This window comes from Salvelinus namaycush, chromosome 28 (assembly GCF_016432855.1).
Source record: "Salvelinus namaycush isolate Seneca chromosome 28, SaNama_1.0, whole genome shotgun sequence".
Lineage (NCBI taxonomy): Eukaryota > Metazoa > Chordata > Actinopteri > Salmoniformes > Salmonidae > Salvelinus > Salvelinus namaycush.
This window is the reverse complement of record NC_052334.1, coordinates 23,125,414-23,269,592: the sequence shown is the minus strand read 5'-3', so window position 1 is coordinate 23,269,592 and position 144,179 is coordinate 23,125,414. Positions and strand designations below refer to the sequence as shown.

The 144,179-nt window shown below is 43.9% G+C and overlaps 5 protein-coding genes, 1 long non-coding RNA gene and 1 pseudogene across 7 annotated transcripts; 4 read left to right on the top strand and 3 right to left on the bottom strand.

The window, feature by feature from the left end:
• The first annotated feature begins 1,283 nt into the window (after positions 1–1,283).
• six6a (SIX homeobox 6a) lies at positions 1,284–3,100 on the top strand. The gene is made up of 2 exons (XM_038967744.1): positions 1,284–1,855; positions 2,938–3,100. Exons 1-2 carry the CDS (start codon positions 1,284–1,286, stop codon positions 3,098–3,100), a joined length of 735 nt encoding a protein of 244 aa, XP_038823672.1.
• A 40,387-nt stretch (positions 3,101–43,487) lies between these two features.
• Positions 43,488–45,538, bottom strand: six1a (SIX homeobox 1a). Its single transcript, XM_038967735.1, has 2 exons — positions 44,874–45,538; positions 43,488–44,156 (listed from the first exon to the last, which is right to left on the bottom strand). The coding sequence occupies exons 1-2, from the start codon at positions 45,431–45,433 to the stop codon at positions 43,862–43,864; spliced, it is 855 nt and encodes a 284-aa protein (XP_038823663.1). The 5' UTR covers positions 45,434–45,538; the 3' UTR covers positions 43,488–43,861.
• An 8,350-nt stretch (positions 45,539–53,888) lies between these two features.
• six4a (SIX homeobox 4a) lies at positions 53,889–58,858 on the bottom strand. The gene is made up of 3 exons (XM_038967309.1): positions 58,131–58,858; positions 55,575–56,251; positions 53,889–54,517 (listed from the first exon to the last, which is right to left on the bottom strand). Exons 1-3 carry the CDS (start codon positions 58,856–58,858, stop codon positions 53,889–53,891), a joined length of 2,034 nt encoding a protein of 677 aa, XP_038823237.1.
• Positions 58,859–59,608: 750 nt separating this feature from the next.
• mnat1 (MNAT1 component of CDK activating kinase) lies at positions 59,609–121,354 on the top strand. The gene is made up of 8 exons (XM_038967880.1): positions 59,609–59,796; positions 64,134–64,286; positions 64,577–64,650; positions 65,124–65,227; positions 65,402–65,542; positions 67,866–67,994; positions 78,896–79,017; positions 120,881–121,354. The coding sequence occupies exons 1-8, from the start codon at positions 59,708–59,710 to the stop codon at positions 120,999–121,001; spliced, it is 933 nt and encodes a 310-aa protein (XP_038823808.1). The 5' UTR covers positions 59,609–59,707; the 3' UTR covers positions 121,002–121,354.
• A 62-nt stretch (positions 121,355–121,416) lies between these two features.
• Positions 121,417–124,199, bottom strand: LOC120023273 (annotated as a pseudogene).
• A 259-nt stretch (positions 124,200–124,458) lies between these two features.
• Positions 124,459–136,681, top strand: slc38a6 (solute carrier family 38 member 6). 2 transcript variants are annotated; one of them, XM_038967417.1, is made up of 16 exons: positions 124,459–124,756; positions 126,226–126,356; positions 126,511–126,584; positions 126,923–126,975; positions 127,179–127,218; positions 130,141–130,219; positions 132,215–132,300; positions 132,395–132,453; positions 132,537–132,602; positions 133,097–133,153; positions 133,681–133,760; positions 134,321–134,421; positions 134,678–134,802; positions 135,019–135,163; positions 135,438–135,532; positions 135,827–136,681. In XM_038967417.1, exons 1-16 carry the CDS (start codon positions 124,664–124,666, stop codon positions 135,908–135,910), a joined length of 1,368 nt encoding a protein of 455 aa, XP_038823345.1. In that variant the 5' UTR covers positions 124,459–124,663; the 3' UTR covers positions 135,911–136,681. The 2 variants fall into 2 exon arrangements, with proteins under 2 accessions (XP_038823345.1, XP_038823346.1); XM_038967418.1 differs by lacking the exon at positions 124,459–124,756 and adding an exon at positions 125,105–125,189.
• Positions 136,682–138,817: 2,136 nt separating this feature from the next.
• Positions 138,818–142,914, top strand: LOC120023818. The gene is made up of 3 exons (XR_005472761.1): positions 138,818–139,064; positions 142,554–142,756; positions 142,866–142,914. It is a non-coding gene; the product is annotated as an uncharacterized LOC120023818 (long non-coding RNA).
• Positions 142,915–144,179: the final 1,265 nt, after the last annotated feature.

The window sequence follows — 144,179 nt, the reverse complement described above, 5'->3', positions numbered from 1 at the left end:
GCAAAAAGAGCCCGAAGGGATCTCTCTCTCTCTCTCTCTCTCTCTCTCTCTCTGTGTGTGTGTGTGTGTGTGTTTTCCGTCAGAATGAGTTTTACCACTGTAGCCAGCCACGAAATAATCTGACCCGACACTTAAAACCATCTGCGCTATCTATCCGCCTTCTTATTTACTAAATTATCCCGTGCACAAAACGTAGTGTATCTGACACTAAACCCGAGTAGACCGGCAGTGACACGATAGTTTTATACGCAAACACATTCCGTTTTTTTCCTGCAGTGTTTAGTAAATCACGTCTCGTTGATGGGTAGTGTGCACAGTGTAAATAAGAAACCAATGTAGCAGCAGGGATTTTATTAGACGAAACAGATGTGAATAAAATGTGACAGCGTATCAAATAAAGACTATGATATGTTGACTATGATATGTCGATCAATGTAGTTATCAGTAGGACCGAATTTGAAGTGAATCAGTCCAATTCTTTTTGCATAAAAACCTAGACTGAACATCGCATAATAAAGCCATATTTTTGATTACCAAATGAGTCGAACAATTCTAGAGCGTGGATGAATGGGCTAGATTTTCAGTCTGCATTAGCCACAGCACCATTCAAGAGGATGCATTGCTATTGTAGTCTCAGAACATTCGTTCCCTGTTGTTTTTATATTTTTTATTTTCAGAATTTTAAAAACGGTATGCTTTATGATAATATCTGTCATGCCTGCTGCTTGGATGTTATTTTCCAATGAGAGGTAAGCGTTTGTTAAATGTATTGCGTTTTATTTGGCTCGTCGCTTTTCTTCTTCACAGCTATGACTTACAAAGTAGAGGATGTAGGAAAACATGGAATCCAATTAAAGGTTTGAAGACAAAAAGCTAAGGTCAAAATGTTTACATTCTAAGGCGCTGTCGAGCACTGGGAGGTGCTGAAATCCCTTAGTGGCCTTTTCCGCGTGATTGGTAAACTTGACAGTTACTGACGGTCATCCATGGCAACCACGAAACCAATCTGCCAAGTCCAATAGAAAATCAGCAAGGGGCTGACTGTCTTTTCCCTGTTCAAAATGTATCTCGGTTTTAGTTGTTATACCTCTTGTACTTTCAACCTACGAAGTTCACCAGCCGATCGCTGCAGTAGCCAGTCAGAGGGCATAGTTCCTCAGTGTTTTTAACGGTTGATCTGTTCACTTTAGGATTGCCTTTTTGTCTGAGAGAGGGAGAGAAGGATAAGCGCGAGAGGGGAGCGTGTGATAGAGAGAGAGACGAAGAGGAAACGAGAAGCCTCCATGTTTCAGCTGCCTATCTTAAATTTTAGCCCCCAGCAGGTTGCGGGGGTTTGCGAGACCCTGGAAGAGAGCGGGGACATTGAGCGCCTCGGTCGCTTCCTCTGGTCTCTGCCCGTTGCCCCGGCAGCCTGCGAAGTTCTCAACAAGAATGAGTCGGTGCTTAGGGCGCGGGCAATCGTGGCCTACCACACCGGGAATTTCCGAGAACTTTACCACATCCTGGAGAACCACAAGTTCACCAAAGAGTCTCACACTAGACTGCAGGCCCTGTGGCTGGAGGCGCATTACCAAGAGGCAGAGAAGCTGCGGGGCCGCCCGCTAGGGCCAGTGGACAAATACAGGGTGCGGAAGAAGTTCCCTCTACCCAGAACGATATGGGACGGAGAGCAAAAGACCCACTGCTTCAAGGAGAGAACCCGACATTTGCTACGAGAATGGTACTTGCAGGACCCTTACCCGAACCCGAGCAAAAAGAGGGAGCTCGCGCAGGCTACTGGACTTACTCCCACACAAGTCGGAAACTGGTTCAAAAATCGTAGACAAAGGGATAGAGCCGCGGCTGCGAAAAATAGGTATGTATGCTGCAGTCTGTAGCTTACCTTTGTATTTTATCAACGATGGTCTGAAGTTATTAAAACATTTATTGTAATTTTTTAAGCAATAACAACCCTGCATTGCGAATGAATCGCAGTCAGCCTATGCACTTGCATTTCTTTCAATGCGAGCAATTATTCGGGCAAAGTTTTAAATCAAATTATTTGAATTAGGTTATGTTGTTTCGAGTAAACATTGAAATAGATCTGATTATAATATATCAATAGGCTACCCTATAGTTCAGTTACCGTTGTTCATAAATAATCTCTACAGAAATGACACCATAAACGCTGTAGCCTATTGAAATGAAGTAAAATGTATGACAAACTCCATTGTGAGACTTGCCCTTGTCATTTTCATTGCAAAGTTGACAATATAGATTTGCCAATAATGGGTACCCCAAATATTATAACACAGAACGAACCATAACAGTGTAACAGCCTATAACAGTGTAACAGCCTATATCCTTCCCAGTAGCAAAACAGGTAAAGCATATAGGGCTATAGGCTACTCCCTGAGTCAGTGTCTCAATAATTCCGTTCAGATTATCTGTCTTTTTCCACAATGCATTTTGCTTGTATTGACAGCTGTCTGTGTAGGCCCAAGTCTTTAAACTTAATTTAACAATACGCATGCAATATGTCTGAAACATTTTGTATTATGGATGTTGCTCAATGAAAGACAGAAACACAGGAGCCATACGATATTATTTGTTCAATCATGTATAATGTAATTTGTGTTGATCAACTCATGAAGGTAGCAGGTGTATTGAATACATCTGAATTGTTTCCTTCAAGAAGATATTGGAATTACAAGGCTAGTCTGTCTATCTATAAAGTGTGCTCAATCCATAAAATGGCCTGGGGTTACTGTGTGTTGCTTGTGTTTGTGTGTTTACCAGCATAAAATTGCATTTTTGGCTCCTAGCCTGGCACTTGTGCATCGGATTGCTAGGCCTCAGCAATAACTATGTTTCAATTAAGGATTTACTTTGACAGAGCCTATTCGTATTGGATTGTGGTTAATTCTAGTTTTCCCTCAACGTCTGTCTTTTATCCAGGCTACAGCAAGGGTTGTCCCAAGGCTCGGTTCGGTCTTTGGCAGATGATGATGGAACCGTCGATCGACTCGGTCCCGCCTCCAGCCCCGAGGCAAGTTTGTCGAGCAAAGCCGCCACCTCGGCTATCTCTATCACTTCCAGCGACAGCGAATGTGACATCTAATGGCGCACAAAGCAGTCGAGAGGAGGAAGAGGAAAAAATTGACAGTAGATAAATGAAGGAGATCCTGAAAAACAATCTAACATAAAAACAGTCATAGTGCCTGCGTTTGAATTGAAAGAAACTGTTCTTCTTTGATGACTGCCAAAACATGAGGGTTCTAACGGAATGCCCTGTCTTAAAGCTATAGGCTACTTTCATTTTTTTTCGTTTTCCACTATGGATGACTGAAGCTAATGCAAGCTGAAAGAAAATGTAAAGAAAAAACATATTCATATTCACGATCCCTTTTTAGGGATGACTAATAAACCAATGCCTCAAGTTGAAACTAAAAAGTTTTAAAAAATAAGGAAAAAAGGAGAAGACATTCGAGCGCCTAACCTGCTATTTTCTGTGGGTATTTCATGTTGAAAAGACGCTGTAATATTTTTACTTTACTTTTAAAGTTGTATAAATAATGTTTATTTACTTATTTAAATAATAGGCGCTGTTATAATTTGATATTATTTTGCTTGGTGTTTTTATGTTTACCTTGTCCACAGATGAACCCGTTGAGCATGTGCGCTTTAGTGAACATGTGTTTCAGTAAAAAAGACAAAAAAGTAGCCTAAAGAAACTTAATAAAATTATTATTGATCAAAAGAACAAAACATCAGTATTTTTATTCACAGATATTGAGAATGGTGTTTGCAGATATTTTATTACCCGATTATTAGCCTACTTTATATTATTATCGAGTAACGCCTAATTTGGCATGATACATTAGATTATATTTTAGGGGTTTGGGACGATATTTAGAATATGATATATGTGTGACAGAATATTTCAAATATCGTCCTATGACAGGTCTATAGTGTGATGTATCCTACTGTATTATGTTGTGCCTCTGCATTGGCCTGATGGAGTGGTCTATATATCTGAGAATTTAGACATGTCAATAAGTAGGCTACTTAACTACCAAATATCTTGATATGTGTGTGGACTCTGAGTGAGAAAATTAGTTATATTCTTTATAATGCCACACTTTATAGTGCCCTGACAGGTCCTCGACGTAATTTGCCAACATGCTTCGCGTCATGTAATGTGGCATGACAGCGAGAGGTCAGAGAAAGGCCGTCAAACAAAACGGGATGATCTCCGAGTCCCGGAGTAAAAACAAATAGGCCTACACAACACCAGAATATGAAATGTGCTCTGGCTGACTGATGAGTAGTAGCCTATAAAAATAGGTATTGGCCATTTTATTATTTTAAATCAAAGATAATTTTAAAACCTATTACATTTAATTTAGATAGGCTATAGGCATCGATTTCTCGGTGATAGGCTAAAACATTTCCTAGAATTGAATCCGCATGATAAGCCACAGGTTCGACCGTTGATCTGAACCATATTTCCTTTATCGTATAATTAATGTTGGCTAGCCTAATGTCTGCCACGACTAGGCCTATGGCGATGTTCTTATGAGAGTCTACAAGGTTGATAGCATACAACATATTTCATGTTTCAGGTAATTGAGTAAAGTCTGTTATTTCTATCTGGTCATTAATGGTTCAGTTAAACACGTAACGTGTTTAGGGGTATAGGCAGAAATGCTTGAAGCAGACCATGTTATGGTAGGCTAAAAAACGCAATGGCTATGATACATGTGGTTGTTTGATGTTATGATCAGACGTGATGCAGTTATTATTTTGTGATAGGGTTTAGCCTAACCGTCTATAGATAGGCCCTTCGTTTTTTTGTTATTGTTGTTTTTTTGCATTACGGTTTAGGCTAGTATTTAAAAATGTTACCACTAGCACACATCCCTGCCTATGATGAATATATGCCAAATAATGTTCTATTGGAACGTAAAGATGAGGGTAAACCGTGCATACACCTGAGGTTAAACTGTCCGTTCCCTCTTTATACGCGCGAACAGGATGTCAGCCCAAATGAGCAACGAAAATGAGAAGTAGGCTAGTGTTTTTTCAACGGCTCCAGAGTTCTGGTTTTGGACAAACACCTGGGTTTTCATCCAATTTGCAATTAATTACAGTAGCCAGTGAAAGAGACAAGATGTATTCCTCGAAACGTCTTTCAGCTGGAACAACACATAAATGCAGTGTTTCGGGTTTTGGATCAAAAGAGAGAGGAAGCAAGTGAGGGGAAGAAAGGGGGGGCCTTGAGTTTCTTTCAAATCATGGGGACAAAATGGCTGAATATTTCCGTTTCTATTGAAAATCAGGGCAACTAGAGGACACACATGAAAAAGTCTTTTTAGCAGTGAATAAAGTTGTCAGCGGTAATCAGCACTAATGATGCGGTCTCCGGCCCCTGAGCAAATAAAGGGGCGCTCCCAATGTTTTGTGAGGGGAAGCAACACGAGTTTGTTCCCCTTCAAAGAATGAACTGCTGTCATGGTATAGTCTGCCAGCCTGGGTACGGAAGTCAGAATTTTTGTTTAGCGTTTGTGTGTTCTGTGGCAGCTGCTGCAATGTGAATTCGCGAGTAGGGCGATTAAAAGGATTTAGCCTAATTACCAATTTATTGACTGTTTTCTGACTTGTACGTTTGCAACAGTCATAACACGTTAATTGTGCTCCAATAAACATGACGAACATTTTGAATAATGAAGAAAATATGATGTTAATATGTTGGATATATAACCACTGAATCGGGCGAAATTCATTGACTCTTTTTCCTTAGACCTTCAGCACTTTTATATATTGGTAACATGGTATCTTCTGGATTTTTGTGTCGTTTGTAATCTATATATAAAAATGAAAGCAGATGGGACCCCAATTTCAATGCTTGTGTCAACCATAATTTGAAAGAAGGTTCTCTTTCTCTTGAACTCCAATCCCTCTATGCTGTTGAGTCTTTATGATCGAATCTGTCATAGCAGTTCAGCAGTGATACACAACGTGGTGGGAGCTCGTGTCAGCACTAACAGTAGGCTATGTCTATGTGGGCTATTTCTCCTGCAGCAGTTACATGATATTATCTGGCTATTTACCACATTAGTCTGTATTTCTACACGCTTGTCTTGAACTGTTTCTTAATTATCACTAATCAATGTTAGTTTATCACAGCGTTATTTTATGCATATTTCTTCCAACGGTGATAGTAGTCTCTACAATTTGTATTTTGATTGGTTTAATCTCTGACATATTTTACTCCACTCTGCCTCTTGATTTTTATATTAAATCCCCTGGTTTTAGGCGTATTTTTTATTTAACCGGTTATAGGCTCTGCTATAGCCTAGGTATGGTCCTGTGAAAAACATATTCAAATATATTTATTATTATTATTATAATGAGTAGGCCTACTGTTATTATTATTTTATTATTATTATCAGCTGAAGTAGGCCCTTTTCGTAAAACAGACTTAATAGCCCAACTTGCCATAGAGTAGACCATTCACCTCTTGCCTGAGTTTTTCCTGTTTTCCCTAAAGCGGATGAGGTCATTAAATTACGTAGAAACATAAGTGCATTTAAGAGCTTGTCCTCCTCCTTAATTAGCAAAGCTCTCAAGGAGGACCCCACACTGCCCCATCCCTTTCCCATAAACACTCTGTCCCGTCTCCCCACAATGTGCTAATTTGATTTGACCACTTTCTTGATGTCGTCTCTACAATGACTGTCGTTCAAAACTTATATCACTTGGTTTGTTCTTCTTAGCTTGAATTTCACAATTTCACATTGGATTCTTCACTATCTTTGTTTTATTGGTGCGGTAGGCCTATTATTGTTGGCTATATCTTCGGCCAGGGCCACACCAACTTTTCTGCTCGTTCATTCAGCAAGAACAGAACATTCACTCACTGGAAACACTCAGCTATCAATATTCGTATTTTCAAAATTAATAAGAATCCTGAACATCTTTTATACTCTAGAAAATGGCTTGTCTGTAAGTCAGTTATGTTCGTTCGCGTTTGTGTCGCATGTGTTTTATTGAAGTCAAATACTGTACTTTCTTCACTGGACTATTGTCTCTTTCATAAATGAAGTTCACAGAATGACTATAGTGAAGGTCTATTTACCATGTATTCACGTTTATAAACATTTTACATTCAGAAATTGCATGAAAGCATGCGTTTCACAGTAGGCTCCCAGAGAATGCCACGGATGACCTCTGGTGGTGATATTGGGTGGTAGCCTACTCTGCTGCTTACTGGAGTGGAGAGACGCCTCTTGTCATGGTAGCCTACTTATTTACAATCACACAACCTAATCATTTAAAATTAAAATGGTTCCATTGTGTTAGAATGCATTACGATTTTTAAAAGCTATTTTTCTGGAATGCCTCCAAGCTCTAATAAAACGAACATAGCCTAATATCCTCCGCATAACCTGTTGTTTTATGTCTCACAAAATATCTTCAAACTGAAGTCAGCCTGAAGACCGGCTATTTCCTGCACCTTTTCTTTATTTAGGGCTCCCGAGTGGCGCAGCGGTCTAAGGCACTGTATCTCAGCGCTACAGGCGTCACTACAGACACCCTGGTTCGAATCCAGGCTTTATCACAACCGGCCGTGATTGGGAGTCTCATTGGTCGACGCTCCATTGTCCTAGCGTCGTCCGGGTTTGGCCGGTGTATACATAAGAATTTGTTCTTCACTGACTAGCCTAGTTAAATAATGGTCAAAAATATATACGTTTACACCAGCAGAAACAATCAAACAAAGAAGCAACGGGTTTCACTTAGTTCTTCACAGTATGTGACATAGTCCAACCCTAACCTTTTGTCTAATCGTCTTGCACCGCACCCCTCTGGCAAGAGGCAGTCAACGGCAATTATGATGATGTGTAGGCCTCATAGAATTCGGAAGACCCGTTTCAGCACCATGGACAGGGAGGCCACTACGTTTCAGCACCATGGACAGGGAGTGCACCCGGGAGGAGGGCACCCACCCATGCACCCACCTCAGTACTGAAGTGCCGCCTGCATGCTTGTTCCGGATTCAGGCCATTGGCATATCTTCTCTTTGTCACCCCTGCCAAAGATACTGTATATAATGACGAGATGGTCTTGTCTCAGCCCTAACAATGGGAGTCGTCCCAAAAGCGGGAAGGCAGGCGGTCGGTCTGCTTATCGGTCTGCTTATTAGTCTGCTTATCTCTGTATTAGCGTGTGGATAGAGACAGAAGAAACAGAAGAGGAGAAGAAACATCCTACCTATTTTTTCTGGTTGATTACCTAAGCAGACCAGACCCAGTTGCTAATGCATTGGTGCCGATGGTAGAACCACCCTGGAACTACATCAGAACGGAACTGACCATTTATTTCAATGTTAAATGGGTGAGTGGGACATATTCATGTATCCACCATCCGGATGCTTCCCATCCGAAACAATTCGGAACGGTTCGTGCATATACTATGACGACATTTTGTGACGTTTTTGTTCGTTTTGGTTTTGGCAATGTTTTTTCGGCTGTTTGTGCACACTCAATATTTTGCTCGAGGCAAGCCGAAGTCTACGCCCCTTTGTAAGATATTGACCAACAGCACAGGTTCTTCAATGAAGTGTTTGATTTCATTCAAGGATAGACAAATTGTTTTCATGCAATGTTTATCACTTGAGAAATACTGCACCAAAGATCTTAGTTAGATGTAACATTGTCGACTAAAATCTCGTCGGCAAAAATGTCGAAATGAATGTTAGATTTCTTGAGTTAGATTAATTCTTACTACTTTGAGGAAGCGTATACTGGCTATGGCGTCTCAAGATGGACAAACAGTACTATTGCCTCTTTTTCGTTTTTTGAAGGTAAGGTCTTTTAAGTGAGTATGCGAGCACACGCGTTTGGTTAACTCGGCTAGGCGCCAGCCAAACCGAAGCATGCCTTAGCAAGTTGGACATTTCCGAGTTTCCTAGTTCTGACTAGCACATGAACGTGGCATATAGCAGGGGTGCTACAATTTTTGGGCTTGTATAGCAGGGGTGCTCTAACTTTTGTGCTTGGTGGGCCAAAATATAATCTAAGTGGTGGGCCTTGGGCCGAAAAAATATACATCATTTATTTAGAAAAATATAAGGTAAACAATAGTTTTAGGATCTTTTTAAAAAAGTAATCCAAAATGACACTTCAAAAATTAATCAAATGGTAGCCATATAACTTGACCCCTAACAACACAGTCTGATTACCAGTATTAAATATGTATTAAAACTTTTACCATTGTATCATAGAAACTGCAACCAACTTTCTATGTTCATAAGACTAATAACTTTTTCCAGCTTTAAAGTAAGTTTCCTGCAATTCTACATATTTTGCTATGGGGCGTGGAGAACATTTCGCAGTTTTAAAGCAGATTTAATGCAATCTACTCATTATGCCAACAATTGGAGTAAAATTGTTGCAGTTTTAATGCTATTTTTCCTGCAGTTCTACACATTTTGCCATGACTTATGCCGTGGTCATATGATATCTGAATGAGAGTGACTAACAAAATCAATGGGGGCCCCCTAGAGGCCAGGGCCCCTGGGCCCATGCCCTGGGTCCCCAGTCAGTAATTCGGGCCATGATTACTACAAGGTTTAGATAGCTGGCTAGATTAACTTACCTAGAAATCTATAAAATGTTATCTGGCATGGGCTAATTGATTGACTGTCAGTGATTGACATAACAAGAGGAAAACTGCTGAGGCACTACCATATTTAAAATAGCATGTTGTGTTTTTTTTACTATGCTATCTCTCAACTGGGATGGCCTCCCGGAGTAAAAACAAATACACAACACCTCACTCAGAAAAAAAGGTTCCATAGGCTATATAACCACAGTAAGTGTATCTCACTGGGCACAGACATCAATTCAACAACGCAATTTCATTGAGATGAAGTGGAAACAACATTGATTCAACCAGCGTCTGCCCAGTGGGATGATTTTATTAGCTAGCATTTAGTTTGCAGCAGCCCAGGTTTGTATGAACCTTGCTGTTTGCCACTCTGACCTCAGCAACAATGTTGCAAAATAGGAATTCGATCTCCCCCTGCCACAGTGAGTGAATGGTGTCGGACGAGAGCTAGCCATTTTTCTGACCAGGCGAATTCATGCAGTAGGATAGTTAATATGGATATAAATGTCAATGCAAAACAGCTAAAACAAATGAAAGGTAGCTAGTTAGCGGTCATTTCTGAGTTTGACTTGCCTGTCTTATCTTTTGTTAGCTATTGTTGGCAAAAATCCTCAAGAGGTTCTATATAGAACCCCAAATAACCCTTTTTTTCTAAGAGTGGGCCTACAGATTATGAAATGTGCACTGGTTGATGGATGAGTATAGAAATACATGTTGTCCTACATTTTAATTTTAACCATTGTTGTGTATTTCAAATTAAAGATGATTTTGTAGCCTAAGCATCACATTTCATTTAGATTAAATCATTAAAGCATTGATTTATGGGTGATAGACTAAAAAATTTACTAAAATGTTATCTGCATGGTAGGCAATAGGCTGTTCGATCATGGTTTCATTTATCATTGAATGAGTGTTTGATAGATAGCCTAATGTCGGCCACAATTAGCCTATGGCCGATTCTCTTATGAGAGGCTACAATGTTTATCTGACAGAATACAGTGTGTTAGAATCAATCAGAAAGTCTTATTGTCTGGCAACTGCACAATGGGGGTCCCACAGGGATCCATCTTAGAGCCTTTACTCTTTAGTTTATATATAAATGACCTGCCTCATGTGTGTCATGGTGTTGATTTACAAATGTATGCAGATGATACTGTTATATATACACATGCCACAACTGCAGAAGAAGTTGCATCTAAACTCAGTGAAGCTATGGCACATCGCAGCAGTCATGTCTTAGTTTAAATATGAACTAAACTGTTGGTATGTCTTTCTCCATAAGGAGACATCATGTAACTTTTCCTGACATCTTTATTAAGGCAGAAAAAAATCTATATTCTGTCTTAATATCCATACCTGGGTGTGTTATTGGACTCTAAACAGACTTTAAAAAAATAATGTTAAGAAGTTGGTCAACACTGAAATTTAACTTTAGACATGTAAGAAACTGCCTTAACACTAATGCTGCTAAGGTTTATGTCTCAAGTTGGTCACAAGCAGGAGATATGGCAATCAAACTATTGCAATCTCTGTACAAGCGTGGATTGAACGTTTTTGATCAAAAAACAAATAATCATCACCATTGTATAATTGTCAGGAAACACAATTTGTTATTTTTTTAACGTTTTTGTACATTTTTAAACGTAAAGGTGCTTTTTAAATGGTTAAGTGGACTTGCTCCACAACCCTTAAGTAGTCAAGTGACTACTCTATAATCTATAGGGTCACATTCTAAGGGAGCAGTGAATGGCAACTGTAGAGTTCCAGGGTGAAGAATAGCACTTGCCCAGTCTGCATTTTCTTTAAAAGCTGTTCACCACTTGAACCAACTTCAGAAAAGTTAAAACGTGTGGCTATAGTGTTCGTGAGTTCACACAAAAAGTTAACAAGTGGTTTAAGGAACAGCAGGGTTGTAGCCACTTATTAACCTTTTTTGTTGCTGTTTGTAGGCTACTACTATTTGATTGTTTGTATTTTATACTATTTAGCTGTTTGTATTTATTGTATTTTATTTTTCATTATTAAAAAAAATAATAATAATGATAATGTTGAACTTCTTGCTTCTATTATTTTAAAGCCAACATGGGAACTGTTTTTTGTTGTTCTATTTTTTTGTTGTTGTGGGTGGAAAATGTGTGATGTTAAATGTTTTTATCTATCTTTTAGGTATGGGACAAATCAAGGTCGGTCTAGACCAGACGAAAATCTGACCAATGCCTACTTCTCACTTTAAATGTATTGTTTTTAATTTATGTTTGGTCATTAATGGTTCATTAAAAACACCGTACATTTTAGGAGTAGGCCTAGGCATAAAGGCTTGTACCAGACCACTTATGGTAGTTTAAAAAACACAATACCTATAGACAGGCCTACATTTGGTATTATGATGCTATGAGCAGTCCTGCAGATATTGTTTGTGATAGTTTTTTTTGCCTATACCCACCTATATAGACGTAGACCCTAAGTGTTTTTCTCACCATTACCACAAAGCGATGTCTCAGTTTGATTCACTATGGAGGGATACCATAAATGCTTATTTTTCAGAAACCATTGGTCCTTTATTACAGCCTATCCAGAGGCTTCGTAATATAAATGCAAGATTAAATAATTGGGTTATTAGCAATCAGGCCTAAACCTAGTGTTTGCATGTCATTCCCTTAAAAGAAATGTGAAATTTGCAGTTTTACATGTGGAAATCAATTTTTCACATGTGAACAGGCTGTTTTCACATGTTAAGCTTAAATTTCCCATATGAAACCATATTTTCACATGTATTCAACTTAGAGTTCACATGTTAAAACCACCCTTTCACATGTGAGAAGAATAACATGTTTTTACCTCACATGTCAATTACATGTTCACATTTGAAAAACATTAACATGTGAAAATCCCATTTGCAGTTTCACATGTAAGAAAACTCCACATGTGAAAATCTAACTTTCACATGTCAAATCAAATCAAAGTTGTATTTGTTGTGTACACAGTTTAGCAGATGTTATAGTGGGTGCAGCGAAATGCTTATATTACTATCTCCTAAAAATGCAGTATAATGTCAAACAGTCCCCAAATAATCAAACATTTAAAAAACAAACATGTGGGGGTGAAAGTGCTATTCTCCTCACATGTGAAAGGTGGTGTTAACATGTTACAGTAGCAATATTTCCACATGTGGAATAGCACATTCTGCCTCGAGTATAATGAGTATAATAATTCCATTATAAATAAATATTATTTCTAATTCTGAGTCATCCACTCAATTGTTATTGTAGTCCTCCATGGGATTGCATTGATATACATGTGTACTTAGCGCTACCACTAGGAAGAGGCATTCGGAGTGTTAATGTGTCCGTGGCCTTTGGAAGAAGCCCAGAGAAAAAACAGAAGCTAGCTCTCCATGTCTCCAAATTTTTTATCCTTTTTTCTGGTTTGTATGCATGGTTACGTTTTCAAAATCTCGAGATAACATGTTTAACTAAACTGTGTTGAGTTTTCTGGTCATTTTTAATGAAAAATTATTTAATTGTTTTGCCCGAGTGAAAAACAAATGAGATTTTCCTATTCACATGAATGTAACCAAGGTAACTATTCTAGCTCACTTTTGTATTCAAGTCAATGAGAACAAGATGGCATTTCGTAACATTTTTTATTCCCATTATAAATGTTTTGGCTTTTAAATGGTTTTATTTATTTTTTTTTTACAAACGATGGCTCATATTGAGTGTATTTTTTATATGGGTACATATGAACCACGCTATAGCTAGCTATTTTTAGCTTCTTGTCACGAATCCCGCTTCCTGAGTCTGTTTTTGCCTGTGTTCTGTCCTGGAGTGTTTTTCCGGTGTCCTGGAACGCACCCTGTCTGGTTGCCGGGCGACGTAGCTAGTTGGGAGATCTCTGATTACCCGCACCTGTATCCCATCAGCTATCTGCACACCTGGTCCTGATCATCACCCCTCCACTTCATAAGCTCTGACCTGACATCCATTCCCTGCCGGATCGTTAGCCATGAACAGTATGTTGTGCCAGTGTATCAGCCTCCAGTTTGATAGAGTTTGTTTTGTTGTTTTGTACGTCTTGCTTGCCTTGAACTTACCTCCGTTTGTTCTGTCTACAGTCATTCACCCGGCACACTCACCCCATTCCTGCCTGGTCGTTGGTGGCTTCTGTTACTCCCTTGGATCTGCCTATTCACTCCCATCAACTCACCTCCGCTGCCCGCTCCGCCACCTGGATCTTTCTACCTCTACGGTTAAACTTGTAAATAAATACTCACCTTCGTCCTACTCTCCTTGTCCTGGTCTGCTTCTGGGTTCTACTTTAGAGAACCGTGACACTTCTGTTATTATTAGCTGTCCATTGGTTTTTGTTTCTTTTAATATACAGGCTTAAGGTATTTTCATGTATTTGAAAAATGTGTGAATGTGTTTGCTTTTGGAATTAGTGTAAATAGACACTTTTCTACAAAGAGATGATTTTGAATTAGGACTGTCAGCTTTAATCAGTTAACTCAGTTAACTTTTTGTAATTTCAGTGCACAATTTTTTTTTATTGTGATGAATGACATTGTCTGAAAGAGTTCAAAATACACTGAAAACATCCAACATACATAATGTATACAGCTAAAAACATCAATGCGATATCAAAACAAGTTGACATTGAGATTCAAGAAAACGTGCTTTATCAATTTACCTGATTTTGCTGACCTTTACTTTGGACAAAATCAAGATGTCAATATTCTTATACTGCTTTTTATATATATTACAGCTCAAATTGAGCAAAATCCTGCAATTAACTCAAACATTTTATATGTTTGACAGCCCTATTTTGAAATGAACGGTCAATATTCTAACATTGAGATAAATGTATAATAAATATACAGTACATTGGAAGAGAAACCTAGTGTTGGCTCTCTTGGTCTAATGGTCAAGACATTGGCTTCTCCCGTGGGAGACCTAGGTTTTAATTCCAGCGTTACAAAAGCACACTTTAAATATAAAAAAATAACAGGATTTTTTTGTTTTCACAAATACACTATATACACTGCTCAAAAAAATAAAGGGAACACTAAAATAACACATCCTAGATCTGAATGAATGAAATATTCTTATTAAATACTTTTTTCTTTACATAGTTGAATGTGCTGACAACAAAATCACACAAAAATTATCAATGGAAATCAAATTTATCAACCCATGGAGGTCTGGATTTGGAGTCACACTCAAAATTAAAGTGGAAAACCACACTACAGGCTGATCCAACTTTGATGTAATGTCCTTAAAACAAGTCAAAATGAGGCTCAGTAGTGTGTGTGGCCTCCACGTGCCTGTATGACCTCCCTACAACTCCTGGGCATGCTCCTGATGAGGTGGCGGATGGTCTCCTGAGGGATCTCCTCCCAGACCTGGACTAAAGCATCCGCCAACTCCTGGACAGTCTGTGGTGCAACGCGGCGTTGGTGGATGGAGCAAGACATGATGTCCCAGATGTGCTCAATTGGATTCAGGTCTGGGGAACGGGCGGGCCAGTCCATAGCATCAATGCCTTCCTCTTGCAGGAACTTCTGACACACTCCAGCCACATGAGGTCTAGCATTGTCTTTCATTAGGAGGAACCCAGGGCCAACCGCACCAGCATATGGTCTCACAAGGGGTCTGAGGATCTCATCTCGGTACCTAATGGCAGTCAGGCTACCTCTGGCGAGCACATGGAGGGCTGTGCGGCCCCCAAAGAAATGCCACCCCACACCATGACTGACCCACCGCCAAACCGGTCATGCTGGAGGATGTTGCAGGCAGCAGAACGTTCTCCACGGCGTCTCCAGACTCTGTCACGTCTGTCACGTGCTCAGTGTGAACCTGCTTTCATCTGTGAAGAGCACAGGGCGCCAGTGGCGAATTTGCCAATCTTGGTGTTCTCTGGCAAATGCCAAACGTCCTGCACGGTGTTGGGCTGTAAGCACAACCCCCACCTGTGGACGTCGGGCCCTCATACCACCCTCATGGAGTCTGTTTCTGACCGTTTGAGCAGACACATGCACATTTGTGGCCTGCTGGAGGTCATTTTGCAGGGCTCTGGCAGTGCTCCTCCTGCTCCTCCTTGCACAAAGGCGGAGGTAGCGGTCCTGCTGCTGGGTTGTTGCCCTCCTACGGCCTCCTCCACGTCTCCTGATGTACTGGCCTGTCTCCTGGTAGCGCCTCCATGCTCTGGACACTACGCTGACAGACACAGCAAACCTTCTTGCCACAGCTCGCATTGATGTGCCATCCTGGATGAGCTGCACTACCTGAGCCACTTGTGTGGGTTGTAGACTCCGTCTCATGCTACCACTAGAGTGAAAGCACCGCCAGCATTCAAAAGTGACCAAAACATCAGCCAGGAAGCATAGGAACTGAGAAGTGGTCTGTGGTCACCACCTGCAGAACCACTCCTTTATTGGGGGTGTCTTGCTAATTGCCTATAATTTCCACCTGTTGTCTATTCCATTTGCACAACAGCATGTGAAATATATTGTCAATCAGTGTTGCTTCCTAAGTGGACAGTTTGATTTCACAGAAGTGTGATTGACTTGGAGTTACATTGTGTTGTTTAAGTGTTCCCTTTTTTTTTTTGGATTCGGCTATTTCAGCCACACCCATTGCTGACAGGTGTATAAAATCAAGCCCACAACCATGCAATCTCCATAGACAAATATTGGCAGTAGAATGGCCTTCCTGAAGAGCTCAGCGACTTTCAGCTGGCACCGTCATAGGATGCCACCTTTCCAACGAGTCAGTTAGTAAAATGTCTGCCCTGCTACAGCTGCTACAACTCTAAGTGCTGTTATTGTGAAGTGGAAATGTCTAGGAGCAACAACGGCTCAGCCGTGAAGTGGTAGGCCATACAAGCTCACAGAACGGGACCGCCGAGTGCTGAAGCTGGTAGCACGTAAATGACATCTGTCCTCGGTTGCAACACTTACTACCGAGTTCCAAACTGCCTCTGGAAGCAACGTCAGCAGAATAACTGTTCGTTGGGAGCTTCATGAAATGGGTTTTCCCGAGCAGCCGTACACAAGCCTAAGATCACCATGCGCAATGCCAAGCATCGGCTGGAGTGGTGTAAAGCTCCTGCCATTGAACTGTGGAGCAGTGGAAACGCGTTCTCTGGAGTGATGAATCACGTTTCACCATCTGGCAGTCCAATGGAGGAATCTGGGTTTGGTGGATGCCAGAAGAACGCTACCTAACCGAATGCATAGAGACAACTGTAAAGTTTGGTGGAGGAGGAATAATGGTCTGGTGCTGTTTTTCATGGTTTGGGCTAGGCCCCTCAGTGAAGGGAAATTTTAACTCTAGAGCACACACTGACAGTCTAGACGAGTCTGTGCTTCCAACTTTGTGGCAACAGTTTGGGGAAGGTCCTTTCCTGTTTCAGCATGGCAATGCCCCTGTGCACAAAGCGAGGTCCATACAGAAATGGTTTGTCGAGATCGGTGTGGAAGAACTTGACTGGCCTGCACTGAGCCCTGACCTCAACCCCATCGAACACCTTTGGGATGAATTGGAATGCCGACTGCGAGCCAGGCCTAATCGCCCAACATCAGTGCCTGACATCACTAATGCTCTTGGGGCTAAATGGAAGCAAGTCCCCCCAGCAATGTTCCAACATCTAGTGGAAAGCCTTCCCAGAAGAGTGGAGGTTGTTATCCTGTAGCAGCAAAGGGGGGACCAACTCCATATTAATGCCCATGATTTTGGAATGAAATGTTCGACGAGCAGTTGTCCACATACTTTTGGTCATGTAAAGTAATTTGTTCACGTGAAAAATTTACATTTACAAAATCCATGTGAAACTTTACACGTGTGATTTTTTTCATGTTTTTTTTAAAGGGTTGAAACAGTCAGGAAGCCTATGCTTATGTTCTCATGAACTCATTCCAAATGAATAAATGTTTTGTAATATACACTACCGTTTAAATGTTTGGGGTCACTTAGAAATGTCCTTGTTTTTGAAAGAAAAGCACATTTCTTTCTGTCCATTAAAATAACATCAACATCAAATTGATCAGAAATACAGTGTAGACATTGTTAATGTTGTAAATTACTATTGTAGCTGGAAACGGCAACTACAATAGAGGCCCATTATCAGCAACCATCACTCCTGTGTTCCAATGGCACGTTGTGTTAGCTAATCCAAGTTGATCATTTTAAAAGGATAATTGATCATTAGAAAACCCTTTTGCAATTACGCTAGCACATGCTGAAAACTGTTGTTCTGATTAAAGAAGCAATAAAACTGGCCTTCTTTAGACTAGTTGAGTATCTGGATCATTAGCATTTGTGGGTTCGATAACAGGCTCAAAATGGCCAGAAACAAAGACCTTTCTTCTGAAACTCGTCAGTCTGTTCTTGTTCTGAGAAATGAATGCTATTCCATTAGACAAATTGTCAAGAAACTGAAGATCTGGTACAACGCTGTGTACTACTCCCTTCACAGAACAGAGCAAACTGGCTCTAACCAGAATAGAAAAAGGAGTGGGAGGCCCCGGTGCACAACTGAGCAAGAGGACAAGTACATAAGAGTGTCTAGTTTGAGAAACAGATGCCTCACAAGTACTCAACTGGCAGCTTCATTAAATAGTAACCGCAAAACACCAGTCTCAACGTCAACAGTGAAGAGGCGACTCCGGCATGCTAGCACTGTCCAGTGTCTGTGTTCTATTGCCCATCTTAATCTTTTCTTTTTATTGGCCAGTCTGAGATATGCAACTCTGCCTAGAAGGCCAGCATTCCAGAGTCGCCTCTTCACTCTTGACGTTGAGACTGGTGTTTTGCGGGTACTATTTAATGAAGCTTCCATTTGAGGACTTGTGAGGCATCTGCCATTTTGAGCCTATAATCGAACCCACAAATACTGATGCTCTAGATACTCAACTAATTTAAAGAAGGCCAGTTTTATTTCTTCTTTAATCAGAACAACAGTTTTCAGCTGTGCTAACATAATTGCAAAAGGGTTTTCTAATGATCAATTATCCTTTTAAAATGATAAACTTGAATTAGCTAAACTTTTGAACAGTATGTATATGTATGTATGTATATGTATATATGTATATATATATATATATATATATATATATATATATATATATATATTACAATAAGCATATATATATTTTACAATAAACATATATATATATATATATATTTTACAATAAACAGAAACATACATAGACAATAACAACAGACATTCCAAATTAATTCTACAGAACAGAACAGTTTCTCAAGTGTTGTAGAAGTATGTCTTAAAGAATTCAGTTTTCCAAGTCCACCCTTTCATCATGCTGTAGATTGTGCTTTTTACATTGCTCCAGACAGATCAATAGTTTGTGTCTGCCTGGTCCCTCTTGCCTCACTCACAATCTCACATTTGTTACAAGAAACAATTCAGAAATATGGAGCTATTATCTGACTGGTGCCTATGTAGTGAAGTCAATCAATGTGCATATCATCAAGATTCTCTGTGCACACAAAGGGCCTAATGTGAACTTTGATCCTCTGTCAACTTCCTTGCCTCAAACAATTATTAGAAATAAGTGGATATTGTTTTGACAATCGCTGGTGAGAGTTTTGTGAAATTAATAGGGGTTAAAATATGTGAAAGGGAAATAATGGGAAGAACACATGCAGGTCAGAAAAATAGAAATTTCACCAATGACAGTGTTCTATTATCAAGGGATGCACGAAGGACGCCGTAGGGCAGGCAGAATGGTCAAAACCGGGAAAACTAGGAAACAGGAACAAGAAAAATACAGGAGCAAGGGGAAAAACGCTGGTAGACTTGTCGAACAAAACAAACTGTCAACAGACAAACATTGAACACAGGTATAAATACACTGGGGATAATGGGGAAGATGGCGATACCTGGAGGGGGGGTGGAGACAAACACAAAGACAGGTGAAAGATCAGGGTGGGACAGTAAAGAAGTTGAACCGGGTGAAAAGCAGGACCCACCTAGCTTGCCTGGAATTGAGACGCTTGGTGGTGCGGAGATATTCCAGGGTCTTGTGGTCGGTCTACACAATGAACGGATTATCTGCCCCCTCCAGCCAGTGCCTCCACTCCTCCAACACCACCTTCACCGCGAGAAGCTCACGATTTCCCACATCATAGTTCCTCTCCATGGCATTGAGGCAATGGGAGAAGAAGGCCAGCCCCCATTCCGACATCCGAAGCATCGGCCTCCACCAATGGCAGGTAGGGTCAGGATGAACCAAGATGGGAGCTGGGGTGGTGAATTTTTTTTTGAGATCCTGGAAAGCCCGGTCAGCAGCTGGGGACCATGTGAACGGAACCTTGGGAGAGGTGAGTGCAGACAGGGGCAAGCCAGGGTGCTGTAACCCCAGATAAAGCGTCGATAAAAGTTGGCAAATCCCAGGAAATGTTGCAATTGCACTCTGGATGTAGACTGGGGCTAATCAACCACCACTCTTACCTTCCCAGAATTCATCTGTACACTCCCTGCAGCGATGATGTAACCCAGAAGAGGATGGTAGAGCGATGAAATTCGCAGGTAGCGGTTCTTCACCGTGATGTCGTTGAGGCCCCGGTAGTCGATGCCGGCGGGGGAGGCAGAAGGACAGATAAACTCTGCAGCTAGGGAGTCCACAATATAGGTCTCCACAGCCTTGGTCTCTGGACCCGACAGAGTACAGCCGTCCCCGGAGCAGAGTGTGGCCTGGGAGAAGGTCGATCCCACAGTCATAGGGCCGGTACGGTGGAAGCGAAGTCTCCTGGGCCTTCCTGAACACCTCCCGGAGGTCCTGGTACTCCATGGGAATGGTGGAGCGGTCCGGGGCAACTTCCGAGCCCCCAGTAAGACTTCCCGGGGCAGGCTGCGCTGACCTCAGGCAATGAGCGTGGCAGAACGGGCTTCAGCCCATGATGGCACCAGCAGACCAGTCAATAAGGGGATTGTGTCGCTGGAGCCAAGAGGATCCTAATACCACGGGAACCTGAGGAGACTTACTAAGCGTGAATTGGATCATCTCGCTGTGGTTCCCTGACACATGTACAGTAGGTTAATGGGGGTGGTATTGTGGGTGACCCGGCCTATAGAGCGCCCGTCCAGAGCTCTAACGCCCATGGGAATGGAGAGGGGCTGAGTGGGATGCCCAGCTCGGACGCCAGGGTAGCGTCCATAAAGCTCTCATTGGTCACAGAGTCGATAAGTACCCAGAAAGATTTCAACTGGTTCCCCCACAGCAAGATGCCAAGAAAAGGGGTGCGAGTAAGGGGAGAGGAAAAGTTGTCCGTATGGCCCACCAGAGTACTCGCTCCTACCGGTGAGCCTGGTCTTTTAGTGGACAGGTGGCCACGAAATGACCAGTAGTCCCACAATGCAGGCAACTCTTCGTGTGAAGCCTGTATAGCCGTTCGGCTGGGGACAGCCTAGTTGCATCAACTCAGGACTTCGGAGACTCTCGGGGGAACTCGGGTAGCCTCGGGTTCTCTCGGCAACGGAGCCATCAGGTACTTCCGGGATGTCTCGGAGGCGAGGTGGAAGCCTTGGGCGGGTGAGTGAAATTGAACCTCCTCTCCTTCCTTTGCTTCCGTCAAGGCAATGAGCGAGTCGAGATCCGTCTGTAGTTCCCAGGCTGCAAGCTCGTACTTTACTTCCTCCGATACTCCTTGCAGGAACATGTCGAACAACGCTTCTGGGTTCTAGGTACTCTCAGCTGCCAACGTGCAGAAATCCACTGCATTATCTGCCACACTGCGGGAGTCTTGACGAATTTGGATTAGCTTCTGGGCAGACTCTCTCCCGAACAATGAAGCATCAAAAACTTTCTTCACCTCTGACACAAACTCCTCCAGACTGAAGCATACTGTTGTTCCCATACTGCCTTAGCCCAGGCGAGAGCCCTCCCGGACATCAGCGTGATGAGGTACGCTATCTTAGAGAGCTCCGAGGGGAAGGAGGAGGGCTGCAGCTCAATGATGAGGGAACACTGAGCGAGAAACGTCCGACAGGTACCCGACTCTCCATCAAAGCGTTCCGGGGGAGGTAAGCATGGTTCCTGGGAAATCGTGGTGGCCAGATGGCCAGCAGCCAGGTTACTGAGGGGCTGGAAAGTTACCACCGTGGTAGGCTGCCTAACAGACAACCTGCAGAATTGTACCAGCAATGTGTTCAGTGCTCGGTCATGGCGTTCGGCCAAGGTCTGAACCCTTCCATAAGACCACGAAGCAACTCCTTGTGCCTTCCAATGGTGGCTCCTTGGGAGGAGATGGTGTTGCGGAGCTGGCCCATGTCTGCTGGGTCTGTCAAGGCCAGTTCGTACTATCATGTTTCAGGAGAAGACCCAGATGCAGACAGTAACAAAAGTTTATTACTAGAACAGGGTACAGGCAAAACAACAGGTCAAGGGCAGGCAGAGGTCAGTAATACAGGGTAGTGTGACAAGGTACAGAATGGCTCAGGATCAGGATCAGGGCAGGCAGAATGGTCATAACCAGGAAAACTAGAAAACAGGAACTAGAAAAAGACAGGAGCAAGGGGAAAAACGCTGGTAGGCTTGTCGAACCAAGCAAACTGGCAACAGACAAACAGAGAACATAGGTATAAATACACTGGGGATAATGGGGACAATGGGCGACACCTGGAGGGGGGTGGAGACAAGCACAAAGACAGGTGAAACAGATCAGGGTGTGACACGCTGGGTGATTGTGGTCAGTTTGCCGACAGCAAAGTCAAAGACTCTAGTCTGTAAAAAATCTTTAAATGTTGATGCATGACTGTTTATTCCAAACCAAGCATGCTGCACATTGTTATGAAACATTAAGTGTATTTCTTGTGTTAAGTAAAGAATAGGTATTACAGTTTTTTCTTACATTTATTTATTTAATTTATATTTCACCTTTATTTAACCAGGTAGGCAAGTTGAGAACAAGTTCTCATTTACAATTGCGACCATGCCAAGATAAAGCAAAGCAGTTCGACACATACATCAACACAGAGTTACACATGGAGTAAAACAAATATACAGTCAATAATACAGTAGAAAAATAAGTCTATATACAATGTGAGCAAATGAGGTGAGATAAGGGAGGTAAAGGCAAAAAAAGGCCATGGTGGCGAAGTAAATACAATATAGCAAGTAAAACACTGGAATGGTAGATTTGCAGTGGAAGAATGTGCAAAGTAGAAATAGAAATAATGGTGTGCAAAGGAGCTAAATAAATAAATAAATACAGTAGGGGAAGAGGTAGTTGTTTGGGATAAATTATAGATGGGCTATGTACAGGTGCAGTAATCTGTGAGCTGCTCTGACAGCTGGTGCTTAAAGCTAGTGAGGGAGATAAGTGTTTCCAGTTTCAGAGATTTTTGTAGTTCGTTCCAGTCATTGGCAGCAGAGAACTGGAAGGATAGGCGGCCAAAGTAGGAATTGGCTTTGGGGGTGACCAGAGAGATATACCTGCTGGAGCGCGTGCTACAGGTGGGTGCTGCTATGGTGACCAGCAAGCTGAGATAAGGGAGGACTTTACCTAGCAGAGACTTGTAGATGACCTGGAGCCAGTGGGTTTGGCGACGAGTATGAAGCGAGTGCCAGCCAACGAGAGCATACAGGTCGCAGTGGTGGGTAGTATATGGGGCTTTGGTGACAAAACGGATGGCACTATGATAGACTGCATCCAATTTATTGAGCAGGGTATTGGAGGCTATTTTGTAAATGACATCGCCGAAGTCGAGGATCGGTAGGATGGTCAGTTTTACGAGGGTATGTTTGGCAGCATGAGTGAAGGATGCTTTGTTGCGAAATAGGAAGCCAATTCTAGATTTAACTTTGAATTGGAGATGTTTGATGTGAGTCTGGAAGGAGAGTTTATAGTCTAACCAGACACCTACTGTAGGTATTTGTTGTTGTCCACATATTCTAAGCCGAACCGTCCAGAGTAGTGATGTTGGACAGGCGGGCAGGTGCAGGCAGCGATCGGTTGAAGAGCATGCATTTAGTTTTACTTGTATTTAAGAGCAGTTGGAGGCAACGGAAGGAGAGTTGTATGGCATTGAAGCTCGTCTGGAGGTTTGTTAACACAGTGTCCAAAGAAGGGCCAGAAGTATACAGAATGGTGTCGTCTGCGTAGAGGTGGATCAGAGACTCCCCAGCAGCAAGAGCGACATCATTGATGTATACAGAGAAGAGAATCCGCCCAAGAATTGAACCCTGTGGCACCCCCATAGAGACTGCCAGAGGCCCGGACAACAGGCCCTTCGATTTGACACACTGAACTCTATCAGAGAAGTAGTTGGTGAACCAGGCGAGGCAATCATTTGAGAAACCAAGGCTATCGAGTCTGCCGATGAGGATGTGGTGATTGACAGAGTCGAAAGCCTTGGCCAGGTCAATGAATACGGCTGCACAGTATTGTTTCTTATCGATGGCGGTTAAGATATCGTTTAGGACCTTGAGCGTGGCTGAGGTGCACCCATGACCAGCTCTGAAACCAGATTGCATAGCGGAGAAGGTGTGGTGGGATTCGAAATGGTCGGTAATCTGTTTGTTGACTTGGCTTTCGAAGACCTTAGAAAGGCAGGGTAGGATAGATATAGGTCTGTCGCAGTTTGGGTCAAGAGTGTCCCCCCCTTTGAAGAGGGGGATGACCGCAGCTGCTTTCCAATCTTTGGGAATCTCAGACGACACGAAAGAGAGATTGAACAGGCTAGTAATAGGGGTTGCAACAATTTCGGCAGATCATTTTAGAAAGAAAGGGTCCAGATTGTCTAGCCCGGCTGATTTGTAGGGGTCCAGATTTTGCAGCTCTTTCAGAACATCAGCTGACTAGATTTGGGAGAAGGAGAAATGGGGAAGGCTTGGGCGAGTTGCTGTGGGGGGTATTCGATGCTAATGCATAACGTCATAGGATGTTTTTGTGTTGGTTAAGGGCAGTCAGGTCTGAAGAGAACCAAGGGCTATATCTGTTCCTGGTTCTAAATTTCTTGAATGGGGCATGCTTATTTAAGATGGTGAGGAAGGCATTTAAAAAAATAACAACCAGGCATCCTCTACTGACGGGATGAGGTCAATATCCTTCCAGGATACCCGGGCCAGGTCGATTAGAAAGGCCTGCTCGCTGAAGTGTGTCAGCGAGCGTTTGACGGTGATGAGTGGAGGTCATTTGACCGCTGACCCATTACAGATGCAGGTAATGAGGCAGTGATCGCTGAGATCTTGGTTGAAAACATTAGAGGTGTATTTAGAGGGCAAGTTGGTTAGGATGATATCTATGAGGGTTCCTGTGTTTACGGCTTTGGTGTGGTACCTGGTAGGTTCATTGATAATTTGTGTGAGATTGAGGGCATCAAGCTTAGATTGTAGGATGGCTGGGTTGTTAAGCATGTCCCAGTTTAGGTCACCTAGCAGCACGAGCTCTGAAGATAGATAGGGGGCAATCAGTTCACATATGGTGTCCAGAGCACAGCTGGGGGCAGAGGGTGGTCTATAGCAGGCGGCAACGGTGAGAGACTTGTTTTTAGAGAGGTGGATTTTTAAAAGTAGAAGTTCAAATTGTTTGGGTACAGACCTGGATAGTAGGACAGAACTCTGCAGGCTATCTCTGCAGTAGATTGCAACACCGCCCCTTTTGGCCGTTCTATCTTGTCTGAAAATGTTGTAGTTAGGGATGGAGATTTCAGTGGTCTTCCTAAGCCAGGATTCAGACACGGCTAGGACATCTGGGTTGGCAGAGTGTGCTAAAGCAGTGAATAAAACAAACTGAGGGAGGAGGCTTCTAATGTTAACATGCATGAAACCAAGGCTATTACGGTTACTGAAGTCATCAAAAGAGAGCGCCTGGGGAATAGGAGTGGAGCTAGGCACGGCAGGGCCTGGATTCACCTTTACATCACCAGAGGAACAGAGGAGGAGTAGGATAAGGGTACGGCTAAAAGCTATGAGAATTGGTCGTCTGGGACGTCCGGAACAGAGAGTAAAAGGAGCAGGTTTCTGGGGGAGATAAAATAGCTTCAAGGTATAATGTACAAACAAAGGTATGGTAGGATGTGAATACAGTGGAGGTAATATAGTGCATTTGGAAAGTATTCAGACTCCACCCCCTCCCTTGACTTTTTCCACATTTTGTCAGGTTACAGCCTTATTCTAAAACTGATTCAATTGTTTTACCCCCTCATCAATCTACACACAATACCCCATAATGACTAAGCAAAAACAGGCAGGCCGAGAGTTCTTTAGGTGCCTTTTAGCAAACTCCAAGCGGGCTGTCATGTGCATTTTACTGAGGAGTGGCTTCTGTCTGGCCACTCCACCATAAAGGCCTGATTGTCCTTGTGGAAGGTTCTCCCATCTCCACAGAGGAACTCTGGAGCTCTGGTAGAGTGACCATCAGGTTCTCTGTCACCTTCCTGACCAAGGCCCTTCTCCCTTGATTGCTCAGTTTGGCTGCAGACATTTTTTGGTACCCTTCCCCAGATCTGTGCCTTGATACAATCATGTCTCGGAGCTCTACGGACAATTCCTTCAACCTCATGGCTTGGTTTTTGCTCTGACAACTGTGGGACCTTATATAAACTAGGGATGCACGATATATCGGTGAATATATCGGAATCGGACGATATTAGCTAAAAATGCCAACATCGACGTCGGCCCGATGTCTAGTTTAACGCCGATGTGCAAAACCGATGTCAAAGCTGACGTACCTACCTATATAACGTAGTTACATGACGTAATGACGCCACGCATATTTTGTGCTACACGCGCAACACAGCATTCCTAACCTAGACCACAATGTCTGCGGTGTGGATCGAGCAGTCAACAAGTCGAGCAGTCATTTGAAAGAGTAAGAACATTTCAGTGAGACAACTCAAAGGCGAAATCCATTAACGGCAAGATCATGGAATTCATTGCCCTTGACAATCAACCGTTCTCTGTTGTGGGTGATGTTGGCTTTCGCGACTGGTTGAGCACCGCTACACACGACCAAGTGCGCTATTTTTCAGATGTTGCCCTACCGGAGATACACAGTAATAGCATCACTGCTATTAGCTTCACTACTGACATTTGGACCAGCGATATCAGCCCCATGAGCATGCTGAGTCTGACAGCATAGTGGGTCGTCGAGGATTTCGTTCTGAGGAAAGTCGTATTTCACGCACATGAATGTGCTGGTTGTCATACCGCTGCTGCCATTTCAATGGCATTTGAGAACATGTTTGGAACATGAACACACCAGCTAGCTCCATTCAAACAACTGACTCGAGAAATAAGCTCATCAACTGCACCTGCAGCAGACGTGATACCCTCTGTCATGGCATTGAAACGCCTGCTCAACAAAACTGCTGACACAGGCTGTGAACAAGCAATTCGGTGGCATTCTCTTTTTACTGTGTCACCACCATGCTCGATGCTATGTACAAGGACTGCTACTTCGATGCAGACAAGAAACAGGGTTTACGTGAAATGTTACATACACAGCTGGACAGGATGGAAACGGACACAGTGACAGTGCGCACCGAGGAAGAGAGGCCACAGACAGACAGAGCAGAAACTTCACTGCTTGACATGTATGATGAAATCCTGGTTGGGAATGAAATGACTGAACAAATGAACAACAAAACAGCACAGGAAGTAAGTGAAAGAAATAGGTTTTGATTATGTTTTACTGGTAATGGGGATATACATTACTGTTCAAAAGTTTGGGGTCACTTAGAAATATCCCTATTTATGAAAGAAAAGCACATTAGAGTGTCTAGTTTGAGAAACAGATGCCTCACAAGTCCTCAACTGGCAGCTTCATTAAATAATACCCGCAAAACACAACCTCCCACTCCTCTTTCTATTTTGGTTACTGCCAGTTTGCGCTGTTCTGTGAAGGGAGTAGTAAACAGCGTTGTACGAGATCGTCAATTTCTTGGCAATTTCTCGCATGGAATAGCCTTCATTTTTCAGAACAAGAATTGACGAGTTTTAGAAGAAAGGTCTTTGTTTCTGGCCCTTTTGAGCCTGTTATCGAACACACAAATGCTGATGCTCCAGATAGTCAACTAGTCTAAAGAAGGCCAGTTTTATTGCTTCTTTAATCAGAACAACAGTTTTCAGCTGTGCTAACATAATTGCAAAAGGGTTTTCTAATGATCAATTATCCTTTTGATCCTAATGATCAACTTGGATTAGCTAACACAACGTGCCATTGGAACACAGGAGTGATGGTTGCTGATAATCGGTCTCTGTACGCCTATGTAGATATTCCATAAAAATTATCAGTTTCCAGCTACAATAGTCATTTACAACATTAACAATATCTACACTGTATTTCTGATCAATTTGATGTTATTGTAATGGACAGAAAAAAATTGCTTTTCTTTCAAAAACAAGGACATTTCTAAATGACCCCAAACTTTTGAACGGTAGTGTACGTAAATGCCAACAAAATAACTTTTTGGTCAGTGTTGTGTATGTGTGTGTGTGTAACCTTTATTTAACTAGGCAAGTCAGTTAAGAACAAATTCTTATTTACAATGACGGCCTACCCGGACGACCCTGGGCCAATTGTGCGCTGCCCTATGGGACTCCCAATCACGGCCGGATGTGATACTGTCACGCCCTGACCTTAGATATCTCTGTTCTTCTATATATTTTGTTTAGGTCAGGGTGTGACTAGGGTGGGTACGCTAGTTTTGTATGTCTAGGGTTTTTGTATGTCTAGGGTTTTTGTATGTCTAGGGGTGTTGTATGTCTAGGGGTTTTGTATGTCTATGTTGGCCTGATATGGTCCCAATCAGAGACAGCTGTTTATCATTGTCTCTGATTGGGGATCATATTTAGGTAGCCATTTTCCTCGTTTGTGTTGTGGGATCTTGTCTGCATTGAGTTGCCTGAGTGCACACATGTAGCGTAACGTTTTGGTTGGTTGGTTGGTTGGTTGGTTGGTTGGTTGGTTGGTTGGTTGGTTGGTTAGGTGAGTTTCAGTTGATTAAAAGTATGTGGAAATCTACTCACAGATACGTGACACGTGACAGATACAGCCTGGATTCGAATCAGGGACTGTAGTGACGCCTCTTGCATTGAGATGCAGTGCCTTAGACCGCTGCGTACGTGTATGTGTTAACTATTTAACTGTACTAGAATGCTTAAAAGGCCGCAAAAATGTTAAATATCGGTTATCGGTATCGGGGGTTTTTTGGCAAGGAAAATATCGGATATCGGTATCGGCCAAAAATGTCATATCGGTGCATCACTACAATAGACGTGTGTGCCTTTCCAAATCATGACCAATCAATTGAATTTACTACAGATGGACTCCAATCAAGTTGTAGAAACAGCTCAAGGATGATCAATGGAAACAGGATGCACCTGAGCTCAATTTCGAGTCTCATAGCAAAGGGTCTGAATATTTATGTAAATAAGGTATTTCTGTTTTATATTTTAATGCATTTGCTAAAACTTCTAAAAAACAGTTTTTGCTTTGTCATTATGGGGTATTGTGTGTAGATTGATTGAGGGGGGGAAACGATTTAATCTATTTTAAAATAAGGCTGTAACTTAACAAAATGTGGAAAAAGTCAAGGGGTCAAGCGAGCAGTATGTCAAGAAGCAGTGTGGCTTTGCAGGGGCGTGTTTCGGAGGACACATGGCTCTCGACCTTCGCCTCTCTCTAGTCCGTAGGGGAGTTGCAGCGATGGGACAAGACTGTAACTACCAATTGGATGTCACAAAATTGGGGAGAAAAAGGGCTAAAAGTACACACACAAAAAAAGACTCTCAGACCATGAGGAACAAGATTCTCTGGTCTGATGAAACCAAGATTGAACTCTGGTCTGAATGCCAAGCATCACGTTTGGAGGAAACCTGACCCCATCCCTACAGTGAAGCATGGTGGTGGCAGCATCATTCTGTGGGGATGTTTTTCAGTGGCAGGGACTGGGAGACTAGTCAAGATTGAGGGAAAGATGAACAGAGCAAAGTATAGAGAGATCCTTGATGAAAACCTGCTCCAGAGCGCTCAGTACCACAGACTGGGGCGAAGGTTCACCTTCCAATAGGACAACGACCCTAAGCTCACAACCAAGACAACACAGGATTGGCTTCGGGACAAATGTCAATGTCCTTGAGTGGCCCAGCCAGAGCCCGGACTTGAACCCGATCGAACATCTCTGCAGAGACCTGAAAATAGCTGTGCAGCAACTCTCCACATCCAACCTGGCAGAGCTTGAGAGGATCTGCAGAGAAGAATGGGAAAAACTCACCAAATACAGGTGTGCCAAGCTTGTAGCGTCTTACCCAAGAAGATTCAAGGCTGTAATCACTGCCAAAGGTGCTTCAATAAGGTACTGAGTATAGGGTCTGAATAAATGTAAATGTTTTTTTATTTTTAATACATTTGCAAACATTTCTAAAAACCTGTTTTTGCTTTGTCATTATGGGGTATTGTGTGTAGTTTGATGACGGGGGAAAACAATTGAATCCATTTTAGAATAAGGCTGTAACATAATAAAAACGTGGAAAAAGTCAAGGGGTCTGAATACTTTCTGAATGCACTGTATAACAGACATGATCAGGTTATCCTCCTGCAACAATGCTGTTATTTAGATCAAACATACAGTTACGTTTACTTATTACATCTGCTAAGGTTCAAAGTTCAAGATCAGGGGTCTCCCTGATTATACTTAATTTGACAAAAAAATGCATTTACATATATTTAAAGTGCTCCAGTTTATTCTCTCTTACTCTCCACATCCACTAAAATTACCACACACAAGGCATGATAGACATGAATCAGTTTGATGATATAACTTGAGTATGTGACATCAAGGTTAGAATTAAGGGCATATACAAACTGCAAAATGCCAGTTTAGATTCCTTGATTCATTAAAGAACGCATTAATTTATCCTTTGAAACGAGAGTAGAACAACAAAGGCTCGTGTAAAATATTATCACCCACTAGATGGAGACTGTGACTATAAAAATGCATCAAAGAGAACATGCTTTGTTCCAGTAAATAGCCTAACAGTGACTGATTCAGTTTCAGATTCAGAAAACTTTAATGTCCTCAGAGAGTCAATTCATTTTGCAGCGGTCATTAAACATATCACATATAAACATTTCAAATAAATAGCAAAGGATATTTTCAAGCAAATAGTCAGGGTATGTGCAGTTTCATAGCGCAAGTGTTAAGTGCAATTAGTCCAACATTTTGTTGAATTGCAGAATTGCATTCGGAATAAAAGAGTACGTGGCCCTATTTTTTTTAACCTTAGGTAGGCTGTACCTGTGTCCAGGGGGAAGGAGCTGGAATTCGGAGTGGAGTGGATGGGAATAGTCAACCGCTATTGTATTTGCCTTCTGGAGGGCTCTGCCCAAGTAGAGAGATGACAGTTCTTACTGTTGCTGCCCATGATTTTCCCACAAGTCCTGACTATCTTGCCCAACTTATTTTTCTGTGCAACCTTGATATTCCCAAACCAGCAGGTCAAGCTGTAGGACAGAATGCTCTCAATGAATGATATATAAGAGAACCAGGATGATTAGAACAACTGATATGTGATGTCTCTTGACTGTCTGTTTTATAAAGGGTTACCTTGTTGTTTGAGATTAGTAGGTGTCCTTAACTAATCTCCAGTATTCTCTGTATTACTTATTATTTGTTCCCACTGGGCACAGATGTAATTTCAACGTCAATTCTACGTTGATTCAAGGTAATTTCATTGAAATGACATGGAGACAACGTGGATTAAACCAGTGTGTGCCCAGTGGGTTGTTTTTTTAGCACAATTTTTCTGTCAATAAAGTCTTTGAAGACATGCTTTTTGGAAGAACCAAACAAATATGTCAGCATGAATTTCAGAAAAAAGGTGCATCAATCACTGTGTCATCATGGTGTGTCACTGAGCTCACACTTGTGCACATCTTGATGAGTACACGACTCCACTCATCTTGAATTAAACACTATGTATGTGTATGTTAAGTACGGGACAGGCCACATGAGCTCCCCAGGTTTTAGGTAGTCCACCTCATCTCACATTGTCCAGTAAAAATGTCTTATCTTGCAGTAATTCAACATTGCCACATGGTGGCGAAAAAGACCAGTGTTATATGCCCTAACTCAGTCAGGGATGGGCAACTCCAGCCTCACTCGAAGGCTGCAGTGTCTGCTGGTTCTCTTTTCCCCATTACACTTTATTGATCCATTCATGTCACTTATTGTTCAGAAAGTGCACACACATGGTTTTCCAGTCACTGATTTGGAGGAAATAACCAAAACCAGCAGACTCTGTGGCGCCCAAGGATTAGAGTTGCCCAAAATCATAGTTTGAAACTATTTTTACCCCTTTTTCGTGATATCCAATTGGTAGTTACAGTCTTCTCCCTTCGCTCAACTCTCCTACGGACTGGGGAGAAACGAAGGTCAAGAGCCATGCGTCCTCCGAAACACAACCCTGCCAAGCCGTACTTGCTTCTTGACACACTGCTCGCTTAACCCGGAAGCAAGCCGCACCAATGTGTTGGAGGAAACACCGTCCAGCTGGCAACCGAAGTCAGCTTGCAGGCACCCGGCCCGCCACAAGGAGTCGCTAGAGCGCGACGGGACATGGAAATCCCAGCAGGCCAAACCCTCCCCTAACCCGGACAATGCTGGGCCAATTGTGCGCCACCTCATGGATCTCCCGGTCACAGCCGGCTGTGTCACAGCCTGGGATCGAACCCGGGTCTGTAGTGACACCTCAAGCGCTGCGATGCAGTGCCTTAAACCGCTGCACCACTCGGGAGGCCTGACATTGCAGATTTTGTCTATTTTGTCTATTACCCTCTTGGCGCCAACCAGCTCTATGGGGCCATATTGGGCACGATTCACATGGCCATATCTCCATAAATAATTGGTACATACAGCCCAATGATGGCTTAAAATGTTTGAGGGAGTCTGGAAAACACAGTTTTCATGGCTAGTGTAAACACTCTAAAAGTTATAGAAATGTGGCAGGAATCCTGCCGTGCACACCTCACTTTCTGTGAAATCCCATAGGAATGCATTTTGTCCAGCAGAGCGAACGGCAGTGGTGGGCCGTCAGGGCCTGCAAGGCCTTCTCTGCTGGCCTAAACATCATCAGAATATAATTTTTTTTTAAATATATTTTCCCACAAATATGTATTAAATTATTCCCCAGAGTAAGAGTTATACTCTTCATTTCATAGCTTTCCTCTTGGTTGCACTGCTTCCAGCCCCAGGTTGAGATTTTGAGGGCTGGTCTTTATGTTAGATCTTTTATCCAATCATATTCAGCCATCATGTGTTGCCAGGGGTCTAAAATCTGCCCTCCGGCCTTCAGAATCAACAGTGCGGGCGCTTGTAGCTTATAGTGAATGGAAATGAAAATTTAGTGTCAACCAATCAGCTTTAGAGTTGGCTATTGTACGCCTTCTGGCTGGCTCCAGTGTTACACAGGAGCCAGCTAGCAGGCGTAGTGCGTGCACGTCTTTTGATTGGATTACCAATATTGAGAGGCAGGTCCTATGGAGATCTAGGAAACTGAATTTGATAAACGAATTAATTCGCGTACTACTAAGCTGTTTTTTCAACCCACAATGGCGGAAGGAGGAGAAGATATCGATTTGGTCGAGGATATAATTATAACGCCATTCTCAAGACGAACTTTTCAAGAAAAGTTAGACATTGTAAGGAGAGGTCGCCCGACGCCACAAAGCCTGTCACAGGCGGGAAAGTGCTTCGTTCGCTCGCCACTTTCAAAGTTTCAACTACGAGCGCTGTCAATGGCTCACAGGCTCCTTGGCTCCGAGAAGCACTGCAAACTGTACTGCTGGGAATGCCTATTATTTGCAAGTGATCGATTTGGTGTTTGGAGCCACACTGGCTTTGCAAACTTGAGTTGTCTAACCAAGGCAGCAACGAGACACCAAAGTACGGCTGGGCACTAACAAGCAATGGTGCTTTTGAAAACTTTTGGGGACACCGGAGTGGATCTACAGCTCAAAGAACAAACCCGCAGGGCAACGGAGCTGCACAATGAAAAGGTGAAGGGAAATATTGAAAAGACTCATTGATTGTGTCATGTTTTTGGGTAAACACTGTTTACCCAAAAATGTCAATTTGTCAATTTCAAGGTGACGCAACGCCTGGTTATACTGCGTTTCTGTCTAAATGTATAGTTTCTAGAGCCATGGCATCATAATGAGGTGGATTAATTCGGGTGGGACTGTGTAGTACCTCACTGAAGGCCCAGGCCCCAGGCCCACGGCACGCCACTGGCGAACGGTAACCCATTTTAACAAAATAGTTTTATGATGAGACCTTTCAGCCTTTACACAAAGTAAGTAACATTCAAAATAAAGATGTCAAGCTATAGTGCCATTGCAGATTGAACCTATTGTACTCTAAATGACCAGTTTTCCAAAATGACTTCCAGCTCCATAGGGCCATGTTGGGCAGGATTCACATATCTCCATAAATAGTTGGTACATAGAGCCCAATGAGGGCTACCCCTCATTGCTTCTCCATTGGCACACACACGCACGCACGCACGCACGCACGCACGCACGCACGCACGCACACACACACACACACACACACACACACACACACACACACACACACACACACACACAAAGTTAGACCATACGAGCAGTGTGTTGATTTTAAAACAATAATTTGGCACTCATTTTCACCACCATTCTACTTAACAGGATACGTATATATGGCATATTTTGGCTATTTTGTTGTGTTTTCCAGACCCCCATACAACATTTTAAGCCATCATTGGATTCTATGTACCAATTATCTATGGATAATATGTGGCCAAGTGAATCGTGTCCAATATGGCCCCATGCCACTTGTTGGGGGCCATATTGGAAATAGCCACCAAAGGGGTAATGGACAAAAACTGTGAGGGCAATATAGCCAAAAATAACGTACGTCTTTAGACATGCCGTAGCTGTGTGTGAAGTTTGGTGGCTCTATCACAAAGTGCACCATTTTTTTTACGTAGCTGCTCGACTATGGTCAAAATTATCTCAAGACAAGCCCCATGAAGGTCTTAAGAGTACTTTATGATCAGAATTATTGTCTACATTATCTGTTGAGTTTAATTAGTGGGTAGTTAATATTACAAAGTCATTTTGATATGGTTTGGAATGATTTTACCCTATTTTCTTCTCACAGGAAATCCAAATGGCAGCAGTATGATTAAAATGGCCACCCTGGTTGACTGACATGCTTCCAGACTGCCGCCAAATCTTTGAAATGTTCCTTATAGTATTTAGTATTTGTGTACCAAGATTGATAATTGTATTATAAAATGCATGACTATTTCACCTACTGGTGGACTAATCCATGTAGTCTTATTCATGCACTATAAGATCAGCATTCCTACTCTGAGACGCTTTATTCATATGGGCCCTGCAATTCAAATTTAAAATCTAGTTATGAGTATGAGGCAAAAGTACAGAATGTCACCTTTAGCTGGACGTAGTTTTATGCTTGTTTTCTTAATTGAGCTTAGCCCCCCTTTCATAAGTATTTGGACATCAGTTTAAAATAAATGTATGTACTACAAAGGTTAGTATTTGGTTGCAAATCTCTTGCCAAAATAACTGCACCAAGCCTGGCTGCAACCCATTTAATTTACTGAGGGCTTGTGACGTATATAATCATCATGTCATGATATGAGATCTTGTAGCAACACCTAGCTTCACAAATCATGATGTTGAAAGATGGAACTGTTTCAAGACTACCAGATTGTCCCGAGAAGTACATAACACAAAGGAGCGAGTCAGGGCTACCTCATCTGTGTGTCTCTGTCTTTTGTGTGGATTACTGTGTGGATTACTGTCTGCATGTCTGTATAGGGTAAAGCAGGTGTGTTTGCATATGCCATTGTGTCGATGTCTGAAGTCATGCATCACTGCATGATAGTACTCTATGTCAATAAATATGGCGCTTTACTATTGAGCAGCACACTACAGTAGATTATGATTATTATTGAGTGAATTATTGAGTTTTAATGTATGACTGTTTAGCCTATATCACTGTGTGCACTGTATCATGGTAGTGGGTGTGAATATCAATGTGTAAATAAGTGTGTTGAGAAGTGCAAGTGCTCCAGTTGGGGTTCTATATTTAAACACTTTGGTCTCTAGTTTCTGCAGCTGTCACCAAGTTTAAGCTCAGCACCTTTAGCTTTTCTCAGACTGCTCTTGAGTTAGAGTTATACACCTGCCAAACCTTTAAGAGAGAGTGACAGTGAGGGACTCTCTCTTACCCTTGAGGCGGTGGCGGTGCCCCCTCAGCAGAACATCCCTGTTGAACATGTCATCCCCCTGTGCACAAGTGACTCCCATCACACACAGCTGCTACTGCGAACCACCAGTTCTGTCAGCTAGTTGTACCCAGCTTTAAGTCACTGAATAAAGTTGCTTTAATACCATTTAGTTACATGCAGTGTGATCGATGAATTAATGTATCTGTCTGCAGAACATGCATGTAGGCCTACTCAATTCTCTGACTCTCAACTACATATTGGAACTGGTTATTGTAAGTAGGTAAATCATTTGACCAGGGACAATAGCTAGACATTCTAGTAAGAGCGGTGTCTAACACATACCGTAGACAACTCTTTCTTACCTGATAACTGTAGTCACCTTTCAGTGAAGGGTAGAATAATGCACCCGGATGAGGATGAGGATGAGGAAAAGTGACGTGGGTGTTTACAGAGCATTCACATTTTATTGGACTTAAATTTCTTTGGAATGTGAACGAGACTGTCAGGTGAACACAACATAATCCTGCGCACACAATGTGTATTAATTTGTAATCTCTTTTATTTATGTTGAGATGTTTATTTTTCATTTAAGGCTAATCTAATAGATTTAGCAGCATCCTTCTCAAACTTGGGAGTGGCTTTACTGTCTGGGGAGTTGGTAAAACAAATGTAAACACCGTACCTGTTGTTTGCGCATCAGCATTTGTTTCACAGCCATTAGAAATCTTGACCCAATGCCCGTGCTTGCCTAGGAGTCATACTAACAACACTGTAGGTGTGCAGGTACGTTTCCTTAATATCTACCCATCAGGGCTGTGGTGTAGGATGTAATGCTGTGTCTGTTTACCCCTCATTGTTTCTCCATTGGCACACACGCACGCACGCACGCACGCACACACACACACACACACACACACACACACACACACACACACACACACACACACACACACACACACACACACACACACACACACACACACACACACACACACACACACAAAAAGTTAGACCACACATGTTGATTTTACTATCCAAGTGGAGAACAATTGCTTTTTCATTCAAAATCATATTGTCCCTAAATCTAACATTAACCCTACACCTAACCCTTAACCCTTAACACTAACACTAATCTTAACCCTTAACCCTAACCTTAACCTCAAACCCTAACCCTAAAACTAACCCTAATCCTACCCCTAACCCCTAACCCTAATCCTAAAACAGGACTTTTCCTTGTCAAATTGACCTTGTTTTCCTATCCCTGTGAAGACATTTTGGAACCCAAAAGGACAGTAAAGTTAAACCACACATACACACACACAAAGCCTAGGTCAATTACATTTTCATTCTGTTGGATTTATGGTTAGGCTTGGCTAGGTCATGATGACAGCAACAGTTCCTTGCTGCTGTTCTCCACTGTGCCAATGCATGTTCACAGATATGCTGTAGTGCATACCCAAAGGAGTGACATTGTCTGCTTTTGAGCCTTTGAGCACATAACAAATATCTGCATCTAGTGGTAGACCTATAAACCAATGCTCTGTAAGGGTGGTCTTCAGTCCCTCTGGCTGCTGTAAGTGGTGTGGAGGGGGGGGGGGGGGGGGGGGGGGGGGGGTAACCCATGGAGAGCGCGGTAATTACCCATGGCCACTGTCACAATGCAGCGAATGCACAGGACATCACAACCAGGACATTTTTAACCCCTTCTCATCCCTCTGCCTTTATGTCCCTATCAATGAGGCTGGGCTGTTGGTTACATTGGCGAAGTGTATTATGCTCCCAAACGTATACCTAGCCATGCCTGATCATATATGTATCCCTCTACCTACGGTGGCATGCTGTCAATAGCAATCTAGCAATGTTGTCTGCCTTTAAAAATGCTCATAAGGATTCCGTCTTCTGTTACAGGTTGAGAGGTCCATGTTCCATCTGTGAGGTCAGGGAAGGGTGCAGAGGAGCTTGCCACAGATATTAGGAGAGTAGCAGGACAGATGAGGTGGGAGTGGTCAGAGGTAAGAGGGGAATGCATACATTTATCTCTGTTCTTGAAAGAGGTCTTTCTCTCTCGTGCATGTACACAATCACACACACACACAGAAACACACAGTAGGTTAACATAATATTTTCTCTCTCTCTCTCTTCTGGACTCACTTAACTAGAGCATAACCAGTGAACCTCTTATGAATGACGAGCCACAAAGGCATTCCCACAAGAGAGGCTTACTGGAGATATAGGACAGGAATGGGAAGTTTATATTCCTTAGTGCACGCATATCTGCGGCATAGGGGTCCTGTGTCCAAAGTACTGGTAACGGTTTCCATCCCCCTCTCTATCCTTTTCCTTCCCTCTCCCACACAATATTATTTTCTTTCCTGTCTCTCCTTATTTGTATTCTTTCTTATGTCTTCTCATCACCTCTTTCTCTGAATCTTTCCTTCTCTTGCACTTCACCTTTTCCTCAGTTTTTGCACTCTGTCTCTGTCCTTCCTTCTCTCTGTCTCTCCCTCCCTCCCATTCCCTCTCTCCCTCTCTCTCCCTCCCTCTCTCTCTCCCTCCCTCTCTCTCTCCCTCCCTCTCTCTGTCTCTCCCTCCCTCCCATTCCCTCTCTCCCTCTGTCATCTGCAAGCTAAAATAGCCTGAGCAGATTTTTTCTCTCCTTTTGTTCCTTCTCAGGGAGACGTTTGGCACACAGACGATCGTGTTCCAACTTTCATTTCCTGAAATATTTTTTTGAGGACCCAACAAGGGTATTTTATCCTGTGCTGGCATATGGGAATGAGGGGCGAGGGGAGCGGGGAACTGGATGGAATCTAGATTTCTGGGACTTGTCTCTCTCATGTCACCAAACAAACACTAACTACATTTTGCACCAGAATTTGGGGAGGAGGAAGGGGTGTGATTTAGGGCTGGGGGGGTCACATAAGCTGTTTGTGAACCCCTGGGGTAGGTGCGTGACGGCCCATGGGACAGTGGGGTATATTTCATTATCCCATATCTTATAACACTTCCTCCTGTTGTGTCTGCCTGTGCCCCTTACGCCCTCGGGGCCATTGCATGCAGCCAGGTAACATTAGCTCCATCAGGCCTTTCTAGGGATGGGTGGTTTACTAAGGATAGTAATATTTGTAGTATTTTTTATTGTGGAATAATGTTATTGCTTTTTAGTTTCATGCTTTTCTTTAGTTTAGTTTAGAATAATGTGTGGTGCATGTGTATATGTACATGTATTTGTATGTGTGTGCGTATACCTTCTCTGAGGCATATCACAGTAGTGTGCTCAACCTAGAATTGGCACAGGATAACAAGAGCTGTCAACTTGTGGAAATATTCAGTTCCAACATCCCAGACTGAAGTCACTTTCTTGTGTACAAAATTCAATATTCTGAAAAAAAATATCTACGTATCGCTTTTCCTACTAAGGTCCCAAAATACCGATATCTGATTCTGTGAAACCAAGCTTTGTCTCTGTGAGGGTCGGTTACATGAGCCCAGGCCTTCCAGCTATATTTCTCTTTACAAGCTTTTTTCAAAGGCGTCAGAATCGAGTTCCATCTTGTCCTCCACCTTTTCTATTTGTAAAGATATTAAAATTCCCATTCATTGTCTGCTCTACTTGACACATTTCATTTGACACACAACATGCTATCTTACACAATAATAACTTGGGTTCATAGTCTGTGCTCCTCCTTGTCTTTGAACTCTGGGTCATGCATCACTCAGCATAGTGAGAGATAGAGATAAATATTTATTTCACCAACGCTACTAGGAGCTTCCTGTTGTACCAGAGGCTTCCTGCTGGACCACTCTGAGAAGAGACTTTCTATGGCGCTCACTGTTTGCATTGAACAACACACACACAATATTTACCTAGAAACACTACGGAGAACAGCTGTTCAAAGGTTATAGCACTGTATTATAGTACACACTCTCTCTCTCTTACCCTAACCCTAACCCTAACCCTTACACACATGTTTGTTTTACTATCCTTGTGGGGACCAAACAATTGATTCCCATTCAAAATACCTATTTTCCATAACCCCTAACCCTACCCTTAACCCTGACCTTAACCCCAAACCGCTAAACCTAACCCTAACTCCTAACCCTAACCCCTAATCCCTAACTCTAATTCTAACTCTAACCCGCAATTGTAACCCTAACCCTAAACCTAACTCCTAAGCCTAACCCCTAATCCCTAACTCTAATTCTAACTCTAACCTGTAATTGTAACCCTAACCCTAAACCTAACTCCTAAGCCTAAAATAGACTTTTTCCTTGTGGGGAACCGCAAAATGTCCCCACTTTGTCCTTGCTTTACTGTCTTTGTGGAGATGTCTGGTCCCCACAAGGAATGTAAAACCAAAAACACACAAACACACACACAGTCTTAGTCTGCCTCTGGGGCAGGCCAGGCCAGGCTGGAGCGTTGTCAGATCCATGCATCATTGGTAAGAAAATCTCCCCACAAGCCCGTCAACCCCCGCCCACCTCCCTCCCTGCGGCAGACCTGAAAAGATCCTTTTGTCCCTCATCACCCCCCTTCTACCCCCATCTCCCCAAGCCCACACCCCTCATACAGTCTGTGGTTATGGATACCTGGGATTGTCTCACATGATGCTCCCATGTGGGGGTAAGGTTATACCTGCAGGCACTAGACCCGAGAAAGCCAGCCCGAGACCAAGTTCCTTACCTTTGGCTTTTGTCCTCATTCTATATGATTGTTTTACTCACTCTGAGTGCTAACCAAAAAATACATGCCAGAGCCCTCTCCCACGCTCTATAGCAGACTGTGTACATTAATTTACTATTCTTGATGTTTATTTACACCTGAAAAGGCCTTTCCTGACATTGATTTAATGGGACTGCAAGTTATATCCACAAAAAACAAAATGCCTTTGTGACTTCTCTACTGTCCATTAGCAGCTGCTGTTACTGACACCAGTCAGCTCACAGTAGACCTGATGCCACATCCCATCCAGGTCTAGTGCAGAAGGAGCCCAGTGGCTAAGGCTGAGGCCAAGGCTACTCCTCCTAGACATGCTGCACTGCTGCACTTGTGGAATTCTCTGTGTGCCAGATAGAGTAGACTGACATTTTCTGTGTGTCTGTGTTAACTGTCCAGTGTAAATGCACAGTGTGTTCAGTTGGAATCGGAAGTGTGGGATTCAGGCGTGATTAAAAGCCTTGTCCGAGTTTCCGCAAGGGATTGAATTGATATTCTATTTATACCCCCTGTAGAGGTGACATTGATGGCTGCATTCCTGTATGACACATAGTAATCTCCTGTGTATCCGTCCTTTACCGGACATATTGTCCTTAGACTTAACTTGCATGTCCGCTTTGGTCCCTTTGTTATTACCTGTTAGCCAATTCAACCATAGTTTTTCTCTGCCTGCAGCCACATGGGAGATTTCTTGTAATTTGGTCTGAAGTATCTATTTTGTTAGTCAAAGGTTTGCTGCACATTGCTTGTGGGTGGGAGGTAGAGTGCAGAATATTGCTAACCTATTTTTGAGTCACTTAAACCTTTTTAAGACATAAACTTGTTTATGTGTCAATGGTGAATCAAATACACTGGGGTTCCTGCTTTTTTTGGAGTTCAAATGAGGTCCAAACGTTCTTTCTTATTCGATTTAAAGGATACATGTATATACAGGCAATCCTGAGGCATAGTGTCAAGTTGCCTTTTGTAGTAGGGTAGACCTAGGGCTAGTATAACATATTATGGGGCACACTCTTTTCATGCCACTTTGATAAAAATATATTTTCGTAGCAGGTTAAGAGAGCATTTTTGCTAACCCTAATCCTTTTCCTAACCTTAACCTCAGTCTCCTACCTTGCTACATGATTTCTCCTAACCTGCTGCGTAAGATCTCCTAACCTGCTACGAAAAAGTCCCTTCCATATCGAAGTGGCATGAAAAAGAGTTTTTCTCAACATATTATAGGAAAAAAATCTAACAACCGCATTACTTCACAATATGAAATGCATAGCTGTAAGTGGTAAATATTCACTCCACGGTAGAATGCATTTGTTAGTCATAACTGAGAAACAGTCCCAAATGACAACTTCCTCCGGGATGCAGACTGCCCCGGGCCAGGGTTCCTCATGCTATAGAGGGGCATAGACCTGCAATCTTCACAATCAGGCTCTAAAGCTAGCAACAACTGGTTCAGATTAGGCTCAGGAAATCCTTGGTGCTCTATGTTCAAAACAATTCACCCTGACATAAGCCGAATGGGTAGGGGGTGGGGGACGGAGGAGGTTACCAGAATCTTTTCTAGTGCAAGTGAGAAAATCAGTTTCAAAATATGAGCAGATATTTGGTTCAGGCAGTAGGCTATAAATGTTATTGTCCATTGACGATTGCCATATAGGCTAACTCACGCTACTTTAGGCCCTAGTAATACCCTATACAAATCAGCCTTGCAGCAATAATTCTTAATATTATTCTAGTAGTGTTATTATTAGTATATTATTTGTATTATTGTTAGACAAATATAGTAATATGCTAATAACTAATAACAACAACAAAACTCAGATTAAGCTACTGTTGTTATTCTTGTTGGTGATGGTGGTGTTATAATTAACCATTCAATTTCCACAATTATTATAGGACATTTAGCCTATAACAAGAGTGATACCAGGGTTATACCAGGGTTCAATAGTAATTGTATTGTAATTCTAACATTTGTGCATGATGTTGAACATATCTGTGTAAGAATGAAATATTACAAAAATATACATCTATTTGTTCTTCTTAATAGGCCACAGATTCATGTAAGATCATCGCGTGGGCGCGCCTTTCACAGATGGTGTGGCTTTCCCGTGGCCCAGAACCGACAGAACAAACACTTGGAGAGAGCAAAGTAAACACTGCAACACAGACGTAATGATCCGCAGCGCTCATGGACCACGGGCGAGAACTAGGCTTCGCCTTAGGCAAAACATGGCTTTAAATGTCGTCAACAAAACTGCTCTGTTGTGCATACCTCATGTCATGGCCCTTTTTACCGATTAGATTTTGGGCCCACATTTTAGACGTTCCCAATCCGGATGTTTTCTAACGTTAGTTATTCTGGATTGCTCATGTGTTTGGTTTCAACGCCTTTAGCATCTCTGAAATCTCACGGCATTGAGTGAAAATTAAAGCAACAATTTCCACGAAATATGAAATATGTAGTTTTGGTCCGGAGAGTTGAACAGAGAACTTTGACAGTTGTTCATCCAGAGTGACACACACCAATTCCTCACTATCTCACTCATGTTGTCAGTGAGCAGTGACAAGTGACATTGAGGCCTAAGTAACAGCATTTGCTTTTCGAATAACTCCCTCTACAAAAGTTTAACATATTTTATTTTTTATTGTTTCCTGCCATGGCTGTGCGTAACTGTAGAGGCCTCAAGGCTACAAAATGGAGGAAAACCTGACCAATATGTTTTGGTTTACTTTAGCCCATATTTTTTGCATGCCCTAAATATCTTTGAGGAATGAATTAATATATAGTATATGAATATATAATACTATTTATTTTATTGAGTGGATATACAAATAACACACATGAAACAAATGTGACGTCTTTTTTGTTTTATTGGAAACTCATTATTATGATTCTAATGAAAACGTTGTTTCTTAGTTTCCATAGCAGGAAGTTGCTATACATTTAATCCGAACAAAAATATCATAAATTAAGCAAAAGGGCAGTCCAGTTTAAGTGTCTCGTTGACTTAAGAGTTCGAAAAATGGGGTTGATTGTATATTAACGGGCAGGAGGGTACCTCCTAAATCGGATAAGCGCATAAAGGAATTGCGTTCTAGTTGTAACCAAATTTAACGACAGACAAAAGTCAGTCTAGTTATAAGTTACCACAGTTTAATTTCATATATGTAGGCCTATTCAATCTGGTAGAGTTATCAGTCTTTTCAAAGATAGCATCAGTTTGCCTTTAGGAGCCTAGATCCACAAGGCTCGATGTTAGAGGTCCCAGCAACGAGTCTTGGAGTTGGTGCGGGTGTCCGTGCATTCCATGCAGCGGCTGTGCGCCACCGAGGCCGGTCATAGGGTAAGAGGAGACGCCGGGGTGACTCATATTTCCCTGGAGCAAAAGCAAAGAGTTCTGATCAGGGCTTTGTGGTGGAGAGAACTCATCTTCCGAGCTGGACATGAGCGACTTGCCGCCGTCGAGGGGAGACAGCTGGTTCTGTTTGTTGTTGCCAGAGTTATTGTTTTCGCTGTTCTCTCTGAGAAGGGAAGATATGTCAAAATTAGTGATGAAGGCCTTTTGGACACAAGTTTACAGAATCTATAGTCTTATAGGCTAAAAACAAGCCATACATTTCAATAATAAGACAACAACAATTCAATACAATATTGGTTTAAACTTTAGGAGAATGCAATTTAGAAAATATTAAATCCGTTTTTATTATTTGTACATTTCAATTGCAAAATGTAAACTTTTGGTCACATACTTTTAATTATTTTTTTATTAGAATAATATATCTTATCATACTGATTCCATATATTGACGACTTAAACTCGTGACCTGTAGCTCCAATGGTATATGTAACATTATCTAAATAGCTATAACTTCTTCAGATGCCAGAAATGTTTAGAACACTATCGAAATAATGATAGTCAATAGGCTGTCATTGGTTCCATATCAAATGTTTGCAGGCCATAGGCTTTGTTTAGGGTTATCACACTAAATGTTGGAAATGTAATTGACTGTGGATAAATTCTAACTTACAATGGACAAAACATTCAGCATACATTTACTCTAATATTATTTGGGCCATCTAAAAATCAGCATAAGGGCATGTCACTGGAAATAAATGAGAAAGTTGGGAATTTAAAATTCCAACTGGGAGATTACGCATGTGATGATGTTCCGTTTATTATATTCTACTATAAACTAATAGGCCTATATGGCAACATTTTACTTTTTGGTCTAAGCATACCTTTCTTTAGCTTCTGCGGCTCTGTCTCTCTGGCGTCTGTTTTTGAACCAATTGCTGACCTGCGTAGTGGTCAGTCCCGTGGCCTCGGCCAGCTCCCTTTTCTCTCGCGGGGAGGGATAGGGGTTATGCGTGTACCACTCTCTAAGAACACCCCTGGACTTCTCCTTAAAGCAATAGCTGGTCTCCTCGCCGTCCCAGATCGTGCGGGGCAGAGGGAATTTCCTGCGGACCCTATACTTCCCCACGGCTCCAAGCGGTCGGCCGCGCAATTTTTCCGCCTCCACGTAGTGCGCTTTCAGCCACAGCTGCTGCAGCTTGGGATGGTTGTGCGGGGAAAACTGGTGGCTCTCTAGGATCTTATAGAGCTCTCTGAAGTTCCCTCTGTGGAAGGCGACCACCGCCTTTGCTTTCAGTACACTTTCATTCTTGTGGAGGTGGTCACACGCTGGGAGAGACCAGAGAAAACGACCGAGCCTCTCCAGGTTCCCTCCTTGTTGCAGGACCTCGCAGACGCAGGCGACTTGCTCCTGGGTAAACCCAAACGAAGGTAGTATTGACATGATGTCGGGTCCCCAGCCCAATCGAGAAGGATGCTGAGAGTCTATATATTCTTCACTGTTATTGTGTTCCAGAACCCAGTACAATCCGCCCGGGCAATATCCACTCAACCCCTGATGCGCACGGGAGATTCGGATGTTGATTGTTGGGACAATTTGTTCCTGTTGGAGATATGTCAGGCTTAAAGAGAGCGCTGCGCGATTCGTTGATTGGCTCTTCCACTGCCCTATACCCTGGCAGCCGAGCAGAACTGAGTTTACAGCTCCGTTTCCTCCCTGGAGGGAATACGTCAGGGGCTGAAATTGGAGCCCCCCCACCCTGTACTCCTCTCCAGCGTTAGCGGAGGGAGCAGAGGTACCTAAATGCTAATCAATTATTACAGACCGCTTAAAGGGCATTTTTATCATGTTCTCGCCATGTTTTTGTAGAGTTTCAGACAGGGCTTGAAGTTAAGTAAGAGATCGATGGATATAGCTGAAGTAATTTATTGCATCACCATGCATGATTCATTATTGTCATTGTCAACCCCCCTCATCTTGCATTCGCGTTAATAGCACGCAGATTGTGTAATTCCCTGCTATTTTTCATAGTCTATTAATTACAAGTAGTTTATTTTATGAGGTGATAGAATTTTAGAACTTCTTATGATAGTTATACGTGTCATGAGTGCCTGCCACAAAGGCTAGGGCTTTCAGATAGGAAAGAAAGGTAAGGAAACATCCCACTGGGCAAAAACCGGTTGAACCAACGTTTTTTCTATGTCATTTAACCCCAAAAATATTTGTGATGACGTTGAAACAACGTGGAACACTTATTGGAGTTGCAAAAAGTCATCAACTTACAGGCATTTTAACTTAGATCCAATGACATGGTGACATTTTTTGTTGATTTCAAGTTGAATTCACGTTAGTTGAAAACAACCAAATGTACATAAAACCTAGACGTTGAAATGGCATCTATGCCCAGTGGGGTGCAAAATTGTAAAGATATTGTAAATAAACTGGCATGGGTTTAAAGCGCCAATGCTATCCTATTTCAAAAATAACTTTGGATAGTTATTTGAAAGGCCTCTGTATGTAAATATTGCATGATGATTAAAGAAAGCTATAGGCCTATACTTTATAATGTAGAATAGTAACCTTCTTACACGTTAAACATGCCTCAAATGTAGTATATTTCACTGAGTTTACAACGGTAATTTTCCAAAAATAATAATGTGGTATAGATTATGGAATATATTCCCTCTCATTTTATTTAACGTCCAAATAATAGCCCTAATAAACCCAACGTTATGCTATTCAGTTTGTACATCAGTATTAAAGTAGGCTATTGCATTATATTTTACTGGTGTGACTCGACTCCTCTTCATGCATGTGCACCAATGCATAGGCCTACCTGACTGGATGAACCTAAAAATGTGTTAGCACATTGATGGAAATGTCCATTGATAATTTATGTATTTGAGTTTTTTTGTAACTTGTCTAATTCTTTCAATTTCCAAAAGCCTTGCCTACATCATTAGGCTTATATTTAATCATGAGGATATTCTGTTATATCTGTTTTTTAAATGTTGTTTCGTTTCAATTCGCATTAGTCAAATTTAGACTGGCCTACTATATTGCACTAATTGTTAATTTATTATGGTGTGAAAACTTTATATTTCTAGGAAATTATGTACATTTATATTCCGGGCTCTCCCAAGGTTATTTTCTTGGAAATCGTCTTTCCCCTGCTGTCCTCAATGTTGTGGCGTGAAACATAACACCTATCCATTAGTACATTAGTGATGTGAGTCACAGGCTCTTGGTCGTTGAGTCGTTATTTTGAAGGATAGATCAAATTCTTATCTTTCCCAGGTTTTGCAACGTGACTCTCGGGCAACACGTTGAGAACTAGACACCCGAAAGGAGCATTTCTAGGGCAGCCAATATTATTTCTGCTGTCCGTTAGGCTACATATTGAACCAATATGTGATATTACTAATTAAATATAGTCTAATTTACTGTTAACATATTTGGTATTCGGTACACCACTGCCAGTTAAGGTTTAATCGAGCGTTGGTTTTATCAACTGTTTTTGTGGTCGCAGACACCTGCAAAAACAAACTGTAGGCTACCTCGTGCTTCATCAGTCTGGAAATAATGCCTCTTACCATAAAGATTATAATATTGACTTAGGTGCACTTTTTGTAAATGAACCTTCCATCATACAATCTAATTAACGAGGGTATGCAATGAATGAAGTTTAAGACTCAAAGCTTTGCTGAAAACGTTTTATGATCTCAACATAACTGCCTCCTGATGAACTTACGGCCAGATATAATTGCTCGACCTTCCCAGTTGTACTGATTATAAAGGAAAACAAAATCAAACGAGCATCCCAAGTAGCCTAACGTCGGTTAAGATATGTGCATTCTGCCATGCAAATCAGACAGTACAATAAGTTATGAATTAAGTTGGGATAGGCTACAATCGAAAACAAAGGCCCAATCATTTTGCAGTTAATAAAAGGTGCATAATGTGCGGTTGGCCTGCCGGTCCTCGACATTAGGCCTACCTGTGGGGTGCGCTCCGCTCAGTTCTCTAACCCCATGCACCAGCAAATGAGCCACTCGCAGGTTTCTCTAATATCTCTACCACATTGCGCCGCGCCTCCTCCTTTAACCGGAGAAGCCAGGGGGACGTGCTCGATCTCAGGTCGTGATTATTTCAAGATGTGGACACCCCTCCAATGCCCATGAGAAACGATGACGACTGGCCACGTCTATGCACACAACGAGAGGGAGAAAGAAACCGAGCCACAAAAACATAAAGCACTTCATAAAAACGTCACCATATTTCATATCAAACCGTCTATATATGGCGTTTTGTGAGTGAAGCTTTTTCTTCATAAAAAGGGGAGAGAGTAAAATTATGAAAGTCCAGCAAGGCCGGCTTAACACAAACAATAGGCTAGCAGATGGGTTTCGCTAAATCAAAACTGCTATTTCAGCTGTTGACTGGAAAAATGCTGATACTGTTCAAATTGGCTGAAAAATATGGAATGTATGTAGTCCAGTGGCTTTCCTTAAGATATCTAGACTACTTGGATAAATAAAAATAGTTCGAGACATAGCCTATAGCCCAGGCCTAATAATTGCTGTAAAACGTTTTTCAATTAAAAAGTGGGCCTATAATATTTGCCACCCCGTACAATTCGTTGCATAGGCCTATATATATTCAAACTATGCAAAGTATGCAACAAGCATTCTTAAACAAACATGTATTTTGTTAGGTTACATCAAATCTGTTTTAGATTGTCTATATTTTTCTAACCTAATATAGGCTTAGGCATATGTCGTGTCTGTGTAAATGACAATCTTGTATTATTGTTATTTTTTAAATAAATAATTGATCATTTAACTCACTCACCTGTGACGAAATTATGTGATTCATTAATTACCACGACTTGGATTTTATTTATATTCTGTTAGTTTGTAATGGCCTATAGGCTCAGCCCTACATAGGGCCTATATAGTAAAAATACAAGCCTATTCATCACTTTAAGTGCAATACTGCTTTCTCAAAACACAACCGTTGACATGAATGAGTAAATCAAATTGCAGCCGCAATTATCAGCGTAACATAGGATCCTATCATGTTAGAAAATTAGGCATCTTATAAGAGCACTGCGGTCACCCCCAATCAAAATCATTAAGGCTCACTTTCCTCGCAGGGCCAGGGCATAGGCTACGAAAGGTTATTATACAGCAGGTCAGTAAACACGCTTTGGTTCTCTTGTTAAAATATAATTCAATTAAGAGGCTTTACCGTAGGCCTGTTCGAGTTCTATGTATTAAAATAACCACAATGTTTTGTCGTGTTGTCCTCATTTTCTAAACCATTTGAAACCATTGGTTTCAGACAACGTGTAAAGTTATTGGCGGGGAGGGGGCGCCAGCTTATAAACGACAATCCAATTGCCTTATGCACAGATCGAGATGTGATATATTCACAATGCCTAAAACGAAGCCTCCGATGAATTAGGCTACTTGGAGAGTAGCTTATTTTCAGTGTTAATGTGCTAATTTATATTTTAAATTAATTTAACATGTCTATGAGTGTTGGAAACACAACTAATAAAACATATATTGGGCAGGTGACATTCGGCATGGCGAAAGACGCTGTCATGCTTTAATGGCTTTTAGACCAAGTCTATCTCCTCAATAGTCATATGAGTCTTATCTGCGTCGCTCCTGTTACAAAGTGGTGTGTTTCTCTGGGAAATACCATCTGACCAGTGTGGTGTGGAGATGATGCGGCCTCCCAGCTGTTGCCTCTCTCTCAACATATTACTGTTCAGTGGCGAACAACATGTGTGTGTGTGTGTGTGTGTGTGTGTGTGTGTGTGTGTGTGTGTGTGTGCGTGCGTGCGTGTGTGTGTGAGTGAGGGGGAGAAAGAGAGAGATATAGAGATGGTGGAAACACACGGGCACGTGTAATCAGGGGACGTTTACTAGTGCACGTTTGGACCGTTTTTACGCATATGTTATACGTTGCCCTTAAAGTGCAGAACCGACCATTAAATCGCCCCAGGTCGCACCTTTCCCCTTCTCTTTGATTGTGGATGATGGACTGAACATGTGCAGATATTTTCTCACGCCTGATAACTCTATCATCTGAAGTCGAAGTTAAAAACTGCGTTGTGGTTTTGATGGTGAAAACAACTAGCCTAACCTCTGTCATTCCCAATGGATTTTACGCACAGACACATTTCACATCGTAAACGCCGTAGAATGCCCGTTTTCACCAACAATGCATAATTGTACTTATATTTACTCATTTACTTTCATTTATTTACTTCTCTCTTTCGGAATCAACAAATGAATCTCAGTGGGGAAAGTATTGGTGGTGGGTCTGTTGGAGCTGTGCGGCACCCAGCGACCCCTGGCCTCTCATTAGTGAGTGGGACGTGGATCAGCGCAGTACCGCGCTCCCCAGGTCATGTTACATATGGCTTGCAGTCTGCTGCACCGCATTAAATGTCATCTTTGAAACTATCCAAGAGATCAGAGGTCACCGTTTTTAATAAGGCCTCGGTTCTGGGGGGTTTCCCTTCTTTTACTGCTCGCCCTTGCATGTTTTACAGTGCACGTTTTAAATTGCGGAAAAAATGATAGGCCTCTTTTTTCTTCTACTTTTTGGTAACATTATTATGTCGTTGGATTGGAGTGTACTTGATCGTAAACGATAGCTGCTGGACGCATTTTATACAAACAAGTGTGTAATTTTAAAAGTGATATATTTTTGGAAAAATAAAATATGCAATACATCTATCAAGGTTGCCTTGTAGGCTACTGCAATTAAAATAAAATAGCAATATTACAAACAGATGTAGACATGTTCTTCAAAATAATGTTTAGTCTTCCATAAAAAGGACTGAGTGTGGTGTTCATTTTTTTCCTATTCTACAGGCACAATAAAAATGTGGAATTTCGAGCTTTCTGGGGCCCCCACCCCGTGAGACCAACAGAACACGGGCTCCCATTGCCAATGGGACATTGTTCAGGGCTTCAACAAAGCCTTCTTCAATATTACAGGAGGCGTTACCTGATACCTAACAATCAGCTAATCCAATGCCTGTGGCAAGGTCACCTGTGCACAGGTAACCATACACCAACAACCTGCCTCTCCAGCTCCTTTTCTCCCACTCTCTCCCCCGTCTCTGTCCGGGCCTCATCACCATTGAGTGAGCAGAGACAAACACCTTCTGTTTATTTGGGTCATCTGCATAGAACCCATAAAAAGGATCCGCAAAGAGCATAAGGCCAATAGTCTGGTCTCTAAACCACTATAATTTGTCCATCTACCCATCCACAACCCCCCCCCACCATCTTACTTCGCCTTACTTGGGATCCGGTGGAGTGAATCAAAATTGGGTGGAAGATCATGTAAAATCCCCCTAAGCCATGTGAGCAGTTCAGGCTTTCTCTGTACAGACACACAGTGCTTGTGAGTGACAGCACTTCAGACTCATTCGTCCACTTGTGGGTTGGCTGAGTGAGCCAGGCAGGGCTTGCTCTGGGTTAGCCCAGGGAGAGGGCCCTTGGACAGGGTGTTTTGGAGCTGTAGACCCCCCACCCCTAAGAGCAGTACCTCTGGAAATCTCATTGCTGTTTATTTGAATTACGGGGGCTGAGATGAGAAAAGGAGGGCTAATGAACTCCAGGTTGCCAGGCATGTGCAAATGATCACTGCAGGTTTGCAGAGCGAGGTTGTAGGCTTGTTGGATTAGGGCACGACTGTTATACCCCCATCCTCACAGTTTGGCTTTTTAAGTCTTTTAAATATATAGAAGATGTATGCTTCCTGTCTCGAGAATTTAGGTCCACTGTAGACATAACATTAAACACAAACCCAACTCACATGTTTAATCAAAAATGAATCGAGAAAAAACTTTGTTCATGACAAAAAAGTGTACCAGTTTTATATTTTTATAAATATAAACTTTTAATGAAGTATGGAGATTTTTAAAAATACATTCAGATAATTTGAGATTACAAACATACAGTTCAAGATCAAATAAAAAACAATCTGTTTTTACCATATGCCTATGGCTCATTTTTGGTATATGACATCAGAGCAAGAAGACAAAGTTGTTCTGTAATGTCGTCTTTTTGTCAGTTTGCAGTCTGTTCATAGCACTACTCTGAATGGGGGTTTAGGTCATGGAACCTGACAAAGAAAAATGTACTGGCCACTCTATGTACATCTGTGTCTTACTGTCTTACTGTTATGTGTAAATGACATCTGCTGGTCATGGCGTATAATGGTTTTGTGTTGTGTGTCTGTGTGCTCCACATGTATTTGTTGACTGATGATGTCCACTTACTATCTATATTAATATAACAGGCTATGTCTGCCTTATGCCCCTATCTGACAAAACCAGGAAATTACCCAAGGTGGAATAGCTAAGCTTTATCAGAAACCCATTAATGCATTGCATGTGTCACACTCTGCACCTACACATCAATCATAAACTGTAGAGAACGTGTTTGCCACACTCAATCGTATTTACAAATAACAATTAAAAGTAAAAGGCACTAGTAGTAAGACATTCTAATATTGTTAACTCAGTTTGCCATGCAAAGGGACACAATAGAAATCCCTCTCCATATAAAACACATCAGACTGCATGTGGTTCTCCTCCATCAAGCACAATACCCCCCTCCCAGTTTCTTATACAAACACACAAACAGGCACACCGGTCTTACTTTGTAGAAAAATATTATTGATGTATTTTTTCACAGAGACAGTTTGGGAGACATTTAGAAATGAATGATGGGACATACTGTTGCCAAACAGCATATGGAGGTTTTACTAAGTTCATTTAGACACAGACTGGACTGTGTAACAGCCCTTTTAGGCCCCCACCCTGTCTCCAATAATGGTTGAAGCTTGAAATATATGAAGTTTGAAATATGTTTTACACATTATAACAAATGTCACAGTATTGATTTGCTAATGTTTCCCCCAGAGGAAAAAGTATGTTCTTTGAAGCTACAATCTTATGTTTTGATGCTATAGTGCAAATTGGGAGAGGTCAGTGAATAATAATAATTTTGGGGGGGGTCTTATATTTGTCCTGTTACAAGTGTGTGTAATGGAAATGTGTTTCTTGCATATCCCAACTCCCCAGAGACACCCGCAGGGAGTGGGGTCACGACCAGGGTCACCAATGTCCAGTGCCCCTGGGGTTAAGTGCCTTGCTCAAAGGCATAGAGACAGAATTTTCACATTGTCAGCCCCAGGATTCGAACCGGATCGGTTATTAGCCCAACGCTCTAACCTTGAGGCTACCTGCCACCCATTTGAAGTCTGACATTTTACGAGGCAGAAATGTACATTCATTTCTTATTGAAGGACTAAATTGCAGTGGTTTCCTGTTATTCGTATGTGGTTTCATGTGTGGTTTTCAGTGCAGCGTTAGTGGTTTTAATTAACCTTTTCACAGAGACGCTACCCCTGCCCCTACTAAATGACCTTTTTGGTTTCCCAGATGATGCACTTAGTTTGGAGGAACATCCTGGTCACATGACCAGGGCCACTCCAACACCTGTTCTGCAGATCAAGTCCAGTCAACAGGAAGTAGCAGGTGTTGTCTTTAAAAAAATGCACACTTAAAATGTGGTTCAAATGCATGCAAGGGACTTCGAAAATAACAGCTAGTCATGCCTTTCTGCAAGGCATAGAGGAAAGATCGGGGGATTTAAAAATATTTAATTAGGATGACTTCATGGTGCCAATCCAAGGGGTTTGTATCTGAATAGAGTTTATTGTAAGGTAAAATGAACACAACATTAGCAAATAATTTAACAGTTAGAGGAAATGAATGGTAAAAAAAAACACAGAGTAAAAAGATTCACCACATCACTGCTTGGACAGATATGAGTGCTTATGAAAGGTCATAGGTTACAGGTTAAAGGTCAGCCATGTCCTCGTCCATCTGCACTGTCTGTAATTTGGCCAGGTCCTTCTCCTCCCCCGGCTCCATTTCCCCACACATGACCCGCACCATCTCATTCACCCCACCACCACTAGCGTTCACCTTACTCTCCGACACAGACATGTAGTTGTTGTTCATGCCAGGGCCCAGAAGGTGTGAGGAGGGGACAGGTTGTGGGTTGTGGCCCCTGAGGTACTCCCCAGGCTGGAGTTGGTGTCCGTTAGGGTCTGTTTGGGCCATCAGAGGGGTGCTGACGGTGAGGCTGGTGTAGACCTCAGGCTCTGGACTGGAGGAGCTGACGGTGGTTACGTCAGAGGAGGAGCCCTGGCTGGAGGGGACCTCCTCTGAGGTTAGTGGGTCTGAAGAGTAGCTGAGCTGCCCACTGGGGTCCAGGTGAAGGCCATGGTGGTAGGAGTACACCCCTCCGCCCCCACCACCCTCCAGGGGCTCCTTCTTGATGGAGGTCTGTCCAGCGTTGCCCATGCTGTAGAGCACCGTGCTGGGGTGCATGGGGGCCATGGCCAGCTTGTCCTGATGGTGCTGGTGGTGGTAGGAGTCCTCACTAGAAGAACTGACTGCTACATTGTTCATTTGGATTGTACCTGAGATATTCAAATGACAGATTATTAGCCTAAACATTTTATACTTCCTTCGTCTAACAATACTTTATACTCTTATCTCTGAACCACTATAACATCCTCTCCTCCTTGACTATAACATAGTTCTGTAAATCTTTGGCTTCACTCTTACTGTTACTCACTCTTACTCTAACTTGCAACAGAATTCCATCTGAAATCTCTGCTGTGTCTCTCTCACAACTCCTGGTTTTTGAAGCTGGCCCTGTGGGACCCAGGAGAGTCGTATTGATGTAAAAGCCTGCTATGGGCCAACAAGAAGGCTTTTTTCTTTCCATTTTACTTTTCTGTTGTCCTGGTATGAGTTCTCTGCTTTGTGTCAAATTAAGTGCTGTAATGACTCTCTCCTCGTTAGTACGTTTTTTCAGTCCTGTGATTGTCTTAAACAGATTATCCTCCTCTCTCCCCCTGAGGTCAGGAGTGTGCAGTGATGATGACTGATGATGACTTCAGAACCTGTGTTCCATTCATCTCTATAATTTTCCAGGACCACCATATATCACCACACAAGAAAATATGGATGTGTGTGTGTGTGTGTCTGTGTGTGGCCTTTGCGTCCAGCCCCAACTCATTGCAGTGTAGTAAAAAACATCTACTAAGACAGCTCAGACATATTGAATGCATAACAGAGCTGGTGACTACACCCATTTACATTTCAACCCAGGACTCCATTTTTTTTTTAAGGGGAGCGGGGTTAAGTTGCTCTAATATTTTAGATGTTTGAAAGGTTAGGGTCAACCACCACCATTTTACTGTAATGCACTCTCTCTTTCTCTATTAGCAGTTGGAAGAGCACCTAAAATGCTATAATACTACATATAGAACAGTCATTAGTTGTCACCAATACCTCGGAAACTGCTATCAGCAAAACTTCAATGTGGATTTTTTGTTTTCAATGTAGAATAGAATAAAATACAACATTATTGTCCATTGGTTAGAACGGAAATGTGTCTTCTGCCTTTCCCAACACCCCCTGATACACACACACCACCACATCGACAGATATGAGGTAAAGTCAACCCACCTTGTGAGAGAGATGAGGAGTCAGAGGGGAGCTGCAGAGGAAGACCCAAGTTGCTGTTGAGCAGTGACGTCCCGTCGCCGTTGGATACGCCGCTGGGCACGTGGACCAGACTGTACCCGCCCAGCTGGAGCGCCCCTGAGGACGAGCTGAACGTGAGGACAGACGAGCCGCCATTTTGAGCTGCCATGCTGTAAACCCCCTCCAGCTTCACCTCTGCTCCGTTTACACAGCCAGAGTAGGAGGCGTAGTCCACACTGGAGCCACCCAGCCCCTTCTCCTGGCCTGCCTGCATCTGCATGTCCACACCAGAGCCCCCCATCAGGACCCCCCCAGAGGGCCGCAGGGGGTTGAAGGCCAAGGGCTGGATGCCCAGGTTGAGCCCATTGAACAGGATGTTGCTGGGGGCCTGGAGGTAAGACGAGCCACCGTTATGGAAGAGAGTGGAGCGGTTACTTGTCACTAGGTTTCTGTTGAAGAGCACCTCACTGCTGGATCCAGGGGGTATCTTGATGTCTCCAATCTGTTGGATGATTACACCACTGTCCAGAGACCCTGTCTGCAGGGGGAGGGCCCCATGGGTCATCGTCCCGTCAGATGAATTGGAGAGGGGGCGTGGAGAGAGCTCCTCCTGCCCTTTACTAGACTCATCCTCTGTGCTGTGGTTGCCATCAGATTCACTGTGGAAAAAATGCAGAGGGGAGAAGAGAGTGAGATATTGAAAGCAGTTCAGGGACTGTCTGAAGAAAATATGTCCTCTTCTTAACTCTTGGTAGACTTTAATGATGGAATTGTGTGAGGAAGAATTGAGCTCAGCGAAGTAAGTTGTCCTACTGGTTTGACTTACGTTGTTGTCATTGGTGAGTGCACAGGTTGAGTCTTACTACTGACAGAGTGAGTGACAGACAGATTTTGAAACCGAAATAATCATAGAAAGACATTATTTGCATACAAAGAAATGCATACAAAGAAATATGGCTGATATGTCAAAGCAACTTTGTCCATACCTCAACTCTCTTAGCCTATTAAAACAATGATACAACCACATTACATAGGCTATATAATTTTATGGGCACACAATATTTGTGGGCACAACAACAGAGGTGATCAATGGAGATCTCTCAAACATGGCTTTAATAAGGAACGTCGACTACCAAACGTTTTATCCCATGGAGAGTAAATTGGATTATAGCCCTCCTTTAGTTATACTCCTTCAGGCCTACCATTTGGCGTAATACATTCCGGGGTGACAAATGCAAGCGGTCGCAGCGTGACAACACAAATGGTCAGATACCTTTATTTGTATTTTCTTAAGTGGTCATTGGCATATAATGTATTTTTATTTTATGTTTGCATAGCTTCACTTTTTAAGTTAATAATGTTAGTAAAATATTAGGAAATCGAACAATGCCATCTGAATCGTATTTTTCATCATGAGCGAGTGACTGAAACAGCTGCATTCCCCTTTCTACAAAAAAGACGTGCTCTCTGAACTAAAGAGAAACGTATTCTTCATCGTCCTGAGGCCTGCATGCCAATTATTGAAGAAGCGTAAATCCTATTAATCTTCTCCATAAATTAGCTCAGGCTTATAATCACTTATTTTGTCACTCAAAGCACAATAATGTTTAGTCAGTGGCAATATAATTTTTGGCCCCCACAAACTGGAATGAAGTGGATTGCAAAAACAAATGCCTTTGAGCAATCGATGGCATTATTTTTGGTAAGTTTGTGGTGAGAGAGAGAGAGGGAGCGAGAGAGAGAGAGAGAGTACCCACTGGGCACAGACCTCAATTCAAAGTCTATTCCACGCTGGTTCAATGTAATTCCGTTGAAATTACGTGGAAACAACGTTGATTCAACCAATGTGTGCAGGGTGGGTAAGAGGTCAACTCCACCAGGTGCGCGCGAGAAGAAAACATAAGAAGAAGGGAATAATATCTATCTGTCTGGGGGTGGGGGATTTTCTAATGAAGGGGAGGTGTTCTAATTCCCCGGTTTAATAAGAGGGAAAGAAAATTGCCAAAGTGATTTATGTGGTGAGAATTGGATTCAGTTAATTGTGAACCTTAACACACGAACGGAGACTACGGAGATATTTATAGGCTACATCTATAAAAGCAACTTATTTATAACATCATTATAACACAATTTAGAGTATAAAGGTTATATTTGGAATAGAGTAGGCTTATGTTGGACTGGTGTCCATGCTCTTAGTGCCCTAACACGCAAATGAAACCTGATCTGGATGGCAACAGCCTCATATTTCAAAACATTAGCGGCGTGTAAGCTACCCTGCACACTTTTTTGTGCCAATATTATAATGTTAATGATTTACGCTGTCAACTCACACACCAAGCTCTATGAGCGATTACCATGCAATAGTCAGAGGCTACAGTCAGGTGTGCATGTACCATACAAGGCAAGCCTGCTCGACCTCGCCAGCAATAATCTCTCAAAATGACTCCTGGTAATGAATTTATGAGTTAAATTTCTTAAGCTGTTACGCACACTGTGTCATTTGCGTAAAATCAAGCAATCGACTGATTATTTTCTCACCTTTTTGATTGTGCTTCGGACGGGTTTCTGTCCCTCTGTCTCCTGTTTTTGAACCAGTTGCTGACTTGCGTCAAGGAGAGTCCCGTGATTTTAGCGAGGTTTCTTTTCTCGGCTGGAGAGGGGTATCTATTCTGCTTGTATAGATCCTTCAGCGCGTTGCGGGACCTCTCTTTGAAGCAGTATACTGTCTCTTCCCCGTCCCAGATAGTCCGGGGTAGTGGGTACTTTCTCCGCAGGCGATATTTATCCACGGCGCCCAGGGGTCTCCCCCGCGCTTTCTCTGCCTCCGTGTACCGTGCCTTATACCAGAGGTCTTGTAGCGAGGAGTGATTGAATGGACTGAAGTTGTGGTTCTCCAAAACACTGTAGAGCTCCTGGTACCGAGCTTGATGAAAAGCGACAAGAGCTTGGGCTTTCAGGATGCTTTCGTTGCCACGTAGCAGGTCACTCTGTGGTAAGGACCATAAAAACCTGGCCAGCCGGTCCACATTGCCTCCCTGCTGCAAAGCCTCGCAGACGCACGCCACTTGCTCTGGGGAGAATGCCAGCGAGGAAGCCGCGCTCACCAGAAGTTCACTGTGGACTGCATCAGTGTTCGAAGTTGCGCGCTCCATAGACAACTCCGCGGTATCCAGCGCTAGAAGCTTGATGCAATCTCGCTTGTCCGTCTTCACATTTTCCTTCTTGATGTTATTTGAAATTGTGACTTCTCCTGAAGAAGAAGACATTTTTCAAGCCTTCCTTGTAAGTCACTCCTCCCTGGTTTCGGCAAGCCTTCAGCCGATCAGGTTACCCCCTCGCCATGCGAACACGATCGAATGTCTGGCAGCAGCTGTAAATGGATAGCTCTCCCCTTTAGTTCCAATGTGATTTTTACTCTGCGGGAACTGTGGCAAGAAGGGGCATTGGGGTCTGTCTGCAGGAGAGTCACCCAATTGGCTACGACGGACTACACCAGGGAGGAGCGACCACGATCCAGGGACGAGTGTTTGGTTTGCATCTGTCACTCAGACATGACGTACAGTATTTCAGAGGCTTACCTGTACAAGGTGAATGTGTTTGGGATTTTGTTATGGGAGCGGAAAAGACTATCCATATTGCCTGCATTATGGCATATTTTTTTTTGATCGCACCAACTGAGCTATGTGACAATGGACTGCCCCTTTTAGAGAAAGAAAGACATACTCGGTGAGATGAAAGCCTACCCTTGCCATTATGCCTTCAATTCCACCTTCGATTAATGTAAAAAAGTAAATGATGAAAGTTAGGCTACATTTTTGAAATACCGGTAGGCCTAAGCATTGTGGAATTCTGAAATGTTCGTGTGTGTGAGTTTTTTCTTGTGATCATTGGACAGTAACAATATTTATCACTATGTTGCATTTGTCCTCTTTGTGCGATGCACTTTGAGGAACTATTAACTAGGAAGCGTTCTTACCAGCGACGTTCTTATCGGGACTATTTGAAGGTGACACATTTGACCGCTTGAGTGAACTGTCAAGAAAGAATGCTAACTTATTAGCTAGCTGGCTAGTTCATTTTAGTTCTGTTTTCTCTCATTTCTGTGCTTTGTAGAGATGGACGACCAAGGGTGTCCGAGATGCAAGACAACAAAATACAGGAATCCTTCTCTGAAACTGATGGTGAATGTTTGTGGCCACACGCTGTGAGTAACGTTATCCATTCATGCTAACTAGCTAGCAAGCCCAGCAGTGTCCTGAGCGAGCTAGCTTCACAGATATAGCTGCAGGTTTTCAACCCGTTAAATATGTTATTTAGCCAGACAACTACCACAAGGAATATACAATGTCATGTTAGCTAGTAGTACGTTACTTCTGCTATGTAACGTTAGCTAGTCGACTAAACTCAACTCGTGGAGTTGATTCCGTTGACGTTACTATGTAGCTAGCAAAGCTGAAAGTGAAGAACTATGACCTTTTAGGTGCACGATGTCAACATGTTTGCTGTTTTTCATCCCTTTCTATCTGCAACATAAACACTTCGCCTTGTCTCAGCGTGTCTTGTTTACAAGTTGTACAGAATGCACAAGTAAATGTTTAAGTCTCTGGCTTAACACCCGTGCCAATATATCCTCCAAAAACCGTCTTCTCGGGCATTAATCACTTAAATAGACAACGCTGGCTTGTTGTTTATTTTTATTGCAAGAACATGTGATACTGAAACGTAACCATAAAGCTATCAACTCAGGTTGATGTACTGCCTCAGTCTCTATGGAAGTAACAGAAAAATATTGCAAGAAAGCTGTCCTCAATTACATCCCCTGTTTGTAAGCCCAGACATCCTCCCAGTCTCCCTGATGAAGGAGAGGAGACGGGTTGATTTTTATGGGTGTTGTTATGCAGTGACAGTGGCGCGTGAGGAAAATGCTGGTGTCTGTTGGCGCATATGTTTGACCCTGTTTGTTTATTATCCGTACCATCAGGAAGTGGCCGTGCTTCGTCATCAGGTCATCACACTCATAACTCAGAGCTTCTGTTCTATCTGGACGCAGGGTCACACTGGGAGAAAATGTAAATAACTTTGCAATTTAGAGGATAACCCTTCCCTAGCTCCGTTCACCTTGATGGTGATCTTAAGAACTGTTTACCAGATTATTTGGGTGCTGCTAGGAAACTGCAACCACACACATTGGTAATTGTTTTTGACTGTCCTTACTGCTGGTCATTTGATAACTCATGATTTCAAGGTTTGGTATGCTATTGTTGATGCACAATATTTACACAGTCTTGGAACCCAGAACCAAATGATTTGTCACAAAAGAGCCTAAACTTGACATAAGTTCCATAGACAATGTGTTGATTATGATTCACTATGTTTGAATGAAATTGAACAAACAAAAATATCCTGTGCCGACCAGTTTATCTTCCTGTCTGTCCGTTGGTCTGACTGACGGTTGGTCAAACTGTGGCAAGATCTTATCTGCACTGGGGAGAGAGTCTTGCTGACAGCTGACAACGCTATGAAGCCATTCCGGTGTAGGCCGTCCCACACGCTATATGTAACCTCTTCACCCTGTGTCTAAATTTAAATCCCACAGCAGCACATTTAGTGTCCCCGTCGCCAGTGACACTGGCCTTATGTTATTTATTACCTACACACCGTAATGCAGGGCCTGTGTCCTTTGGCATTTGGAAGCAGGGACTGGGCACAGATGACGGTGGGCCAGGTACATTAGGGTGGGTATGTAGAGATTGAGGAAGGAGTGATAGGGACACATCTGCAGGTGGAGGCTAAGTTCTTGTGTGTCTGTCAGTCACCTACCCATTAGAGTGCAGAGCGAGGTAGTTTATTCGAAAACTAATTTAGGAAGTTTTACTCTTTCCCATGCTTGATAATGTACATTGTAATTTATGAAATTCCTCTTCCCATTTAGTTTTAAGAGCCAATCAAGTGTCCCAGTATTTTCTGGCTGTGGCTCTGCAGGTGTTGGGTGTCACAGGCAGGAAAGGGTGTCACAGCAGGTTAGCACTGTTTGATGATTACTACAGGTGATTACTACACAAAGGGATCTCTTGTCTGGGTCTAGGCCCAGTCCAGAGCATGGAGAGGGCTTCATGGGAGAAGCGGGTGAACCAGCCCCTATGTGGCTGTGTTGTACTTACCTTCTCTACCGTAGAGGAGGAGGGAGGCAGGCAATGTCACTGGCCCTTGGGTTGTGGTGGTGGGGGGGTTTGTTTTTGCCCTGCCAGGCCCCTGTTTACCTCCCCCTGACCTGCTGACAGCTGCAGATGGGAGAGATATGAGCCAGGAGCTCTGAACAGGACAGGTGAGGGAGAGAGAGGGCTGGGGGATGCAGGGCTCACTCACCACTTTGCTGCAGTGAGAACAGCCTTGGGAGAGAAGGAAACAGAGACAGAAAGAGGGAGAGAGAGCATATGCTAGAGAAACCGTGTGTATGATGCTAGACATATGGTCTCTCCCAAGCCCTTATGCCCAGAAGCAGGAGAAAGACACAATCAGAAAGAGGGCCCTATACAGATGGCTAGCCTAAAGATGGCAAGTTCACTTTGAAAGTCTCCTCCCTTCAATCTTCTCATAGCTTCACCTCTTCGCTCTAGAATTACACAGGATTTCCCCTGTGGAGGGTCCGTTGTGTGGTCCATTTATGGGGCAGGGGGCAAGCTATGGCCCTGCCTGATGAATGGGCTCTTTGTGGGCCTGTGGAAACAAGTAGCACCCCTCCCCCCTTCTACCTCCATATGGCCAGGCCTATACATCTCCTGTAGCCTGGGGCCACAGTGAACATCTGCCCCCACTGGGCTGCACTTGATCAGAGGGCTCTCTCATGGTCCTGGGGACCAACCACGTATAGGATAACTTTTGTTTCATCTATGTTTTTGTGCTAAATCCAGTGGTTGTTGAACACTATGCCTATTTGTGAATGTTTTGTGAGCTCTGTTCTATACTAGAGGGTGTTTTGGTGTTAATTATCTTTTGGCAAGTTTGCTTTGATTGGCCCATATCTGATATGTAAACAGGCAAAGGCCTGTAGTTTCTGCAGTTTCTCCCATAACTGCTTTTTCATTGAGAATCTTGCTGATGAGGTGAAAAGGGTTTACTGCAACTTGGCCTGAAGGACTCGGGTTCTAAAGAAGTTTTGAAAGCAATGTGACTTTGGAAACAAATAAAAAAACATGGAGACACAAGATGATTTCCCCCAGAATTTCATCACATTGAATAAGCAACAACATTTTGGGGTGAAAATGGCAGTAGTCACCCTAGATGTGGCCATTTGGAAACCAGATGTTGGGGCTTGCTTTTGAAGCTAGGAGCAGGAAGCCTACAGAAGGTGAATTCCAGTGGAATAAAGCTTCTCAGAGACTTAATTAAGAGTGGACTGTGCAAATGTTTATCCAGCCCCCCTGCTCGCCTCTCCTGCCGCCTACTTAGGGAAGAATTAAGGCCTTTTCCATTGTCTTCAGGGTCCACTCCTCACTTAAGTGTAATTGATGGGTAAACGCCTACCTGCTTAAAGGTGTGATTGATTAGTAAATGTTGCTCGGCCCAAAGTTGGCTCTGGTCGTTGCTACGGCTGTGTTGTCCTGATGGTTTGTGGAGGAAAGAACCTGCTGCATTGGAATGCTTTCCTGTTGGTCGAAATTGACTTATTGATGAGATGGGATTTGTGTATCATGCAACAATAGTAGTCATGTGGTTAGACTTTCTTTATCAATGCAGTTCATCATGCCTTAGGCTACAGATGAATACGTCATAACGTAATTTAGCTTAAATCTACTATAACTGTTTTGCAATTGTTTTGATTTAATTAATATTAGGTCAATTGCTAGAGCACTTTCAAGGTCATTTTAAAAAGGATTACAATGTTGAAAGAACCCAGAGCCTTTCAGGGAACTTCAGGATCAGTGGAATTTGAAATGGTTTAGTGATGAGAGAAGCTGTGGGTACATTGCTGAACTAGATTTAGTATTCTATGCAACGTGGCACGTTGACTATGAGTTAATTTGAAATGATATATATATATATATAAAAAACTGTTTTTCCAGTGCAGACATAGTCAATTGCAGGGGTGTCAGATTATTTTCCGTGTGTGTGGGGGGGGGGGGGGGGGAAATCAACATTCCATTCATGATTCCTACTGTAAAAATACAAGATGGCCATTATCACGTGCTGTGAGGCTGATAACTCAGACAGACAGACAAAATATACATTTGAAATATACCACTATGCCTTTGCTAAGGAAAAGTGCATTAGACATGCACATACAGTAGGTAACAGATTTTGACATGCATGCTCCATATAATATAGTTTCCTCTACAGCTGTGTGTGTTTTCCACAGGGTTTCCCAAACTTTGGACTCCAAGGGGTGCACGTTTTTTTGTTGTTGCCCTAGTACTACACAAGCTATTCAAATAATCAATTCATCATTAAGCTTTGATCATTTGAATCAGCTGCGTAGTCCCGAGGACCAAGTTTGGGGAAATGCTGGTTTACTATTATGTCTGTGTCTCTGTCTCCTCTCAGATGTGAGAGCTGTGTGGACATGCTGTTTGTGCGCGGCTCGGGGAACTGTGTGCAGTGCGACACGCCCCTGAGGAAGAGTAACTTCCGTGTGCAGCTCTTTGAAGACCCTGCCGTCGACAAGGAGGTGGAGATCCGTAAGAAGGTGCTCAAGATGTGAGTGAGGGGCACGGGGGGAGAAGGGTGTGTCTCTGTGTTCAGCCCACTCCTCCCTCTCCTTAAGCTGCCTTTGTCATTGTCATGATGCTGTTTGTTTTGTAGACAATGGGCCCCCCAGGGTTTGCTCGAATAGGAAAGCTCTTTCCCTGCCATACTTTTTCCTCTCAGCCCCTCCTATTACATCCATCCCTCATTTTTATTTCTTTAGCTCCGCTGTTTCAATGTAATGTCTGCAAACAAGCATTAAGCCTAATGCATATAATAATTATTCGCTTTCTCCCTCACAGTTACAACAAGAGAGACTTTGATTTCTCCAACTTGAGAGAATACAATGACTACTTGGAGCGAGTGGAGGAGATTGGTGAGAGGAGGCGGGGGGAGAGAGGGAAGGATGCAGCCTGATTGATCTGGCCTTGCCTCTGGATGTTGATGTTTTACAGGCATCAGTGCCAGCCAGGGTCAGAGACACACCAGTCTCTCTGTGCAAATTCTCAGAGATTTCTGTCAGATGGTGTTTGCACTGTGACAATGTGTTAGACCTCTCCTACTGTCCCCTATGCTTACATCATCAGAAACATGGCTAATTACTTTTAGAGAAATTCACTGGAAAATCCTATGTGTTTCTATTGTTTATTTTAAATAGGGATATATACAATTTCAACATTCAACCTTACTTATTTAATCAAAACGCATTGAATTATCTAGAGTCAGATGCTTTGCAACATCATAATTCAGCTTGTGCCAAATCCGATTTCCAGTATCAGTCCTAAATCATTTGAAGTGAAGTCCATGCTAGTGTGTTGATAGAGGGCCGCCCTGCTCTCTTCTCTCCAGTCTATAACCTGACCAACAACCTGGAGGTGGAGGGGACCAAACAGATCATGGAGGCATACCAGAGAGAGAATAGAGACATCATTCAGAAGAACAAGGCCAAGCTGGTGGGTACCTGTAACCCCACACTGACTCACTCTGCTTTGCCTGGTGAAACGCATCGCTTATGCATTATTCTGTTGTACTAAATGGTCTAGCTTCCTCTCTCAACCTCTGTCTCCTCCTCTGCAATACTCTGTCTACTATGATATTGATTGTTTTCTCTCCGACTCCTCTCCCAGACTCGAGAGCAGGAGGAGTTGGAGGAGCTGCTGTTGTTGGAGCAGCAGGGGAACGAGCAGCGCAGGCTGGAGACTCTGCAGGAAGAACAGAGACAGTTACAGGCCAAGAGGAAGAGCAAGCAGGCTCTACTGGACGAACTGGTGAGACACACACATACATACACACAAATAAACACAGATTGCCACATAGCACCACACAGGCAAATAGAGAAAACAATCAGGTGACATACAGTACCAGTCAAAAGTTTGGACACACCTACTCATTCAAGGGTTTTTCTTTAAGACATTAAAACTCTGAAATAACACACATGGAATCATGTAGTAACCACATATATTTTAGATTCTTCAAAGTAACCACCCTTTGCCTTGAAAAAAAAAAAAAAAAAAAAGACAGCTTTGCACACTCTTGGCATTCTCTCAACCAGCTTCACCTGGAATGCTTTTCCAACAGTCTTGAAGGAGTTCCCACATATACTGAGCACTTGTTGGCTGCTTTTCCTTCACTCTGCGATCCAACTCATCCCAAACCATCTCAATTAGGTTGAGGTCGGGTGATTGTGAAGGCCAGGTAATCTGATGCAGCACTCCATCACTCTCCTTCTTGGTTAAATAGCCCTTATACAGCCTGGAGGTGTGTTGGGTCATTGTCCTGTTGAAAAACAAATGATAGTCCCACTTAGAGCAAACCAGATGGGATGGCGTATCGCTGCAGAATGCTGTGGTCGCCATGCTGGTTAAGTGTGCCTTGAATTCTAAATAAATCACTGACAGTGTCACCAGCAAAGCACCATCACACCTCCTCCTCCATGCTTCACAGTTGGAAACACACATGCGAAGATCATCCATTCACCTACTCTGCATCTCACAAAGACACGGCGGTTGGAACCAAAAATCTCAAATTTGAACTCATCAGGGCGAAGGACAGATTTCCACCGGTCTGATGTCCGTTGCTTGTGTTTCTTGGCCCTTGCAAGTCTCTTATTATTGGTGTCCTTTAGTAGTGTTTCTTTGCAGCAATTCAACCATGAAGGCCTGATTCACGCAGTCTCCTCTGAACAGTTGATGTTGAGATGTGTCTATTACTTGAACTCTGAAGCATTTATTTGTGCTGCAATCTGAGGCTGGTAACTCTAATGAACTTATCCTCTACAGCAGAGGTACCTCTGGGTCTTCCTTTCCTGTGGCGGTCCTCATGAGAGCCAGTTTCATCATACTACTTGGTTTTTGCGACTGCACTTGAAGAAACTTTCAAAGTTCTGAAAATGTTCCATTTTGACTGGCCTTCATGTCTTAAAGTTACGATTGACTGTCGTTTCTCTTTGCTTATTTGAGCTGTTCTTGCCATAATATGGACTTGGTCTTTTACCAAATAGGGCTATCTTCTGTATACCACTCCTACCTTGTCACAACACAATTGATTGGCTCAAATGCATTAAGGAAAGAAATTCCACAAATTAACTCTTAACAAGGCACTCCTGTTAATTGAAATGCATTCAAGGTGACTACCTCATGAAGCTGGTTGAGAGAATGCCAAGTGTGCAAAGCTGTTATCATAGCACTTTTTTTGGTTACTACATGATTCCATATGTGTTATTTCATAGTTTTGATGTCTTCACTATTATTGTACAATGAAGAAAATATGATAGAGAAAATTTGCCAGTGACACACACACCTACCTCCTGTGGTGGAGCCCAGCATGGTTAGCATTCTGTTGCCAAAGCCTCCTGGCTCCATTGTGTTTTAGCGGCAGGCTGTGGAAGGGATTGTCCCTGTAGAGCTGCCTGGTAAAGCGCGATCACAGATAGCAGTTTGAGCTGTTTGTTTGTTTAAACACTGGGCCTCTGTTGTCTGTTGGGAGATGAGCAGTCAGCCCCCGGGGACACGCTGCTGTGTGTTGGCATTTTACACTAGAAATCTCTGAGGGTCGGGGTCACACACACACACACGAACGATCATTATAGACGGATAGTGTTTGCAATAGATCCTGATAAGGAGCCATCAATTGATCACCTCCAGCTGTTCATTATTCTGCGCCACACTTTCCTTCCTGCCTAGTGATGAAAACACTCCCAGTTCTGTCCATACAACCTGTCTACCCCGACAATAACGTCCTGCTCCATCTGAACACCATGCATGGTCTTTCTGGAGGTAAAGATGCTGCATGGTGACATAATACCACTGTTTTTAACTTGCCCTGCATTAATAATTTAATGACTAGCCTCAGAGCACCTTGGTTTCTTAGTTGTGCAGTTATAGGGAGATGTGTGTGTGATTGATATTGTAAATTCTGAGTTTCCCAAGTTACACATCTCATTTACAGGTGAAGCTCCTCCCATCTTTTACTTGGCTTAAATACAGGTTTTGCTTGAGGCTAGATCATGGCTAGTCAGTGGTTTTTGAATAAGTGCACACATACAGAAATATGATGACATATTCATACCTGTATTTGTATGTTCCCCTCCAGGAGCGCTCTCATGTCCCCGCCACCATCCTGCTGGCCCAACACAAGGACCGGGCCGCCCAGCTGGAGACCCAGATTGAGAAGCAGAAACAGGTGGTCAAAACCACCATCTTCTCCACCGGCATCCCTATGGTGAGTACCGCACGCCACGTGTAAACACGCTGACTGTCCTGACTGTGAAGGATGCCTTAAGCTTACTGCATAGTTAGCATACAAACAGCACCCACACAGAAATGCTAGTGAATGTCCAGCATGCACCCTGGGTCGGCCTATTTTAGCTAGTTTTAAAGCACGATAAGGTCATACGAACACTCGGCCTGCATGATTTCACTCAATAGTAACGCATGGTTAGCATACTTAAACAGAGCCCAATGCTGGCTAGCTTAATGGGGCACACACACTGCCATTTAGGTCAATGCTAATTCATTGTTAGCATATTACAGTGGTGGTCAGTTTAGATTTAGCTTCATGCTAATGGTTGAGGAGCCCCTGAAGTAGAGTGTTGCTGCAGTGCACTGTGTCCAATCCCTTAGCGCGCTTCTCTGCTTGGTGTGGGAACAAGCCCTCATCTCATCCATAGTGTCATCACATTCCTACCTGCAGCCCTCAGAGACAGAATGAGGGCTCTGGCTAGGTGTTTTGTTGAGTTGTCAGCTTTGCTGTTCAGGGTAGCTGTTAAGGCCTCCTTCCATTTGGCAACGGCTATGTTTTCCTTTACACTAGTTTATTTTCATTATACCGTGACGAGATAAAGCGATATCCCCCCCACCTTTCTCTCCACAAGCCCATATGGGAGGTGTGGCTGACTTCCCAGGGTGCAATGTTGTGTGGGAGAAATCTTGTCTTAGTGCTCAACTAGTCCCAACTCCGTGACAGAATGTGAAGTCTCTCTCTGTCCAGCTGTCTTTCTCCACACACACTCGCATACCTATACACTAGTTCTGCTTGCAGAATCTAGAAACCTTTTCTTCTGTCTCATCAGCCCAGCTAGCATGGGTAATCCTCTGGGCAATATATTTGTACCATGAGTGTATTTGATATCCATTTCAACCCAAAGACATGACCACCGCCCATTCTTCCTCCACCATTGGAAAAAGAGTTGCTCCAGTATGTCTGACTTCAGGAGGATGTGGTTCTCTCTAACTAACTGGATATGCAGCATTAAGTGCTACTTGCTGATGGAGAGAAGGTTGTAAGATGCTGTTGCTCTTGGCTCGGACTCTGGCTTTTTCCCGTCACTTTTACCCCTCTTTCTCCCTCTTTTCTCCTCCCTCTGGCTTGGGGTGGGGTAGAGCAGTTGCCAGGCACATCTGGACGCCGCGAGGCTTCAGTTGGGTTTCAGTGTGGTTTTGGTTTCCCCTCACCTCAGTCCAGAAGACTGCTGTTTGACTTGGTGGCGTTTCAAGATGTCGCAGTTGATTCCTGGAACGCCGGCTTATTTATCTCTTCATTTTTGGTGTCCTGTTGAAGTAGGATTCAAAAGAGAGAAGATGCAGAGTCATGTTGCTGTCATTTGAGAGAGAGAGCAAGAGAATTAACAGAGAAATGATCTTGCCATTAATCAATTATAGGCACCACATGGTTGTAGAAAGGGTGCTTCTCGCGCCTCTTAACTATCATATCCTGGAGATAGAAGCAGACACCCCTCTGGGGATGTGGAAGCAGGGGGTTTGGCCTCACACTGAAGAGTCTCTCCTGGCAGGCAGGCCAACGTGAGCTGTCAGTAGGGAGTGCCACCTCCTGTCTCTTTGTTTTTATTTAGATAGGAGAGGAACCCGCTGTGGTCGTCTCTTGCAAGGCTCGGCGAGTTGTGCATTCCGAAATGTTGTTCTGCACACCACTGTTGTACGGCGCCGTTATTTGTCTGTGTCCCGCCTGTTAGCTTGCAAAATTTGACATTCTCCTTCGACCTCGCTCATCAACGAGCTATCGCGCACATGACTGCTGCTGACTGGATGTTTTTTGTTTGTCGCACCATTCTCAGTAAACCCTAGACACTGTCGTAGTTGAAAAGCCAAGGAGGGCGGATGTTTCTGAGGTACTGGATCCAGCGCACTTGGCACCGACGATCATACCACTCTCGAAGTTGCTTAGGTCACTCATTTTGCCCATTCTAACGCTCAATCAAACAGTTACTGAATGTCTCAATGCCTGTCTGCCTGCTTTTATATAGGAAGCCACGGCCACGTGACTCACTCTGTATTTTTGTGAATGGGGCGGTGTACCTAATAAACTGGCCGAGAGTGTAGTTCCTCAGAGTAAGCAAGTAGAAAAATCTTTCCAATAATCACCAATCCTTGGTGTGAAAGAGCAAGGCTACTGCTACATTGGCTTATAGGCTATGAGTTCCATTTGCTAATTTCTTTAGCTGCCAATGGATCACGGTGTATCAATGTGTCCATATGGCAGAGGCTGGTGATTTCGCATAGTTGACTTTAACTTTAATTTAGATTCAGATTTTTATGATAAACCACGTGACAATTATTGAGCAATGAAAACCGTTATTGAAATACAACTGTTTGACATGAAAAACATAACTGGCATGCAGAACGGTAGAAATGTCAGGATAAATTGTTAACTTTCACAAACTTGAAACTCACGTGTCGCCTATGAAGTCTCTAGAAAATAATTGCCTCCACGTTTCCATGGTCGGATTTAGCTATAGTCTACTTTGAAGCAAGGTAAGACATTCCTCATAATATGAAATATACATTCAGATTTCAAACAATTTAAGTATGTTTTCAAAATGCATACGGCCTCCAGCTCACATTGTAAAGTGGTGACGCGCTGATAGCCTGTTGCCTGCACTTGAATGGTGAATGGGAGGCACGCTTCAATTACCAGTTGAGAAATAAAAATAGTCGCTATTTTTAATCATGCACTAAAACTGTTTTTAACATGCGATTGCCTTTAGAATTGTTGCGCACTGAATGGGCTGATAAAAGCATGTTTTACTCCAGCAGCAACCAGCTGAGGAGCAGCAGGAGAAATCCCACAATAGATAGGTTCTGTTTGCTCTGCAGATGTGGTAGTTGTGCGGGATAAATAAGACCGATAGGCATGACGGTCAAATATATTTCCATCGACTGATATTTCCATCAATGAATAAAGAGCCTTTTTTTTGCAACAAAAATCTAAAATATCCCTGTTTGGCCGGCATTATATACACTGCTCAAAAAAATAAAGGGAACACTTAAACAACACAATGTAACTCCAAGTCAATCACACTTCTGTGAAATCAAACTGTCCACTTAGGAAGCAACACTGATTGACAATAAATTTCACATGCTGTTGTGCAAATGGAATAGACAAAAGGTGGAAATTATAGGCAATTAGCAAGACACCCCCAATAAAGGAGTGGTTCTGCAGGTGGTGACCACAGACCACTTCTCAGTTCCTATGCTTCCTGGCTGATGTTTTGGTCACTTTTGAATGCTGGCGGTGCTTTCACTCTAGTGGTAGCAAGAGACGGAGTCTTCAACCCACACAAGTGGCTCAGGTAGTGCAGCTCATCCAGGATGGCACATCAATGCGAGCTGTGGCAAGAAGGTTTGCTGTGTCTGTCAGCGTAGTGTCCAGAGCATGGAGGCGCTACCAGGAGACAGGCCAGTACATCAGGAGACGTGGAGGAGGCCGTAGGAGGGCAACAACCCAGCAGCAGGACCGCTACCTCCGCCTTTGTGCGGCCAAAAGCCGGCAACTGTAGGTTAACAGAAACCCTGCTTTACACACATGCACCCACACTCACAAACAATCATCATATATGCTGCTGCTACTCTGTTCTTATACAGTGCATTTGGAAAGTATTCAGACCACTTTACTTTTTCCATATTTTGTTACAGCCTTATTCTAAAATGGATTAAATAGTTGTTTTCACCCTCAATCTACACACACTAACCCATAATGACAAAGCAAAGACATTTAGACATTTTTACAGATATTAAAAAAAAACTTTATCACATTTCCATGAGTATTCAGACTATTTACTCAGTACTTTGTTGAAGCACCTTTGGCAGCGATTACAGCCTCGAGTCTTGTTGCGTATGATGGTACAAGCTTGGTACACCTGTATTTGGGGAGTTTCTCCCATTATTCTCTGCAGATCCTCTCAAGCTCTGTCAGGTTGGATGGGCTGTGTCTCTGCACAGCTATTTTCAGGTCTCTCCAGAGATCTTCGATCAGGTTCAAGTCCAGGCTCTGGCTGGGCCACTCAAGGACATTGAGACTTGTCCCGTAGCCACTTCTGCGTTGTCTTGGCTGTGTGCTTTGGGTCGTTGTCCTGTTGGAAGGTGAACCTTCGCCCCAGTTTGATAACCTGCTCCAGAGCACTCAGGACTTCATCAAGGATCTCTCTGTACTTTGCCCCATTCATCTTTCCCTTAATCCTGACTAGTCTCCCAGTCCCTGCCGCTGAAAAACATCCCCACAGCATGATGCTGGCACCCATGCTTCACCGTAGGGATCCTGCCAGGTTTCCTCCAGATGTTACGGTTGGCATTCAGGCCGAAGAGTTCAATCTTGGTTTAATCAGACCATATAATCTTGTTTCTCATTGTCTGAGAGTCCTTTCGGTGCCTTTTGGCAATCTCCAAATGGGCTGTCGTGGCTTCTGAACGGCCACTCTACCATAAAAGCCTGATTTGGTGGAGTGCTGCAGAGATGGTTGTCCTTCTGGAAGGTTCTCCCATCTCCACAGAGGAGCTCTGTCAGTGACCATTGGGTTCTGGTCACCTTCCTGACAACCCCTTTTTAACCTTCATTTAACTAGGCAAGTCAGTTAAGAACAAATTCTTATTTCCAATGACAGCCAAACCTGGACGATGCTGGGCCAGTTGTGCGCCGCCCTATGGGACTCCCAATCACAGCCGGATGTGATGCAGCCCTTCTTCTCCGATTGCTCAGTTTGGCTTGGCGGCCAGCTCTAGGAAGCGTCTTGGTGGTTCCAAACTATTTCCATATAAGAATGATGGAGGCCACTGTGTTCTTGGGGAGCTTCAATCCTGTAAAAAAAAAAACGTGTACCCTTCCTCCAGATCTGTGGCTTGACACGATCCTGTCTTGGAGCTCTACGGACAATTCCTTTAACCTCATGGCTTGGTTTTTGCTCTGACATGCACTGTCAACTGTGGGACCTTATATAGAGAGGTGTGTGCCTTTCCAAATCATGACCAATCAATTGAATTTACTACAGGCGGACTCCAATCAAGTTGTAGAAACATCTCAAGGATGAGCAATTGAAACAGGATGCACCTGAGCTCAATTTCGAGTCTCATAGCAAAGGGTCTGAATACTTATGTAAATAAGGTATTTTTTTTCTTCTATTTCTAAAAACTAAGGCTGTAACGTAACAAAGTGGAGGGGTCTGAATACTTTCCAAATGCACTGTATATCCTGATGCCTCGTCACTTTACCCCTATACCTACACTGTCTACCTCTATCACACCAGTATCTTTGTAAACATGGCATTGGAACTGACCCTGTATATAGCTTACTTCCTCATGTTTATTTCTTGTGTATTTTTGTTCTACCTTATGTTATTTTTAGTATTACATTGTTATTGCTTACTGCATTTTGGGGGTTAGAAAGGCATTTCACTGTACTTGTGAACTTGAATGGTCCAAAGTCAGTCTGGGTAATCCCTGACTTTGTAGCACTCCACTGAACAAGAGAGACTCTCCCTCCCTGCCTTGATATCTCTCAAACACACACACATCCGTGTACTCCACACACACACGTTACCCAGCCTGGGCAAACATCCTTGGAAGACCAAAGTGAAGCGTGTTCTCTTTTTAAAGTAGACATCTGTTGAAATCAAAAGAAATTGGATGTGTGGGAGGTAACCCTTCCATGCTGAAACTAGCTATTGATGATGGCTCTCTCCCTCTTTTTGTTGTAGTCTGAAAGCTATAGTCTGTCATAGCTAAGCTTGTTTGCGAAATTGAACCTTGGTTAAATTTTGTTACTTTAGTTCAATTATCCACTGGTTCATGGAAGTAGCCTAGGTAACTGTGTATGTGTGTGTAGATGTCTGTTAAGTGTTGTGTTGCAGCTGTCTCACACACACAGACAGACTAGAACAGTCTTCCATGCCTGCTTGCTGTTGACCTGTAGAGAATCTCCACCTTGATCCAGCTTTCAGCGCCATCTTAAATAAAACGTCCCACTGCCACAGGGGTGAGATGCACCCCTCATGGCCAGCAGAGCAGCTGACATGCCTAACGAGGCTGATGTGTGCACTTGATGAGAGCAAAACTAATACTTGGTCAAATGCATGTGGGAAGTTTATCCCTTAACACAGATGTGTACCTTGCTAAAATTCTCAGGGTCCTCTTTGGCTTGACTCCATAGAATGGAATCTAAGGGCCTTAGGGAACACACATTCGGTGTGTGTTTGCGCTGGCCTGTTTTTCATTGGTAGTGTGCTGTCCTCTGCAGTGACCTTTGTTGGGTAGTCATGCTCCTCATTCAAGGCCAAGCTCTGTCTGGCAGACTGGCTCAACCTGTTCTACTGTGGAGGCAGTCTGCTACAGCTACACCACACAGCTACTTTCCCCTCACTCTTTCTCTTTCACTCTTGAGTCATAATCACGCACTCCATTTCTTCTCTCATTGCTGTGATATGTTCCTCCTCTTGCTGCTCCACTTAGCCATTGCTCAGATTTCTTATTTTGCTTTTAAACACTTCCATTATGTGTAGCAACACGGGTCTCTAAACGTGTGGTTGTATATGTCAGTAGTATGTTTCCCTTTATACCCCACCAACGTGATTGACATTCATTTTGACTGGTGTGTCATTCACCGCTCAAAGCCTGGCTTGTTTTATGTGGGAGAGGGCTCGACCCTTCACCTTTGCTCTTATATTCCATTGTTGGCACGGAGACCCATGGCTGCGGGGCGGGGATGTGTGGGTTGGGGAGATGACTTTTGGGGTAAAGGATAGTTGTCGTCCCCCCCCCCCCCCCCCCCCCCGATTGGCACCATCTGTGGGCATTCATTCACACTTGTGCCCCTGCCTCTGGTTTGGCCTTGTTGTGCTTGGCCCCAGCACCCCACAGGCAGGCCGGCCCAGCCCAGAGGAAAAAGGAGTTGTCAGCTTTAAGGGCTTTGCGCTGGTGCAGCTGCTGCCTGTAGGATGGTTATATTTAACCCTCCGAGGGAAGGGGAGGCACTGCAAAGGCAGGAGCGTTTACACTTGCTACTTGTGCTCAGTGGGCCAGAGGGGGCCACAAAGCTTTTTATCCACACAGAAGCACCATCTGTGACCGGGTAGGGGTGGCAGAGAGGGTGAGGGAGGCAGGAGGATCACACGTGGGAGGATTTGACCCTCTCGCTCGCTGGTGCAGGTCATCCTAACTCTGGTCATTAGACTTATCCCCAATACAATTCCACCCTGTGGCCGTCTTAGTCCCGCCGCCTCACTCTGTTGTGATTGCAGCAATTATCACTGGGCCATTAGTGAATGGAGCCCCCTGTGGCTCTGCCTGGGTTACATAGAGCTCAGCTGAAGTTAGGCTACCCATGGGGGTGGGGGGGTTGTCTCCAGCGATCTTGGGACGTCCTGCAGAGCTCCACAGTTGGAACGATAGAGAGGGGCTGCTCACGAGAGCAAGTGGACTGTGTGTGGCGTAGGTAGTGGCTCCCTGGGGGTAGAGTGTGTGTGATCAGATCTCGTGCCCGGATGTTAATTAGGCTTGGCCTTGAACACTGACTAAGCAGCTCCCATGTTTGAATGTGGTCTGCTTTTCTACAATCATATGCTGGCTACAATGGCTGGCTAATTCAGTATCTTGAGAGTTGAATAAAGATGGTGTGATCTTAAACCTGATGTAGGCCTGACGTGGACCGTACCGGAGTAGGGAGAACTAGAAGGGAGTAGTGAGGTACACTGTGATTTCCTCAAGTTATCCTCCCCTGCGGTTTTATTAAGATGGATGGTCCCAAGAGTTTTACTTTAATGTCACGGGGGACTTTTTGGGAATCTTAAACACACACGCAATTACACCCACACACATCTACACACTTTTTCCTTGGGTTTTAAGATTGGCCTCTTAATGTTTGCAGATGTTTGTTTTGGCCCTGTGGTAGTGGTTCTCTCTACCATGAGTTTCTGTCACACGTGCGGGAGAGATACGATCATTGAGACTTAACTGTTGATGTTTCTTTGTTTTACTCATTTGAATATTTAAATGCCGTTGTGATGCTACCTGTCATGTATGTGGTCTTATTCTCAATGTCTGGCAGTTGTAAACCAGTCAACACTTCGTTGTTAGGTATTGTTTTTCAATCCCATTGTACAATCTGCAGGCAGCTAGTGAATGAACTGGATGTTGTCAATACTGATGTTACAGTGATGCAGACACATTTTAACAGGGGAGCTCTGTGTGTGGTGTAGGGGTGAGCGGGACAGTATGTGTGTGGTGTAGGGGTGAGCGGGACAGTATGTGTGTGGTGTAGGGGTGAGCGGGACAGTATGTGTGTGGTGTAGGGGTGAGCGATACAGTATGTGTGTGTTCCTGCCAGTTTTCAAGGTGCCTTTGGACAGGAATGCAACAAACTTCTCTGGACTGCTCTAGTTTGTCTGTCTGTCAAATGAGATTTACTGCCTTTTCACCATCTGTAACTCTCTCTCTCTCTTCTCACTTTCTGTCTTGCTTTCTCTCTCTCACCCCACCATCACTCTAGTCTGTCTGGGTGATTGGTGCAGGGGAGAGTAGGAGTAATACAGTGCTGAAAGAAAGACTGAAAGAAGATTGATGGAGAGCGGGGAGAGAGAGTGGCCGGTCTGGGTTTGATTAGCTTGTGTTGGGGCTGAAGTGTTGTAGGGATGAATGGGAGGGAAGAGGCTGCCTGGGTCACTGGCCCCACAGGGTTAAAGGTTGAGTGGCAGCAGCAGAGAAATATGTGCGTGGGAGAAGGAGAGTATTTTTGTTTTGTGGAGTGAATGTTTGACTGTCAACCAGGTTTCCATCCAACTGTTTCATGTGGATGAATAACCTGACACAAAGTCATGACAGGGCTGATGGAAACAGGAAATGATGGTGCAATTTCATAAATGTCGATAGACAATTTGTTCGTTTGACATGGGAACTTCTTGTTTCAGAAAAATTCATTGAGGTGATAACGCCAATATTGAAAGAATCACATCAGGTTGTTGTAGGCCTACCACCACGACTAGGAAAAGCATTACGTTTAATAAGCAGATGAAATAAGTTATGAACTTCACATGCTAGTAAAGTGCACAGTGATCATGCAAATTGCCCATACGCTAAATATGGGGGGTAGGCTCTTATTTGAATGCTTGTGACATGATGATCAGTGCTTGGCTGCCAATTATCAAATAAAATGATTTTGCTCTTTTCCATATCTCATATAACACCCTGTGCACTTAAATAGCAAACTAGTTAGCTGATAATCAGAACAGTTTTTTTTTGTGACAAACCATCGGTGGAGTTGGAAATGCAATTAAACACATTTTCGTCATGGGAACTTGACCGCAAAAGTACTTTGCGTGATGCTACGTCATCACGCACAGGCCATTTTATCTGCAAAACAAGTCAGTTTGATGGAAACACACCTGGTCGGAAAATGCGCATATTGTTTTTATGCAGATTTTAGAATATTTTTCTGAAAATCTGTCGCCAGTTGGATATAAACATATGTTTGTTAGTGGCAATATCTTGATTTTTATCACATAATATTCAGATATTTTATTTGTCCCCACACCACTGAATCATTGTTTTGAGCTGTGTGTCACACCGGACTGTGTTGCTTGTTTCGGACCCAGCTTTGTTCATTCTATTGTGCATCATTGCCTGGCCAGCAGCATGTGTTAGAACAGCAGTCGGAGGCCAGGGGCCACATGTTAATAGTTTAGTTGGTTTTCATCAGCTCCCCTATCACTGTAATGTTTATACTCTTTGTCTCCCTATTTCTCTCTCTCATACTTTTTATCACTCTGTTTCTCTCTCTCTCTCTGTCCCCCACCCCGCCCTTCCTATGTTTTTGTTTAAACATTATCCATGTTCTTTTAATTCTCTTTGTTTCATTGTCATCCAAACTCATCCATTAATCCTTCTTCCAGTCTAAATGCTTTAAAGCTAGACTGAGACTCAGTAGAGAACATGGCCGACTGGAAAGTCCCTCTGACTAATGGCACAGGCTGAGATCGAAGAGTGCTGCAACGTCCTGAAGAAGGATCATGTTTCTTGCTCAATGGCCACGGTCAAGGGCATTTTGACTGCGAGGCAAGCAGACAAATTTGAAACCCCTTTCAACCTTCATGGATTGGAAGAGAATATGCAGATATCAAACCTGTTTCACAGCATATTTTCTGATTGGAGGATACACGACAGATTAATGTGGGTCGTTTGGCGTGCCGGAGAGCTTACCAAATGGCAGTGATGTCATTCAGGTAATTTGGTTGGCCATCCACTGTGCCTTGATGGTGCTTCTGGATGAATCCACTTAAAGCTCCCGTTGATTACAGACACAGAGAGAGAGAGAGAGGGTTACTGCGCTCCTCCATGACTTTGCCTCCCTTTATCATGAATCACCGGAGCCTTCTGGGCAGTCTGTGTTCTGTATTTCTCATCATGACTTACCTTGTTCTCCACAGGACTTATTCTGGGTATTTATAGTATTTACTTTGGTTCAGAACTATTTTTGAGTAGCTCTCAATTGCTTTGTACATTTCGAGCTCTAGTAAAAGCACAGGGTTTCCCTATCCCAATCACCATCAGAGGGTTTAACTTAGGGTAGGTTATTTTCAGTATTGCGAAAAATAGCTTTGTTCACTGCTTAACACTTGCTGTCTGCATAAAATGTCTACTTTAGGGGCAGTTTTGGACTTGGTCAATGCTGCTCGATCTAGCATTCCTTCTTACGACGACATAGGTTGACGACCACAGGTTGTTTCAAGGACTTGGGTAGCATATTTGTTCTACAACTGCTAAATCTCTTTGTTGTGATTTATTAGTGATGTTCACACCGGCAAACATGTTTGACTGTAATGTGTCGCTTCTCCTGTACTACAGGGTCAGACTGTGTCGCTGCTGACCGTGACCCGGTTAGAAGAGGTTCTGTACCACTACCAGCCCATCCACATCCACACATACGGACCCCCCGTCCCTGAGCTGGAGCAGCTGGGGCGACTCGGGTAAGAACCCATCCTGTAACACACATACACACGCACACAGCTCTGCACAACTGGCAAAGTTAGCTGCTGCACAATAGAATCTGGAGATGCCAGTGGTTTGATAAATAACTACAGGGGAAAGCACCACACTGTAAGGCCTCGCTTATATTGTTCAGTGAACAGTAGTGTAATCAGCACCTCTTAATTAAGGTTGACCAGCTTAGTATAAGGCCTGGCCTAGTTTTCACAGCATATCTGATGGGGTACAGTAAGGCATTTAACTGGGAGTGAGGCTGCTCTGGAAGTCAGTTTTGCTTTCTCTGAAGTTGCCCTTGATTAGCTGTGAGAGGTGGGGGAAGGGCAAGGTTTAAAGGGGAACAGCCAACCAGTTCCCCTGCACCAGCCCTCTGCCCCTTCCCTCTCACTGCTTCTCCTGGATTTCGCTGTCTGTCAGCACACACAGGAAGTGCTTTCTCAACGCCGGGCCCCCTTGGCCAAACACTCGTCGACGTCATTGGCCCTCTCCTCTCATCACCCAACACAGCCCATCCATCAGACAGTGCCCAGCCGTCTGTCTCCACGGGGACAGGCTGGCACTAGTAAGCATTTCACTGTTAAACTACACCTGTTGTTGACGAAGCATGTGACAAAAACAATTTGTTTTGACTAAGGCCCTCCCACCTGCCAAGAGCCCTGATCTGATTGGTGGAGAGTGGCACATGGAGACGAATTAGAGCGCTCAGTGGTGGAAGGAGGTGACTGTCATTGTATTTATTTGGACAGTGAAGCCAAAACTTAATTTGGCTCTACTCCAGCATTTTGTATTTGAAATAAAATTTCTCATATGAGGCGACAGTACAGAATGTCACCTTTTTTATTTGATAGTACACTACCATTCAAAAGTTTGGGATCACTTAGAAATGTCCTTGTTTTTGAAAGAAAAGCAATTTTTTTTGTCCCTTTTTTAAAATAACATCATTGATCAGAAATATAGTGTAGATTTTGTTAATGTTGTAAATGACTATTGTAGCTGGAAATGGCTGATTTTTAATGGGATATCTACATAGGTGTACAGAGGCCCATTATCAGCAACCATCACTCCTGTGTTCCAATGGCACGTTTTGTTAGCTAATCCAAGTTTATCATTTTAAAAGGCTAATTGATCATTAGAAAGCCCTTTTGCAATTATGTTAGCACAGCTGAAAACTGTTGTGCTGATTTTAAAGAAGCAATAAAACTGGCCTTCTTTAGACTAGTTGAGTATCTGGAGCACCAGCATTTGTGGGTTCAATTACAGGCTCAAAAGGGCCAGAAACAAATACTTTTCTTCTGAAACTCGTCAGTCTATTCTTGTTCTGAGAAATGAAGGCCAAAAAACTGAAGATCTCGTACAACGCTGTGTACTACTCCCTTCACAGAACAGCGCAAAACTGGCTCTAACCAGAATAGAATGAGGAGTGGGAGGCCCCGGTGCACAACTGAACAAGAGGACAAGTACATTAGAGTGTCTAGTTTGAGAAACAGATGCCTTACAAGTCCTCAACTGGCAGCTTCATTAAATAGTACCCGCAAAACACCAGTCTCAATGTCAACAGTGAAGAGGTTACTCCGGGATTCTGGCCTTAGAATGCCCAAAAATCTCAAATTTGGATTCATCAGACCAAAGGTAAGATTTCCACCTGTCTAATGTCTATTGTTTGTGTCTTGGGCCAATCAAGTCTCTTCTTCTTATTGGTGTCCTTTAGTAGTAGTTTCTTTGCACCAATTCCACCACGAAGGCCTGATTCACACAGTCTCCTCTGAACAGTTGATGTTGAGATGTGTCTGTTACTTGAACTGTGTTAAGCATTTATTGGGGCTGCAATTTCTGAGGCTGGTAACTCTAATGAACTTATCCTCTGCAGCAGAGAACTCTGGGTCTTCCTTTCCTGTGGCGGTCCTCATGAGAGCATGTTTCATCATACCGCTTGATGGTTTTTGCGACTGCACTTGAAGAAACTTTCAAAGTTATTGAAATGTTCTGTATTGACTGACCTTCATGTCTTAAAGTAATGATGGACTTTCGTTTCTCTTTGCTTATTTGAGCTGTTCTTGCTATAATATGGACTTTTACCAAATAGGCTATCTTCTGTATACCACCCCTACCATGTCATAGCACAACTCTTAACAATGCACACCTGTTAATTGAAATGCATTCCAGGTGACTACCTCATGAAGCTGGTTGAGAGAATGTCAAGAGTGTGCAAAGCTGTCAAGGCAAAGGATTGCTATTTGAAGAATCTCAAATATAAAATATATTTTGATTTAACATTTTTTGGGGGGGATTTCTACATGATTCCATATGTGTTATTTCATAGTTTTGATGTCTTCACTATTATTCTACAACATAAGAAGAACCCTTGTTTGAGTAGGTGTGTCTAAACTTTGGACTGGTACTGTGTATGTTTTAGAAATGAAAACACTGTGTCTAGTCCCCCCATTTCAAGGTGTCATATTTTTATCTACAAAATAGTGTATTTGGCTATTTCAGCCACACTCGTTGCTGGCAGGTGTATAAAATCGAGCACACAGCCATGCAATCGCCATAGACAAACATTGGCAGTAGAATGGCTTTTACTGAAGAGCTCAGTGACTTTCAACGTGGCACCTTCATAGGATGCCAACTTTCCAACAAGTCTAATCGTAAAATTTCTGCTCTGCTTGAGCTGCCCCGGTCAACTGTAACTGCTGTTATTGTGCTGTGGAAACGTCTAGGAGCAACAATGGCTCACCCGTGAAGTGGTAAGCCACACAACCTCACAGAATTGGACTGCCTTGTAAAGAAATTGTCTTTCCTCGGTTGCAACACTCACTACCACGTTCCAAACTGCCTCTGGAAGCAACGTCAGCACAAGAACTGTTCTTCAGGAGTTTCATGAAATGGGTTTCCATTGCCGAGGAGCTACACAAGCTTATGATCACCATGCGCAATGCCCAGCGTCGGCTGGAGTGGTGTAAAGCTCGCCGCCATTGGACTCTGGAGCAGTGGAAACGTGTTTTATGGAGTGATTAATCATGCTTCACCGTCTGGCATTCCGACCGACGAATCTGGATATGGTGCCTCAAGTATTTCGCTCATCATTATTCATGATTATCTGTTATGGTAGTATCCACATTAATATAGAAGTGTTCAGAAACATATTTTACAAAAAAATATAAACGCAACATGCAACAATTTCAACAGTTTTACTGAGTTACAGTTTATATAAGGAAATCAGTCAATTTAAGTAAATTCATTAGGCCCTAATCTATGGATTTCACATGACTGGGCAGGGGCGCAGCCATGGGTGGGCCTGGGAGGTCATAGGCTCATCCACTTGTGAGTGGGGAGCCTGGCCTTACCAATCAGAATGAGTTTTTCCCCTATAAAAGGGCTTTATTACATACAGAAATGCTCCTCAGTTTCATCAGCTGTCTGGGTGGCTGGTCTCAGACGATCCCACAGGTGAAGAAGCTGGATGTGGAGGTCCTGGGCTGGCGGGGTTACACGTGGCCTGCGGTTGTGAGGCTGGTTGTACAAACTGACGACAAATTCTCTAAAATGACATTGGAGCTGGCTTATGGTAGAGAAATGCACAATAAATTGTCTGGCAAATGCTCTGGTGAACATTCCTGCAGTCAGCATTCCAATTGCGCGCTTCTTCAACTTCAGACGTGTTGAGAAGGCGTGTCACATTATTTACCATTACATTTTTATTGCGCACAACATAATCTGAAATGCAACCAAAATAAACTGTAAATCCAACAAGTTTGTAGAGTCAGAAGCTTTATGTAGTCATTGCGTGCTAGGAATATGGGACCAAATACTAAACATCTGACTACTTGAATACACATATACTGAGTGTACAAAACCATTGACACCTTACTAATATTGAGTTGCACCTCACTTTGCCCTCAGAACTGTCTCAATTTGTCAGGGCATGGACTGGCCCATGTTGACTCCAATGCTTACCACAGTTGTCAAGTTGGCTGGATGTCCTTTGGATGGTGGACCATTCTTGATAGACATGGGAAACTGTTGAGTGTGAGAAACCCAGCGGCGTTGCAGTACTTGACACAAACCAGTGTGCCTGGCACCTACTACCATACCCTGTTCAAAGGCACTTACATTTTTTGCATTTCCTATTCGCCCTCTGAATGGCACTCACACAATCTATGTCTCAATTAATTCAATTTAAGGGCTTTATTGGCATGGGAAACATATGCTAACATTGCCAAAGCAAATTAAGTAGATAATAAACAAAAATGAACAGTAAACATTACACTCAGACGTTCCAAAAGAATAAAGACATTTAAAATGTCATTATGTCTATATACAGTGTTGTAACGATGTACAAAAAGTAAAATAAATAAACAGAAATATAGGTTGTATTTACAATAGTGTTTGTTTGTCACAGGTTTCCCTTTTCTTGTGGCAACAGGTCACAAATCTTGCTGCTGTGATGGCACACTGTGGTATTTCACCCAGTAGATATGGGAGTTTATCAAAATAGTTTTTTTCCTTCCAGTTCTTTGTGGATCTGTGTAATCTGAGGGAAATGGTTATACATTTAGCAGGAGGTTAGGAAGTGCAGCTCTGTTTCCACCTCATTTTGTGGGCAGTGTGCACATAGCCTGTCTTCTCTTGAGAGCCAGGTCTGCCTACGTCGGCCTTTCTCAATAGCAAGGCTATGAACATAGTCAAAACTTTCTTAAGTTTGGGTCAGTCAGTGGTCAGGTACCCTGCCACTCTGTACTCTCTGTTTAGAGCCAAATAGCATTCTAGTTTGCTCTGTTTTTTTGTTAATTCTTTCCAATGTGTCAAGTATTTCTCTCTTTGTTTTCTCATGATTTGTTTGGCCAAATTGTGTTGCTTTCCTGGGGCTCTGTGGGGTTTGTTTGTGAACAGAGCCCCAGGCCCAGCTTGCTTAGTGGACTCTTCTCCAGGTTCATCTCTCTGTAGGTGATTGCTTTGTTATGGAAGGGTTGGGAAAATGTTCCTTTTAGGTCGTTGTAGAATTTAACGTCTCTTTTCTGGATTTTGATAATTAGCGTGTATCTGCCTAATTCTGCTCTGCATGCATTATTTGGTGTTTTACGTTGTACACAGAGGATATTTTTGCGGAATTCTGCATGCAGAGTTTCAATTTTGTGTTTGTACCATTTTGTGAATTCTTGGTTGGTGAGCGGACCCCAGACCTCACAACCATAAAGGGCGATGGGTTCTGTAACTGATTAAAGTTTTTTTTAGCCAGATCCTAATTGGTATGTCAAATTTGATGTTCCTTTTGATGGCATACAAGGCCCTTGTGTCTCAGCTCATTCACATCTTTGTGGAAGTTACCTGTGGCGCTGATGTTTAGGATGAGGTATGTATAGTTTTTTTGTGTCCTCTAGAGCAACGGTGTCTAGATGGAATTTGTATTTGTGGTTCTGGCAACTGGACCTTTTTTGAATCATCATTATTTTTGTCTTACTGAGATTTACTGTCAGGGCCCAGATCTGACAGAATCTGTGCAGAAGATCTAGGTGCTGCTATAGGCCCTCCTTGCTTGGGGACAGAAGCACCAGATCATCAGCAAACAGTAGACATTTGACTTCAGAATCTAGTAGGGTGAGGCTGGGTGCTGCAGACTGTTCTAGTGCCCTCGCCAATTCGTTGATATATATGTTGAAGAGGGTGAGGCTTAAGCTGCATCGCTGTCTCACCCCACGGCTCTGTGGAGAGAAATGTATTTTTTTTTTTTGTTGCCAATTTTAACCTCTCACTTGTTTTTTGTGTACATGGATTTTATAGTACATTATTTTCACTGAGGAAATGTACGAGTCTGTTAATGATAATGCATAGGATTTTCCCCAAGGTTGCTGTTGACGCATATCCCAAGGTAGGGATTAGGGTCAAATTTGTCTCCACTTTTGTTGAACGGGGCGATCAGTCCTTGGTTCCAAATATTGGGGAAGATGCCAGAGCTGAGGATGATGTTAGAGTTTAAGTATAGCCAATTTAAATTGGCCTTTTTGGGTTGGAGGGTTTGTATTTTGTCCTGTAGTTCATTCAATGTAATTGGAGAATCCAGTGGGTTCTGGTAGTCTTTAATAGTTTATTCTAATATTTGTATTTGATCATGTATATGTTTTTTTCTATTTGTTCTTTGTTATAGGGCCAAAAAGATTGGAGAAGTGGTTTACCCATACATTTCCGTTTTAGATAACTCTGTGTTGTTTTCCAATTTTCCCAGAAGTGGTTAGTGTATGGTTTCTTCAATTACACTGAGCTGATTTCTGACGTGCTGTTATTTCTTTTTCTGTAGTGTATTTCTGTATTGTTTTTGTGATTCATTTTAGTGAAGGCGTGGACTCAGGTTTTCTGGGTCTCTGTTTTTGGTTGGATAGGTATCTCAATTTCTTTCTTAGGTTTTTGCATTCTTCATCAAACCTTTTTTTTATTTCACTTTTATTTAACCAGGGAGGCCAGTTGAAACAAGTTCTCATTTACAACTGCGACCTGGCCAAGATGGAGCAAAGCATTGCGACACAAACAACACGGAGTTACACATGGGATAAACAAACGTACAGTCAATAACACAATAGAAAAATCTATATACAGTGTGTGCAAATGTAGTAATATTAGGAAGGTAAGGCAATAAATAGGCCATAGTTGCGAAATAATTACAATTTAGCATTAACTTCTCTGGGATATGTGGGACGGTAGCGTCCCACTTGGCCAAAAGCCAGAAAAAATGTAGCGCGCCAAATTCAAATATATTACTATAAAAATCAATCTTTCATGAAATCACACATGAAAGACACCAAATTAAAGCTACACATGTTGTGAATCCAACCAACATGTCTGATTTCAAAAAGGATTTACGGCGAAAGCACACCAAACGATTATGTTAGCTCAGTACATAGCCACAGAAAAACACAGCCATTTTCCCAGCAAAAGATAGTAGTCACAAAAAGCAGAAATAGAGATAAAATTAATCACTAACCTTTGATGATCTTCATCAGATGACACTCATAGGACATCATGTTACACAATACATTTATGTTTTGTTCGATAATGTGCATAGTTATATCCACAAATCTCGGTTTACATTGGCGCCATGTTCAGAAATGCCTCCAATATCATGAGAAATTGCAGAGCCATGTCAAATAACAGAAATACTCATCATAAACTTTGAAAGATACATGTTTTACATATAATTAAAGATACACTTGTTCTTAATGCAACCGCTGTGTCAGATTTCAAAAAAACTTTACGTAAAAAGCACACCATGCAATAATCTGAGACGGCGCTCAAACATAACATTTCTCCGCCATGTTGGAGTCAACAGAAATACGAAATTACATCATAAATATTCCCTTTGATCATCTTCATCAGAATGCACTCCCAGGAATCCTAGTTCCACAATAAATTGTTGTTTTGTTCGATAATGTCCATTACTTATGTCTAAGTAGCTACTTTTGCTAGCATGTTTAGTGCACATGTCCAAACGCTCGCGCAAATGCAGGCGAACTCGGACGAAATCTTCAGCAGGATGTTATCATATACATTGGGGAGAACAAGTATTTGATACACTGCCGATTTTGCAGGTTTTCCTACTTACAAAGCATGTAGAGGTCTGTAATTTTTATCATAGGTACACTTCAACTGTGAGAGACGGAATCTAAAACAAAAATCCAGAAAATCACATTGTATGATTTTTAAGTAATTAATTTGCATTATATTGCATGACATAAGTATTTGATACATCAGAAAAGCAGAACTTAATATTTGGTACAGAAACCTTTGTTTGCAATTACAGAGATCATACGTTTCCTGTAGTTCTTGACCAGGTTTGCACACACTGCAGCAGGGATTTTGGCCCACTCCTCCATACAGACCTTCTCCAGATCCTTCAGGTTTCGGGGCTGTCGCTGGGCAATACGGACTTTCAGCTCCCTCCAAAGATTTTCTATTGGGATCAGGTCTGGAGACTGGCTAGGCCACTCCAGGACCTTGAGATGCTTCTTACGGAGCCACTCCTTAGTTGCCCTGGCTGTGTGTTTCGGGTCGTTGTCATGCTGGGTCGTTGTCATGCTGGAAGACCCAGCCACGACCCATCTTCAATGCTCTTACTGAGGGAAGGAGGTTGTTGGCCAAGATCTCGCGATACATGGTCCCATCCATTCTCCCCTCAATATGCTGCAGTCGTCCTGTCCCCTTTGCAGAAAAGCATCCCCAAAGAATGATGTTTCCACCTCCATGCTTCACGGTTGGGATGGTGTTCTCGGGGTTGTACTCATCCTTCTTCTTCTTTCAAACACGGCGAGTGGAGTTTAGACCAAAATGCTCTATTTTTGTCTCATCAGACCACATGACCTTCTCCCATTCCTCCTCTGGATCATCCAGATGGTCATTGGCAAACTTCAGATGGGCCTGGACATGCGCTGGCTTGAGCAGGGGGACCTTGCGTGCGCTGCAGGATTTTAATCCATGACGGCGTAGTGTGTTACTAATGGTTTTCTTTGAGACTGGTCCCAGCTCTCTTCAGGTCATTGACCAGGTCCTGCCGTGTAGTTCTGGGCTGATCCCTCACCTTCCTCATGATCATTGATGCCCCACGAGGTGAGATCTTGCATGGAGCCCCAGAACGAGGGTGATTGACCGTCATCTTGAATTTCTTCCATTTTCTAATAATTGCGCCAACAGTTGTTGCCTTCTCACCAAGCTGCTTGCCTATTGTCCTGTAGCCCATCCCAGCCTTGTGCAGGTCTAAAAATTTTCCCTGATGTCCTTACACAGCTCTCTGGTCTTGGCCATTGTGGAGAGGTTGGAGTCTGTTTGATTGAGTGTGTGGACAGGTGTCTTTTATACAGGTAACGAGTTCAAACAGGTGCAGTTAATACAGGTAATGAGTGGAGAACAGGATGGCTTCTTAAAGAAAAACTAACAGGTCTGTGAGATGGAATTCTTACTGGTTGGTAGGTGATCAAATACTTGTGTCATGCAATAAAATGCAAATTAATTACTTAAAAATCATACAATGTGATTTTCTGGATTTTTGTTTTAGATTCCGTCTCTCACAGTTGAAGTGTACCTATGATAAAAATTACAGACCTCTACATGCTTTGTAAGTAGGAAAACCTGCAAAATTAGCAGTGTTTCAAATACTTGTTCTCCCCACTGCATATCCAATAACGTTCCAACCGGAGCATTCCTTCATGTCTGTAGAAGTTATGGAACCCAAGGCAATATCATGAGGAAAGCACGTGACCAAGAACTGGCAATCTGCCAGACCACTGACTCATTCCACTCCCATCCGGCCCCACAACACAGCATAAGCTTCATTCCACGTTCTACAGACTGTTGACATCTAGTGGAAGGTGTAGGAAGTGCAAACAGATCCATATCTTACAGGGAATTGAATCGGCGATGAGTTGAACATTGACGAGTCTCAGAATTCTCACTTCCTGTTTGGATTTTTTCTCAGGTTTTTGCCTACCATAAGAGTTCTGTTATACTCACAGACTTTATTCAAACAGTTTTAGAAACCTCTGAGTGTTTTATATCCAATAATAATAATATGCACATATTAGCATCTGGGACAGAGTAAGAGGCAGTTCACTATGGGCACGCAATTCATCCAAATGTGAAAATGCTGCCCCCTATCATAAAGAAGTTAATACTGGAGTGATAGATGTGCAGAAGATGATGTGCAAGTAGAGATACTGGGGTGCAAAAGTGCAAAAAAATAAATAACACTATGGGGATGAGGTAGTTGGGTGGGCTATTTACAGATGGGCTGTGTACAGGTGCAATGATCGGTAAGCTGCTCTGACAGCTGATGCTTAAAGTTGGTGAGGGAGATATGTCTCTAGCTTCAGTGATTTTTGCAGTTCGTTCCAGTCATTGGCAGCAGAGAACTGTAAGGAAAGGCAGCCAAAGGAGGAGCTGGCTTTGGGGATGACCAGTGAAATATACTTGCTGGAGCGTGTGCTACGGGTGGGTGTTGCTATGGTGACCAGTGAGCTGAGATAAGGTGGGGCTTTACTTAGCAAAGACTTATTGATGACCTAGAGCCAGTGGGTTTTGCGACGAATATGAAGCGAGGGCCAGCCAACGAGAGCATACAGGTCGCAGTGGTGGGTAGTATATGGGGCTTTGGTGACAAAACGGATGGCACGGTGATAGACTACATCCAGTTTGCTGAGTAGAGTGTTGGAGGCTATTTTGTAAATGACATCGCCGAAGTCCAGGCTCGGGAGGATAGTCAGTTTTACGAGGGTATGTTTAGAAGCCTAAGTGAAGGAGGCTTTGTTGCGAAATAGGAAGGTGATTCTAGATTTAATTTTGGATTGGAGATGCTTAATGTGAGTCTGGAAGCAGAGTTTACAGTCTAACCAGATGCCTAGGTATTTGTTGTCCACATATTCTAAGTCAGAACCGTCCAGTGTAGTGATGCTAGACGGGCGGGCAGGTGCGGGCAGCCATCGGTTGAAGTTAACACGGTGTCCAAAGAAGGGCCAGATGTAACAAGCTGCAACAGTGAGTGACTTATTTCTGTAAATGTGGATTTTTAAAAGTAGGAGCTCGAACTGTTTAGGCACAGACCTGCATAACATGACAGAACTCTGCAGACTATCGCGGAGTATGTTAAAGCAGTGAATAAAAAAACTTAGGGAGGACGCTTCTGATGTTAATATGCATGAAACCAAGGCTTTTACAGATCAGAAGTCAACAAATGAGAGCTCCTGGGGAATAGGTGTAGAACTGGGGGCTACAGGGCCTGGGTTAACCTCTACATCACAAGAGGAACAGAGGAGGAGTAGGATAAGGGTACGGCTAAAGGCTATAAGAACTGGTCGTTTAGTGCGTTGAGGACAGAGAATAAAAGGGATCATATTTTTGGGTGTGGTAGAATAGATTCAAGGCATAATGTACAGACAATGGTATGGTAGGATGTGAGTACAGTGGAGGTAAACCTAGGTGTTGAGTGATGATGAGAGAGGTTTCGTCTCTTGAGGCACCAGTTAAGCCAGGTGAGGTTTCCACGTGTGTGGGGTGGAACAAAAGAGCTATCTAAGGCATGTTGAGTGGGACTGATGACTCTACAGTGAAATATAACAATAAGAACTAGCCAAGACAGCAGTAGACAAGGCATATTGACATTAGAGAGAGGCATAAAGCAATCACAGGCCAGACGAGCTAAGACAACGACGGGTAAATGGCGATGAATGGGCAGAGCGGGTTAGTTTGGTACATACAGGACCTGAGTTCGAGGCTGGGGCCCGACAGGTAAACAAAATGAGGTACCGTGTTATTGAAAAGAGCAGCAATCGGTGAGTCAGGGTGGCGTTCGGTAGTCACTACTACGCTAGGCGAGCAGGGGACGCAGCGTTCAGAAAGCTAGTGGGCCGGGGCTAGCAAATGGTTCATTTGGCAACATCGTAACAGAATAGCCTGTTGAGACTACATCGGGCGATCACGTCGGCAGTCCAGTCATGATGGATCGGCAGGGCTCCCTGTCGACAATAAAGGGTCCAGGCCAATTGGCAAACAAGGTATTGTAGCCCTAGAATTAGCTGGTATATGGGCCAAGCTCGAGGCTAGCTCAAGGCTAACTGGTACTTGCTTCGGGACAGAGGCGTTAGATAACAGTAGCCACTTGATTGCAGCTAGCTTGCTGCCACTATCCGGCAGCAAGCTAGCTTGCTAGGTGATGTGTTTTATGAGAAGCAGTCCGATAGGCTCTGGGTTGATATCGCGCTGTGCAGACTGGCAGGTATTGTCCGAGCTAAGGCTGGCTGGTGACCGAGAAAAAGGTGAAGACCATTAGCCGTGGCTATCAAAGACTTGTAGCTAGTTAGCTGGCTAGCTCCTGATGGAGGTTCCAGTTGTAAGGAATAAAAATAGCAGGTCCGTACCACATTGGGTGAGGCGGGCTGCAGGAAAGTATATTTAGTTCATAGATAGGTGAGATTAAGAGATACGAGAAAAAAACTGGCTATTTACACGGGATAAGAAAAAGACAAACACACGCGTCTGATTGCTACGCCGTCTTGGATACGCCATTTTGTCATTGTTGTTCATTTTCTTCGGTTTTCTTTTTTTTGATTTGATAGGGAAGCTGAGAGGTCAAATATACTATTCAGGTTTTCTACTGCCAAGTTTACACCTTCACTATTACAATGGAATGTTTTGTCTAGGAAGTTCTCTAAAAGGGAATGAATTTGTTGTTGCCTTATTGTTTTTGGTAGATTTCCACACTACAGTCCTTCCATCTATAGCATTTCGTGATATTATTCAGTTCCTTTTGGCTTTGATGCTTCATGATTGAGTATTGCTTTGTTCCAAGTAGACTGTGATTTTACTTTGATCTGATAGGGGTGTCCGTGGGCTGACTGTGAACGCTCTAAGAGACTCTGGGTTGAGTTCAGTGATAAAGTAGTCTACAGTACTACTTCCAAAGATGCACTAAAGGTGTACCTACCATAGGAGTCCCCTCGAAGCCTACCATTGACTATGTACATACCCAGTGTGCGACAGAGCTGCAGAGCTGCAGGAGGTTCTACCCATTTTTATTGGTTATGTTGTACTTGTGCTAGGGGGTGTATATGGAGGTGGGAATGCTGTTGCCTCCAGGCAGATGTTTGTCCCCTTGTGTGCTGAGTGTGTCGGGTTCTTGTCCAGTTCTGGCATTTAGGTTGCCACAGGCTAGTCCCTGGGCTTGGAAATGATTGATTTCTCCCTTCAGGATGGAGAAGCGGTCTTTATTGAAGTATGGGAATTCTAGTGGGGTGATGTAGGTAGCACACAGGATTACATTTTGAGATCATTTCCTTTTGAATTTCTAGCCAAATGTAAAATGGTCCTGTTTTGATTAATTTAATAGAGTGAGTAGGTCTGTTCTATACCAAATTCCCTTCCCTGTTTCACACCTGGTAGTTTGGTGGATGGGACTGCCAGCTCTCTGTAACTTAGAGGGCAACCAGTTGGTTGTCTCCTCTACCATGTTTCTTGTAGGATGACACTGTCTCTTTCATATTTCTTTGGTGAGGTCCAGGTTCCTGCTCTTTAGGCCAAAGGCAGATGACCTCAGGCCTTGGATATTCCAGGATGAGATAGTGAAGGCTTTGTGTTCTATAAAGTGTCCAATGTTGTTAGTCGTGTTTGACCTCAGACCAGTAAGTGTGAGCTGAGCCTGCTGAGCATCTGGTACATGCCATTGGCTTGGGCTAGTGTAAGAGTGGGGTTTGGGCCTGTTTGCCCTCCTACGGCCTGGGCATATGTGTGACTTCTATGTTGATGCCCTCTTTGTGTGGCGCATGGGGTGGGCAGGAGGGACATAGGTCTGATCTGAGGGAGCCTAAATGGGGTGTGGGCATGGTTGACTTGGAGGGGTGTTGATGTGGTGCTGTGGTCTGGATGTACGTCCTCTCGGCGTGGGTCCTCTATGTGTAGGTCTGGGGGGGGGGTCATCCCGCAGGTCTGGGAGTGTCTTGCTGGTCTTGGTGGTGTGTCTATTGATCTGTTGCTCCTGGTTGAAGTGTTGGGGCTGCGTTTGAGGGCGATGTCCTTTTAGGGTCCGGGTGAAGGTGGGAACTGCTCCCTTGTATAGGTGGACCTGGTCATAAAGACTGTTCAAGTCCAGGGTGGAGTGGTGGGCCAGGTAAACATTTGGTTTTGAGACACAGTCACGGGAAATACTTGCGTTTACCCGCTCTATGGTAGGCTTAAAAATCCGTCTTTAACCTGTCTCCTCCCCTTCATCTACACTGATTTGAAGTGGATTTAACAAGTGACATCAAATAAGCGATCATAGCTTTCACATGGATTCACCTGGTTAGTCTGTCATGGAAGGAGCAGGTGTTCTTAATTTTTTTGTGTACTCAGAGTAATTGAATTTATCCAAGTACTTATGACACCTTCATATAGACTAGATACAGTTGCCAAAAACATTTAAACTCAGTTTTTCACAATTCTTGACATTTAATCCTAGTAAAAATGCCCTGTCTTAGGTCTGTTAGGATCACCACTTTATTTTAAGAATGTGAAATGTCAGAATAATAATAGAGAATGATTTATTTAAGCTTTTATTTCTTTCATCACATTCCTAGAGGGTCAGAAGTTTACATACACTCAATTAGTATTTGGTAGCATTGCCTTTAAATTGTTTAACTTGGGTCAAACGTTTTGGGTAGCCTTCTACAAGTTGGGTGAATTTTGGCCCATTCCTTCTGACAGAGCTGGTGTAACTGAGTCAGGTGTGTAGGCCTCCTTGCTCACACACGCTTTTTCAGTTCTGCCCACAATTTCTATGGGATTGAGGTCAGGGCTTTGTGATGGCCACTCCAATACCTCGACTTTGTTGTCCTTAAGCCATTTTGCCACAACTTTGGAAGTATGCTTGGGGTCATTGTCCATTTGGAAGACCCATTTGCAACTAAGCTTTAACTTCCTGACTGATGTCTTGACATGTTGCTTCAATATAATCCACATAATCTTCCTCCCTCATGAAGCCATCTATTTTGTGAAGTGCACCAGTCGCGTTTTACTGTGGATATTGATCATTTTGTACCTGTTTCCTCCAGCATCTTCACAAAGGCCTTTGCTGTTGTTCTGGGATTGATTTGCACTTCGCACCAAAGTACGTTCATCTCTAGGAGACAGACCGCGTCTCCTTCCTGAGCGGTATGACGTCTGCGTGGTCGGTCCCATGCATACTTGCGTACTATTGTTTGTACAGTTGAATGTGGTACCTTCAGACGTTTGGAAATTGCTCCCAAGGATGAACCAGGCTTGTGTTTTTTTTTCTGAGGTCTTGGCTGATTTCTTTTGATTTTCCCATGATGTCAAATCAAATGAAATTTTATTTGTCACATACACATGGTTAGCAGATGTTAATGCGAGTGTAGCGAAATGCTTGTGCTTCTAGTTCCGACAATGCAGTAATAACCAACAAGTAATCTAACCTAACAATTCCACAACTACTACCTTATACACACAAGTGTAAAGGGATAAAGAATATGTACATAAAGATATATGAATGAGTGATGGTACAGAACGGCATAGGCAAGATGCAGTAGATAGTATAGTGTACAGTCTATACATATACATATGAGATGAGTAATGTAGGGTATGTAAACATTATATTAAGTGGCATTGTTTAAAGTGGCTAGTGATACATTTTTACATAATTTCCATCAATTCCCATTATTAAAGTGGCTGGAGTTGAGTCAGTATGTTGGCAGCGGCCACTAAATGTTAGTGGTGGCTGTTTAACAGTCTGATGGCCTTGAGATAGAAGCTGTTTTTCAGTCTCTCGGTCCCTGCTTTGATGCACCTGTACTGACCTCGCCTTCTGGATGATAGCGGGGTGAACAGGCAGTGGCTCGGGTGGTTGTTGTCCTTGATGATCTTTATGGCCTTCCTGTGACATCGGGTGGTGTAGGTGTCCTGGAGGGCAGGTAGTTTGCCCCCGGTGATGCGTTGTGCAGACCTCACTACCCTCTGGAGAGCCTTACGGTTGTGGGCGGAGCAGTTGCCGTACCAGGCGGTGATACAGCCCGACAGGATGCTCTCGATTGTGCATCTGTAGAAGTTTGTGAGTGCTTTTGGTGACAAGCCGAATTTCTTCAGCCTCCTGAGGTTGAAGAGGCGCTGCTGCGCCTTCTTCACAACGCTGTCTGTGTGGGTGGACCAATTCAGTTTGTCTGTGATGTGTACACCGAGGAACTTAAAACTTTCCACCTTCTCCACTACTGTCCCGTCGATGTGGATAGGGGGGTGCTCCCTCTGCTGTTTCCTGAAGTCCACAATCATCTCCTTTGTTTTGTTGACGTTGAGTGTGAGGTTATTTTCCTGACACCACACTCCACCACACATGTCAAGCAAAGAGGAACTGAGTTTGAAGGTGGGCCTTGAAATACATCCACAGGTACACCTCCAATTGACTCAAATTATGTCAATTAGCCTATCAAAAGCTTCTAAAGACATGACGTCATTTTCTGGAAATTTCCATGCTGTTTAAAGGCACAGTCAACTTAGTGTATGTAAACTTCTGACCCACTGGAATAGTGATACAGTGAAATAATCTGTCTGTAAACAATTGTTGGAAAAATGACTTGTCATGCACAAAGTACATATGTAGATGTCCTAACCGACTTGCCAAAACTATAGTTTGTTAACAAGAAATTTGTGTAGTAGTTGAAAAATAAGTTTTAATGACTCCAACCTAAGTGTATGTAAACTTCCGACTTCAACTGTACTGAAAGTGCTTTCATTTCTAAATGGTAAAACAGATATGTATGAAAATACCCTCAAATAAAATTACATTTTGTACTGTCGCTCATATTTAACGTTTGATCTCAAATCCAAAATGCTGAATTATAGAGCCAAAGCTTTAGCTTCACTGTCCAAATAAATACATTTATGAAGTATATCTACCTCATATTACCATCATTCAGATTACATTTCATGTGGCCTCCAGATGATTGTCTTGCAAGGAAGAATTTCAGACCCTTGTGAGGGATGATTATTTTGCAGTTTCCATTGAGTTTTTTATTATTTTATTTTAGTGATGCACCGATATGACATTTTTGGCCGATACCGATATCCAATATTTTCCTTACCAAAAAAAAACGATATATAGAATCAACATTTTTGCGGCCTTTCAAGCATTCTAGTACAGTTAAATAGTTAACACACGGACGCAGCGGTCTAAGGCACTGCATCTCAGTGCAAGAGGCATCACTACAGTCCCTGGTACGAATCCAGGCTGTATCACATCCGGCCTTGATTGGTATCCCATAGGGTGGTGCACAATTGGCCCAGCGTTGTCCGGGCCGTCATTGTAAATAATAATTTGTTCTTAACTGACTTGCCTAGTTAAATATAGATTACACACACACAATTCAATCAAATCAAATTTTATTTGTCACATACACATGGTTAGCAGATGTTTATGCGAGTGTAGCAAAATGCTTGTGCTTCTAGTTCCGACAATGCAGTAATATCCAACGAGTAATCTACCCTAACAATTTCACAACTACTACCTTATACACACAAGTGTAAAGGAATGAATAAGAATATGTAAGTAAAAAAAATATATGAATGAGTGATGGTATAGAACGGCATAGACGGCAAGATGCAGTGGATGGTATAGAGGCTTATAACGTTAGCTTTGGGCAACAGGGTTAAGTAGCTGGCTTTTTTTATTTTCATGAACTGAAGTTCAATTTCAATAGGCGAACAAGTGGCAACCTAGCTAATACTTACTCACAAAGATTCCTAAATCATTGCTAAGAACTAATGAAAATGACTGCAGTTTCTACTGGTCCTTTCAGGCTGGTTGTATTGGTGCTAGTTAGGTACCAAGCTAAAGCTAGCTACCCCAGAAGTTGCTGTCAAACAAATGATGCTTTATTACCAACGCGGTATTGTAAACACATCGTTCGTGGCTGGTGTTTGCTTGTTTGCAGACTTTTTTGTACAGCTTTGACAGTGCTACTGTATCTTTTTTGACACGCAAAGACACAAACGGCGTTCCATAGTATGTATGTATGTATGTCGTGAAGCTAATAGCAGTGACGCTATTACTGTATAACTCCGGTAGGAGTCGCTGAAAAATAGCACACTTGGTCGTGTGTAGCGGTGCTTGACCAGTCTGCGAAAGCCAACATCACCCACAACAGAGAACGGATGATTGTCAAGGGCAATGAATTCCATTATCTTGCCGTTAATGGATTTCGCCTTTGAGTTGTCTCACTGAAATGTTCTTACTCTTTCAAATGACTGCTCGACTTGTCGACTGCTTGTGGGCAGAAATTGTGGGCTAGGTTAGGAATGCTGTGTTGCGCAAAATTCATTATGTCATTATGTCATGTACGCACGTCAGCTATCACATCGGAGTTAAGCTAGACATCGGGCCGATGTTGGCATTTTTAGCTAATATCGGCCGATTCCGATATGGTCAACGATATATCGTGAATCCCTATTTTATATGTAATAAAAAATGCCCTATTGATTTTAGGTTCCTCAATCATTTCACATTTCCCTAATGAACTCCTGCGCCACCTAGTTGAAGTGAAACCTTCCTTAAAGGATTGCAGGAAGCTTTAGTAGAATAACTGGGACTTCTTTTACACTACCGTTCAAAAGTTTAGGGTACTTAGAAATGTCCTTGTTTTTGAAAGAAAAGCACTTTTTTCTTATTTTTGTCCATTTAAAATAACAACATCAAATTGATCAGAAATACAGTGTAGACATTGCTAATGTTGTAAATGACTATTGTAGCTGGAACCTAGAAGGCCAGCATCCCGGAGTCGCCCCTTCACTGTTGACTTTGAGACTGGGGTTTTGTGGGTACTATTTAATAAAGCTGCCAGTTGAGGACTTGTGAGGTGTCTGTTTCTCAAACTAGACACTTCTCTTGCTTGTCCTCTTGCTACGTTGTGCACCGGGGCCTCCCACTCTTTCTATTCTGATTAGAGACAGTTTGCGCTGTTCTGTGAAGGGAGTAGTACACAGCGTTGTACGAGATCTTCAGTTTCTTGACAATTTCTCGTGTGGAATAGCCTTCATTTCTCAGAACATGAATAGACTGAGTTTCAGAAGAAAGGTCTTTGTTTCTGGCCATTTTGAGCCTGTTATCGGACCCACAAATGCTGAAGCTCCAGATACTCAACTAGTCTAAAGAAGGCCAGTTTTATTGCTTCTTTAAATTCAGCACAACAGTTTTCAGCTGTGCCAACATAATTGTAAAAGGGCTTTCTAATAATCAATTAGCCTTTTAAAATGATGAACTTGGATTAGCTAACACAACGTGCCATTGGAACACAGGAGTGATGGTTGCTGATAATCGGTCTCTGTACACCTATGTAGATATCCCATTTAAAATCAGCCATTTCCAGCTACAATAGTCATTTACAACATTAACAATGTCTACACTGTATTTCTGATCAATTTGATGTTATTTTAAAGGGACAAAACTGTGCTTTTCTTTCAAAAACAAGGACATTTCTAAGTGACCCCAAACTTTTGAACGGTAGTGTACATTATATATGCAGTGTAATGCTGAGGTTTTGGTTCTTTTGGCCAGTCTGATCAATATGCAGATGAAACACAGTGTTAAGTGGGTGGGGGGTCTGGTGTCAGCAGTTCAGGGGTCCTGCAGGACCAGGGCTGGCGGGGAAGGGCTCTGCCACTGAGATAAATGAGGCTCCTCTCAATGAGGAACTCCAGTCCCTCTGGCGCAGGCAGCCATACAGACTACTGTAGCCCAGTTTGACAAATAAACCACAACTCCCATGTTGCAGTGGGCTCTGTTAGCTTGAGCTGGAATGCTGCTGACACTTCTGCATTGTTGGCAGTTTTGTGATTCAGCTAAGTTCAGAGTTTATGCACCCGTGCATGGACACATACACACGCAAAGTCTGACAGACACACACCAAAAACTTGCATAGTGACACACACACACATACACGTCCTAGTCTGCATTTCTGGCCACAACAGATATGGTTGAAAGGCGTGTGGAGAACAGTGGGAGGTTACGGAGAGGTTGGAAGGGAGTTCTCCAGTGCAGCGTTGGGCCAGAGCGTCAGTCTTTTGACCTACAATATGAAGGGGATATGAATAGGGAAGGAGGGGCTGTCGGTGGGCTAGGGTGTTATCTTTAACAGGGCTGTTCCTCTTGGTCAGGGCCCATGGTGACAGCAGCTGCTAATTTGTCTTGGACAGGGGAATCTGGGGGGGACAGGAGAGTTGGGCGATCAGCCATGCACACCCCTTGTGGCCTCTAGGGCCGGGCTCTATACAGTATGTCCTACTCCCACTGGAGGACTGAGTGGAGCCTTGGTTTTTATGCAAGGCACTCCCTCCTCCTCTCGCTGTGTGTGTGCTTGCCTGTGTCCCTCTCTCTCTTTGCCTCCCAAAAACCGCAGGAGCGCTGCACAGCCTTCGGAAAAAGAAGGGCCAGGCTTCTCTTTCTCTCTCGTGCGCTGTCTGTCTCTCTCTCTCGCGCGCTGTCTGTCTCTCTCTCGCGCGCTGTCTGTCTCTCTCTCGCGCGCTGTCTGTCTCTCTCTCGTGCGCTGTCTGTCTCTCTCTCGCGCACGCTGTCTGTCTCTCTCTCGCGCACGCTGTCTGTCTCTCTCTCGCGCACGCTGTCTGTCTCTCTCTCGCGCACGCTGTCTGTCTCTCTCTCGCGCACGCTGTCTGTCTCTCTCTCGCGCACGCTGTCTGTCTCTCTCGCGCGCACGCTGTCTGTCTCTCTCTCGCGCACGCTGTCTGTCTCTCTCGCGCGCACGCTGTCTGTCTCTCTCGCGCGCACGCTCGGTGGTCTGTCTCTCTCGCTGGCGCGCCGCTCGCTCGGTCTGTCGCTCTCGCTGGCGCGCCGCTCGCTCGGTCTGTCGCTCTCGCACGCGCGCCGCTCGCTCGGTCTGTCGCTCTGTCGCTCTCGCGCACGCTCGGTCTGTCGCTCTCGCGCGCGCTCGGTCTGTCGCTCTCGCGCGCGCTCGGTCTGTCGCTCTCGCGCGCGCTCGGTCTGTCGCTCTCGCGCGCGCTCGGTCTGTCGCTCTCGCGCGCGCTCGGTCTGTCGCTCTCGCGCTGCGCGCTCGGTCTGTCGCTCTCGCGCCGCTCGCTCGGTCTGTCTGTCGCTCTCGCGCGCCGCTCGCTCGGTCTGTCGCTCTCGCGCGCGCGCCGCTCGCTCGGTCTGTCGCTCTCGCGCGCTGTCTGTCTCTCTCTCGCGCGCTGTCTGTCTCTCTCTCGCGCGCTGTCTGTCTCTCTCTCGCGCACGCTGTCTGTCTCTCTCTCGCGCACGCTGTCTGTCTCTCTCTCGCGCACGCTGTCTGTCTCTCTCTCGCGCACGCTGTCTGTCTCTCTCGCGCGCACGCTGTCTGTCTCTCTCGCGCGCACGCTGTCTGTCTCTCTCGCGCGCACGCTGTCTGTCTCTCTCGCGCGCACGCTCGGTGGTCTGTCTCTCTCGCGCGCGCGCTCGGTCTGTCTCTCTCGCTGGCGCGCCGCTCGCTCGGTCTGTCGCTCTCGCACGCGCGCCGCTCGCTCGGTCTGTCGCTCTGTCGCTCTCGCGCGCGCTCGGTCTGTCTCTCTCGCGCGCGCTCGGTCTGTCTCTCTCGCGCGCGCTCGGTCTGTCTCTCTCGCGCGCGCTCGGTCTGTCGCTCTCGCGCGCGCTCGGTCTGTCGCTCTCGCGCGCGCTCGGTCTGTCGCTCTCGCGCGCGCTCGGTCTGTCGCTCTCGCGCGCGCTCGGTCTGTCGCTCTCGCGCGCGCTCGGTCTGTCGCTCTCGCGCGCGCTCGGTCTGTCGCTCTCGCGCGCGCTCGGTCTGTCGCTCTCGCGCGCGCTCGGTCTGTCGCTCTCGCGCTGCGCGCTCGGTCTGTCGCTCTCGCGCGCGCGCCGCTCGCTCGCTCGCTCTGTCGCTCTCGCGCGCGCGCGCCGCTCGCTCGGTCTGTCGCTCTCGCGCGCGCGCCGCTCGCTCGGTCTGTCGCTCTCGCGCGCGCGCGCCGCTCGCTCGGTCTCGCTCTCGCGCGCGCGCGCCGCTCGCTCGCTCGGTCGGTCGCTCTCGCTCGCTCGCTCGGTCTGTCGCTCTCGCGCGCGCGCCGCTCGCTCGGTCTGTCTGTCGCTCTCGCGCGCGCCGCTCGCTCGGTCTGTCTGTCGCTCTCGCGCGCGCCGCTCGCTCGGTCTGTCGCTCTCGCGCGCGCGCGCCGCTCGCTCGGTCTGTCGCTCTCGCGCGCCGCTCGCTCGGTCTGTCGCTCTCGCGCGCCGCTCGCTCGGTCTGTCGCTCTCGCGCTCGCTCGGTCTGTCGCTCTCGCGCGCGCGCCGCTCGCTCGGTCTGTCGCTCTCGCGCGCGCGCCGCTCGCTCGGTCTGTCGCTCTCGCGCGCGCGCCGCTCGATTGTGATTTTAAAAACCACAAAGAGAGGAGGCCCCCTATAGTGTGAAGATATTTTATGAAAAGGAAGCGTCACGCATTCTGTTTCACTGATTGGCACATGTATTAATATATTCCGCACCGAAAATACCTTTTGCTTCGCATTACCATAACAGATTAGAATGTGAATTCTCATAGGCCAGAGGATGAGGCCTTTTCCTACACTGTGTTCTGGACTAGAGGTCGACCGATTTAATCGGGGCCGATTTTCAAGTTATCATAACAATCGGAAATCGGTATTTTTGGGCGCCGATTTATTATTTTTACATCTTTATTTAATCTTTATTTAACTAGGCAAGTCAGTTAAGAACACATTCTTATTTTCAATGGCGGCCTAGGAACGTTCTGCCTCAGAGTTTTAACCTTGTCAGCTCGGGGGATCCAATCTTGCAACCTTACAGTTAACTAGTCCAATGCTCTAACACCTGATTACATTGCACTCCACGAGGAGCCTGCCTGTTAGCAAATGTAGTAAGCTAAGGTAAGTTGCTAGCTAGCATTACACTTATCTTTATAAAAAACAATCAATCAATGACTGTCATTGCTCCAATGTGTACTTAACCATAAACATCAATGCCTTTCTTAAAATCAATACACAAGTATATATTTTTTAACCTGCATATTTAGCTAAAAGAAATCCAGGTTAGCAGGCAATATTAACCAGGTGAAATTGTGTCATTTCTCTTGCGTTCATTGCACGCAGAGTCAGGGTATATGCAACAGTTTGGGCCGCCTGGCTCTTTGCGAACTAATTTGCCAGAATTTTACGTAATTATGACAACATTGAAGGTTGTGCAATGTAACAGGAATATTTAGACTCATGGATGCCACCCGTTAGATAAAATACGGAACGGAATAAACGTTTTGTTTTCGAGGTGATAGTTTCCGGATTAGTCAAAGGTATATGGTTTAGAGAGAAATAGTCGACGCGTTATAATTCCTGTAATAACTTGCGGCTGAATTTGAAAGGGGTTCCTTCGTTATTTTACCGTTCATGTCTTCCATAGAGAATGTCTTGATCTACTTCAAATAAGGTCTGTGTTTCGTGCAGGCTTAAACCGCCTCGACGTTTTGATACCCGTGTAAATCTCACTAGGATAAGGTAACGTTTGTCAACATATTTTCATAAATCCACTCTACAAAAAAATGTATCTTCGCTTATATTTAGCCAATATTGATCAGAGTTACCTTGTCCTATGGATATCTACACAGTTATAAAATTGGCACGGGGATGTAAGCCTACACGAAACACAGACCTTATTTTAAGTGAATCTAAAAATATCCTATGGAATAAATGAAGGAACCGCTTTTCAGATTTTGCTAAAAGGTGTCATGGGAATTATGACTCGCACTTTGGTTGTCAATTCTTACCATGCCCATTATTAAAATAGGATTTCCTGCATATAGAAATTAAAGTTTTTGTTTTCAACATTCATCACAGGTAACTTAAACTCTATTTTTATTCAAACAGTTGAGAGTATTTGTCTCCTAAGCAGACTCTTCAGTATCATTGTCACATCAGAGCTGTGTGCGTGTGTGTATTTATGTATTATATTAAGTTAAAATAAAAGTGTTCATTGTTCATTCAGTATTGTTGCAATTGTCATTATTACAAAAATGTGTGTGTGTGTGTGTGTGTATGATATATATATATATATATTTAAAAAAATCGTCCGATTTAATCGGTATCGGCTTTTTTTGTCCTCCAATAATCGGTATCGGCATTGAAAAATCATAATCGGTCGACCTCTATTCTGGACCACTGAAGGTGTAGTTTGACCAGGTGGTTTACTGTAGTCTTAGTACGAAGGGTGTTCAGGACAGGTGTGGCTGGGTCAATACTGGCCTCTCCTGGCACGCCAAGCCGCCTCAGCCCAGTCTGACTCCCAGTGACACGGTTGGGAACTGATTACTGAGGTTTCACCACTTGACTCCACACACCACAGAGGGATGCCATTTTACTATCTGTGCTTCTGCTGTCTGTGGATGAAAAGAGAACCTAAATGATGGTACATATGTATATTATGAACATATGTTACTGTTTTGGAAGTCATGTATGTTTTGTGTGTTTGTTAGAGAAGGTTTGTTTTGGTCTTGTGTATGTCTTTGAGAAATGGAAAGAGGGAGCATGTTTGTGTACTTGTCTTTGATCTCTCTCTGTGTGTGTCTGTTTTCTGGTGCACTTCCTAAGCTCTGACTGTGTAGGCGATGACAGACCCAAGTTGTCTGCCGCTCTAGAGAGAAGGGGGAGTAAATCTTGGACAATGACTAATCGCGTGGGGGGAAAATGGGGAGAAGGAGAAATTGGCAGCACCACACTCAAACATTCTACTAAAACCTCAAGTGCTGACAATGAAAGCTAGAGAGAGCAGTTGTTTGTGTTGGCACAGGTTGCCCTGAAATTAGTCCATCTCTGTGACAGGGGTTGCTCAACGCGCCACTTTAATTGCCAATGTAGATAATATTTAGATATTTAGTTTTACCCCCCCCTCTTCCCCTCTTTCCTCCCAGCTCTACCTAATTGGTGAAAAAAGTGAGGTTTTCGTCGTGGAGAGGTTGGTTGTCAGGCGGCCGTCTCTCCTCAGCTGGTTGGGATGAAGGGGAGCAGATGAGCGGGGGGGGGGGGGGGGGGGGGGTGATGTTTAGTCTGGAGCTCCTCTCCCAGGGGACCCAGAGCTGAGCTGAGCTGCAGACCAGGAAGTAGTGATCCTGAGGCATGGAGGCTCCTGGAGTCTGGCTGAAGTTTTCAAGCTCTCTCTGAGGGATGGATGGGGGCGATTGATTGGTACATATAGAGAAAAGAACGCTTTGTTGTTAAGCTACCATAAGCTATGTTTCCATTAACTTTTGTCGACATTTAGAAAGTTTGCATAGAAAATAGATTTGACATTTGCCTGTAAGGGTGTGTGTCCATTTGACATTTTTGTGTCGATTTAAAAACAGCTGGACATAATGACGTCAACCCCCCAAAATATATAATTCTGGCAAAAACCTACAATGTCAAATAAAAATTAAGTGGTTGAAGTGTTTTTCCATTACCCATTTTGGAAAATTGCTTATTAATAAGTTGGCGACAGCCTGCATGCCCTCACACGATCTGTCTCAGGTAAGCCGCAAAAGCCAGCATGGACAGAATGCAAGAATTGACAAATATTTTACATTCTAATAATTGTCATGTGCCACTGTATCGCGCGGTTTGTGCCATGCTGAAACTTGCACTTCGGGCTGGGCCATATGGCCTAAAAATCCTATCTCTATATCTTTTTCAAAGTTATTTCTGATTCATCATATGTATCTGCATTTCAAACAGTCAGAAATAATTTGATGAATTCAGGGCTTGTAAAATTATCCCGAGGCTTAAATATAAGCCTCCCACAACCATAACACCCACTAATTATTTAATTATTTTATCAAAATATGTTAACTTGCTTTTTTGCAATAATCACTGATCTGGCTTTCAGGTGTGTCTATGAAAATGCCCTTTTCGTTGCAAATGTAACCAGAACCATGTACATCCACTAATAATGACCAACTTCTTGTAGCAGGCATTCAATAAAATGAACACCGGTCTCATCAACAGTCTCTCAAGCACAAGCCCACATGCTAGTGAGAAGCCAGCTTATCTATTTGCTTGTCAACATGGTAGAACAATTGCTGCTTGCGGTACTCTGCACGCGACAAGCTGAGCTTTTCATTTTCCACAATCATGTTCATTGATACTCCTGTTTTAGTAGGGACTGCTAGGGACTGCTCTGTTCTAATTTCTATTTTGGGAGTTGTCTATTACAGTTAAAATTGTGAAACTTGTATCCAGCCAACCAGAAAAGCAAGGCTAAGCAATTCAGCCATTCTTGAGAGTGAGGACAAAGATCCTGCAAAGAAACCATTATTTTTATAGTTGAAAAATGTATTTAGCAGGCAGTAGGCATTTAGAATTACATGTGGAGTGGAGCTTCATACTAAGGCTACATTTTGACATCGCGTTCCCCGCGTACCTTAAATTATATTCAGCCATCATCATTTATTAGAAAAACACTGTTTCTATCATTATTCGCTAAAAAGAAAGTTAGACAAAAGGACTCCACCCTGTCTAACAGATAAATGTTGTCCATCTTTAGAACATTTCTCAATCTGCAGTTTCCATAGCACATTTCACAAAGATTTTTTTTTTGTAGCATTTCTTTTGTCGAATAAGCCTGGGTCAATGGAAACCTGCCAACTGTGGCCTCCATAGTCTGTGTTCATAGTCTCTTGACTCCTTCATAATCTTTTATCCATTCACGTGCACACACACTCCCTCAGTTGAAGGTGTACTGACTTGATCCCTGGTCTGTCTGGGAGCCAGGGAGTGATGCACTCCTGCCTGTGTTCTCCACCTTGCTGTCTATCTTTGACAGGTGTGGGTTTTTGTGCAGATGGATGTGTGTGTTTGAACGTGTGCATAAGTAAAGTATGTGTGTCAGAGACAATCACAGCTTTTAAGTAAGCCGTTCCTCCTAGCTCTGTTTCAGGCTGGTCTGACTCCATCTCTCTCCCAGAGCTGGGCCTGTGGGGCTCCTAGTTCTGATCACTTCCATCGGCTCTGCAGGATGTAGGAGTTCCAAGGTCGACCAAACTTGGCTCACTACCCGCTATGACTTCTGACCTCTGGCTTCCCAACCGCTCCCCTACATTTAACAGGCTTTAAGTCACATCCAACTCACTCCTTAAAGTTCCGATGCAACCGTGTTTATCTCAATATCGAATCATTTCTGGGTAACATTTTCAATTAAAATTGTAAAAAAAGAAACAAATGGCTTCTTTGCAAAGAGTTCTTGCTTGAGAAATTGATGTCTGGGAGTGGTCTGAGTGGGGAGGGGAGAACTGTCTGGGAGTGGTCTGAGTGGGGAGGGGAGAACTGTCTGGGAGTGGTCTGAGTGGGGAGGGGAGAACTGTCTGGGAGTGGTCTGAGTGGGGAGGGGAGAACTGTCTGGGAGTGGTCTGAGTGGGGAGGGGAGAACTGTCTGGGAGTGGTCTGAGTGGGGAGGGGAGAACTGTACCACTAAGCTATATGGAATTGTTTTAGTTCATACAAAGGATACTTTGACATTTTTTGACCCCTTGAAGTATAAAAAAAATATATATATTTGGCCATACTGCTATTAGCTCATACAAACGCTAATTGAATTACAGATAAACTAAATGGAACAGCAGATGGTCCTCAAAAACAAATCAAATGGAAGTTTGTTCTGATATATCTATCCTATATATTTTTTGGGGGGTTGGGGAGCTCCTCACCAGCTGTGCTATTTTATTTATTTTTGCATTTTTTGTAACGCATTTTGTACATAATGTTGCTGCTACCATCTCTTATGACCGAAAAGAGCTTCTGGACATCAGAACAGCGATTACTCACCTCGAACTGGAAGAAGATTTTTTCTTTAATGAGTCCGATGCAAAGGATATACAGCTTCCCGGAGACCAGGCCCAAATCACTGTCATTCGCGTGAAGAAAATACTGAAATACAGGGGGCGGAGGTCTGGGTGCCTTGTGAGAATTTGGCGGCGAGTGAGTAAACCACCACTACCCTCTATATTATTGGCCAACGTGCAATCATTGGAAAACAAACTGCACAATCTATGTTTTTTAAGACTATCCTACCAACGGGACATTAAAAACTGTAATATCTTATGTTTCACCGAGACTTGGCTGAACGACGACACGGATAATATAGAACTGGCTAATATACAGTTGAAGTCGGAAGTTTACATACACTTAGGTTGGAGTTATTGAAACTTGTTTTTCAACGACTACACAAATTTCTTGTTAACAAACTATATAGTTTTGGCAAGTCGGTTAGGACATCTACTTTGTGCATGAGACAAGTAATTTTTCCAACAATTGTTTACAGACAGATTATTTCACTTATAATTCGCTGTATCACAATTCCAGTGGGTCAGAAGTTTAAATACACTAAGTTGACTGTGCCTTTAAACAGCTTGGAAAATTCCAGAAAATGATGTCACGGCTTTAGAAGCTTCTGATAGGCTAATTGACATCATTTGATTCAATTGGAGGTGTACCTGTGGATGTATTTCAAGGCCTAACTTCAAACTCTTCAAACTTCAAACTTTGCTTGACATCATGGGAAAATCAAAAGAAATCAGCCAAGACCTCAGAAAAATAATTGTAGACCTCCCACTAGTCTGGTTCATCCTTGGGAGCAATTTCCAAACGCCTGAAGGTACCACATTCAACTGTACAAACAATAGTACACAGCCGCCATACCGCTCAGGAAGGAGACGCGTTCTGTCTCCTAGAGATGAACGTACTTTGTTGCGAAAAGTGCAAATCAATACCAGAACAACAGCAAAGGACCGTGTGAAGATGCTGAAGGGAACTGATACAAAAGTATCTATATCCACAGTAAAACGAGTCCAATATCAACATAACCTGAAAGGCCGATCAGCAAGGAAGAAGCCACTGCTCCAAAACCTCCATAAAAAAGCCAGACTACGGTTTGCAACTGCACATGGGGACAAAGTTTGTACTTTTTGGGGGAATGTCCTCTGGTCTGATGAAACAAAAATAGAACAGTTTGACCATAATGACCATCTTTCTGTTTGGAGGAAATAGGGGCTTGCAAGCCAAAGAACACCATCCCAACCGTGAAGCACGGGGGTGGTAGCATCATGTTGTGGGGGTGCTTTGCTGCTGGAGGGACTGGTGCACTTCACAAAATAGATGGCTTCATGAGGAAGGAAAATTTGTGGCTATATTGAAGCAACATCTCAAGACATCAGTCAGGAAGTTAAAGCTTGGTCGCAAATGGGTCTTCTAAATGGACAATGACCCCATGGCTTAAGGACAACAAAGTCAAGGTATTGGAGTGGACATCACAAAGCCCTGACCTCAATCCCATAGAAATTGTGGGCAGAACTGAAAAAGCGTGTGTGAGCAAGGAGGCCTACACACCTGACTCAGTTACACCAGCTCTGTCAGAAGGAATGGGCCAAAATTCACCCAACTTATTGTGGGAAGCTTGTGGAAGGCTACTCGAAACGTTTGACCCAAGTTATACAATTTAAAGGCAATGCTACCAAATACTAATTGAGTGTATGTAAACTTCTGACCCACTGGGAATGTGATGAAAGAACTAAAGTCTGAAATAAATCACTCTACTATTATTTTGACATTTCACATTCTTAAAATGAAGTGGTGATCCTTACTGACCTAAAACAGGGCATTTTTATTAGGATTAAATGTCAGGAATTGTGAAAAACTGAGTTAAAATGTATTTGGCTAAGGTGTATGTAAACTTCCGACTTCAATTGTATGTGTTTCGGCTAGACAGAGCAGCTACATCTGGTAAGAAGAGGAGTGGGGGTGTTTGTCTATTTGTCAATAACAGCTGGTGCACAATGTCTAATATTAAGGTAGTCTCAAGGTATATGCTCGCCAGGGGTAGAATACCTCATGATAAGCTGTAGACCACACTATCTACCAAGAGTTCTCATCTATATTATTCGTAGCCATCTATTTACCACCACAAACTGATGCTGGTACTAAGACCGCACTCAACGAGCTGCATAAGGCCATAAGCAAACAAGAAAATGCTCATCCAGAAGCGGCGCTCCTAGTGGTCGGGGACTTTAATGCAGGCAAACTTATATCTGTTTTTCCTAATTTCTACCAACATGTCACATGTTCAACCAGAGGGAAAAAAACTGTAGACCACCTTAACTCCACACACAGAGATCCATACAAAGCTCGCCCTCCTTTTGGCAAATCTGACCATAATTCTATCCATGATTCCAATTTACAAGCAAAAACTAAAGTGGGAAGTACCAGTGACTCGCTTAATAAGGAATTGTTCAGATGACGTGGATGCTACGCTACAGGACTGTTTTGTTAGCACAGACTGGAATATGTTCCGGGATTCATCCAATGGCATTGGAGTATTCTACCTCAGTCAACCGCTTCATCAATAAAGTTAATCGATGACGTCGTCCCCACAGTGGACCGTACGTACATTTCCCAACCAGAAGCCATGGATTACAGGCAACATCCACACCAAGCTAAAGGCTAGAGCTGCCGGTTTCAAGGAACAGGAGACTAATCCGGACGCATATCAAATCCTGCTATGCCCTCAGACAAACCATCAAACAGGCATAACGTCAATATAGGACTACGATTGAATCCTACTACATCGACTCTGATGCTCGTCGGATGTGTCAGGGCTTAAACTATTACGGACTACAAAGGGAAACCCAGCCGTGAGCTGCCCAGTGACGCGAGCCTACCAGACTAGCTAAATGCCTTTATGCTCGCTTTGAGGCAAGCAACACTGAAGCATGCATGAGAGCTCCAGCTGTTCCCGACGACTGTGGGATCACGCTCTCCATAGCCAATGTGAGCAAGCTCTTTAAACAGGTCAACATTAACAAAGCCGCGGGCCAGACAGATTAACTGGATGTATACTCAAAGCATCAGCGGACCAACTGGCAAGTGTCTTCACTGACATTTTCAACCTCTCCCTGACCGAGTCTGTAATATCTATGTTTCAAGCAGACCACCATAGTCCCTCTGCCCAAGAAAGCGAAGGTAACCTGCCTAAATTATTACCGCCCCGTAGCACTCACGTCCGTAGCCATGAAGCGCTTTGAAAGGCTGGTCATGGCTCACATCAACACCATCATGCCAGAAACCCACTCCAATTTGCATACCGCCCCAACAGATCCACAGACGACGCAATCTCAATCGCACTCCACACTGCTCTTTCCCATCTGGACAACCTGAACACCTATCTGAGAATGCTGTTCACTGACTACAGCTCAGCTTTCAACACCATAGCGCCCACAAAGCTCATCGTTAAAGACCCTGGGAATAAACACCCGCTGCAACTTGATCCTGGACGTCCTGACGGGCTGCCCCCAGGTGGTAAGGGTAGGCAACAACACATCTGCCAAGATAATCCTCAACACCGGCCCCTCAGGGGTGCATGCTCAGTCCCCTCCTGTACTCCCTGTTCACTCATGACTGCACGGCCAGGCACAACTCCAACACCATCATCAAGTTTGCCGATGACACAACAGTGGTAGGCCTGGTCACTGAGAAGATAGCCTATAGGGAGGAGACCTGGCCGTGTGGTGCCAGGACAACCTCCCCCTCAGCGTGATCAAGACAAAAGAGAATTGTGGACAACAGGAAAAGGAGGACTGAGCACACCCACATTCTCATCTACAGAGCTGCAGTGGAGCAGGTTGAGAACTTCAAGTTCCTTGGTGTCCACGTCACCAACAAACTAACATGGTCCAAGCACACCAAGACAGTCGTGAAGAAGGCACGACAACAACTTTTCCCCCTCCAGGAGACTGAACAGATTTGGCATGGGTCCTCAGATCCTCAAAAAGTTCTACAGCTCCACCATCGAGATCATCCTGACCATTTGCATCACCACCTGGTATGGCAACTGCTCGGTATCTGATGGTAATGTGCTACAGAGGGTAGTGCTTACTGCCCAGTACATCCCAGGGGCCAAGCTTCTTGACATCCAAGACTCACCCAAGTCATAGACTGTTCTCTCTGCTACCAGACGGCAAGTGGTATCAGAGCAGAAAGTCTAGGATCAAAAGGCTCCTTAACAGCTTCTACCCCCAAGCCATAAGACCGCTGAAAAACTAATCTAATGGTCACCCGGACTATTTACATTTGTTTATATTTGTTTTTACACTGCTGCTACTCGTTGTTTATTATCTATGCATAGTCACTTTACAAATTACCTCGACTAACCTGTACCCCCACACATTGACTCGGTACCGGTACCCCCTGTATATAGTCTTGTTATTATGTAAATGTGTGCTACTTTTTGATTGATTGGATTTTTTTACTTTAGTTTATTTGAACTATTTCTTGAACTGCATTGTGGGTTAAGGGCTTTTAAGTAAGCATTTAACAGTAAGGTCTGTGGATCTGTTGGGGCTCAGTGTTGTATTCGGGCATGTGACAAATACAATTTGAATTGATTTGATTTTTAACCACTTATTTTTATCACTAAACAGTCTCTATATATTCTTCCATAAATGTGTTCGACTGGTACCAGGGGACCTTCAGACGAGTCAAACTACCCGATATGTATGTGTCTGTGAGAGTCTCAACTTTACACAAAGGGGTCATATTAGTGGCATTCGGCTGCACCGACTTCAGACGATTCCCAATGACGCTTGCTAGGGTCGTAGAGCAAAACGCAGAACACCATCATGTTCGTGATAGTTGGCCAAACCGTTCGGACGCTATAGACGATTTCGTGAGAAGACTGATTTTTGGGATGTCTCATGGTCTGACAACACCGCTCTAGCTCTGTCACTTTTCACAGCATTTTCTAGCTCAAACAGAGATTTTTATATAGGATTTTTGTTTTACACTAATTAGATTTCCGCAGGGGCGCAGACATCGACCTTGGGGGTTAATTGTCCTCCTCTGTGTCTCTTCATTCTCTTTCTTTCTTTCCCCTTTCTCCTTCCTCTCTTCCCCCGCTCTCTCACTCTCTCACCACCCTCCCTCCTGCTCTCTGCTTCCCTCACTAGTAGGAGTCAGTAAATCTTAGTCACTGTGGCTCCCGTGCGTCTCGCTCTCTGAGTGTGTGGAGAGCAGCAGGCGTGTGCTTGGCTGAGGACCACTCCAGAGGGACTGTTTACACAAAATTGCCTGAAATGGCTTTTCCATACGGCCATGTCTCTGATCCCAGCTGAGGGGGGTTGGGAGGGGTTGAGGTCTTCACAGGGTCCTGGGGGGCTGCCTGGGACAGAGGAGAGTGACGGACGGGAGCAGAGTGACGGCACCTCAGTGAAGGCCTCGCATACTGGACACACACACACAATGTAGCTTTGATGATTGAGTTATGGGGCTGGATGAAGGCGAGAAAGGCGCTGTCTAGTATGATCTGATGAACCCAAGGTCTTTAATCTGGTTTTTACTGCAATTACATAACCTTCCTTAATTTATTCAAGCTTTTTTGGGGGCGGTTGAAATGTACAACGTAACAACAATGAATCATAAAGATGTATATTATAGGATACTTTTGTGTGATAAATATGGTATACTTTCTGTTTCTCAAAGCTCAGGCTGAAAGTGTCCACTTTTGCTGGCAGCTAGCTGGGTAAAGCATACCATTGCAAGATACTGCTTCTCTGGATACTCTATCCACACCCTCTCAGAGCAGTGAGCACGAGTGAAAGCTGTATCTCACAGATTTGACATTTGCATAGCCAAAAGATACTACAGGAAGTATACGAGAGTGTGGGAGCCAGGTCTTTAATGCAGGGCTGACTGGCAAACCCACAGTATGATCTGTTTCCCAGCATCACACTCAGCTCTGAGTCAGTCAACTCTCATCTCTGATTTTCTATTATAGCTACTCTCGCGTGGCCATGTATTTTCTTGGGGCAAGCCTGGAAATAGGGGGAAGGGGAGTGGTGGTGGTTCTCTCCGTTACAGGGGTAGCTGTGCTACTCCCAGGGTATTGTGTGAATGTTGTATAGTACAGAATCCACTCCTTATCCTGACCTGTACTCACAGAGAATATTCTCTGTCCTAGGAAACGGAAGCAAAACAAGCATAGCTCTGTATAAACCGGATTTATTGTTGTCTCTTAATGTGATCTGTGCAAATATTGATTGAGTGTGAGTCATTAGGCCAGTGGATTGGAGGAGGAGGCTTCTCTGCTGACAGTAGAAAGCTCTTTAGCTTTATGGGTTTGTTTGTAAAAACAGCAGAAAGCAAGGGAGTCGCCACGCCAGTCCTCCGCTGGGTGTTCCTGGGATCTGTCTGTGGGTTTGCATGGAGAGAGTTTTCTGTTTTTCTTATTAGGGCCCCTTGCCAGCCTCTTTCCCAGGCAGGCGCGTGGTGTTCCCATACACACAACAGGCCAGCCCCAGTGAAGGAGACCCCACCAGGGCGGGATAACTACTAGCTGTCTGCTTCCTCCTTTGTTTATTTGTGGCGCTGGCTAGAGACTGCAGGGTCAACTCCCAGAAGAACGAGAGAGAGGGGCGATGTCTCCTTACTATTTATACATTCCCCTAATATATGCAGAGGTGTGTAAGGCAGGCTCATCTCACCCTAGCTATAGGCATACACACACACACACACACACATATTGGCACAGTGGATTGCTGTGTGTCTCCTCCTTCCCTCCCAGGGCTCAGTGATGTACAGGGAGATTAGCCGGCTCTTTTTCCCCTCTTAAGAGCTAGTGAAAGAAAACAACACTCCCGTCATCATCTGGGGCTGTGTTGTGGGGACTTGCCTCACACAGCTAATTGTAGTAGGTACCTTTCCATTATGATGTATGAATCTCCCTCCCACCCTCTTTCTTTGTTTTTCTTTCCCTCCCTCCCTCCCTCTAATTGAAATGATCTTGCCTCCCTATAGCTTGAGGGTCCGTGGAAACGGATACCAGTGTTTCAGAACCCAACTGGGAGAAGGCTTTTCTTCCGCAGTGTACCAGTGTTCTATTCACAATTTGTTACATATGACAATCAATACTCCCGTGTGGTGTGTTTTGTGGGTGTGTCCCGCGCTAACAACCATTCGGTGAAGAGCATATGCCCTTCCATTGTTTACGGGCCCATTTGGTTAAAGATGACACTGATGGCATTCTCCCTGCTCTCCAGGGGATAGATGCTCAGTACCTGCCTGGCATCTCACTGCCCTAATGTGGATTCCTGTGTCAAGTGGCTAGTTAGTGGTGGGTTTCCATGCCATGGCTGTAGTACAGAGATTGGGCTGTTCTGTTGCGCTGTCAGGCAGCCTCTACCGCCCCCATCAGGCCAGACATGGAAAGAACAGGTCTGTGAGACAAAGACAGTCCTGGAGGAGCGGTGACAGGTGCCGCTTTGTGAAGGAAGTATAGTTAAGTTTTAGGCGTCTACTTAAGCCTCTTCTTTGTAATGCCTTAATATCACAGACACAAAAATGCCAACGTCATTCATACTCTAGCTGTGATTAATGTAAACCGGCCTTATAAGTTCTGCTTGCCGGTTGTCAATCACAAATGAGTGTGTATTTCTATAAGTGTTAATGTTAAGTGTCATACAATGCTTGTGTTAACACCCTGAAAGTGGTCCTCCTTAACTAAGTGTTACTGATGCCCCTTATGGCTCTCTGAGAGACACCCTCTGTCAGTGGAGTTGACCTGCAAGTGATGATAAGATACGTGATAAAGGATAATGAGTCGATGACCAAGCGTGCGTGTGTGTGTGTGATGTCACAGACCAATTCTCCAGTGTACAACGGGGTTTTGGGCCGTGCCATATCATCCAAATGGTTCAGGATATAATCTCACACTCCCATGTCCTGGAGGAAACTCCATCTCAGGGAAATGAGACTGGCCTCTGGCCCCTGATGATGAAAGGCTGCTGTTGACAGATGTAGTTTACCTATAAGAGTGCTCTGTGTTTGTCGCCACTGCAGGGGTTTTTGTTCCTGGGTGGCTGGGTGTGTTTTAGCTAGCATACCTTCTAGTAAATTCTGCAGAGAGGAAGTATATTGCTAGTAAGGTTTTGGGAAAGATATGCAGGTCACTGTACCCTGTAACATAGAGACACACACACCCACACACAGCGGTGCTCTTGTTTTTAGGGCAGTGGGGGGGGGGGGGGGGGGGGGGGGTAGTGGAGCTGTGAGTGTAACTGGAGCTGGCTAAGGAATGCAGGGGTGTTTTTGGAGGAGCAGTTGGGGTGGGGAGGGTGATTAGGGGGTTGACAGCTGAGTGCTGACCCGTCTATAATGACAAATCATCCGGCAGGTGTGTGGCTCTGCACCCCCACCCCCTCATTCCCAGGCCAGGATTTCCAACCCCTGCTGGATCGAAGCGCTAAAGGAAGACTTCCGGACATGAGGCCTGCTGTCCAAGAGGCTCATGACTGGCCTTTCAGAAGTATGAAACAGGTCTTTGTGGAGAGCTCCAGCCAGGACCTCCCAAACACTGACCTTAATAACCATTTACTGTCACCACACACCTCAGCCCTGATATCTTACAGTAGCTCCACCACCTTCAACCAGAAGGCTGTAGTCTTGGATAGTTGAAAGTTAATTGAGTTTTGACATAGCAAAATATTTTTACTCTCACCGTGTACAGAGTAGAATTGTCCCAGTTTTGTCCAATAGTGCGGTAGTGACGGGAGTTAAGATGCTCCGTCTCTACTATGGCCACGAGTGATGGGAAGTAACACTTCTCTTTGATCTTTTGTGTTGCAAAAACAACTGCCTTCCCAGGATCAGAGAGTGTGGTCTGGGAGCAGACAGGTGCTGAGCTGCAGCCTGGTCTGGGGTCAGTGACCAGACCGTTGTGAAAGTAAAGTGCAGTAGCAGAAGGAGGGAGATGGAGACGTACTGTAACAGCAGCTGGCTATCACTACTAGACGCCATGCTTCAGTGATTCATGGTTTTCTGATAGGAGCCTCTATTATACACTCGCAGTGGAGTTAATTTATACTGATACGCTATTGTATATGATCACAACCCACTCAGTCCTACATACAGGGATGTTTTCATAGGGGGATACAACCAAGCAACCTGCCATAATCCCACAGTGTCAATCAGCAATGTTTTAATAAGGCAGGTCCAAATGAATTAATACATTGTCTCTTGTGTATGTGGTTTGTGAGAGTACCACCAACTGTTGACCATCCATAGGCAAGTGTGGTTGTGGCAGCATTATATCTGGGCCTCTTTTCTTTACGTCATGGCTGGGTTTCCCCACAGCCAACACATGGAGTCTAGACGAGGGCCTCGATCCAGCCAGTCTGCCAATCCCTCACATAACGTAGCTGCTCCAAAGCAGGCCGTTTTCACTCAGCCTAAGGCCTGCAGCTATTTCACTGAAGTCTAACACCCTCCCTGCCTTCCACACACACACACTCGCACAACAGAAAGAGAAGCCACACATTTTCAGATGATAACCACGCGGAACCTTCCGGAACATTTCGGCACTTATCTTTTCACTTTGAATTAGAGATGTGCCTCCATGTAGTTTTCCAGGCAACAGGAGCAGGGAATACTTTTGGGGTTCCAACCAGAAATCAAAGACAATTATTAGCGTTAGCAGGAGACATTTCCCAGGTATTCACCGTTCCATGCCAGAGGAAAAATGCTGTTAGCTCCAACAGTTCGGAGGCATTTGGTGTTCGGAAAGGGGTGGATGGTAGCATGAACACTGAAAAACGGATTCTAGAATAATATTGTTATTACTCCATTGTGGTAATACACTGATCCAAGGTGTTCATGTTTTTAGATTTAACAGTAGGATCATTAGTTTTCCATTTCTATGCCGTGTAGGACAATGTATACTGAACAAAAATATAAACGCAACATGCAAGAATTTTAATTGATTTTACTGAGTTACAGTTCACATGAGGAAATCAGTCAATTGAAATACATTAATTAGGCCCTAATCTATGGATTTCACATGACTGGGAATAAAGATATGCATCTGTTGGTCACAGATAATGAAAATAATAAAAATTGGCCTCAGGATCTCGACACAGTATTTTCGTGCATTCAAATTGCCATCGATAAAAGGCAATTGGGTTTGTTGACCGTAGCTTATACCTGCCCATGTTCACAAAGTTGACATCAGCAAACCGCTCGCCCACACGACGCCTTACACATGATTTGCGGTTGTGAAGCGGGTTGGACATACTACCAAATTCTCTAAAATGACAAGAAATTAACATTCAATTCTCTGGCAACAGTGTGACAGATCTCCACATTTTCGTATGGCTTTTTATTGTTCCCAGCACAAGGTGCACCTGTGTAATGATCATGCTGTTTAATCAGCTTCTTGATATGCCACACCTGTCAGGTGGGAGGATTATCTTGGCAAAGGAGAAATGCTCACTAACAGGGATGTAAACAAATTTGCGCACCAAATTTGAGAGACATGAGCTTTTTGTACGCATGGAACATTTCTGAGGTCTTTTATTTCAGGTCATGAAACATGGGACCAATACTTAATATTTTTGTTCAGTGTAGTATAACAAAGAGCTGGACATTCTATAGGATCCATACGTTATCATGGGTTTTTGTATGGACTAAAGCACCAACTAAACTCACGCTTACAAATGTCATTCTGTCATCTCTATCGCCTGCATTAGTCTATTCCCGCCCCCCTAAGCGGCATAATGGACCAGTCCAAAGTGACCCATATTTACCCAATAACAGGAGGCTTTGAAAAGGCCCAGATCGAGTTGCAGCTAATGCTCCAGTGGGGCCCGGAGAGTGAAAGATGTTCCCGGCCGAAACGGCTTGGGTTTCAGGGGCCTGTGAACAAAAGGCAGCCAGTCCTCTGGGAGAAAGAGAGTGAGGAGGAGGGGGGGGGGGGAGAGGTGTAAGCCTAACTTTGTCTCAGAAGGTAAAATACATACACAGTATAGTGAAATAGTAGCAGCAAAGCTGGTTCAGTGCACCATGTATACTGTTGAGTGTCTCATTCATTCAGTATATGTCTATTGCTGTGTACCAATTACCAAACTTCATTGTCTGTTTGCAAATGTTTTATGAAGCACCCATGTAAAATATTTGTCTGTTTGTCTGTCTGGAAGTGTGTGTGTATATAAAGTAAAGCTTTGAGAGGAGATGCACTTACAGGAGGAGAGTTAATGGAGCTGAACTGAACTAACGTGTGGCGTTAGGGGGTAGCAGAAGGCAGACCGACTGGTTTAGTTTAACGGCTTTAGACTAGTGGAATCGCTGGTGATGATACTCAAAGGTGATTTCACTCTACATCCTCCAACTCTCTCTCTCTCCTCCCACCATTATTCTCCCTCCCTCCCCCTTTCGCTCTCCCTCCTTAGGGGCAGGCTGGTATAAAGTTACACAGAGCTCTCAGCTTTCTTGGAAGGAATGACCACACGAGTAGCTTGGGGATTAGATTAGCAGGAAGAGCAGACTTAGCCGGGCTGGAAATAGACCACTTTTTCACTGTTAAAAGGGCCCAGTACAATATAATCAATAGTCAGCACTCATCTGCTGTGGGGAGAGGAGCAGGAAGCCTTCGGAGAAGGCATCAAGTGCTCTGTGAAGGACAGGCTACAGGAGCTCAGGCTAAATGAAGTTATTATTAATCACTGGGATGCCTGTTTTGGACTTGTGTGTTGTTTCTCTAGTGGGTGAAGAGTGGTCTTTATGTACAAAACCCGATCCGTCCTTCTCTTCTTACGTCTGGAACTTAACCACTGATGGCTAGAATTAATTTTCTGTTCATGTCAATGCATAACACATTAGTAAATGCCATATTAATGACCATGCATACGTTATGCTCAGCAGTTGGTTTTTAGATATTAGTATTTTTTTCATATACTGTGTATCATGTCAAATACACACAGGTACACATGTAAACTGCCAAAAAGAAATGCTCCATAAACACATACTCCAGCACACACCACCTCCCTCCCACTCCTACAGTCTCTCTCCGAGCCTCCCCACGTGTTGGGTTACTCTGTAAAGCAGACCGAACCGGAGCAGAAATCAGAGGGCTGTCTGTGTGCTCACTTCCTATTTCACTTTCCCTGACTCTCAGGGACAGGAGGCACAAAGCCTAACTCGTGTGGGGGCTTTAGCCCTCTGGGCTGTGAGTGTGGGAGAGGAGAGGGTTGAGTGTGTGCTGTCTGTTGCTTTGGGTCTCAGTGGCTTGAGGACTATGTTAGCTTAGTAGTCAGAGACTGTAGAAACCAGTGAGGGAGGCACAGTAGTGTGGGGGTGGGAGGTCGCTACCTTGGTGCCCACTGAGCTGACTGAGTGTGTGAGGAGGAGGGGAGGTAGAGTCAGGAAGAGCTCCCCCGTCACCACAGAGACCAGGGTACTAAGGTACAGTAGACAGCTCAGCTGTTTTTCCATCTACAGCTCAGAGTGAAAATGAACAGTGACTCGCCATCCTCTGGTGGGCTAGGGCGACATCTGTATGCACTTAAAAATAAAAGACACCTATAATACTATAATGGTGGTAGGGTGGAGGGGCGCCGAGGCACAAGGTGTTTGTGAGTGTGCACTGTGTGGGGTTGATGGGCGGTTTACTCCTGCCTTTATATGGGGCTGAGGGAATTCTGGAGGGCTAGAAAAACCTTGGGTGCGGGCCAAGTGTCTGAGGAAAAATCAACCAATGCTCAAACGCTTCACATCAACTGCATCAATGCCCTTGCATCCAAGCTTTGGATGTGTTGACTGGGTGATTACTTTTTAAAGGCCTCACCACCTCTAAAGACAGACTGTGTAGATTTTATCTTCACATCACATATACAGTAGTTAGTAGCAGTGATGCTAATATAGGGATGATGAAGGAGAGGGGATAGTGGACTAATATACAGTGCTTTCGGAAAGTATTCAGACCCCTTGACTTTTTCAAAATTTTGTTACGTTACAAGCTTATTCTAAAATGTATTAAATAGTTTTCTCTTATCAATCTACACACAATATCCCATAACCACAAAGCAAAAACTGTTTTTTAGACATTTTTACAAATGTATTAATATTAAAAATCATCCCATTTATAAGTATTCAGACCCTTTACACAGTACTTTGTTGAAGCATCTTTGGCAGCGATTACAGCCTCGAGTCTTCTTGGGTATAACGCTACAAGCTTGGCACACCTGTATTTGGGGAGTTTCTCCCATTATTCTCTGCAGATCCTCTCAAGCTCTGTCAGGTTGGATGGGGAGTGTCGCTGCACAGCTATTTTCAGGTCTCTCCAGAGATGTTCGATCAGGTTCAAGTCCAGGCTCTGGCTGGGCCACTCAAGGACATTCAGACTTGTCCCGAAGCCAATCCTGCGTTGTCTTGGCTGTGTGCTTAGGGTCGCTGTCCTGTTGGAAGGTGAACCTTCACCCCAGTCTGATAACCTGCTTCCAGAGTACTCAGGACTTCATCAAGGATATCTCTGTACTTTTCTCCATTCATCTTTCCCACGATCCTGACAAGTCTCCCAGTCCCTGCCGCTGAAGAACATCCCCACAACATGATGCTGCCACCACCATGCTTCACCGTAGGGATGGTGCCAGGTTTCCTCCAGACGTGACGGTTGGCATTTAGGCCAAAGAGTTCAATCTTGGTTTCATTAGATCAGAGAATCTTGTTTCTCATGGTCAGAGTCTTTAGGTGCCTTTTGGCAACCTCCAAGCGGGCAATCATGTGCCTTTTACCGAGGAGTGGCTTCCGTCTGGCCACTCGACTGTAAAAGCTTGATTGGTAGAGTGCTGCAGATATGGTTGTCCTTCTGGAAGGTTCTCCCATCTCCACAGAGGAACTCTGGAGCTCTGTCAGAGTGACCATTGGGTTCTTGGTAAACACCCTGACCAAGGCTCTCCTCCCCGATTGCTCAGTTTGTCCGGGCAGCCAGCAAGTGTATGGTGGTTCCAAACTTCTTCCATTTAAGAATGATGGAAGCCACTGTACCCTTCCCCAGGTCTGTTCCTCGACACAATCCTTTCTCGGAGCTCTACTCTATTCCTTCGACCTGATTACTTGGTTTTTGCTCTGGCATGCACTGTCAACTGTGGTACCTGTATATAGACAGGTGTGTGCCTTTCCAAATCATGTCCAATCAATTACAGGTGGACTCCAAGTTGGAGAAACATCTCAATGATGATCAATGGAAACAGGATGCACCTGAGCTCAATTTCGAGTCTCATAGCAGAGGGTCTGAATACTTATGTAAATAAGGTAGATGCTTTTTATTTTTAATACATTTTTAAAAATGTCTAAACCTGTTTTCCCTTTGTCATTATGGGGTATTGTGTGTAAAATGAGGGAAAATGCATTTAATACATTTTGGAATCAGACTAACGTAACAAAATGTGGAAAAAGTCAAGGGGTCTGAACACTTTCCAAATGCACTGTAGGTGCTGACACTGCTTTGTTACAAAATTATATTTTTTTCTGGTATGGTTCTTCTCTCTTTCTGTTGGTAGGTATTTGAACCACGTGCGTACTGCCCAGCCCCAGGACATGGCTGGAGGATACAACTCAGGACTGGCGTGTCATCGAGCCATCCAGGATGCCTTCAGTGGGCTCTTCCATCCACTGGGCTGACCCCTCAACAGAGAGGAGCTCAGAAATATGAGGCTGTCAATATAAACTCTTGTCTAAGGACTCAAATCACCACCCTGCTCTACATTGTGGAGGGAGCCATAGACTGCTATGGATGGTGGTCTAAAGTCAGACCAGGATGTATATGTTGCTATTTTTGTATTATCTTATTTTCATTTTTATTAAAATAAATATTTAAAAAAATAAGCCAGTTGCAATCTGAACCATGTCCTGTTTGTTGGATAATAAAACTTTTGAAACAATGCCTTATTGTTTGACCAGGATAATGGACCAGTATTTGAAATACAGTCAACAACAACCCGTTTGAATGTTGTTTTTAAGTCAAGACGTTACCATGATTTAGATCATGACCGCCTCATTGACACTTTAAAATAAAAACGTCAACACCATTCACAGATCAAAAACTAAATGTATAATTTTAATGTCTCAGAATGACTTCCTTGGTCAAATATATTCAATCTTTCGTCTCCCCACACTTCTCTCTTTGGCGCTGGTTCTTCTATGGTTTCTGAAGAGAGGAGAAAGAGTATTTGTATTTTCAGTCTTTCAGAGAGTGAATGAATCATGCATGTTTGAGTACTGTGTGAATGAAAGCTCACCTGCCTGTGTGTGTTCTTACTGCTGAAGAGCACCTCTTTGGGGATAGTGAAGGTCACACACATCTCCTTATTCGGGGCCACATTCCTCACCAGATGCACAGAGCACCGCCCCTCTAGGGATAACCCCAGGCTGGCTGAGGCCCGTTCCACCATGTCTCTCTGAGGGTCGTACTCCTTAGAGAACCCATAGCAGTGCACCTGCGGCGGTTTCACATCACATGTACACTGGCTGTCCCCTTCAGCAGTGCAGGCAGCTTCTGCTTCAGTGGCCCCTGGATGAAGGCCCTGCCGTCCAGGTTAAAGGTTGCAACCTTAAGCTCCACCTTGTTCAGCTTGCAGTTGTGCTGCAGCCAGCGGTGGGACTCAGGTTTGAGGTCAATGGCCAACAGTGCAGCGGGGATGACAAAGGAACCCACACCAGCGAACACATCCAGCACGGTGTCACCGCGTTTTAGAAGAGCCACCACACGCTCATGCTTCGTGCTAAGACGAGGGTTCTGTTGGGGTTCGTTCCTTGTTCCTTGTCAGTCATTGGCTTATTGGTGAAATTAGTATTCTGACAATATCTTTAATTAAATCATTCAAAAACCTTTATTAATGCAATTGTAGACAGAAGTTGACAACAGGAACATAGCACGCATGTTTCCGAGTAAGTTCTGTAAAATAGAAAAGGGTCCGAGTTGTTTTATCATGCCTACAGTCATATATCTTAGTGATGTCACTGCCTACGTCATTACCTTCTTCTCATGAGACCAAACCCATGTCTACATAGCTAAACAAAAGTTTTAGTGTTATCTAAAAGCTTAGCAGTAAATGTCCAACTTGATTTATAGTGGAATGTCTGACTAGTCTCTTATCTCTTACACTCCCCTGCAGAGTTCTGTCTTCACAGTCACACATTTCTCAGTTTCTTTATAAGAGGCAGAGATTATAAAAGACTGGAACAATATTAAACCTTTATAATGAATATATATATTGTTAATCTGTAGTCTAGGACCCTATGAATATAAGGAGGGAGGGGTCTTATAACCCCTCCCCTTCTATTAATACATCAAATCAAATTTATTTATATAGCCCTTCTTACATCAGCTGATATATCAAAGTGCTGTACAGAAACCCAGCCTAAAACCCCAAACAGCAAGCAATGCAGGTGTGAAGCACGGTGGCTAGGAAAAACTCCCTAGAAAGGCCAAAACCTAGGAAGAAACCTAGAGAGGAACCAGGCTATGAGGGGTGGCCAGTCCTCCTCTGGCTGTGCCGGGTGGAGATAACATAAGCATAATCAATTATTATAATACATCAAACATTTGGTACAGCCCTTATCATGACCCCTAGGTGAACCCCTGACAGTTCCAATACACACAGGAGAAATCAAACTCATATGTCACGCCGTTCTATAGCAGAGGGAGAGTGAAGATAAGGAATGAATGCAATGCGCATGCCTCTGATTTCATGACAAACTATGTTTAATCAAAATCACAATTTCATAGGACTTACTTTGGGCACCATATTTTCCTCTCCAACCATCACCTCCATCTTGAAGAAGCGGTAGTTGGAGTCGATGGTGTTGGTCGTATTGACCACACAGGTCACCCCAGGGTTCTTATCCATTATGACTTGGCCTGGAAATTGATTTGCAACAGCAGACAGCATCATGCCAGTAAAACAAAATGAATCAGCACTATCGTTTTCCTCACACACGCACTTAATGTATTTCATCGGTAGCTAATTGACCACTCAGGAAACACAATCTTGGGAGGGTGGTCAGGGATTGAAGAAAGCATCACTTGTAAAATACACAATGACCTGTCAACAGCATCTCTGATACCCATGCCTGTGTCTGTTTTCTGACAGATAGTACTACTTATATTGTGATGCAGAACAGTACAGTATGTTTGTGGCACTCTCACCTATGAGGTTTCTGTAGGGCAGCTGGTGCTCCCGCAGGTTCATATGTGCAATGTGACCCACTCGACTAAACCCTGAGTGAAATAATGTCCCTTAGGAAGCAGAGTGCACAGAACCTCCTCACTCTTCAGGTTATCATAGGTCAGCCGTAGCTTGTTGCGCTGTAGCTCGTAGCTCTTGAGGTTCTCCAAATGACCGCAACACCTCGGCCTCTGCGTCGCTGAATGAGTTAGGTGAGGAGACACTGGCAGGGTCCAGCAGCAAGAGCCTGTCATTATCGCTGCCTTCGACCGCCACAACTCTTATTAATATGCCTGGGCGCTGGAGGGCTATTTCTTTCGGGCTCTTTAACAATTTATTCAGGACTTCTTTTGTCACACGCAGGGCTGGGACAACAACTGTCTGGGCAAAGGCTTCTTTATCCAAACAAGTCGGACCTCTGGAGGAGCTGTGTATAGGCTGGGCTCCATCGCGCTGTATTGTTGCTGCACAGGCATCTGATTCTGGAACTCACAGGACAAGTTGATGCTCGGGACCGCATAACACTGGGTCCGGTATCGATAGCGGGATTGCCAGCTGTTTTGAATTTGTAGTAGTGAGAATATTCTAGGAATAATCCTGCAATGACTAATCGTAGAAGAGGTATCTTTGAAATATTACCTGTCCTAAACATCTACATTAGGAAAATGAAAAACAGACAATATATGTCAAATATAAAGCGGATAATTGACACACAACACTGAACGATTACTGTTTGATATTGCATGGAAAGATTACTTTATTCAGTACAAACTGCATAACGCGCACATGTTTATGTCATCATTAGTGGACTTGTTTGCAGCCATATGATTCGTCAGATGGAACTGTCGATCTCTGATTTGATAGAAATGTTGTGCGACCTATAAAGGCGACTAATACATGCGGAAGTGTTTTCATGTCATATGACCACCTCAAATCACCTGTGAGAAGTTGCAAACACAGCTAGAACATTTCTCATAGTGGAGCATATTTTATTGGTTAAAGGAAGCGTTTGCCGTCAACAGGCACCACAAACTGCACAGATGAGGTATCTATTGTATTGGTTGTTGAAAGTAACATTCTACTAACGCCTTGCTCGTGGGTAAGTCACCTGGAGACATGAGTATCAATGGAGAAGGCACCACCGTCCATTCTGACAATTGGGCCGCCGCGGAGGACATGGGCTGCGAGACCAACCCTCTCCTGGGAAATGTAAGTATGCACTCAGCTCTAGCCAGGAATTAAGAGGCGTACGTTTAATAACCTTGTGTTCATTCAGACAATGGCAGTCTGGGTTTCAGTAACGTTACTTTTGGCAACCGGTTTACAATCCCAATCTAGCCTACTACAATTGGTCTCTAGTAGGGAGTTTATATTAGAAAGTGAAACGGTCAAATAGAAGGCTGGACCCAGCTAGTGAATATGAATCACATGCTCAATCTGTACAATTCTATCTCACATGACACTTTAGTTCACTTGCATTGTCTCCCTCAGCACTTTGTAAATCATGCACATTCTCATCTCAGGCTGTTTGCCATTGCAAAGTCCACATTTCACAATGATTTGGCCCCAGGGAGGTACTGTACGCATGCCATTAGAATGATTTGTTAAAAGTTTTTCTTCTTGAGCCAGCAGATAGTGACTGGTAGGCTACATATTTCTTTGGCATTTTATGTGTGTTAAATTTGTCATTTTCACACATCCCACTGTAAAGTGTACCTTAGAGGTCATGACAAAGAAAATAATGGCCCCTAATAAGGTCAAGCATTGCAACACTAGTCTTTAAAATGATTGATTTTGACTGGTTACTCATTATGGTGATTGATTGCTGTGAAACAAATGAACCTACATGGGAATTGGAGCATCTCAGACATTTTACTACGGCACCGAAAGAGCTTCTCTGCTAGTTCCCATATAGCCTCATGTTTAGCCCTCTGGTCACTTTTTAATAATGTGTTCATATTTTGCATTACTCATCTCATATGTATATAATCTATTCTGTATTCTACTGTATCTTAGTATATGCCGCTCTGACATTGCTTGTCAAATATTTATATTTTCTTAATCCCATTCCTTTACTTAGATTTGTGTGTGTGTTGTATGTTGTGAAATTGTCAGATATTACTTTACTGTCGGAGCTAGGAACTCCGCAATAACATCTGCTAAACGCATGTGACCGATAACATTTGATTTGATGTAATTATAGTGCACGTCCTGTCCACCACTGCTGTAACCTTGGCTATATCAGATCCAAAAACGTGTATGTTAATCCAGACTCATACTCCTGTTTGCTGTGACACTGACACCAGGGTTGTGGCTGGATCTCTCCAGGGTATTCCCTAATAGAGAGGCTAAGCCAGGCATCACCCTTAATATACGCAGCTCAGGCAGCTGTCCTGCAGGCTATGGCTCAAATACACTCATCCCTCATTCCATTCCCACATCCTACATTTCATTATAGTGCAGTGATCCTCATCACCATTACACCAGTGTATCACAGAAGGGTTTCCCCTAAGTAGTAGAGTCAGTCTGTGTCCCTTTCTTGATTATGTTCTGTATCAGAAATTGTGCTTTCAAGTAAAAGTAAGCTATTGTGTAGTGAGTTGTATATTGATTTGTGATTGACTGAGCTCTCCTTATGCCCCCCCCCCCCCTCTCTCGCTCTTCCGCTACCTCTCCAGAGAGCAGAGGAGCCAAGGGCTAAAGGGGCCTCCTTTACCTCCTCGGTCTTCAACCTGATGAATGCCATCATGGGCAGTGGCATCCTGGGCCTGGCCTATGCTATGGCCAACACAGGCATAGTGGGCTTTTGGTGAGTAGAACACATCCAGGTATATTTTTAAGAAAACATTGCGCTGCCTCTTAAATCCTTTTTTGTGTGCTCAGCTTTCCCAAACAAGCTCTACAACTGTATCTCTATGTATGTCACTGATGTGAATGTGGCTCCATGTCCACCATGTCTGCAGTATCCTTTTGCTGCTAGTGTCCAGTCTGGCAGCTTACTCTATACACCTCCTACTGAAGCTGTGTGATCAAACAGGTGAGCTGGCCTTCAGATCTCATGTCAAACATCTGTATGATATAGCATGATTAGGCTGACAATGTAATAATGGCAATCTAGATCATTCCATCGTATCTCTTAGTCAAGCTAAAATAAACCCACATGATCAGTCAGGTGATGGCACACCTCTAATTCAGTCATCTTGAGTAGGTTACAACCAATATTGTCTCCTGAGAGTTGTTTTAGATAAGATGTCAATGGGAATTAGAATTATAGTACACTTCCATATAGTTCCTGTTTCAGATTAGGTGTGAACTGTAGAGAATGTACAGTATATTTGTTTATGGTGGATTGATGTGTTTATCTGTCTCCCATAGGTATCACCTCATATGAAGACCTAGGAGGCAGAGCCTTGCAGAAGCCAGGCAAAGTGAGTCCAAATAACAAATCATAAGTCACAAATAAATATTATTCACTGTTTCCATCAAGGAGGAAGTAAGACATGAAGCTTGACTTGTATGCCTAGTACAGTACTACACAGTTATGGAACGTTATGAACCCTGATATTTCACTTTTGTACCTGCGTCGGAAATAATATATAATTCAAGTAACCCCCTTTTAAATTATTTGTAGGTTCTTGTTGGAGTCACTATTCTCATCCAAAACATTGGAGGTAAGGTCAGCTTTGTTTCTTTGCTCTTAAGTTCCTAAATTCTGCATCTTGCAGTTGTAACATTTGAAATGAAGTAGCACCATTGAGAAGTAACATCTTACGGTGAGGCAGACCAGGCTCTGTTTAGCCTCAATGATGTCACAGTATCAGATGTGTCACTGGCGGGAGTGAGGAGGGTGTAAAGCTGGACCAAAGGGCCCTGCACCACAACCCTTCCTGGTGTGGCCATTGGCCCGAGTCCCTGATAACCTTTAACCTCAAGGCACTGTCCCCTCTGGCCCCTTCCATATGGGGCTGAAACACACTAATTGATCTCAGATGGTGACCCTCATAGTCCCACCCCTCAGTGATGAGACCTAATGGGAGCCCCCACTTCTACCTCCCCCTCCCTTCCTCAGCCCTACTTCTCACACAGATGGGAGCCTAGGTGCTCTCTCTTGCCCAGTCATTAGCAGCAGGGCTGAGTGGATTATTATTGCAGTGCCCTTTGAAATGTTTGTGGTTGTCCCAGCATGGGGCAGTCCTTGAGAGGGCCTATGCACTGCCATGCCCCCCTGCGTCCGTCCTTTTATAAGGGGTGCAATTAGCTCACTCTGGGTAAACACTTATCTACCCTGCCAAAAGCTGATGGGCCTATCGACCTTAATTACTACATGGCCTAGGGCAGTGGCTCCCAACTAGGGGTACTTGGCCTATCCACAGGGGTACTTGAGAACTCATGAGATCATAGGCCTACTGGTAAAATGCACATGAGGGGGTACTTAAGGGGTACTCCAAGCAGAGTAAAATTCAGTTGGTGGTACAGTAACTGAAAGGGTTGGGAATCACTGGCCTAGGGCTCTCAGACCCCCACCCACTAGCTTAATGAAATGAAAGTGCCTCTGTCTTGTGCTAAATACACCTTCCCACTGTGCCCACAGGGTACATACTGTACATACACAAATACATTACACAGTACACCAATTCTCCTTTTTTTGTTGATAAAGACCATAATTCAACAGCTTTTGATTGAAAGAATATTACTTTTATGCTCATGGCCTTATGTTTAGAGATATAAGTACACTGCTCAAAAAATAAAGGGAACACTTAAACAACACAATGTAACTCCAAGTCAATCACACTTCTGTGAAATCAAACTGTCCACTTAGGAAGCAATAAATACATTACACAGTACATCAGTGCTCCTCCTTGCACAAAGGCGGAGGTAGCGGTCCTGCTGCTTGGTTGTTGCCCTCCTACGGCCTCCTCCACGTCTCCTGATGTACTGGCCTGTCTCCTGGTAGCGCCTCCATGCTCTGGACACTACGCTGACAGACACAGCAAACCTTCTTGCCACAGCTCGCGTTGTGCCATCCTGGATGAGCTGCACTAGCTGAGCCACTTGTGTGGGTTGTAGACTCCGTCTCATGCTACCACTAGAGTGAAAGCACCGCCAGCATTCAAAAGTGACCAAAACATCAGCCAGGAAGCATAGGAACTGAGAAGTGGTCTGTGGTCACCACCTGCAGAACCACTCCTTTATTGGGGGTGTCTTGCTAATTGCCTATAATTTCCACCTTTTGTCTATTCCATTTGCACAACAGCATGTTACATTTATTGTCAATCAGTGTTGCTTCCTAAGTGGACAGTTTGATTTCACAGAAGTGTGATTGACTTGGAGTTACATTGTGTTGTTTAAGTGTTCCCTTTATTTTTTTGAGCAGTGTATATTCCCCACTACCAATGTGTCTGGCTTGTGGAAGTCGTTGTCTACTTACTGTAAATGACTGCATGACTCTAAACAATTCCATCATGTTCCCCATGTTAGTCTGTATGGACATGCAAATCTATTTTATGCCTGGTCATAAGGAAGGTCGGGGTTCTGTGGTCCATATGCCAGACGTCAGACTAAACTCCAGACTAGGTGTTATGTACTGTATTTACCATAGTGTCTGTGAGCTGAACTGAGCTCAGAGGGAATGTGTGAGCAAGGAATATCACACACTGTAGCCATACCACTGGGCTATTATGTCTGAGGAAGGGAGATTCCTGGCACCCCTATAGTAAAGCATGCCAACACTAAGTGCACTTCATCAAGGCCAGGGCAGAGACAAGTTGTCATCTGATGCTGGGGTTACCTCACATCCTATGAGAAAATACACTGTTAAAGGCACAGTGTTCATTTCATCTGTGCGACTCTGATAGGCGCCTAATGAGTATCTGTGCGTGTGTCTGTCTGTGTGGGCAGTAGTGTTGGAAGCGTTTTCTAATGAAAACAATTAGTGGATCAGTAGGGATAAGGGTACAGGTTAGTTTAGTTTAAAGGAGACAGGAAGTCCAGCCCCAGGGCAGTCTGGTCCAGGCAGCTAGCCCTGGCCCTCCCTCGTTCCCCAACCTAATCCCCATAACGCTGCCTCCCTTAACCATAGCAACTGACTAACACTCTCTCACTTACCCTGACCTAAACACTTCTCACCCTCTGTCCCTTTGCCCCGCTCTCTCATATTAGGGGTGGGCAGTCTGACCCACAGGAAGTGACCTAAAGCCTGGCCTCTGATTGGCTGTCAGAAGAGTTTGGGTGGGAGGGAGGGGCTCTGGGGCTCATGAGACTCATACAATATCCTGTTTCCTAGGAAGCAGGAGGGAGGAGGAGAAATACCTGGATTAGTGTCAGGGATCATTATTGTTAGTATTCCTTCCCTCTCCGTTCTGGCTGCCCTGACAGAGCTTCTGCAGTGGGAACATCTGCATAGTGTCTGCAATTTAGGCTTAGCTGGGTGATCCCCGGAGTCTGCTGCCCCACCTCTGTCAGCTTGGAGAGATGTGGACTAATATTCTAAACCTTTGTCTGACCTGTGTTTGGTTGGAACAGCATATTTGCTCTTGTGTGTGAACAATGTGGTTGTAACTCTAATGAGCGTCTCTGTTGATATTCCTCCCCAGCCATGTCGTCATACATGTTCATCTTGAAAACAGAGCTTCCTGCAGCCATCGCCAGCTTCCTGAGGCCAGAGACCTCTGGGTATGCATACACTTCCTGCATTTTCAATTCAAATGAGTAGACCTTTTATTCAAACAGACAAGAGACTAGTTACCAAGACATTCCTCCTGTGTTTTAGCTGCCTTATCACTAACAGTTATTTCTGTCCATATGGTGCATTAATCACATGACCTGACTGACACAGGTAAAATGCCATTTTAGAGCAGATTTGGATCAAATAACTGACATAAGACTAAGAGAATTCTAACCACAAGGCAGCTAAACCTGGAATTAACTACTCATACCTAGCCAGGCATCAGATTCAGCTAAGATCACATGAAGAATGTGGAGGAAATATGTCACCAAACCACAATACACTGTCTAGCAGGGCTTGGAGGAAAGCCTGTGGTGTTGTGTAACATGGAGGAACTGTACCTCTGACTGACTGAGAACCATTCCTCAGACTCCATCAGTGTCCTTCATTTTGGCCTGGCTGCCTGGAAGAGGTACCCCTTCCCCTCCCTACCTCCTGAGAACAGCCCACAGAGAAGTCCAAGTCCTAGAATGTAACTTCTATCACTTTATTACCAGCCACACTGAGCTGAGCGATAGCTGTGGCTGGTCTCGGCCCAATCCGTCAACATCTGTCTCTTCCTCTCACAGCTGCTTTGTATTAGAGGCTCTCCCTCGCCCCAAATCTCTTGCATATGTTCCCTGGAATCAGAGCGATACAACGGGATATCAGTTTTGCCATTTTAATTACGGCTGTGCTGAGGGAAACAAAACTGTGCTGTTGATGAGTGGCTTTGGGATGTTAACACGCTCATATTGAAGCCCATTAAATGCTAAATACTCCAGTTGATTCATATTAAAAAGCATTTCCCCTTTGCAGCCTCATTTTATCTTGGTATCCCAGAGTGAAAGGCAGTCCGTTGTAGTCTATTTTGGAGCCTTCGAGTCGTGTCTGTAGTGAATTATGTACTGCCTACAGTAAGTCAATGGGCCCTTGTTAAAGGCAACTAACAAAGCCAGACATGGTCATGGACAGCTGGGATGGGTTTCTGCTGCATTGACCAGATTTATGCTAATCTCCAACACTTGGTGGAGATGGACTCATTGGCAAAGCTAGTCAAAACTCAGTCCCATCCTGCAGCTTGTTATACCACATTTCACGGGCATTTCAACAATCTTTTTTTCCCCCCTCTCCATTGAGTAATCTAACCAGGGTTGATCCATATCCTCCAGATAGTCAGTGGGCTTCCCTTTGTCAGCAGCAGTGTGGGTAGAAGCAGAGGAAAGGTTCTGAACTGAACAGTAGTGTAACCTGATTGTCCTAGGGAAGGGTTTAGGTTTAGGTTTGAGCTGAGACAGGCGTTTGGGTCAGAGTGGTTGTTTACATGGCATCCTGTTAAGGAATGTCCACCCCGTGCAGACAGAGACAAGACTTTGGGCCACTATGGTAATCCAGGAGCCGTGAAACTGCCAAACGAGTCACTTGGTGTTGATGTGGTCAGAGCAGGTGCTGCTGATACTGGGAGCCCCATAAACAGCCCTGGAGCCAGTCCCCCATGACCCCACACTGCGTCCCTTTCCTTCCCTCCCAACACACAGCAGCCAGAGCCACCGCTCACTCCCCCCCCCCCCCCCCCCCCCCCCCCCTCGCTCTCCCACCACCCGCCTTCTGAATAAACGGCCAAGGCTATCCCTCAGCAAAGGAAAATATTATTCGCCCTCAGAAAAAAAAACTGCGATTGAAATCTGGCCCCATCTGACAGAGCGACAGAACGTTTGCATGTGAATTACATAATTGTTATGGTTTGTGAGTTAAAGCCTTTAATGTATACCACATGATGAGACTGTCTCGCTGTATTTGAGCACGAAATGGAGACACTTTTTTTGTTCAGGGGAGAGGGAGATTCCCCATTAGTGTCTTCAGCATCAGACTGGTGGTTCTGAAGATATCAACTTTCATCTATGAAAACAGAAAATATTTTCTTTCCCTCTCTCCCTTCATCCTCTCTGACCATCTCTCTGTAGGGGGGCCTGGTATGAAGATGGCAAAACGTTGCTGATTCTGATGACGGTGTGTGTGGTTCTACCTCTGGCTCTGCTGCCCAAGATTGGTGAGTGGCCTGGTTTGGTCTCGTCATCTGGCACTCTTGCCCCTGAATCTTTGATGGCCGTGTATATCACTATCTCTCTCCTTCCACCCTCTAGGTTTCTTGGGCTACACCAGTAGCCTTGCATTCCTCTTCATTCTCTTCTTTACAGTTGTGGTGAGTTCAGTTCAAATCTTATGCTTGTAAAGGACTTGTTCCTTTTCCTCCATAATACACCTGACCTGTTGCCTCTTTCCCAGGTTGTGGTCAAGAAGTCGGCCATCCCTTGCCCCCTCCCAAGCAATGTGACCCTGAGCATCAACCAGGTAACAACCACAATGCAAACTGCCCTGGCCACACACACCAAATACTGTTGGTCACATTGACCTGAAGGCTGTGCGCTTTACTGCAGGCCTGGTTCAGGGCCATAGGAATAGGCCATAGGACACAATCCTGGAGATTGAGTTTCTGAATCGGAGGCTTTGGTGGCTGACTGAGCTAGTTATGTATGACGAAGACCAGGGAACACTGCACTGTGATTGGTGTCAGTCCTGGAGGGGAGGAAGTACCTACGGCCTCGCCAGTGCAAGGAAGTGACCTTTGACCTTATTGGATATAAGCGCAGCACTATTGCTTCCTTGTACACAGTCACGGCTTTGGGTCCATTTTTAAATGGTTGCTATTTACGTTTCTCCACAGCCATGACTGGAATTTAATCTACCCCAACAACGCTCACATGTTCAGCCACCTTTTACAACTGGAATAAGAATGGAATAGCTTTAACCTTGCTGCATTTTCTCTGTTCATTACATTTTTCCAGGTATCCAATTCCTCGGAATCGGAATGTACGCCCAAACTCTTTGTCATCTCCAGTAAGGTATGTATGCATTGGTTAAAGTTGTCTCCATCAACCCTGGATATGTAGTCCATAAAACACAGAAGCTATATAATAATTGGTAAGCTGCAATAAGTAGTGCAGTATAATGATTACAGTTGCAGAAGCAGTCTTATGGCTCTTAGCGCTTCAGTAAATGGCACCGTCTGTCTCTAGTTCTTAGTTGGTCACTGGTGACATTTCCCAATCATTAAGAGTGCAGGATTGTGCAGTGTATGGAACAGCACGTGTGTGACATTACCACACTTCAGTTTTGTTGGTAATGACTACTATTATAACTTCAACTACTAGATCCGCACACTGCTGCTCCCCCTCCCCGGGTTACCGTATAAACCGCTCACCCCTCCCCGGGTTACCGTATAAACCGCTCACCCCTCCCCGGGTTACCGTATAAACCGCTCACCCCTCCCCGGGTTACCGTATAAACCGCTCACCCCTCCCCGGGTTACCGTATAAACTGCTAAGGCCTAAATGACTGCAGTGTGGTGAATGATTGATGTGTGTTTCAGAGTGCTTACACCATCCCCACCCTGGCTTTCTCCTTCCTCTGCCACACTGCCGTGTTGCCCATCTACAGTGAGATGGACCGGTCAGTACCCTGCCTGACACATCCCATACACATCATACTGTATATACCTGTGTATTCAATGTCCTTACTACAACCCTCGGCCTGCATGGGGTTGCTCTCTGTCTTGTTGTTAATCAAGCATAACAACCTCAGCCGCCGTTTATCCTCATCCTTCCTCACTGAATGTATATATTTCTGGACAAATAGGATGTGAAAGTGACATCCGCTTTACTTCCGTATTGTCTCCCATGCTTTTTTGAACTGGCTTTACAATTATATAGTCATATTCATGAAAATGCGGTCATTTTTCTTTATTTATGTATGTATGTATGTAGATGAATTTACTTCTACCAGATGCATTTTATGAAGTTTTTGCTCTTGAATACCATTGTGCTATGTTTCTGTCTTGAAGAGCATTCTGAAAAACTACAAGGCTGAGTGGGAAGTCATTTCCTGTTTACATTCACAGCATATTGCTATGGAAATGATCATGGCCTCTGGAGTTATCATGTATGTATTGTGGGGCCTTTTTAAATGTATGTATACTGAAATAATAAATCCCTCTCCTGATGTGTGTTTAGGCCCAGTAAGAAGAGGATGCAGAATGTGACCAATGTTAGCATCTCTCTGAGCTTCCTGCTCTACCTGATCTCTGCTTTGTTTGGCTACCTCACCTTCTACAGTAAGCGGATAGTGACACCTCACAGAGAGAGAGCTGGTTGAAACTATTAAATCCATGGTGTCTCCCCCTCCTTCCAAAATGTTGGACCAGTCCTTCACTCAAATAAATGTTATTGGTTGCATACACATATTTAGCAGATGCTATTGCGGGTTTTGCACAATGCTTGTGTTCCTAGCAGTAATATCTAACAATACACACATCTAAAAAGTAATGGAATTAAGAAATATTAGGACGAGCTCTGCTATATCTCTGACAGGCCACGTGGACTCGGAGCTCTTGCTAAGCTACGACACGTACCTGCCGCGTGATGTCTTGGTGATGGCTGTGCGTCTGGCCATCCTGCTGGCTGTGCTGCTTACTGTACCCCTCATCCATTTCCCTGTAAGTACTGTACCCCTCTTAGACTACTGCTCTGCGTCTGCTTGTTTGCTTATACTCTCATACTTCCATATGAGTAGTTGGGGCATTCTATCTGCAAAATGACCAAAAATGTACATGTCTGTCCCATAAGTTATCTGACTTGCCTCCAATCACAGTACCATATTTTAATGAGTCCAGTTGTATGACTGCTCTAAACCTGTGCTGTCTGTCCTAAAGGCCCGGAAGGCAATGTCAGTGCTGTTTTGTGGAGATAGGCCTCTCTCCTGGGTGTATCATATCTTCTCTACTCTCCTGATCCTGACTGTGGTGATGCTGCTGGCCATCCTTGTCCCTGACATCAGGAATGTGTTTGGGGTTGTGGGTAGGTGTTTAGTCATTTAACTAATGGGGTTTTCTTTGAGGGGGAGGGGGGGGGGGGGGGGTGTTCTTTGAGGGGGGGGATTATTATTGTACCATTTGCATTCATACATTAGGACCTTATCAGCTAAATGGGTTTCAAATGGTTGGTTAATGTTCTCATGTTTAGGGTGACTGTCTTTTAATCTGTAGTTTGATTTGGGTGTTAAGTATATTGTGTGTACTGTATGTTCTGAGCTGTTGAGATGTTTTACCGCCTGTGTCTCTGCATCCTCCAGGCTCGACCACGTCGACCTGCCTGTTGTTTGTGTTCCCGGGTATCTTCTACCTCCGGCTCAGCAACCAGCCGCTCAAGTCTCTGGAGTCTGTCGGGGTAAGTGCACGCTTCCCAAATTCATCCTCATACTGGAGTTGTTTAGCCTCAACTCATAGAAAATAGGAATATGTAATGGCTGGAAACTCAAGAAAACAACACCACTATTGAATATATATATATATATATATATATATATATATATATATATATATATATATATATATATATATATATATATATATAGCCATCTATTCATAGTTATTCTACAATATCATCTGGCAATGTAATGATTATGACTACCTGTGGTTGTATATACTTTAATACTAAGGTGATGTCACCCCCCTCCCCCAGGCTGTATGTCTGCTGATCTTCGGCCTGTTTGTGGGACTGCTCAGTCTGTGTGTCATCGTGGTCACCTGGGCACAGAACCCCTGAACAGGACCACAGAACTAGACCACCCACAGCTCTGCTCCATAGAGCCTAAAGGGAGAATTATGCCAAAGAAATACTATTAGGCAGCACAACAGAACTCTATGACCACAAAAGACTGTATGACCGCAACACAGGTCAGTGGCATGACCACAAGATCACTGCAACACTTCACCCAGACTCTGAAAGCATTCGACTGCCCAACACCCCCATACAATCAGTGCTGCTCTTGTGCTTTTATGTAACTGTACCTTTTAGCTATAGTGCTTCTAAAGCTTCAGTTGCCTTTTTTAGTTATGGACAATGTGTACACTTGACAATACATCTTGAATGTGGGATGACGTATTCTTGAATGTGGGATGACGTATTAGTATCGGAGTCGGTGAAGTTATTCTATTCATACTGTTATTTTTTAACTCATTATTGACAAGATTAAGAAATCGTTCATAACACTTTAGAGCCAAGCTCTTTTATTGGGGCTGACCATGTTGAAGACCGACCAATTACCAGACAAGAGGCGTCATGCTCATAGGGGGCACAAGGGCATGTGCCCCCTCAGATTTGTCAATTTTCAGATGTTAAGTTAATGACAACTTCATTTTTAAGCCCATGTTTTATCTTAATTTTTAAAAAGATCTGTCAGCAGTATTTGACAGAGGGGGCAAACTGAGTGGACTAGTAAGTGGTTCCTTCCAAGGTGAACCATGGAGCAAAGTATAGAGCCAGTGATGGATAGGACTTGCAGGTGGTATGTTAATAAATTAATTTGACAAGCTATGTAGCCTATTGACTCCTTGTTGAATAAATAAAATATTTTGTTTCTGCTGTAATACTAGCCACCTACAATTTTATGAAGTTAGCTTAAACAAGCAAGCTAGATAGGTTCCCAATCTACCAACCACAGCCTGAATTCACTTGGTAGCTAGTTATCAGTCAAATTAGAGTATCTTATCTAACCATCTTAGCTGGAATGCCTGCTGGCAAGGTTGCTAGACTTTAGAAAAGCAAGCAATTTCTAAATGTATTGAATAAGACTCACATTCCTTTCAATCTTTTACCCAGATTTTGGCAAAGATGCAGAGAAGCATATTTAGTTTCTTTAAAAAAAGCACCACCAGTCAGGAGGATACAAGACAGCACAAGACATAGATAAATACTTGGTTTAAATGTAATCTGGCACCTTATGATAATGATCATGATATGTGCCTATATGATCCCATGTACTGGTGTAATATCCTAGGCATGTTAGTGCAGCATATCGAGATGTGTGATATACAAAAGTCAGAATGACACGCATCAAAATGACAATCAACAACCGGTAAATGACACCAGGTAAAGAGGTATGCTTACATAACCCATGCAGAAAAATAGGCATATCCTCATGTACTTTGTGCCCCCTCTAAAATGATGGGTGCATGACACCCCTGGACCGCTGTAACTCTACATAATTTGAAGCTGTGGAAGACCATGAACTGCCAGATCCCTAAATTAGTTTTTGCTTTCAGAGACAGATTCTTGTTTGTAAATGAAAGTGCTGTATAAAATAAATCTATTAGTAGTTTACATGGTCTCTCTGACAATCATGTCATTTTCAGTTACTAAATGTTGCTCTGTGTTTAGTGAATATACTATACACTCCTCGACCGCACCTCAGGTATCAATCGTAGAAAAGTTATCCTACATCGACCTGGTTTTAAAACATTAAAATGGTTTATCAGCTGTTGTATTACATGATACATTTATTGTAAAATAAAAGGGAAACATTGTGATTTGTATAATTGACTTTGGAATTTTAATTGAGTACTGCTGTGATCTCCTTTACTGTGGAATAATAATCACTCTACCATGTATTTGCATGCATTTTATTGATGTTGGGACAATCTCTGCAGTGTAGCACTTGGGGTCTGTAGCTAATGAAAGCCAAATGCCCAGTACTTTTCCAATCATGATGCTGTTAGGATTCTCTTGGCACCCTCTGGAACCTCTGGCCGATGCTTCTAATCTGAGGAATGGAGTACTCTGGTCCCCAGGCCTAGCAGGAGTCTACCCACTCCTCACACTCCCAACCAGGGGTTAGGAGGCTCCCTAATCCAGGGAGATGGTTTACTGACTATTATAATAATAATACGGGAGATCTGCTATCGTCAGGGGAGGGAGGACGTGGTGTGTCATTGCTGGAGTATTCTGGTAGAGATTTGCTAGTTTAGCTCACATGTGGTTTAGTTCTGGTCTACCTCAGCAGTGAGTCCAGTGTCTTTCCTATGACAGGCTTTACACCCCAGAGGAAGGATCTCCTAGTTTGGCTTTATAGAAACCAAGGGGAGAATCTCAATTGCATACGCCTTACCACCGCCTCAAAACTCATTGGAGGAGAAGGTAAGAGGGGCGGGACATCTGGCTTTCTCATCCAATGAGGTTTGAGAAGAAATTGAGTACGCAATTGAGATCTTTTTATAGACACCCTCATCTCCTCTCATCTGCCCCATAACTACACAGATATATTTCCACAGTGAACTGATCAAACAAAAGTAATCCTTTGTCTGCTTGTCTGGCGACTGGTTGCAAAGAGAGGCTGTTCTGTAACGCTTTGCAGCAGAAACACAGGCTTGTTAAATGGTAACAGATATGAGTTGTACAGATCACAGCTATCTGTCACCACTGTTGTCTGTTGGTCAGCATACAGGTTTTCACAGAAATGGTGATAATCAGGAACATCACTACACTGATGGCCATGTCTTATGTTCCCAAAGGAACCAGTATAGAGTAAGTTGCCAATATTCCTCAATCACTGAACAGAAGCACCATCTAGTGTTTGACCAAGCTCACAGCAGCCTCTACTCCACCTCTACCACTGCTTGTTGACATTGTGTGCTTTGTATACATAGACTTTGGTAGAGGAATGTAACCAAATGCGGAAGTTTTCTCCAAGCTTTTCCCTGAGTTTGAGCTGTATGTTAATGCAGACCAGAGATGTTTTAATGGAGGGTTGATGCTTGTGTCCTCAGTGTTTTTGTTTTGCTTAATGGACTTAACGGAGGAGAGATGGAGTGGGGAGGAGGGAACACTGGGCTTAAATTAAACCTCTGTTGGCAGCCGCAGCTTGCCCCATTTTTAGAGCTGTCAGTTTTTTTTCTTCTGTTGTTGGAGATCGGGACGCGAGGTACCACCACCAATTCTTATTCCATGTCCCTACTCTGACCCTTCTGTTTGTGTGTGTATGCATGCACATTTTAAATAAATATTTTCAAAAGTCTAAGAATTCCAGTTCATTGTATTCCTATTCTCAGAACTGAGTAACGATACAGAGTAAACCCACAGGGACACAGTATAATGTCCTGTAGTCCTCCCAGTAGGAAGAGACAGGTCCTGGCCAGACAGATGAATAGTCAGACAGTCCAGGTTTCCTTAGGTAGTCATGGTGTAACAGGGTGTGTGGTAGTAGCCAGGATGATCAGTGGTTGGCTCTGAGAGCGTGGTCATGAGGGAGAGCAGAACCTCTGCTTGAGTGCCACACTTCCTGGTCATTCCTGCAACAGATGAGGAGCGGTCACTATAGGCTCACTACAGTGGCTTAGTCACAGTGCCAGATCTACAACATCTGGCACTGTAGTAGATCTAAGTCCTGTAAGACATCTGCTTACTGTTCACCTTTACAACCTATTCAAAGTCAGCACTGAGAAGAAGTCTTGTAATACTCTCTGATATTATACTTTCTCCTAGTGGCGGTGTGAGTTTTCATTATTCTAACATTATGGTTGTGGAATGTCACGCAGACATGAGAACAGTCTGAATCTACTTGTAAATACTATAATAGATCTCTACATAATGTAATTTGACAGTGTCACCACAGATTGTGTTTTCGTAACCACTGTGTCATCCTGCTGCCTCTAACCCCTCCTCCTTGCTTCTCTCCATCCCCCAGACCATCTTCAACCCCAATCGATTTACATGGTATATCACTAACCATGCTTTTCACGTCAAACTAAGAACATTCCTCACTCTGAGGACTCTTTTAAGTCCACAGATGTCCCCTCATGCACACCACTCCAGTCATATTAGGGCATTTCCATGTAAAAAGATCCATGCCACCAACATGTGAAGTTCATAGCAGCATATCAAATTGGGTGTCAAATGAAAGCTAAGAGTCTATATTTGTTTTACTTCCACATTTTGTTGTGTTATAAAGTGGGATTAACATGGATTTAACTGTCATTTTTTGTCAATCTACACAAAATACTCGAATGTCAAAGTGGAAGAAAATGTTAACATTGTTTTTAAATAAATGAAAAATAAAACATTATATCTTGATTAGTTAAGTATTCAACCCCCTGAGTCAATACATGTTAGAATCTCCTTTGGCAGTTACTACAGCTGGGAGTCTTTTTTGGGTAAGTCTCAAAGAGCTTTGCACACCTGGATTGTACAATATTTGCCCATTATTATTTTTTAAAATTCTTCAAGTTGGTTGTTGATCATTGCAAGACAGCCATTTCAAGTCTTGCCATAGATTTTCTATGGGGGGGTGTGCTACGCCAGTGTGCGTCTGCAGTACCTTTAGTGCTCTCAGCCAGACTGGCAAATTACAGTGCATTCGGAAAGTATTCAGACCCCTTGACCTTTTCCTCATTTTGTTACATTACAGCCTTATTCTAAAATTAATTAAATAGTTATTTTCCCTCATCAATCTACACACAATAACCCATAATGACGAAGCAAAAACAGGTTTTTAGACATTTTAGAAAATGTATTAAACATAAAAGACTGAAATATCACTATTACATACGGTATTACTTCAACACAGTCTGCACATGGGTCTTACCTGAAACGTTATAGTACGAACTGGCCATGACTGACCCAGCAGACTTGGACCAGCTCCGCAACGCCATCTCATTGGTAGACACGAAAAGGTTTCTTTGTGGTCTGATGGAAGGGTTCCAGGACGTGGCCGAACGTCATGAGCTAGCATTGGACGCTTTGCGGGAGCAATTCCATGGGTTGTTTACCAGGCAGCTTACCACGACGGTAACCCCCCAGCCCCTCAGTAACCCGGCTGGTAGCAGCGCCGTCACCCCGGTTTCCCGGAAACCCGCTTATCTCCCCCGGAGCGCTACGATAGAGATTTCAGAACCTGCCGGCCCTTTCTCTCCCAGTGCTCCCTCGTTTTCGAGCTGCAGCCTTCTACGTTCCCCTAAGACCGCTCAAAGATAGTGTACATTATTACACATTATTATGTCCGGGAGGGCACTCGCCTGGGCAGCGGTGTGGGAGCAACAATCTGTCGTCTGCCTCAGTCTGGAGGTATTCATGACGGAGGTGAGAAAGGTTTGAGGCTCCGGTGTCCGGGAGAGAGGCTGCCCGGAAGTTACTCCAGCTTCGGCAGGACTCCCTCAGTGTGGCAGACTATGCGGGGATTTCCGCACGCTAGCAGCGGAGGGTGCCTGGAACCCGGAAGCACTGTTCGACACGTTCCTGCACGGATTATCGGAGGAAGTAAAGGACGAGCTTGCAGCCTGGGAACTACTAACGGATCTCAACTCACTCATCGCTTTAACCATTAGGATCAATCGGCGGCTACGGGAATGTAGGAGGGAGAAGAGGTCTGATTGCGGTCCCAATCGCTCACTCAAGGATCCCACCTTGCATCTGATGAACTCCGGAATTCCCCAGCGTCTTTGTCCCCGAGAGGATCCAAGCTTACCCGAGTTCCTCCAAGAGCCTCCGAAGCCCGCCGATTTGCCTCTTCCCTAGCTGATGCAGCTCGGCAGGGCTAGGCTGTCTCCAGGCAAACACATATGCAGACTTAACACTCAGAATCGTCTGTATTGTGGTACTACTGTCATTATGTGTCTACCTGTCCCTTCAAGAGACCTAGCTCATTGATAGGACACCGGAGGATAATTTTCTTAAGGATCATTTTGCTTCTCCTTCTACTCGCCCCCCTCTCCATGCCACCCTGCTGTGGGGCGACCAGTCCAAGTCTCTCCAGATACTCATTGACTCAGGGGCCAATATGAGTCTTATGGACGTTACGTTGGCGTCCGAGCTGGGCATCACCACTCAACCCCTCTCCATTCCCATGGATGTTAGAGCACTGGACGGGCGCTCTATAGGCCGGGTCATGCACCATACCACCCCCATCAACCTACGAGTGTCGGGGAACCACAGCGAGACCATCCAATTCCTGTTAATTTAGTCCTGTGGTATTGGGATTCTCTTGGCTCCAGCAACACAATCCCTCGATTGACTGGTCTACTGGTGCCATCGTGGGCTGGATCCCGTTCTGCCATGCCCGTTGCCTGAAATCAGCTCAGCCTGCCCTGGGACGTCTTCCTGGGGGCTTGGAAATTGCCCTGAACCTCTCCGCCATTCCCACGGAGTACCAGGACCTCCGGGAGGGGTTCAGTAAGGCCCGGGCCACTTCACCTCCAAAACACTGACCGGTACCCAAGGAGGTTAAGCCGGTTGCGCTGACACACCGCTATAGTCCAGTAGCTACACCCCCGGAAGCCGAGACCTTTCCCCCCTGCTCCAAAATCAATAGCCCCTCTGCTGTTTGTCCTCTGTTGCCCTGTACCCTCCGTATACATCCTAATTTTCATGTGTCTAGATCTAAACCCATGTCTCACAGGCCTTTGTCTCCTGTTTCCAGGCCTACCCCTCTCCCCCGTCGCATGGACGGCCAAACGGTGTACAGGGTGAGACATCTCCCGAAGATTCGACCTCGGGGCAGATTCCAGTACCTGGTTAACTGGAAGGGTTATGGCCCGGAGGAGAGGTGCTATGTCTCCGCTAGGGACATCCTGGACCCAGGCCTCATCTCGGAATTCCAACGCCGACACTCCGCTCAACCAGGTATGTATCCAGGTAGGACGCCAGGTGGCGTCCCTAGAGGGGGTGGGGGGTAAATGTCACACCCTGATCTGTTTCACCTGTTCTTGTGCTTGTGTCCACCCCCATCTAGGTGTCGCCCATCTTCCCCACTTATCCCCTGGGTATTTATACCTGTGATTTCTGTCTGTCTGTGCCAGTTCGTCTTGTTTGTCAAGTCAACCAGCGTTTTGTTTCTCAGCTTCTGCTTTTCCCCAGTCTCTCTTTTCTCACCCTCCTGGTTTTGACCATTGCCTGTCCTGACTCTGAGCCCGCCTGCCTGACCACTCTGCCTGCCACTGACCCTGAGCCTGCCTGCCGTCTGGTGCCTTCCCCCTACTCCGGATTACCAACCCCTGCCTGCCTTGACCTGTCGTTTGCCTGCCCTGTTGTTGTAATAAACATTGTTATTTCAACACAGAATTACCTGGATTTCTGCATAAATTTGACATGATCTTCATCTTCATCTTCACAACAATAGACAAACTCAGTGTGCTTAAACTAATAATACACAAATGATTGTATTTTTATTGTCTATATTGAATACATCATTTAAACATTCACAGTGTAGGTTGAAAAAAATATGTGAACCCCTAGGCTAATGACTTCTCCAAAAGCTAATTGGAGTCAGGAGTCAACCTGGAGTCGAATCAATGAGACGAGAGTGGAGATTTTGGTTAGAGCTGCCTGCCCCATAAAACACTCACAAAATTTGAGTTTGCTATTCACAAGAAGCATTGCCTAATGTGAACCATGCCTCGAACAAGAGATCTCATAAAATGTAATATTAAGAATTGTTGCCTTGCATAAAGCTGGAAAGGGTTACAAAAGTATCTCTAAAAGAAAGTCCACGGTAAGACAAATTGTCTATAAATTAAGAAATTTCAGCACTGTTGCTACTCTCCCTAGGAGTGGCCGTCCTGCAAAGACGACTGCAAGAGCACAGCGCAGAATGCTCAATGAGGATAAGAAGAATCCTAGAGTGTTAGCTAAAGACTTACTGAAATCTCTGGAAGATGCTAACATCTCTGTTGAAGACTCTACAATACGTAAAACACTAAAGAAGAATGGTGTTCATGGGAGGACACCATGGAAGAAGCCACTGCTGTCCCCCAAAAATATTTTCAGGTCTCTCCAGAAATGTTTGATTAGGGTCTTTGTCTTGTTGGAAGGTGAACCTTCGCTCCAGTCTGAGGTCCTGAGCGCTCTGGAGCAGGTTTTCATCAAGGATCTCTCTATACTTTGCTCCGTTCATCTTTCCCTCGATCCTGACCAGTCTCCCAGTCCCTGCCGTTGAAAAACTTCCCCACAGCATGATGCTGCCACCACCATGCTTCACCGTAGGGATGGTGCCAGGTTTCCTCCAGACGTGATGATTGGCTTTCAGGCCAAAGAATTCAGTCTTAGT

Excerpts from the sequence above, each read along its gene's own strand:
- six6a (XM_038967744.1), top strand. The coding sequence starts at position 1,284 with ATGTTTCAGCTGCCTATCTTAAATTTTAGCCCCCAGCAGGTTGCGGGG. Across the intron at positions 1,856-2,937 it reads GCCGCGGCTGCGAAAAATAG|GCTACAGCAAGGGTTGTCCC; the intron begins GTATGTATGCTG and ends TCTTTTATCCAG.
- six1a (XM_038967735.1), bottom strand. The coding sequence starts at position 45,433 with ATGTCAATACTACCTTCGTTTGGGTTTACCCAGGAGCAAGTCGCCTGC. Across the intron at positions 44,157-44,873 it reads GCCGCAGAAGCTAAAGAAAG|AGAGAACAGCGAAAACAATA; the intron begins GTATGCTTAGAC and ends TTCCCTTCTCAG.
- six4a (XM_038967309.1), bottom strand. The coding sequence starts at position 58,858 with ATGTCTTCTTCTTCAGGAGAAGTCACAATTTCAAATAACATCAAGAAG. Across the intron at positions 56,252-58,130 it reads TCCGAAGCACAATCAAAAAG|TGAATCTGATGGCAACCACA; the intron begins GTGAGAAAATAA and ends TTTTTTCCACAG. Across the intron at positions 54,518-55,574 it reads CTCCTCATCTCTCTCACAAG|GTACAATCCAAATGAACAAT; the intron begins GTGGGTTGACTT and ends TGAATATCTCAG.
- mnat1 (XM_038967880.1), top strand. The coding sequence starts at position 59,708 with ATGGACGACCAAGGGTGTCCGAGATGCAAGACAACAAAATACAGGAAT. Across the intron at positions 64,287-64,576 it reads CGTAAGAAGGTGCTCAAGAT|TTACAACAAGAGAGACTTTG; the intron begins GTGAGTGAGGGG and ends TCTCCCTCACAG. Across the intron at positions 65,543-67,865 it reads AGGCTCTACTGGACGAACTG|GAGCGCTCTCATGTCCCCGC; the intron begins GTGAGACACACA and ends GTTCCCCTCCAG.
- slc38a6 (XM_038967417.1), top strand. The coding sequence starts at position 124,664 with ATGAGTATCAATGGAGAAGGCACCACCGTCCATTCTGACAATTGGGCC. Across the intron at positions 126,585-126,922 it reads GAAGCTGTGTGATCAAACAG|GTATCACCTCATATGAAGAC; the intron begins GTGAGCTGGCCT and ends TGTCTCCCATAG. Across the intron at positions 132,301-132,394 it reads GGCTCTGCTGCCCAAGATTG|GTTTCTTGGGCTACACCAGT; the intron begins GTGAGTGGCCTG and ends TCCACCCTCTAG.